Genomic DNA, 144179 nt, shown 5'->3' with positions numbered 1-144179 from the left:
TTTATGGACACAGTCAATTTTACAATAATTATAGTTTGTTTGTTTTTACTCCTGAAATTTCTCTACCCTCAACCTCTCCGATCATTTTCATGATGTCCATCCGGTTTGCTTCTATATGCCATATCTTTCTAACTGTGCTCTTTCACAAAAGCTCTCAACCTATAACCTATATACTTATTATAGACACAGTATGCTTTGCATTAGTTATCTTGTTGTTATTAGTTGTTGTTAGTTGTTATTAGTCCCATCCTTCAGCTCCATCCATATTGAATTTCTATTTGCCATATATTTTCCAATTGTACTGTGATGTTTCACAAAAGTTCTGAACTGTTCTATTTTCATTGTTTCTACAGATTGTTAATTAAAATAAACATTTTTGCTAAAAGGATTATTATATTATTGATCGGTTCACTGTGACTTTTCAGATCAACCAGTAGTGCTATCTACAGGGTTAGCTCCAGGTAAATATTGCAAACCTTCAGCCATTTCTGGACCTGTGACCAAAAACAAGCTAGAAATGGACAGTACCAAAACAAATGATCTAATGATTCTGTCTCTTCGCAGCAAAATCTGCAGAGCTGGGAAGATTTTATCCCCATATAAATAACATTCTATTGGTAGCAAGAATTTTGAATAATAATTTACATTGAAAAATTCTAAGTTTTGAATCCAGTGTCGTTTGGCGTATCAGTTCATAAACACTATGCCATGGAATCGGTACGTCAAAAATCTCTTCCCAACTATTTTGCAATCTATATGGGACGGCTGTCAATCCTTTGGTCCTTAAATGAAACTGGTATACTTTTTTATTCATCACAATTATTTTTAACCAATTATGGTCTTTAATGCAGGGCCGACAGACAAGTTCCTTACTTTTTCCCCTTCCACTTTCCTCTTCCATTTGTGCGGTAATGCTGCAATTATTTTGTTGTAATTTTGGGTAGATCAGACATTTCCAAATGTTTTTGTTAGCTGCATGTGTGACATGCCTCCACCAGTCCTACCTATGACATCATTTACAAAGATTCTACCTTTTTTTTTTTATAATGGTTTTTATCAATGAGTATATTTGAGTTTAACCACGATATTTGTTGCATTATTTGTTCTGTTGTTTCTGGAGAATTAAATTGAAATTGCAAACAACTTTCTGTGGCTTGTTTTAGCAATAGTGATATTTGGGAGATTATTTCCTTTTCAAATAACTGAAAGTGAGAGTTTGTAATCTGAATAAAGGGAAAAAGGCCATTCTTGAACATGGGGTGAGACAATCTTACCAATCTTGCTAGAGAACCAGTTCGGATTTAAGTATAACTTTTGTGTTGGGTGGAGTAAATAAAACCCCTAATACGTATTCCTGCACATGTCTTCTAATCATTATACAACGTGACAGAATAGTTGACCCATAAAAATGGAGACAGCGGGAAAGGCCGAGCTGATGACCATCGTAGAGACAGTCCAGCATCATGAGGACTGTCTCTCCAGACTCGGCAGTGCCATAGACAGCGTGCTGGCAACCATCCTGCCATTGGAGGGGAAAGTGCAGTCCCTCCAGTACCGGTTCCGGCACCAGCCCCAACATGACCACTACCTGCCTCCGTCCCATCTGAGCCGGTACGCGGAATACCCTTGTCCCTCCCAGAGCACTTTGACGGCGCGCCAGCAAGATGCAAGGGATTCCTTCTGCAATGCAACCTGTACCTCGCTCGCTACGCCAAGGCTGTCTCCGGGAGAAACAAGGTTGCAACAGTCATCTCGGCACTGACCGGATGGGCCCTGGACTGGGGTGCCGCGGTCTGGGAAACGGGCGGACCCGAGGTCGAGTCCTACGAGCGCTTCACCCTCCTCTTCCGTTCAGTGTTTGTTCATCCTGTGGAGGGCCGAGAGGAGGGTGAGCATCTACTCCGACTACACCAGGGATCTAAGACCGCCTCGGAGTTCGCCCTGGAGTTCCGGACCATCGCGGCCTCCACTGGATGGAACGAGTCAGCTCTGGTCACCGTTTTCCGCAGCGGACTGCAGAAGGAGGTACAGATGGAGTTAGCCTGCCGTGATGACAACCTGTCAGTTGACCAGCTCATCAGCATGGCGATCCGGTTGCACAACCTCCTACGGTCCCAACGAAGACCTGCGCAGAATCCGGAGCCCATGGCTACACCTGCTCCGTGGCCAGAGCCGATGGACGTGGGCTCTGCATGTTTGCCCGAGGCAGAGCGTAGGAGGAATCTGGGTTGGTCGCAGGAGTGTCAGGGTAGGTGTCTCACGGTGTCTGTCAACACCCCTACGGTGGAAAGTCCGGACCACGCCACTCAAGTGGATTTACCGGAGGAATAACAGGATCTGTAACGGGTTTTCTCTAAGACCCAGGCTACACGCCTGCCTCCTCATTGCCCCTGGGACTGTGCCATTGACCTGCTTTCTGATGCAGTCCTCCCGAGAGGACATGTCTATCCCCTCTCCTACACGGAGACCGAGGCCATGGAGATCTACGTACAGGAGAGCCTCCAGCAGGGTTTAATCCGCCCCTCTACGTCACCAGCCTCCTCAAGCTTCTTTTTTGATAAGCCACCGTTAAGTTCAGCTATCCTTTACCGCTCATCCCAACCATCATCTAACAAATGCATGGGGCACAGTACTTCAAGAAACTTGAGGAGCGCCTACAATCTGGTGCACATTCGTGCAGGCGACGAATGGAAAACTGCCTTTTCCATGACCACGGGCATTACAAGTATCTCGTAATGACCTTTGACCTGTCTAATGTTCCTTCAGTCTTTCAGGCCTTTATTAACTATGTGTTTTGGGACATGCTGGGATGGGGTGTAGTGGTTTATATAGACAACATTTTGGTCTATTCTGCTGACCGAGCCCAGCATGTCTCGTTAGTCAGGTCTGTGCTGGGAAGACTGTTGGAGCATAATCTCTATGTTAAACAAGAGAAATGTTTGTTTTTCCAGCAGTCCGTGTCCTTTTCGGGTTACCTCATATCCACGGGGGGAGTGGAGATGGAGGAGCAACGCGTCAGTGCAGTCAGGTCATGGCCCATCCCCAACTCCGTGAAAGCAGTCCAGCGATTCCTGGGGTTCGCCATCTATTTCCGGAGGTTCAGCCAGGGCTTCAGCATGGTGGCCACACCTCTTACCTCCCTGCTGAGAGGAGGTCCCCAGCGGCTTCATTGGACGGCGGAGGTGGAGAGGGCGTTTGAGACGCTGAAAGCACCACTGCTCGCATGCTGGCACATCCCGACCCCTCACTCCCCTTCATGGTCAAGGTGGATGCCTCCGAAGTAGGAGTCGGGGCAGTACTGTCCCAGCGCACCGGAACCCCTCCAAAACTGTGGCCCTGCACCTTCTATTCCAAGCAGCTGAGCCCCGCCCAGAGGAACTACGACATAGGGGACCGGGAACTCTTGGCGGTCAAGAAGGCTCTGAAGGCATGGAGGTACTGGCTGGAGGGGTCCAAACATCCTTTCCTGGTGTGGACGGACCACCGCAATCTGGAGTACATCAGGGCAGCGAAGAGGCTAAACCGAGACAGGCCAGGTGGGCTCTTTTCTTCGCCAGGTTCCAATTCACGCTTTCCTATAGGCCAGGCTCGAAGAACGTGAAGGCGGAAGCCCTGTCTCGTTTCTATGACGCAGAGGAGAGGCAGGGAGAGGAGACCCCCATTGTCCCTCCGTTCCGTATCATCGTGGTGGGGACGTGGATGCCGACATACGGCAGGCCCTGCGTACCGAACCCACACCTGCACAGTGCCCGGAGAACCGCGCCTACGTGCCCACGGGTGTGCAGGACCGCCTCCTTTCCTGGGCGTACACGGCGCCTGTGTCGGGTCATCCTGGGATAGGCCGTACAATCGCCTGCCTGACTGAGAAGTACTGGTGGCCCACCTTGGCTAGGGACGTCCGGGTTTACGTCTCTTCCTGCTCCATCTGTGCCCAGTCTAAGACACCCAGACACCTCCCTTATGGAAAGCCCCTTCCCCTGCCGGTTACACAACGACCCTGGTCTCACCTCTCAGTGGACTTTGTCACTGACTTTCCCCCCTCCCAGGGGAACACCACCGTTCTCATTGTTGTGGACCGGTTTTCCAAAGCTTGTCGCCTCCTTCCTCTGCCTGGGTCCCGTCGGCCATGCAAACCGCGGATGCTCTTTTCACACACGTCTTCCGGCTCTACGGGATCCCGGAGGACAATGTGTCAGACTGTGGTCCTCAGTTCACCTCACGCGTATGGAAAGCATTCATGGAACATCTGGGGGTCATGGTCAGTCTCACCTCCGGGTACCGTCCTCAAGCTAATGGGCAGGTGGAGAGGGTCAATCAGGATCGGACGGGGGAGCGGACTGATTTTCTACCTCGGGCTGAGTACGCGCAGAATTCCCTCTGCCACTCCTCCACTAACCTCACTCTTTTCCAGTGCGTGTTGGGGTATCAGCCGGCCCTGGCACCTTGTCATCCGAGCCAGACCAAGGCCCCTGCGGTGGACGAGTGGTTTCGGGCGCACTGAGGAGATCTGAAATGCTGCGCACACTCGTCTCCAGCTGGCCGTGCGTCTGCACTAGGAACAGGCCGACATCCACCACAGCGAGGCGCCTGTTTTCTCTCCAGGCGACCGGGTCTGGCTCTCCACCATGGAACCCGCCCCTCCGCTTGCCCTGCTGGAAGCTGAGCCTGTGGTTTGTGGGGCCGTTTAAAGTCCTGAGGAGGGTTAATGACGTATCGTACCGTTTGCAACTCCCTGCTGATTACCACATTAACCCAACTTTTCATGTGTCTATTCTCAGGCCAGTGGTGTCTGGTCCCCTCGCTGAGGCTAGACCCAGTGACGCCCCGCCTCCTCCTCTGGACATCAAGGGAGGTCCGGCGTACTCAGTCCGTGAAGTCCTGGATTCAAGGTGTTGGGCGGAGCGTCTCCAGTACCTCAAGGCGTTCCTGTGGTCGTCCCCGAGGGCGGTGTCACCCTGCTGCTGGTGCAGCGTGTCGGGGGGGTACTGTCACGGATCACCCCGGTACTGCTACTCATTCCGTTCACCAGCTCCGGAGGTCTACGTCACCGGCCTTCTAGGCGTCACTGATGTCTTGTCTCATTACGCACATCTGGTTCCCATTTCCCCTGATTAGTATGTGTATATATGTGCCCATTGTCCTTGTCGATTATTGTCCCATGTCTGTTGGTCTCGTGAGTACCATGTATTGTGCTCTTGTTATTACGGGTCTCGTCCCGTGTATTGTGTAGAGGTTAGACATCGCTCTTTTGTTTGGGTTACATCCCTTTGTCATATATATACGTATTTGTTTTGGGCTTCGTCCCCGTCGTTTTCCATGACGTACCTTGTGTTGGGTGGAGTAAATAAAAACCCTAATACGTATTTAATCCATTTTAGAATAAGCCTGTAACGTAACAAAATGTGGTACTACAACTACCATCACCATTACTAGCTAGTACTACCGCAACCACTACCACCCTTAAACTACTTCTGTTACCACTACTACCCTTATGACAACCATTTCTAATAATAATCCTGGCAATAATAACAACAACAACTATAATAGTAATAACAAGTGTTACTACTTATTGATATTTTTTTAGTTACTCAATGTCCCTCAGGCTATGGCAGGTAAATACAGTATACAAATACATACAGTTGCTCCTTCGCCTTTTGTAGCAATTTCTTCGAAGAAGGACTCTCTTGCTGAATAATATGTTTTGCAAAGGAGGAGGAAGTGCATCTCTTTCGTGCAGTGACCAGACACACTTTTGGTAGCCATGTCTTTTTTATGTCTCCCTTTTCTATAGCCAATAGGTTGTCACAGAGCCTGTATTTCGTCAGGATCTGTCTCTGTTTTGTATCTCTGACATAGTAGTAATATTTTGTTTATTTTATGTTTTTTTTCTTCAGTTTCCCAATTTATCAAATAGGAGGTTTTAATTGTAATCTCTCTCTCTCTCAGCCAAGACCACCACACACACACACGCACACACACACAGGGTAGCTCTGGCGCCGGTTCTAGTGTGTTTATGCAGCATATGCACCATGCTGCTACCCATTATAGCCCTGCGGCTCCCTCTTTCTCCTCCACTCATCGCGATTACCACTAACACGTCACACTAATGGACAGGGAGCGATCGAGAGGAAAGACATAGGGAGGGATAGAAAGTGAGAGAGAGAAGGGATGAAGGAGAGACGGAGAAAGAAGGAGAGAGAGGGAGGGAGATAGTGGGGAGAGAGGAAAGACAGAGGGGTAGGGAAGGAAAGAGAGGGAGGGAGAAGAGAGAGTGAGGTGGAGTGAGAGGGGCGAAGAGAGAGCAAGGCAGAGAGAATAAGAGATGTATGAGATAGAGAGAGAATGAAGGAGAGAAGGAGGTGAAGAGAGAGGGCTGATTATGGAGGCTGGAGGGGTGTCAGGGTTCACTCAGTTCCCTGGTTTCCCAGTGGGTATGGCTTACGATAGTGGCAGGGGGTGCTCACCCCTGTGTTGTGAGGAGCATCCATGTTTACAAACCTGCATGTCAGAGGGCCAGGGGGGGACAGGGAGGGAGGGAAGAGAGGAGAGCCATACTGTATATACAGTAGATAAGAAATAGAAAATATCCTCCATGGTTGGTTACAAATTCCGCAACACTGACAAGAATGTGATTTAGAATGCAATCTACTGTGCACGTTTTGATACATACAGTATCATTCTTGCTAAGATTCTAAATGGAATTCCAATGGGCTTGTGGTGTTGGCATTCCATGTTCTTCCATGAAAGAGAGAACCCCAGCCCTTGAAAGATGCCTGTGTGTTTAAACAGCAAATTAATGCATGTACAATGTCAAATTTGACCACATCATACATTTATGTTCATGAATGATGATCAGTAATAATTCCATCAGCCATTTATAAATCATTTACTCCCGCTTCTCGCTCTCCAGCCAAGATTACTAGATTAAATTGGTGAGATGGGGGAAGAGGGGAGGGCAAACGATCACCATGGTAACACTAATGAAAGCCCCCTCCCCTTGCCTTGGCACTCAGCAAGACAGTATGTAATTGCAGTGGGGCTGCCTGAGTTAGCTGTGCCAACAGGAAATTTGGCGTTGTGTGTGATGCACACTTGAATAATGACGATGACTTTCAAGCGTATAGAAGTTTAGAACGTTTACTTTTCTTTTCTGAAATCACAAGACATACATGGCACATGAGACATGCTGCCTTTATCATCACTAGGTCTCGTTCTATTGATGGTCAATAATCTCTGTATCACAAATATGTACATTCTCATTCTCTTAAAGGAAATAAACTTGTACAAAACACTTCCCTTACATTAACAAACATAGCAAACTACTGATAATATGGACACATTCACATTTCCACTCGTATTCTAGGTTACAGATGGCTAATTTCATATCTCACTACTTAGCCAGTTGGCTAGCTAGGCACTCGGTTAGTATACAACACAGTAGCTATATTTCTCTATATCTGGCAAACTTTTGCACACATCACTTAATTCCCTTATACCCTTACTTGTTTATACATTCACTTAACATGTGTAATAACACTTTTATGCACTTAAGGACATCTTTGCTCACCTGAAATCACAAGACAGACACGGCACATCAGACATGCTGCCTGTATCATCACTAGCTCTCGTTGTACTGATGGTCAATAATCTAAGACCCCTAAGACCTCTGAGATCTCTTAGCTGGCCTAACAGTGCATGACACAGTAATAACCACAATAACCATCTCATATCCTAAAATACTAGTCTGCTCTACAGTACTATGTGAATGAGCCACACTTCTAAAGATCATACCCCAAAATAGTACTATGAAAAAAGAGGTTGTCTATTTTTTATGCCTAATATTACTATGGGTCCCACACTCTCCCCTCCAAAATAAATGTTGTCCTTACATTCTGCATTTCCCAGAACACCCATGTATATAACAGGTGTCACGCCCTGACTCAGGGGACTCTTATTTGTTGAGTCAGGGTGTGATTTTCTATGTGGTGTATATCTATGTTTATGTTCTAGTATGTGTAGTTCTATGTTGGCCGGAGGCAGCTGTCACTCGTTGTCTCTGATTGGGGATCATACTTAGGCAGCCTATTGGCACTCGTTAAGTTGTGGGATCTTGTTCCGTGTGAGGTTTGTTGTGTGTTACCTTTGGATGTCACGTTTCGTTGGTTTATTGTTTTGTCGTTGTTTATTAAGTTTAAATAAACATGTATGCATATCACGCTGCGCCTTGGTCTGACCCGTCTATGAACGAACGTGACAGAAGATCCCACCAAACGAGGTCCAAGCAGCGTGTCCAGGAGCAGACAGCCTAGACATGGGAGGAGATCCTGGAAGGAAAGTGATCCTGGACATGGGAGGAGATTCAGGCCGGGATGGATCGCCGTCCTTGGGAGGAGACAATGGAGGCCCGGTATAGAGAGGAGCAGCGGCAACGCAGAAGGCGCCGGCCGAGGAAGAAGCCCGAGAGACAGCCCCAAGAAAATGTTTGGGAGCGGCTAAAAGGGTGGTTGGCGGAGCCTAGTGTTAGAGCAGAGCCAACTCCCCGTACTCACGCGAGGAAGCGTGTGACTGGGCAGGCTCCGTGTTATGTGGAGCTACGTACTGTGTCGCCAGTGTGCCGGCACAGTCCTGTACGTCCTGTGCTAGCACCACGCACGTGCCGTGCGAAGATGGGCATCCAGCGAGGACGGGGTGTGCCGGCTCAACGCTCCTGGTCTCCAGTACGCCTCCTCGGTCCCGCATATCCTGCACCGGTTCTACGTACTGTATCGCCAGTGCGCATGCACAGCCCTGTGCGTCCTGTGCTAATGCCTCACACATACTGTGCGGAAGTAGGCATCCAGCCAGGATGGGTTGTGCCAGCTCTCCGCTTCAGACCTCCAGTCCGCCTCCACAGTCCGGTACGGCCCGTGCCTGCTCCCCGCACCAAACCAGTGGTGCGTGTTCCCTGCCCGGTCCGGCCTGTTCTCAAACCACTACTGTCTATGATATCGGGATACGGATTCCGCATTTGGACCATTGGGGGGATACAAAAGGCTGCCCTCCAGACTGCAAGGCATTATTGTGAGATATTGGAGTATGGGTATGCCATTTTGATTCCCAGTTACATTGTTTTTAATTTTGCGCCAAACAGGAATAATAATGAGCAATAATAGGACCAAAGCGTAGTTTACATTGTTTATGGGATATACAGTGTATCAGTGAAGACCACCTCTTACAGGGCAATAGGAGACACCTTAACTCCTTCCATACTCAGCCAGGGGGTGGAAGAATCACGTCTAAACCAATTTAGGATGGAATGAAATGCTAGTGCTTGGAAAAATTCAATTTAAAGTTTGGTACGGATAATCCTCCTACGTCTTTCCCTCATTGCATGTTTGTTAATTTTATCCGGGCTCGTTTACCTTGGCATAGTGGTTTTCACGGATCCACCTGTATCCGAATACCCGAGACCCAATCCAAGTTGTTGTTATTTTAACCGTAGGATGAGAAAGCACATGCACTGCAGCCTCAATTAGCCTAGCTAGCTAGCTAACGTTAGTTGCTTAACTAGCTTCTCCCGGTTTGATGCAATCAAGACAGGTACTTTGCAATCACATTTGATGATAAATAACCTAGCTATGGCAGCTACTAGTCTACCATAATCCGAGTTGGCTTGGTTGGTTGGTTGCTGTCTCTCGTCTCTCCCTCCCTCCTCCCTGCTCCTCGTTTCACTTGCTCACAGTAACTTACGGGCCCCCACCTGCTACAGCAGCAATCCTCTCTCCCTCCTCTCGCATTGTATCAGCTCCAACTTTTTGGACCCGTGAAGACCTCTACCTTGCCATATACATTTTGAGACCACACTACGGATTTTCATCCCAATAGCCTGAAGGGGAGACAAGGGACGCATTGAGCTACAGAAATTCAGCCGTGGCAATATATATTTTGACAATAGATATTCTGCCGGTTAAAGCAACTGGGATATTAGTCCATCTACTGAGGTCGGATTGAATTGATTTGAGCGTTCTGTTAATGTTTCTGGCAATGGTTTTATCTAAGGAAGGAAATATATCTATTCCCAAATATTTAAAATGGGAAATGATTGGGATTCCATAAGTAGAGATGGAGTCCTCCATCGGGGTCTTGAGAGTCAGTAGGGCAGATTTGGTTAGATTTATTTTATAACTTAAGATGGTGCTGAATTTGTCTATGATCTTCAAAGCTTTTGGGAGGGATTGAGATACGTTGTCTAGATAAAGTAAGATATCATCGGCGTACAATGAGATGATGTGATCCATAGAATTTAGAGATATTGGTGCAATTACAGGAAATGGAGGGCCGAACACGCCCCCATTCATATCGACAGGGCTGCAGTGGAGCGGGTCGAGAGTTTCAAGTTCCTTGGTGTCCACATCACCACTATCATGGTCCAAACACACCAAGACAGTCGTGAAGAGGGCACGACAACACCTTTTCCCCCTCAGGAGACTGAAAAGATTTGGCATGGGTCCCCAGATCCTCAAAAAGTTCTACAGCTGCACCATCTAGAGCATCCTGACTGGTTGCATCACCACCTGGTATGGCAACTGCTCAGCATCTGACCGTAAGGCGCTACAGAGGGTAGCGTGTATGGGCAAGCTTCCTGCCATCCAGGACCTATATACTAGGCGGTGTCAGAGGAAGGCCCAAAAAATGGCCAAAGTCTCCAGTCACCCAAGTCATAGATTGTTCTCTCTGCTACCCCACAGCAAGCGGTACCGGAGCACCAAGTCTAGGTCCAAAAGGCTCCTTAACAGCTTCTACCCCCAAGCCATAAGACTGCTGAACAGTTAATCAAATGCCCCCTCGCTGTTTATTATCTATGCATAGTCATTATGCTCGTATCTAAACCAATGTAGATAGTTTTAAGACTGTTTTATACATCAGTTGGGGTCTCTATAAGCAGCAATATGAGGTCCTAAACCTAGCATGAAAGTGCATCCTTGTACTGTAGCTGTTTGGGTTAATATAGTCAAAATGGTTGCTTTGGTGTAAATTGTGCCATTTTGCAAGGGGCAAGGTGAAGCAATGGCTGATCAATTTACCCCAAACAAATTATGATTACATTTTGTCAGTTATATAATATGCATAGTATTTAGAAGACACCTCACATTCTGGTGATTAGTCAAGTTCAAATTATGAAAAATGCCTTCCTGAGTTGGGTTCGCCCCCCCTCCAGGCCACAATTGAAGTGTTTTCTCCGCATGTGTAATGCAAGGCCTTATCACTCCCTTACAAAAATGAATTTGTTGCTGCAAACTTCCCGCAAGTTTGTGGCAAATTCGCTGCAAACTAAATAGTGTTCCACAAAATGTTGCCAAAAGTTCACAAATGTTTGCAACTAGTGGTGAATCTGCAGCAAACCTTTGGCAACAATAATATGTATTGCCACTAAGGCTGTTGTGGTGACCGTATTACCGCCAAAACGGCGGTCACAAGTCATGAAGGCAGTCAAATTCCACGTGACCGTTTAGTCACAGTAATTAGGCTCCTCCAAGCTCTGATGCTGTTGATGGTCATTAGTAGCCAACCAAACTTGCTAAGTGCCTGGTACTCAGCACTCTATTGTCCCTCTAATCACTCTGACATCAATGCAAATGTAATCGAAAATCTAATCAAACACTTAATGAGAGCCCATGAACTCATGTTGCGCAACATTTCTAACAGAGTGATGGCCTTTACTAAAAAGAGGAGGATCGCATCACATTTCTATAGACTAGGCCTACTATATTTATTTCTCAACTCCTAATATTAAGCACATTGTTTATCTTTACAACAGGAGTATAGCCTACCTGGTTGGCATAAAAATGAACCACGGGAAAAGCGTCCTCCATTCGCTATTTAAGTGCATAGATTACATATTTTTTCCCGCTGACCCTGTTTTGAGACAGGTGCATGATAATGTTCCATTCTAAATCAAAACAAATTTCAAACATATATTATTTAGTATATGTAAAGACAAGATTAAATCAAGAATAGTCTGATGGGTGACAATATTAGCCTTTCACTTGTGAATGATATATTATCACTTGTGAATGATGCCCAGCATAAGAAACTACTTTTTTTTTGCAACTGTTTGTAATCATAGTCGCACACCTCATGTAGCCTAGCCCATAGGCCTATATGTATTGATAAGGTTTGTATCACAACTAAAGTCGCCAAATAACTTCTTAAAATTAAGCACATTAATCCGCTTTACGGAAGCACAGTTCCCGCTCAGCCCAGTCAAAGCTATTCGCTGCTCTGGCACCCCAATGGTGGAACAAGCTCCCCCATGATGCCAGGACAGCAGTCTCTGACCACCTTCCGGAGACACTTGAAACCCTACCTCTTTAAGGAATACCTGGAATAGTATAACAGTAATCCTTCTACACCCCCCACCCCTCCCCCACCCCCCCATAAAAAAGAAGAAGGGTGGTTGTCCCACTGGCTATCCTAAGTTGAATGCACCAATTTGTAAGTCGCTCTGGATAAGAGCATCTGCTAAATGACTTAAATATAAATGTAAATGATAACCAATAAAACAGCCTTAATGGAAACTTGAAAGACTTAACTTCACCAGAGCCTCTTAGAACCATGCAGCCACTTTGGGACTAGACACATTATCTGCTACCATTGATAGTCATTTTACCATACTTGCTTTATTGGTTATTTACACAGATATTCTGTCACAGTGACCAACCTGACACACACACACATCCCAGGCTGGGAGCAGCTCATGGACACTTAAGGGTAAAGTGCCTTGCTCAAGGGCACAACAGCAGTAGGTAGTATACAGAGATATTGTAGCTGGGAACTGTCTGGCTGACGGATCATCCCTGCAGATTTCCCCGCAGGCAGCTCGGGGGTTTGAATATTGGCCTGCCTTTCTAACCTCGAAGATACTATTAATTTTGCTCTTTCCTCACTCCCTTGACTTTGTTCAACCATTTGACCTGGCTTATCAATCCTTCCCTCAAAGTATTTAATTTAGAAATATGGGTGAATCTATCCCTTAAAATCTCCCCGCTAGCGGTCAAGTCTAGCGTTTAAGAGCGTTGGGCCAGTAACTGATAGGTTGCTGGTTCGAATCCCCAAGCCAGAAAGGTGGAAAAATCTGCCGTTCTGCCCTCAAGCAAGGCAGGCAACCCCAAACAACAACTGCTCCCCGGGCTCCGAAGACGTGAATGTCGATTAAGGCAGCCCCCTGCACCACTCTGATTCAGAGGAGTTGGGTTAAATGTTGAAGACACATTTTGGTTTATTGCATTCAGTTGTGCAATTGATTAGGTACCCCTTTTCCCTTTTTCCCTTTTGCAGTGGAAGAGATGAACCAGGAAGAGCTCTGGCTTTTGGACGACTCGACTGTAGTCTGAAGTAAAGAAGAGCATAAAAGCCTTACACGCAGTGAGCATTCTGTAAACACCATTTTGTGTATTTTGAAAACTGATTGTTAAAAGGAATTTATAATTCATTGAATAATTGGTACTCACAACCGAGTCAAATGTGAGAGGGAAGCCCAGATGACCAAGTGGCTGAACAACATCTGGCTGGCAAACCAGGTTGCAGAGTACATGAAGGACCAGTGGACCAGACAGAATGGGGCCAAGAGAGTCGAGATAGTCAGAGTATCCACGTCTGCTGGATACTCCAGGCATGGTGGCTTAATTTTTTTACAAAAACATTAAACTTGAATTTGATTGTTTGCTGTGATTAACCAGCCTGGCTGACGCGACCCTATATTGGCCCTCCTGTAGCTCAGTTGGTAGAGCATGGCGCTTGCAACGCAAGGGTTGTGGGTTTGTTTCCCACGGGGGCCAGTATGAAAAATTTATGCACTCACTAATTGTAAGTCGCTCTGGATAAGAGCGTCTGCTGAATGACTAAAATGTCAATTGGATCACTAAAACCCACGTGACTCACAGCGCAGGGAGAGCTGTGACCACACTGGTCTGGAAAGGAGGCTGTTTGTTAATGCAATATTCGCAAGTAAATTGTGCGATGGGGTTTGATTTCTAACATCAGATAACATTCATATATTAGCCATTTCTGAGACTCAGATAATTCATTTGATGATACAGCAGTGGCATCTATAGAAGAGATAGGAATGCTTATGTGGGAGGTGTATATATTCAGAGCCTTTTTGTGGATAAAAGGCTGTGCGTGATGTTGTAATGCACATAAAATTACTTCTGCCGTAAAATTCCCATGTACCGAATAAAAAAAAAACGAATTAAATGGGTTTCCATCGCATTTTCAACTTTACTGTTGTTTTGTCACAAACTGTTGCGTTATATAGCAAATTTGCCCACTCTGGTCTTGGCACATGTGCTCTAGCCAACAGCTCACACATACAGTAGGGGTAGGCTATCTACATTATGAGATTATTATGGATAAGAGCGATATTTTTATTTGTCAAACTGTAGCCAAGCATCGATCATCATGTGAGTAAGACCCTTAATATTTATTGGAAAGGAGCATCAAGCTCATCACCTTGCACATTCACCATCCTGTGAAGTTCATCATCATTTATTTAAATCTGTAGCCTAATAAACTGCATGCGTTCCCGAGTTGTAGTGTGAGGACCACACAACATATCATCGCGTGACTCCAAGTTTACTTCGATATGATGGATATTATATCAATATTTGAGCATAAAGGAGTTTCCACCACCATTTCTCACATAATTTTAACGACACAAAAAGATCCCACCATGTTGAACGAACAAATTGTCTGTAGGCATTTATAAAATTGTACCTGCATATCTTGTTTCCATCAGCTAGGTCATTACTTTTTTTAATGCTTCAGGTAATTCATCCGCATAAAATGTTTGGATGGAAACGTGGTTAGTGTTGTGTAAATGAACCTATAAGCCCCAGCCCCAAATTAATGGAAGATGTAGACATCAAACAGGGATTGGGTATTGATTGATGTAGATGGATATAAAATATACAAAATAAATTATGTGATGGCATTGTCAGTGTGCCTCCATGCTTTGCACAAGTCCTCATATTCTAAAATCAAAAGATTCTTCTAACAGGTTGGGAACAACACAGTTGAGTACCTGACCAGGCGGAGGTGACCAGACCCTACACATTTGTGTTGGCTCTTGGGGACTGCTCACAGGTGTTTCCAGTCATTAGTGGACCGGCATTGGAACAAGGTACACTGCTTGGGGCACTGGATGTGTGCTTCAAGTCATATTATGTGTTTGATATCAACTTTCCCACTGTGCCCCATCATGAGAATTCCTACAGACCACGTTTATCAGCTGCCAGGAACAGAATCCCCCACATTAAGACTGTTGCGAGCGTGTCTTTTTTCCACTGAACAATAGTGGATAAGTATCTGCTCTTGCATGTAGTGTGAAAAGTGACAGGAGGATCCACAGCCCTCCGGCGGATGTGTTCCTGTGAATTAATAGATCAATGGATGGATGAGCCATGAGTGTCTCATTCCAATTATAATATGCTCTAAGGCACTATTCATAGCTCTGTTAAATTGACTTTTAGTTAGTTTTTTTATGCTTTTTGCCTACATTACAGTATGTGGCTAATTTTCCTTTACTTGAACTACTGAAATGTGTTCTGGTATCACAAAAAAATATTTTAAATACAAATGTAATATCTTTGGGATTGTGAAAATTGCTTTATGAATGAAATACAGTTATTAAGTAATTTGTATTTGTAATTATTATGGATCCCCATTAGCTGCTGCCAAGGCAGCTACTCTTCCTGGGGTCCAGAAAAATTAAGGCAGTTATAAAAAAATGTAAAACATTACAATACATTCACAACATATTTCACAACACATTAAGTGTGTGCCCTCAGGCCACTACTTTACTACCACATATCTACAACACAAAATCCATGTGTACGTGTGTATAGTGCGTATGTTATCTTGTGTGCGTATGCATGTGTCTGTGTCTTTGTTTGTGTCTCTTCACAGTCCCCGCTGTTCCATAAGGTGTATTTTAAATCTAATTGTAATGTTTGCATGAGTTACTTGATGTGGAATAGAGTTCCATGCAGTCATGACTATGTAGTAATGTTCGCCTCCCATAGTCTGTTCTGGACTTGGGCACTGTGAAGAGACCTCTGGTGCCATGTCTTGTGGGGTATGCATGGGTGTCCAAGCTGTGTGCTAAAGTTTAAACAGACAGCTCGGTGCATTCAACATGTCAATACCTCTCACAAATACAAGTTGTGATGAAGTCAATCTCTCCTCTACTTTAAGCCAGGAGGGATTGACATGCATATTACCAATGTTAGCTCTCTGTGTACACTTAAGGACCAGCTGTACTGCCCTGTTCTGAGCCAATTGTAATTTTCCTAAGTCCCTCTTCGTAAGTCCCTTTCACACGACTGAACAGTAGTCCAGGTGCGACAAAACTACGGCCTGTAGGACCTGCCTTGTTGATAGTGCTGTTAAGGCAGAGCAGCACTTTATGGACAGACTTCTCCCCATCTTAGCTATTGTTGTATCAATATATTTTGACCATGACAGTTTACAATCCAGGGTTACTCCAAGCAGTTTAGTCACCTCAACTTGCTTTATTCCCACCTTATTCATTACAAGATTTAGTTGAAATATATTAGGACTAACTTATTCCTTGACACCCATTCTGAAACTACCTGCAGCTCTTTGTTAAGTGTTGCAGTCATTTCAGTCGCTGTGATAGCTGGAGTGTGTAGTGTTGAGTCATCCGCACACATAGACACACTGGCTTTAATCAAAGTCAGTGGCATGTCGTTAGTAAAGATTGAAAAAAGTAAGCGGCCTAGACAGCTGCCCTGGGGAATTCATGATTCTACCTGGATTATGTTGGAGAGGCTTCCATTAAAGAACACCCTCTGTGTTCTGTTAGACAGATAACTCTTTATCCACAATATAGCAGGGAGTGTAATGTCATAACACATACGTTTTTCCAGCAGCAGACTATGATCGATAATGTCAAAAGCCACACTGAAGTCTAACAAAACAGCCCCCACAATCTTTATATTATCAATTTCTCTCAGCCAATCATCAGTCATTTGTACATCAATTTCAACTGAGGTTTAAGTCTGATGTTTGGACTGTTTGACCCAGCACTGGGTTGTCGAAATAACAAAAATGTGGTTATTTTTAACCCAGCATTTTATTTTTTTGTAACAATAATTCATTTTGGAAAAATAATATGAATTGCCATATTAGGCATAACTCTTGGACCTTTAGTTGTAGGGAAGAAACGTGCAGGAAAAGTCGGATAAGCAGCCACTGTTTTAGTTTTGTAGCTGTTAGAAAATGGCTATGGCTATGGCAAATTGTGATAACACAGACCTTCAGTTTCAGCTTGTGATTCAGACACAGTGTCCCTTTCACTGATACAACATCAGACAATAAACTTGTCTGTGGGAATACTACAAATACCTATTCCTTTCACAGACACAGTATCTGTGTGTGTGTTCACCAGAACCAGTTGGTTAATGGTCCTCTCCCAGTAGCAGACCCTCCCTCTACCTGCCCTAACACATGGGTGCGCACGCATGCACACACGCACAAACAAACACACACATACACACACGGCTGCCAGGCAGGGTGGGACCACCAGGAATCTGGTCTGGCCACATTCCCCAGAAACCATGGCAACCGTAAGGGGTGTAGACCAGTCTGTGTGTTTGCCAGTCAGTCTTCTGTCTTAACACGGCCCTGCAGTGTGTATGTACCTAAACAAGTGGGCACCATCCTTATACAGTACAGGCATTACGGGATAATAGTTGAATCAGGTATTACTATTGGGCTGGAACAAAAGCAGAGCAGCTGAGCAGGTGACCGCTGGTGTAGGTTCTGTGTTTTGGTGTAGGTTCTGTGCCTTCAGAAAGTATTCATACCCCTTGACTTATTGCACATTTTGTTGTGTTCAAGCCTGAATTCAGAATGGATTCAATATATTATTTTCTCACCTATCTACTCAAGATATCCCATAATGACAAAGTGAAAACATGTTTTCAGAAATGTTTGCAAATGTATTGAAAATGAAATACACACATCAATTTACATAAGTACTCGCACAACTGAGTCAATACTTTGTAGAAGCACCTTTGGCGGCAATTACAGCTTTGAGTCGTCTTGGGTATGTCTGTATCAGCTTTGCACATCTGGATTTGGGGATTTTCTCCCAATCTTCCTCGCAGATTTTCTCAAGCTCTTTTAAGTTACATGGGGAGCGGCAGTGAACAGCAATCAATTCTTTCCATAGATTTTCAATGGGATTCAAGTCTGGGCTTTGGCTGGGCCACTCAAGGACTTTCACATTCTTGTTCTGAAGCCATTCCAGTGTTGCTTTGGCTGTAAGCTTGGGGTCATTGTCCTGTTGGAACATAAATATTCACCCCAGTCTTAAGGTTCTCATCAATGATTTGCCTGTATTTGGTTCCATTCATGTATTTGGCTCCAATAGCATGATACTGCCATCACCATGCTTCACGGTAGGGATGGTGTTAGACAGGTGATGAGCTGTGCCTGGTTTTCTCCAGACATAGTGCTTTGCATTCAGGCCAGAGTTACATTTTTGTCTCATCAGACCACAGAATTGTTTGCCTTATGCTCTGAGTCTTTCACGTGCCTTTTTGCAAATTACAGGTCATGTGCCAGCTTTAGGTAGGGTAGTTCCATATTTTTTCCATTTCCCAATGATGGAGACCACTGTGCTCTTGGAAACTTTCAACACTCTAGAAATTGTTTTATATCCTTCCCCAGATATATGCCTCATCACAATTCTATCTCGGAGATCTAGGGACAGTTCCTTGGACTTCATGGTATAGTTTCTTCTCTGACATGCACTGTCAACTGTGGGACCTTGTATAGACAGGGGTGTTTCTTTCTAAATCATGTCCAAGCAATTGAATTGGCCACAGGTAGACTCCAATGAAGTTGTAGTGACGTCTCAAGGAAATTAGATGCACCTGAGCTCAATTTGGAGTGTCATTTCAAAGGGGTGTGAATACCTATATAAATGAGATATTTCTGTATTTCATTTTCAATACATTTGCAAAAATGTCTCTTAAACATATTTTGACTTTGTTATGGGGTATTGTGTGTAGATGGGTAAGAAAATAAATAAATGTGATCAATTTTCAATTCAGGCTGTAACACAACAAAATGTGGAGTCAAGGGGTATGAATACTTTCTGAAGGCACTGTACATGTGTTGATGTGAGCAATGAGTTGTCAACTGAGGCAGTAGAAGCTTTCATCAACGTCTGGTCCATCTGTGGGAGAGTGCTGCACTGTATCATAGTATGTTTTCCTTTTCTATCACTGGGATTCTTCCGAGAGACCAGGAAGGCATAAAACACAGAATCATGTGCACACGCACACATGCACACATCCACAGACATGCACACACACAGATCGGCAGCACTCCACTGTGGACCCATGGGAATGAGTGGATAAGTGCTGCGCAACATCTGACTGACAACCTCACACACGCACTCAGGTATGCACACACACTCAGGTACAAACATACACACTACTCTCTCTTAAAGAGCACCAACCATCACCACTCTAGTGCAGTGGTTTCCAACTCCAGTCCTCGAGTACCCCCAACAGTACACTTTTATTGTATCCCCGGGCAAGCACACCTGATTCAACTTCTCAACTAATCATCAGGCCCTCAATCAGTAGAATCAGGTGTTTTTTGTCCGGGCTAGAAAAAAATAGTGTGCTGTTGGGGGTACTGGAGGACTGGAGTTGGAAACCACTGCTCTAGTGTCCGCCACTGTCTGCAAACTTGGCCTATTTTCAAGAGCTGTACAAAAGACAACACACCCACATGCACAGGCATAGAGCAGTGCACTAGACAGACGAAAATGCATGCGTTTTTTAACTGTAATTTACGCTTGAGTCGACATTTGCAGCGTTTGCTATGAATGCAATCTCTACAAATGCTGGGGAAATTGCCTTTAAAAGGTGCATTGTTGGCTTTCTAGTACAATGCCTTGGATGGAATCCCAGCCACAGTCATAACTATCTGGCCATGATAGAGAGGAGACCATGTCTATGTTCCCTCAACCCTATGGTCCCTCACCTTATGGTCCCTCAGCCCTATGGTCTCTCATCCCCATGTTCCCTCAGCCCTATGTTCCATCTTCTAAACCAGGGGTCAGCAACCCATCTAAGAGGACGAGACATGTTTCAACTTCCGGTCACCAATTATTCATATTTTCAAAGAGTCCTATGCAATATAATTGTACATATTTGTAAACATTATAAAAATGTAATGCTGAGATTCGGGCTGCTGTAATATTCACAAAAGTCAAGGTCATAGTGATTGAACATATTTCGTAGGTCCTATATATACACTCTTACATAATCTGCATTTTCTACTTCATAACAAAAAGCATTTGTGCCAATTTAAATTTAAATTGGTTCAGTGGGAACTGAGGAAACATAGGGCTGAGGGAACATAAGGTGGATCCCAGTAGGGTAGAACAAAGTTTGGCGCTTTCTCACAACAGATCAGATTTAAGGGGTATAAACCGTTAACCCAGTCTCGCTCATCAGTCATGACGATGTTAAGCACTTTCTGACAACTTCTGATGTAAAACGTAGTGATGTAGTGATGTAAAATGAATGCCAGTATGTTTGTGGTGTCATGCCAACATGTTTGGCTTGACAATGATCAATGGAGTTGGCAAGAGCACACACATTTCTGGGATCAGGCTATGTAAAAAGGGCTTCATAAAATAAATGTAATTGGTTGATGTTGTTGTTTCTGTCCTCTCTACCTTGGCCATCTAGTGACTTACTGTGGTGTTGGGTAGTGATATGTGGATTTCAGAGCTGGGCTGGGAGACATTTTACACATCGCTCTACTCAATTATTAATTCCCTGTAACATCCTCTCCTTTTATCACCCAATCAACAGAGGACAACAATAGGGGAGGCGGAGGGGGCTGGCTTGGGAGATTGGAAATAGCTGACACATCCAAGAGCTCCCAGAACACTTCCTGAATTTAGAGAAGTATCTAACTGCATATAGACACACACATGCACTCATACAATGTGTGCAAGACAAGATGGTGCCGACAGACACGGTCGCCCCGTTCCTAGCTCATAGGCAACTTTGCAGTATTTTTTTGGTGTGTTTATTCTTACATTATTTGCTCGAACGATTCATGAATTATTACCGACAACCGAAAATAACTTTTGGACATTAGATTGGTGGGCCCTCACCAGAAATGCGAGCAGAAATTAGACTTCCCTGACCTGGATCCTTTGATTGAACTTTCAGAGGCAGCTCTATTCATCCCGGGGGCTGCACCAAAACACAGAAGCCAGAGAAGAGGAAGAAGAAGTGGGGCCCTAGTCAGACTCAGGCGGCATGCATACCATCCACCACTTCCGAGTACATTACTCGCTAACGTTCAGTCCCTGGAAAATAAAGTAGACGAGCTCAGGGCAAGGATCTCCTTCCAGTGAGACATCAGGGACTGTACACACTCTGTTTTCCGAAATCATGGCTCTCTCCGGATATATTGTCCCCGTCCATTCAGCCAGTGGGGTTCTCCGTCCATCACGCGGACAGGAAGAAAGAACTCCAGGAAAAAGAAAAGCAGAGGGGTTTGTTTGATGATTAACAACTCAATGCGTGATTGTGGTAACGTACAGGAACTCAAGTCCTTTTGTTCTCCCGATCTGGAAAACCCAAAAATCTGATGCCCACCTCACCATCAAATGCATTACGTCCCGAGATAATTTTATTCGGTCATCGTCACTGCCATGTATATTCCCCCCAATGCCGACACTGTGACAGCTCTCAAGGAACTATACTGGACTATGTGCAAACTGGAAACTGTATGCACTGAGGGCGCATTTATTGTAGCTGGGGACTTTAACCACCTAGAGATGTCCGCGCCCCCTCTGAAATCTAATTAGCATAATAAATACATCCCCATAAAAATCTCTCAGTTTAAGGTAGAGATTTTTTGCATTGGATGCGTCTCAATCAACCGTATCCGCAGACGTCGCACTTCCACATCTGCAGAGCTAGAGCTAGAGCCGTTTTTGTCAGACCATGAGACATCCCGAAAATCGGCATTCTCACAAAATCTTCTGTAGCATCTGGAAAGTTTAGCCTACAAACTACTCTGATGAACACGTACAGTGCCCTCCACTATTATTGGCACCCCTGTTTAAGATGTGGTTGAGGACTTCCAAAAATTCTCCTTTTTTTTTTAACAACATAGAACCCAAATGCAAAAAATGAGAAAAATCCAACCTTTTATTTAAGTACATTACTTTGGTGGTAAAAAAAAAAATCACACATTTAGAAAAAAAAATACTTGAAATCATGTGTCCCACAATTATTGGCACCCCTAACAATTTCGCTGAAAATTTTTAGTGATTTTTTTTTAAATATATTTTTCTGTAGTTGCTAAAGTTGGTCAGGGTATCTAGGAACTTTTAATTAGTAATTCATGACTTCCTGTTTCCCTGGGGTATAAATATGACGTGACACAGAGGCCTAATTATCTTACCCATTTGTCAACATGGCAAAGACAAGAGAACACACCATTCAAGTAAGGCAGATTTGTGTCGACCTTCATAAGTCAGGCAATGGCTACAAGAAAATAGCCACTCGCCTTAACTTGCCCGTATCTACAGTCAGAGGAATCATTAAGAAGTTTAAAACAACTGGAACAGTGACAAACAAGGCTGGAAGAGGTCCCAAGTTTATCTTGCCACAACGCACAGTGAGGAGGATGGTAAGAGAAGTAAAAAAAAGTCCTAAGCTCACTGTCACAGAATTGCATCAAAGAGTGGCATCTTGGGGTCACAAAGTCTCCAAAACAACCATCAGACGCTCTCTACATGCCAACAAGCTGTTTGGGAGGCATGCAAGGAAAAAGCCTTTTCTCACTAACACTCACAAACGTAAACGTCTGGAGTTTGCTAAGCGGCACTGGGACTTCAACTGGGATCGTGTGCTTTGGTCAGATGAGACTAAGATTGAGCTTTTTGGCAACAAACACTCTAAGTGGGTCTGGCGTAAAACAAAAGATGAGTATGCCGAAAAGCAACTCATGCCCACAGTGAAGTATGGTGGAGGATCTGTGATGCTGTGGGCCTGTTTCTCTTCCAAAGGCCCTGGGAACCTTGTTAGGGTGCATGGCATTATGAACGCTTTGAACTACCAGGACATTTTAAATAAAAACCTGATGGCCTCTGCCAGAAAGCTGAAGATGGGTCGTCATTGGGTCTTTCAGCAGGATAATGATCCAAAACATGTGGCAAAATCTACACAAAAATGGTTCAGCAGTCACAAACTCAAGGTCCTCCCATGGCCATCTCAGTCCCCAGACCTCAACCCAATCGAAAACCTGTGGGGCGAGCTAAAGAGGAGAGTGCATAAGAGAGGACCCAGGACACTGGATGATCTAGAAAGATTGTGCAAAGAAGAATTGTCAAAGATCCCTCTCTATGTGTTCTCCAATCTTGTGAAATGTTATAGGAGGAGATTAAGTGCTGTCTTGTTGGCAAAAGGGGGTTGTACAAAGTATTAACATCAGGGGTGCCAATAATTGTGGGACACATGATTTCAAGTTTTTTTTTTTCTAAATGTGTGATTTTTTTTTTACACCAAAGTAATGTACTTAAATAAAAGGTTGGATTTTTCTCTTTTTTTGCATTTGGGTTCTATGTTGTTTAAAAAAAATGAGAATTTTTGGAAGTCCTCGACCACATCTTAAACAGGGGTGCCAATAATTGTGGAGGGCACTGTATATATGTTTTGCTCTAGGAATCATGTAGTAATCAAAAAAGTGTTAAACAAATCAAAACATATTTGAGATTCTTCAAATAGCCACCCTTTGCCTTGATGACAGCTTTGCACACTCTTGGTATTCTCTCAACCAGCTTCACCTGGAATGCTTTTCCAACAGTCTTGAAGGAGTTCCCACATATGCTTAGCACTTGTTGGTTGCTTTTCCTTCACTCTGCCGTCCGACTCATCCCAAACCATCTCAATTGGGTTGAGGTCTGGGGATTGTGGAGGCCAGGTCAACTGATGCAGCACTCCATCACTCTCCTTCTTGGAAAGGACGGGGGTGAGCGTCCCTTCCAGCTACAACAGGGAGAGGGGCCCGCGTCCGAGTACGCGCTGAGCTTTCGCACGGTGGCAGCGTCTTCCGGCTGGAATGAGCGTGCTCTGTGTACGGCCTTCAGGAGAGGCTTACGGGAGGACATCAAGATGGAACTCGCATGTCGGGACGACGAGATGGACCTTGATACCCTCATTGCCACGTCCATCCATATTGACGACATGTTGGGAGACAGACGGCTTTCCCAACACCTCCCGGAGCCTCGACCCTTACCACATCTGAGCTGAGGAAGCCGCCCTACTTCCGAGTCCTCACCCATGGAGGTGGGAAGCACCCCCTACACCACCACGGACCACAGATCTCCTGGCGGCTCCCAATCTAGGCAGTATGACTCCCGTCGCCGCTCCGTGAGTGTTAAGTCATCTCCTATCACAAAACCATTGTTTTTAGTTCCCATAACGGTGACTGGTTATTCCTTCTCTTCCATTTCCACTACAATGATAGATACCGGATCAGCGGGGAACCTTATACAGTGAGGGAAAAAAGTATTTGATCCCCTGCTGATTTTGTACGTTTGCCAACTGACAAAGAAAAGATCAATCTATAATTTTAATGGTAGATTTATTTGAACAGTGAGAGACAGAATAACAACAAAAAAATCCAGAAAAACGCATGTCAAAAATGTTATAAATTGATTTGCATTTTAATGAGGGAAATAAGTATTTGACCCACTCTCAATCAGAAAGATTTCTGGCTCCCAGGTGTCTTTTATACAGGTAATGAGCTGAGATTAGGAGCACACTCTTAAAGGGATTGCTCCTAATCTCAGCTTGTTACCTGTATAAAAGACACCTGTCCACAGAAGCAATCAATCAATCAGATTCCAAACTCTCCACCATGGCCAAGACCAAAGACCTCTCCAAGGATGTCAGGGACAAGATTGTAGAGCAACACAAGGCTGGAATGGGCTACAAGACCATCGCCAAGCAACTTGGTGAGAAGGTGACAACAGTTGCTGCGATTATTCGCAAATGGAAGAAACACAAAAGAACTGTCAATCTCCCTCGGCCTGGGGCTCCATGCAAGATCTCACCTCGTGGAGTTGCAATGGTCATGAGAACGGTGAGGAATCAGCCCAGAACTACACGGGAGGATCTTGTCAATGATCTCAAGGCAGCTAGGACCATAGTCACCAAGAAAACAATTGGCAACACACTACACCGTGAAGGACTGAAATCCTGCAGCGCCCGCAAGGTCCCCCTGCTCAAGAAAGCACATATTCAGGGCCGTCTGAAGTTTGCCAATGAACATCTGAATGATTCAGAGGAAAACTGAGGGAAAGTGTTGTGGTCAACTCAACTCGCCGTGTTTGGAGGAGGAGGAATGCTGCCTATGACCCCAAGAACACCATCCCCACCGTCATACATGGAGGTGTAAACATTATGCTTTGGGGATGTTTTTCTGCTAAGGGGACAGGACAACTTCACCGCATCAAAGGGACGATGGACGGGGCCATGTACCGTGAAATCTTGGGTGAGAAGCTCCTTCCCTCAGCCAAGGCATTGAAAATGGGTCGTGGATGGGTATTCCAGCATGACAATGACCCAAAACACACGGCCAAGGCAACAAAGGAGTGGCTCAAGAAGAAGCACATTAAGGTCCTGGAGTGGCCTAGCCAGTCTCCAGACCTTAATCCCATAGAAAATCTGTGGAGGGAGCTGAAGGTTTGAGTTGCCAAACGTCAGCCTCGAAACCATAATAACTTGGAGAAGATCTGCAAAGAGGAGTGGGACAAAATCCCTCCTGAGATGTGTGCAAACCTGGTGGCCAACTACAAGAAACGTCTGACCTCTGTGATTGCCAACAAGGGTTTTGCCACTAAGTACTAAGTCATGTTTTGCAGAGGGGTCAAATACTTATTTCCCTCATTAAAATGCAAATCAATTTATAACATTTTTGACATGCGTTTTTCTGGATTTTTTTGTTGTTATTCTGTCTGTCACTGTTCAAATAAACCTACCATTAAAATTATAGACTGATGATGTCTTTGTCAGTGGGCAAACGTACAAAATCAGAAGGGGATCAAATACTTTTTTTCCTCACTGTAGATAGGGTACTGGTCTCTGAATGGGGGTTGCCCACTGTGCCACTGCCTTCTCCGCTACACGTCACCTCACTGGACAATAAACCACTTGGATCAGGCACCATTACGCACGTCACTCTCCCCATCACCATTCCCACACTGCCGGAGCACCAGGAGGAGCTGTCATTCCACATCGTCACGTCACCCCTTCACCGGATCGTCTTGGGATTGCCCTGGCTCAGACTACACAACCCCACCATCAATTGGATCACCAAGAGGATCACAGCCTGGTCCACCTCATGCCGGAAGACCTGCCTGCCGGTGGTTTGTTGTTCCACGTCAGTGGTGTGTCCGGAGGCTGCCCTCCAGCCCAACATTACACGTGAGTACGCAGATCTCTCCGATGTCTTCTCTTCATCAAAGGCTATGTATCTCCCTCCTCACAGGCTGTGCCATTGACCTGCTGCGCCATTGACCTGCTGGAGGGACAACACCCCACGAAGAGTCGCATTTACTCCCTTTCCATGGCGGAGACTGAGGTCATGGAGAAGTATGTGGCGGAGACCCTGAAACAGGGGTTCATCAGATTCTCTACCTCTCCTGCCTCTGCCAGCTTCTTCTTCGTGGCGAAAAAAGATGGAGGACTGAGGCCGTGTATTGCCTACAGGGGGCTGAACGCAGTCACCATCAAGCACCGGTACCCCCTCCCTCTGGTTCCGTCGGCCATCAAGCAGCTACGAGGGATCCGGTACTTTACCAAGTTGGACCTGAGGAGTGCCTACAACCTGATCCGTATCCGGGAAGGAGACGAGTCGAAGACGGCATTCAGCACTATCACAGGCCACTATGAATACTGCATCACCGCAGGCCACTATGAATACTACGGCCTCGCCAACGCACCTTCAGTGTTCCAGTCCTTCGTCAATGACGTGTTCCGGGACATGCTGAGTATACAGGTGGTGGTGTACATCGACGATATCCTGATCTACTCGTTTACATACACAAAGTTGACTGTGCCTTTAAACAGCTTGGAAAATTCCAGAAAATGATGTCATGGCTTTAGATGCTTCTGGTAGGCTAATTTACATCATTTGAGACAATTGGAGGTGTGCCTGTGGCTGTATTTCAAGGCCTACCTTCAAACTCAGTGCCTCTTTGCTTGATATCATGGGAAAATCAAAAGAAATCAGCCAAGACCTCAGAAAAAAGATTATAGACCTCCACAAGTCTGGTTCATCCTTGGGAGCAATTTCCAAATGCCTGAAGGTACCACGTTCATCTGTACAAACAATAGTACGCAAGTATAAACACCATGGGACCACGTAGCTGTCATACTGCTCAGGAAGGAGACGTGTTCTGTCTCCTAGAGATGAACGTACTTTGGTGCGAAAAGTGCAAATCAATCCCAGAACAACAGCAAAGGACCTTGTGAAGATGCTGGAGGAAACAGGTACAAAAGTATCTATATCCACAGTAAAACGAGTCCTATATCGACATAACCTGAAAGGCCGCTCAGCAAGGAAGAAGCCACTGCTACAAAACCGCATTAAAAAGCCAGACTACGGTTTGCAACTGCACATGGGGACAAAGATCGTACTTTTTGGAGAAATGTCCTCTGGTCTGATGAAACAAAAATAGAACTATTTGGCCATAATGACCATCGTTATGTTTGGAGGAAAAAGGGGGTTGCTTACAAGCCGAAGAACACCATCCCAACCGTGAAGCACGGGGGTGGCAGCATCATGCTGTGGGGGTGCTTTGCTGCAGGAGGGACTGGTGCACTTCACAAAATAGATGGCATCATGAGGAAGGAAAATTATGTGGATATATTGAAGCAACATCTCAAGACATCAGTCAGGAAGTTAAAGCTTGGTGGCAAATGGGTCTTCCAAATGAACAATGACCCCAAGCATACTTCCAAAGTTGTGGCAAAATGGCTTAAGGACAACAAAGTCAAGGTATTGGAGTGGCCATCACAAAGCCCTGACCTCAATCCTATAGAAAATGTGTGGGCAGAACTGAAAAAGCGTGTGCGAGCAGGAGGCCTACAAAACCTGACTCAGTTACACCAGCTCTGTCAGAAGGAATGGGCCAAAATTCACCCAACTTATTGTGGGAAGCTTGTGGAAGGCTACCCGAAATGTTTGACCCAATTTAAACAATTTAAAGGCAATGCCACCAAATACTAATTGAGTGTATGTAAACTTCTGACCCACTGGGAATGTGATTAAATAAATAAAAGCTGAAATAAATCACTCTCAACTATTATTCTGACATTTCACATTATTAAAATAAAGTGGTGATCCTAACTGAACTAAGACAGGGAATTTTTACTAGGATTAAAAGTCAGGAATTGTGAAAATCTGAGTTTAAATGTAGTTGGCTAAGGTGTATGTAAACCTCCGACTTCAACTGTATATTTGTAGTGACTGGGTGTATTGATACACCATCCAAAGTGTAATTAATAACTTCACCATGCTCAAACTGATATTCAATGTCTCCTTTTTTTTATTTGTATTTTTTACCCATCTACCAATAGGTGCCCTTCTTAGTGAGGCATTGGAAAACCTCCCTGGTCTTTTTGGTTGAATGTCTTGTGAAATTCACTGCACGAATGATGGATCTTACAGGTAATTGTAGGTGTGGGGTACAGAGATGAGGTAGTCATTCAAAAATCATGTTAAACACTATGAATGCCCACAGAGTGAGTCCATACAACTTATTATGTGACTTGTTAAGCAAATGTTTACTCCTGAACTTATTTAGGCATGCCATAACAAAGGGGTTGAATACTTATTGACTCAAGACATTTCAGCTTTTAATTTTGTATAAATTTGTAAAAATGTATAAAAACATAATTCCACCACCTCCCGAGTGGCACAGTGGTATAAGGCACTGCATCACAGTGCTAGCTGTGCCACTAGAGATCCTGGTTCGAATCCAGGCTCTGTCGTAGCCGGCCGCGACCGGGAGACCCATGGGGCGGCGCACAATTGGCCCAGCGTCGTCCAGGGTAGGGGAGGGAATGGCCGGCAGGGGATGTAGCTCAGTTGGTAGAGCATGGCGTTTGCAACGCCAGGGTTGTGGGTTCGATGAAATAATGTATGCGCTAACTGTAAGTCGCTCTGGATAAGAGCGTCTGCTAAATGACTAAAATGTAAATGTAATAATTCCACTTTGAAATTATGAGGTATTGTGTGTAGGCCAGTGACACAAAATCTCAATTTAATCAATTTTAAATTCAGGCTGTAACACAATTTTTTTTTGAAAAAAGTAAAGGGTGTGAATACTTTCTGAAGACAACTTTCACATGTTCAGGCTATCCTAACTTCAAATTCTTGAACACTTTTATCAACTATAACTATACTGAACCAAAATATAAACTTAACATGTAAAGTGTTGGTCCCATGTTTCATGAGCTGAAATAAAAGATCCCAGAAATGTACCATATGCACAAAAAGCTTATTTCTCTCCAATGTTGTGCACAAATGTGTTTACCCTGTTAGTGAGCATTTCTCCTTTGCCAATATAACAATAACAATAAAAGGCCACTCTAAAATGTGCAGTTTTGTCACACAACACAATGAAGATGTCTCAGGTTATGAGGGTGCATGCAATTGGCATGCTAACTGCAGGAATGGCCATCAGGGTGGTTGCCAGAGAATTGAAGTTAATTTCTCTACCATAAGCCACCTCCAACGTCGTTTTAGAGAATTTGGCAGTATGTCTAACCGGCCTCACAACTGAATACCATGTGTAACCACACCAGCCCAGGACCTTCACATCCAGCTTCTTCACCTGTGGGATCGTCTGAGACCAGCCACCCGGACAGCTGATGAAACTGAGGGTTTGCACAATCAAAGAATTTCTGCAAAAACTGTCAGATACCATCTTAGCGAAGCTCATCTGCATGCTCCTCGTCCTCACCAAGGTCGTGACCGACTGCAGTGGGAAAATGCTCACCTTCGATGACCACTGGCACACTGGAAAAGTGTACTCTTTACAGATGAATCCCGGTTTCAACTGTACTTGGCAGATGGCAGGCGTCGTGTGGGCGAGTGGGTTGCTGATATCAACGTTGTGAACAGAGTGCGCTATGGTGGCGGTGGGGTTATGTATTAGCAAGCATAAACTATGGACAACGAACACAATTGCATTTTATCAATGGCAATTTGAATGCACAGAGATACCGTGATGAGATCCTGAGGCCCATTGTCATGCCATTCATCTGCCCGCCATCACCTAATGTTTCAGCATGAGAATGCATGGCTCCATGTCGCAAGGATCTGTACATAATTCCTGGAAGCTGAAAATGTCCCAGTTCCTCCATGGTCTGCATACTCACCAGACATGTCACCCACTGAGCATGTTTGGGATGCTCTGGATCGACGTGTATGCAACTTCGCACAGCCATTGAAGAGAAGTGGGACAACATTCCACAGGCCACAATCAACAGCCTGATCAACTCTATGTGAAATCCATAGATTAGGGCCTAATGAATTTATTTCATTGACTGATTTCCTTATATGAACTGTAACTCAGTAAAATCGTTGAAAGTGTTGCATTTTGCGTTTATATTTTTGTTCAGTGTATATACATATACATTTTCATAAATTACGAATACAGTCAAGAGTTACAGCTGTTTGTGAGAGTTCAGCGTGACAAAAAGTAGCTAGCTAATGTCAGTTAACACCTTTCTCATGTCTCGTCATTGAGCAGCCCAAATGGAGCCATTGCTATGGATACTCATACACGCAGAGGAGCGCCAGAGACATACAGTGACAATCAGCTATGGGTACTAAGGGAAGAAGTTACTCTATTTCAAATTTTGTGTTGAGCAATCGGGCCAGGGTAAGGTAGGGCCTGAATGTCGCCGGCATGGGTAGGGCTCATGCTAAAATGTCTTGCCTTTCTGCTTTTCTTCTCTTTCAAATTTCTGACTACTTTCCCAACAGGTCAGACAGAAACTTAGAGTGTATGACATCTTCCTCTACTTCACTGTTATTCAAGCTGAAATGGTGATCACTGTTAGCCTAACAAGTGTATTTATTAGATATAACTAGAGCTAGCTATCAGTAGGTCTACATACAAACCTATTCAATCAATCAAGCTAATTTATTTATAAAGCCCTTTTTACATCAGCAGATGTCACAGTGCAATACAGAAACCCAGCCTAAAACCCCAAACAGTAAGCAATGCAGATCTAGAAGCACGGTGGCTACGAAAAACTCCCTACAAAGGCAGGAACCTAGGATGAAACCAAGAGAAGAACCAGGCTGTGAGGGGTGGCCAGTCCTCTTCTGGCTGTGCCGGGTGGAGATTATAAAAGAGTACTTGGCCATTAAGGCCAGATTGTTCTTCAAGATGTTCAAACGTTCATAGATGACCAGCAGGGTCAAATAATAATCACAGTGGTTGTAGAGGGTGCAACAGGAGTAAATGTCAGTTGGCTTTTCATAGCCGATCATTCAGAGGTCGAGACAGCAGGTACGGTAGAGAGAGAGAGAGAATCAAAAACAGCAGGCCTGGGACAAGGTAGCACGTCCGGTGAACAGGTCAGCAGCAACACGACCAGGTGGACTGGGGACAGCCAGGAGTCATTCTATTCTACATAGTTTTTCAACTACCCAAAAAATAATTTTGAAGAACTATCATCACTAGATGCATCATCATATTTCTCTCCCCAAACAATAGCCTAAAACATTCTAATTCCTTATGAGTTCCTCCCTTCCACCACAACAGCAACGTGACTAACGTGCACTGCGTAACACCAACAAGACAATGTGAGTCTAATATAATACATTTCGAGTTTCTATCTGACTTTGAACAGCAGACCTGTGAGTTTCCTACAATACTATGTACTGTTTGATGGCGGGCGGCAAGTAGCTTAGTGTTTAAGAGCATTGTGCCAGTAACCGAAAGGTCACTGGTTCTAATCCCCGAGCCGACTAGGTGAAAATCTGTCGATGTGCCCTTGAGCAAGGCACTTAACCCTAATTGCTCTGGATAAGAGCGTCTGCTAAATGACAAAAAAAAATATATATATATATAACTTCATCTCAAATCAAACTTCATTTACACTGAACATTTTACAAAAGTAAATCAAGCATCTATTTATCTGAAACCCACAGCATGAATGATTCAGAGTTGCTTTGTTTTCCTAAGAGTGTTGTCCACATGATCCTGTCTTTTATTCCCATCTTCTGACAGAAGATCACTTTGTCCTGTCTTCTTTCAGTTCACATGCAACAACTCTAGTTTAGACATTTTTGTGATCTAACTGACACTGGTTTGGTGCTGGAGATAATGAATATGAGGTTAATCTTCTTCCACTGCCAGAAAAATTGTTTTTTACAGTTAAAGCAAGTCTCACAATTTCATGGAAAATTACCATCAAGTTTTTAAAAAATTTGTATTTATCCTTTATTTAACCAGGTAAGTCACATTGAGATTAACATATATTTCTCAAGTGAGCCCTGGAGACCTGAAGCAAACAATAATGTGCATTTTCATTTGAGTGAAAGAAACACTCTGTTTCCAAAATGGCACCCTATCCCCTATATACTGTAGTGCATTAGGCCCTGGTCAAATGTAGTGCACTATATAGGGAATAGGGTGGCATTTGGGAAAGTTGACCAGCTGAAACACTTCTGTAGCCAGCATCCAAATAGGTTAATGATGATAACCACAACGATACTGAGATGGATTACGAACTATAGCCTCCATTGTCTTTCACTAACAGCAAAAAGGCTTTGTGCAATTTCATTTTGTATGAGTGAGTGAGTGAGTGAGTGAGTGAGTGAGTGAGTGAGTGAGTGAGAGTGTGCATGTCATACAGTACCTCCTGGTAAATTAGCTGGCATTAGCATCCTCTGAAAGACACAGATAGCTGGGGAGAAGAAGGGGAGCAGGTGAAAAAGCTCCCTTTGAATCATTTCGCCTCCCGGTCCTGTCCATTGTTGCCATTTTCACCCCCGGCGGCAGAGAGAGAGAAAAGATCCCATTATCCCAACCCAAGCCTGTTCTCTCCGTTTAGCGTTTAAAGAAGGGGGAAACGAAGGGGGAATATTCTGATGGAAAGCAGGGCCTCTCTGTGGCAGCCTAGCGGTTTTGTGCCCGCTGAAAGGAGTCTGCAGGCTGAAGCTTCGTGGCGGTGCCCACCACCTGCTGAGCCTTTTCTCTCCCTCCTCTCTTTCTCCTCTCGCTTTCTCTCCCTTTCACCGTCAAGCACAGTGAGTCAGCAGACTCTGGGTTCAATTCAGCCAGAGGCCTCACGCAACAACAGAAAACAAGGGTTTGACAAAGAAGAAAGAGGAGAGAGGGAGAGAGAGAGAGATAGACATAGGTACTGTATTTTATTTTGCATTGAAAGAAAGGGGGCTACCAGGGGGGGTTTACGCTGCACCTGGTTGTGTCTTAGAGGGGGGGCTTTGGGGGTTCAGTAAACATATACCCCATGGAAAGTTTTGCGTAAAGTGTCACATTTCATCTAACCTCTACGTGTATCACAAGGCCTTATTTGTGTGTTGTGTAAAGCCAGGAGAAGCATGTTGGTTATTAATGTGTGTGCCTGTGTGTGTAAAAGAAGTGCATTTAAATATGTGTTGTGTAGAGGGAGTATGTTTCGACCTTGTGTGTGGTGTGTAGAGAGAAAAGTGACGTTGGCCATAGCGTGTATGTATGTGAATCGGCCTTGTAGCCCCCTCTGCCTGAAGACCTTGAGCCATCATCCGTCCTTAGCTCCGCACTGAGAACCCAGTGAATTCTGTGACCGCCCATCAATACCTCTGGTTAATTGACGAGGGACTCAACTTTTATATCTCACAAGATCAAGCCTGTATGAGCAGACTCAACTGCTGCGTAGTGAACTCTGTGCAATGCCACAACAGACACACACACACACATACACACAATCAATGAAATATCATCCAGCTGGAGATAAACACACCGCCTGCAGTGCTTCACCTTTGTGCCCAGGAAAGTGCCTCCCTGGGGCACACTCCGCTCTCCCCCTAGGAGCACCAAGAGAGTGGAGGGAGAGATGGTTGGATGGATGTTGTAGAGCAGTGTTTCCCAACTGCGGTCCTTGAGTACCCCCAACAGCACACATTTTTGTTGTAGCCCTGGAAAAAAACACCTGATTCAACTTGTCAAGTAGAATCAGGTGTGCTTGTCCGGGGCCACAACAACAATATGTACTGTTGAGTTGTGAAGCACTGTTGTAGAGGGATGTTTACATAGAGAGAGCAGAGCATGTGTCAGAAGGAATGGCCCCAAAAGCTCCATGCAGGAGAGCTGAGGGATGGAGGGAAGGAGGGATGAAGAGAGGAGCTACATTTCTACTTCAGTCTGCCCTACCAGGTGTGGGATCTGACTCACACCATCGCAGAGATAGCTGCTTCAGGTCTTTTGCATTAATTAAACACTGCAATCAATAATTGATGAAGAGTACAACATAAAATATGTACTCTATACACAAGAGCAGAATATCAAACATCTACGAATGATTGGTGCTGTCAAGAGCAGTTTTTCCTTCAGTTATAAAGGCAACTGGCTCAAGCTGACTCAGCCTGTGTTGACCAATAGTGAACCATCTTACTGACAGCTCAGTCTGTTGACCAGTAGAGAACCATCTTACTGACCACTCAGCCTGTGTTGACCATAGAGATGTATAGAGGACTCCAGTGCCCAAATGCTTGTTTTAGCATGGGCAGCGCCATTGGGGACCTTCACCATTTTTAAGTAGTTTTCCGGGTGGGACTTCCTATGGGTTAAGGAATGATCACATATTTCCATTCAGGTCATCAGGAGGGATCAGCCAATGAATTATAGCCTACTTGTGAGCAAACACTCCATAACTGCAAGCGACAGTAAACAACCTTGGCTTTTTACCTGTTCAAACAACACACTACAGGTGGCAGTATGCACCCTTTCAGTTTGTTTACCAACTCATAGTAGTAGAATAACTACTTCAAAATGGAAATGGCCTCATTGGCGCTGTCCGTGTGCTCACAGACACTATAATGGGACAGGTGAAACTTTGCGATCTCTATACACTGAGTGTACAAAACATGATATGCTCTTTGCATGACTTAGACTGACAAGATGAATGCAGGTGAAAGCCATGATCCCTTATTGATGTCACTTGTTAAATCCACTTCCATCAGTGAAGATGAAGGGGAGGAGACAAGTTAAAGAAGGATTTTTAAGCCTTGAGGCAATTGAGATATGGATTGTATGTGTGTCATTCAGTGGGTGAATGGGCAAGAAAAAATATTTAAGTGCCTTTGAACGGGGTATGGTAGTAGGTGCCAAGTGTACCAGTTTGTGTCAAGAACTGCAACCCTGCTGGGTTTTTCATGCTCAACAGATTCCGTGTGTATCAAGAATGGTTCACCACTCAAAGGACATCCAGCCAACTTGACACAACTTTCGGAAGCATTGGAGTCAACATGAGCCAGAATCCCTGTGGAACGCTTTCGGCACCTTGTAGAGTCCATGCCCCAACGAATTGAGGAAGTTCTTGTCCACAAAAACAAACTTTACTTGGGAAAATGTAAGGGATTTAAATATTATCAGACACTTCTATACAAAGCCTACAGTTGCACTACCCTCCATATGTATTTGGACAGTGAAGCTACATTTAAAAATGTGTCTCTGTACTCCAGCATTTTCAATTTGAGATAAAATGTTTCATATGAAGCGACAGTACAGAATGTCATATTTTATTTGAGGGTATTTTCATACATATCTGTTTTACCATTTAGAAATTAAAGCACTTTATGTATCTAGTCCCCCCATGTGAAGTATTTTGACAAATTCACTTATAGTGTATCAAAATAGTCAAAGGTTTAGTATTTGGTTCCATATTCCTTGCACGCAATGCCTACATCAAGCTTGTGACTCTACAAACTCATTGGATGCATTTGCCGTTTGTTATGGTTGTGTTATGTTTTGCCCAATAGTAACTGAATGGTCAATGATAACTAGAGTACTTTTGTTTCTAAGTGAGTAGATAAGATGTTTCGGAACACTTCTAAATTAATCCTGATAATGCCATGATTAAGAAAAATCATGAATGAATCATGAATAATAATAATGAGTGAGACACCACCGTTCAGAGGCTACAACAAAGCATGCTAATCTCTCACCGCTCATTATTCATTATTCACGATTAATTTATGACGATCAATGATCATGGTTGCATCCACATGACTGTAGAAGTGTTCAGAAAAATCCTCTATTCTTACTTACAATAAAAGTGACTCCAAAATTGACATTATTAACCATTCAGGGTCCTATTGGGAGAAACATGATCCAAAACACAACCAAAACAAACCGCAAATGTATCCAACAAGTTCATAGTCACAAGCTTGATGTATTTATTGTGTGCAAGGAATACTACACTTTTGACTACTTTAATACACTATAAGTACATTTGTAAAATTACTTCAAATGTGGGGACTAGATATATAAAGTGCTTTAATTTCTAAACAGTAAAACAGATATGTATGAAAATACCCTCAAATAAAAGCTGACGTTCTGTTATGTTGCCTAATATGAAACATTATCTCAAATCAACAGTATAATGCTGCATTAGAGATCCAAATAGAAAATGTTAGCCTCACTGTCCAAATACGTATGGAGGGGAGTGTACACTGAGTATACAAACAATTAAGAACACCTGCTCTTTCCACGACAGACTGACCAGGTGAATCCAGGTGAAAGCTATGATCCCTTATTGATGTCACTTGTTAAATCCACTTCAATCGGTGTAGATGAAGGGGAGGAGACAGGTTAAAGAAGGAATTTTTTACCTTGAGACAAATGAGACATGGAATATGTATGTGTGTCATTCAGAGCGTGAATGGGCAAGACAAAATATTTAAGTGCCTTTGAAAGGGGTATGGTAGTAGGTGCTAGGCACACCGGTTGGTGTCAAGAACTGTAACGCTGCTGGGTTTTTCACGCACAAAGGTTTCCTGTGTGTATCAAAAATGGTCCATCACCCAAAAGACATCCAGTCAACTTGACACAACTGTAGGAAGCATTGGAGTCAACATGGGCCAGATTCCCTGTGGAACGCTTTCAACACCTTGTCAAATCAAATCAAATATAATTGGTCGCATACACATATTTAGCAGATATTATTGCGGATGTAGAGAAATGCTTGTGTTCCTAGCTCCAACAGTGCAGTAATATCTAACAATACACAACAATACACACAAATCTAAAAGTAAAACAATGGAATGAAGAAATATAGACATTTTAGGACAAGCAATGTCAGAGTCTGGAGCGTATATATATATATATATACTACCAGTAAAAAGTTTGGACACACCTACTCATTAAAAGGTTTTTATTTATTTATTTAAAAAATTACATTGTAGAATAATAGTGAAGACATCAAAACTATGAAATAACACATATAGAATCATGTAGTAACCCCAAAAAATGTTAAAAACATCAACATATATTTTATGTTTGAGATTCTTCAAAGTAGCCACCCTTTGCCTTGATGACAGCTTTGCACAAGCTTGGCATTCGATCAACCAGCTTCATGAGGTAGTCACCTGGAAAGCATTTCAATTAACAGGTGTGCCTTCTTAAAGTAGTCCCATGTAGCTCAGTTGGTAGAGCATGGCGCTTGCAACGCCAGGATTGTGGGTTCATTTCCCACGGGGGGCCAGTATGAAAATGTATGCACTCACTAACTGTAAGTCGCTCTGGATAAGAGCGTCTGCTAAATTACTACAATGTTAAAAGTTAATTTGTGGAATTTCTTTCCTTCTTCATGCGTTTGAGCCAATCAGTTGTGTTGTGACAAGGTAAGGGGTGTATACAGAAGATAGCCCTATTTGGTAAAATACCAAGTCCATATTATGGCAAGAACAGCTCAAATAAGCAAAGAGAAACGACAGTCCATCATTACTTTAAGACATGTTCAGTCAATCCACAACATTTCAAGAACTTTGAAAGTTTCTTCTAGTGCAGTCGCAAAAACCTTCAAGCGCTATGACGAAACTGGCTCTCATGAGGACCGCCACAGGAATGGAAGACCCAGAGTTAACTCTGCTGCAGAGGATAAGTTCATTAGAGTTACCAGCCTCAGAAATTGCAGCCCAAATAAATGCTTCACACAGTTCAAGTAACAGACACATCTCAACATCAACTGTTCAGAGGAGACTGCGTGAATCAGGCCTTTGTGGTCGAATTGCTGCAAAGTAACCACTACTAAAGGACACCAATAATAAGAAGAGACTTGCTTGGGCCAAGAAACACGAGCAATGGACATTAGACTGGTGGAAATCTGTCCTTTGGTCTAATGAGTCCAAATTTGAGAGTTTTGGTTCCAACAGCAGTGTCTTCGTGAGAGGAAGAGTAGGTGAACGGATGATCTCTGCATGTGTGGTTCCCACCGTGAAGCATGGAGGAGGAGGTGTGATGGTGTGGGGGTTCTTTGCTGGTGACACTGTCTGTGATTTATTTTATAATTCAAGGCACACTTAAACAGCATGGCTACCACAGCATTCTGCGGCGATACGCCATCCCATCTGGTTTGTGCTTAGTGGGACTATAATTTGTTTTTCAACAGGACAATGACCCAACACAACTCCAGGCTGTGTAAGGGCTATTAGACCAAGAAGGAGAGTGATGGAGTACTGTATCAGATAACCTGGCCTCCACAATCACCCGACCTCAACCCAATTGAGATGGTTTGGAATGAGTTGGACCGCAGAGTGATGGAAAAGCAGCCAACAAGTGCTCAGCATATGTGGGAACTCCTTCAAGACTGTTGGAAAAGCATTCCAGGTGAAGCTGGTTGAGAGAATGCAAAGCTGTCATCAAGGCAAAGGGGTGGCTACTTTGAAGAATCTCAAATATATTTTGATTTGTTTAACACTTTTTTGGTTACTACATGATTCCATGTATTATTTCATAGTTTTAATGTCTTCACTATTATTCTCCAATGTAGAAAATAGTAAAAATGAATAAAAACCCTTGAATGAGTGGGTGTGTCCAAACTTTTCACTGGTACTGTATATACACTACCGTTCAAAAGTTTGGGGTCACTTAGAAATGTCCTTGTTTTCCATGAAAACATACATGAAATGAGTTTGAATAGGAAATATAGCAAAATGAATAGGACATGTAGTTATTGACAAGGTTAGAAATAATGACTTTTAATTGAAATAATCATTTTGTCCTTCAAACTTTGCTTTCGTCAAAGAATCCTCCATTTGGAGCAATTACTGCCTTGCAGACCTTTGGCATTCTAGTTGTCAATTTGTTGAGGTAATCTGAAGAGATGTCACCCCATGCTTCCTGAAGCACATCCCACAAGTTGGATTGGCTTGATGGGCACTTACATACCATACGGTCAAGCTGCTCCCACAACAGCTCAATAGGGTTGAGATCCAGTGACTGTGCTGGCCACTCCATTATAGACAGAATACCAGCTGACTGCTTCTTCCCTAAATAGTTATTGCATAGTTTGGAGCTGTGCTTTGGGTCATTGTCCTGTTGTAGGAGGAAATTGGCTCCAATTAAGCGCCATCCACAGGGTATGGCATGGCGTTGCCATACCAGGCGGTGATACAGCCCGACAGGATGCTCTCAACGATACATCTGTAAAAGTTTGTGAGGGTCTTAGGGACCAAGCCAAATTTCTTCAGCCTCCTGAGGTTGAAGAAGCGCTGTTGCGCCTTCTTCAGCACACTGTCTGTGTGGGTGGACCATTTCAGATTGTCAGTGATGTGTACGCCGAGGAACTTTAAGGTTTTAACCTTCTCCACTGCGGCTCCGTTGATGTGGACAGGGGTGTGCTCCCTCCGCTGTCTCCTGAAGTCCACAATCAGCTCCTTCGTTTTGTTGACGTTCAGGGAGAGGTTATTTTCCTGGCACCACTCTGCCAGGGCTCTCACCTCCTCCCAATAGGCTGTCTCATCGTTGTTGGTAATCAGGCCTACCACTGTTGTGTCATCTGCAAACTTCATGATTGAGATGGAGGCGTGCGTGGCCAAATTGAAGTGGGTCTAGGGTTTCAGGTAAGGTAGGGGTGATATGATCCTTAACTAGCCTCTCAAAGCACTTCATCATGACAGAAGTGAGTGATACGGGGCGATAGTCATTGAGTTCAGTTACCTTTGCTTTCTTGGGTACAGGAACAATGGTGGACATCTTGAAGCAAGTGGGGACAGCAGACTGGGAAGGGAGAGATTGAATATGTGCGTAAACACTCCAGCCAGCTGGTCTGCACATGCTCTGAGGATGCGGCTAGGGATGCCGTCTGGGCCGGCAGCCTTGCGAGGGTTAACACGCTTAAATGTCTTACTCACGTCGGCCACGGAGAACGAGAGCCCACAGTCCTCGGGAGTGGCCCACGTTGGCGGCACTGTGTTATCCTCAAAGCGGGCGAAGAAGGTGTTTAGCTTGTCCGGGAGCAAGACGTCGGTGCCCACGATGTGGCTGGTTTTCCCTTTGTAATCCGTTATTGTCTGGAGTCCCTGCCACATACATCTCGTGTGTGTGCCATTTAATTGTGACTTCTCTCTATACTGATGTTTTGCCTGTTTGATTGCCTGACGGAGGGCATAAATTGACTGTTTTTATTCAACCATATTCTCAGTCACCTTGCCGTGGTTAAATGTGGTGGCTGAATTGAGGCTATTCTGGGGCAGGGACGTCACCAGAGTTTCATTACATTTGGGTCTCAGCCCTGAAGAACATTAAAAAATAGCCTTTTCTAAAATAATTTCCTGCAATTCTACGTCAATTTACATGACTGGAGACATTACAATAATATTTTTTAATACCACACAAATGACCAAAATGACAGGATGCTCCGACATTGACATACTGAGATCAATAAAACGAACGACCCATGTCTTAAATGCAACCAATAGCATAGGCCAATGAAAAGAGTGGATACATATACCGAACAAAAAAAATATAAAACGCAACATGCAACAATTTCAAAGATTTTACTCTGTTCAGTTCATACAGTAGAAGGAAATCAGTCAATTGAAATAATTTCATTAGGCCCTAATCTATGGATTTCACATGACTGGGCAAGGGCATAGGTCCACCCACTAGGGAGCCAGGCCCAGTCAATCAGAATTAGTTTTTCCCCACAAAAGGGCTTTATTACAGAGAGAAATCCCCCCCCACAAATTTGTGCCCAAAAAAGTTGAGAAATACACTTTTTGTGCGTATGGAACATTTCTGGGATCTTTTATTTCAGGCAGTCAGCAGATGCAGGTTGCATACCACAAAGACCCATTGACTAACTGGAATGTTATCCCAGCCTGAATTATGCTGGGGATGCTCCATTAGTAGAATGGTTGGTTGTCTGGTGGTGAAGGAGAGTCTGTGAAAAAGACCTGCCTTTAGATCTTTCCAATACCCAAATGGCCTGTGGGCAGTTTTTTATGTTGAATGTGGCAAAAAGTATTGCAGGTCACACCCTACATATTTCTTTATATTCCTTTGGAAGTCAGGTTGGATGACCATTTGGCCGATATTAACTGTGGGTGGTTGGCATTGATTACGGACTGGGGCATGCCCAGCAAGAGATGTGGAGAGTGATCTCAGGTTACATTAGAGGTTATTTAGAGTGTAGCTAGGTCATCGACTATGACTAAGAACCATTGGTTGTGAGGGATATAGCACAGCTCCACACACATACATTTGAAGATGATTCCTGGGCTTTGATGGACAGTAAAAGGGTTGCAGAGGAGGTGGAGCTGATCAAGCATGGTGCACAAAGACCACTATCTCACAGTCAATCCCCAGCCACCATAAACGATTACATACAGCAAGTTTTACCATCCTAAGGTGCCTCCCATACAGGAATGTTGGGATTACTGCACAGTTTCCCAGACCAATGCATGAGTCACCCCAGCATGAAAGCACATTCTTCACATGCGAGTCCAGTACAGGTGTCCCATTGGCAGGCCAGCCATGGTTGGCAGCAAAATCGGTACATATGACGGCAATGCACACAAACAATTTCCAGACGGCATTTTGGATGTTAAATGGCCTCCTGACATGTGGCAGTCCAGTTCCATGGTGTCTCTGTCTCTAGTAACTGCCTGAGGGGAGGACTGATGGCGCAGTGGGCTTATCAAGCACAGTTCTGGGAGATTCAGGATGGCATTGAAATTGGATAGGTGCAATTCCTCAGTCATGTGAAGGCCCACTAAGTTGATGGCTTTTCTTGTCAATGAGTATCAGGTTGTGTTGGTTCATTGTAGTGAACACCTGCCTTATGCACTTGTCATGTGTGGTTGTATCCTCCCCATACACCATAACTGTCACCAAGTCAACATATACAGCAACTAAAGGGCAGACAGCCAGGATAGTGGACATTATTTTCTGGAAGAAGCAATGTGCCAGCTCAACCCGAACAGGATAAGAGTGCAACGGAAAATCCCAATGTTCATCACAAATGAAGGTCATGTTGGAGTCAGGCAGACATATTGGACTAGCAATGAATCAAAGCTCACTTCTAAATGATAAGAAGGTGACTTAAGAGCTCAACCCTGGAGACGCAAGTTGTAGAGCTAGGGAGAGGGTGTCAGAGCCCAGGATTGGATTCTCTTTCCTTTCTTTGGAGCCTCCCAGTTCCCTCATTGATCCTCAAAGAGGCTTGTGACTTGGAATACTTGGTGTTGCCATGCCAGACTTTTTATACTGTATATCCAGACAAAGGTGTTTGAGTGTATATGGTGGGTATATTGGATTCCTAACCCAAAAATCTGAAAAAAGGTCTCATTTAAAACATGTACATTTACAGGTGAATAAACCACCATTTAATGGTAATGTGGCAGCCATATTGGATGCCATATTGGATTTGGAGTCAAACCTAGGGGGGGGGGGGCCCTATCATAATTGCAAGAAAAGGGGCTAAACATATAAAATCCAGAGAAACCTTTAACTAGACAACATTCGTTTTAGTGCCGATTACAATAGCCACAACATCAACAACAACAAAACATGTGTAAATGTTTGCAGGACAAATGAGACCTTATTTGACTTGGAAAGTTGTCTATTGAACAGCTACCAAAAAGTGAAGTTTACATAACAATGACTAACTGTGAACTTTAACACTTTCTCAAAGCAACTGTTTTGATTCTGCTCTTCAAAATCCTCACTATCAGACCTAGCTATTAACAACACAATTTCCCTAGTATAACATAAGGGTGTAAACACTAGTGTAGCACTGGTGTTACAGTCGAAAAGCAGCATAAGTGTAGTGTTGAACAGCCATCCATCTCCTTACCCACCCAGGGCAGCTATCCCTCTCACATTCCCCAGCCTGGCGGCTCCTCTGTAGGCCTTCCCAGACGAGCACAGGCAAGCCCTGACCCACCTGGGCAGGGCATGGAAATTCCACTCATTCCCAAAGCTTCCTCCTAATGGGAACACTGGTGAGACACGTTGAAGATATGAGTCAGGTATTTTATATGCCTCTAATGGTTATGTTTGGAATTGGAGGTAGAGCAATCTGATCCTAGACCTGCACTTCAGCCAAACTCAATGAAATAAATTGAGTATGACTCAAAATGAAAAGCCTGGGATCCACGTGTGTGCGCACTAGCCATGCAGACGATAATTTGTGTATAAGCCTTGAGTGCCCGACCACCCCCTCCCCACACCCATTCCACTTCACACACATTGTGTTAGCTTGGCGCTGGTGCTAGGGGGGGAAATATAGAGGGCTGGAGGCTGGGAGGGCAGTGCAGGGGTATCGACAGAGTCATTGTTCCTCCCTGACCCCATTCAGGGTTATTTAGCATATGACACCTCCAGGGGCAGCACACATTACACATGGCACACATACAACAAACATCAAAGTGCCAGCTCCCTCCTCTCCTCTTCTACTAGCAGAGGAAAAGAGGGAAGAGCAAAAGGAAAGAGGGTGAAGGAGCCGAAAAAAGAAAGAGAGCAGAAGAAATTAAGATAGAAGAACTAAGGGGGAGGAAGAAGGGAAAGTGGTATAGAGAGAGGGAAACAGAAGACGTGAGAGCCAGAGCCAGAATATAAGGCATGAAAGTCAGGAAGGGACAGAAAGAGCAGAAGAGAAGAGAGTATTTGACTTCAGTGAATGGCCTGAGATACATACGCATACACATACAGTTGAAGTCGGACGTTTACATACACCTTAGCCAAATACATTTAAACTCAGTTTTTCACAATTCTTGATATTTAATCCTAGTAAAAATTCCCTGTCTTAGGTCAGTTAGGATCACCACTTTATTTTAAGAATGTGTAATGTCAGAATAATATAGAGAGAACTTTTATTTCTTTCATCACATTCCCAGTGGGTCAGAAGTTTACATACACTCAATTAGTATTTGTTAGCAATGCCTTTAAATTGTTTAACTTGGGTCAAACGTTTCAGGTAGCCTTCCACAAGCTTCCCACAATAAGTTGGGTGAATTTTGGCGCATTTCTCCTGACAGAGCTGGTGTAACTGAGTCAGGTTTTTAGGCCTCCTTGCTCGCACAAACCTTTTCAGTTCTGCCCACACATTTTCTATAGGATTGAGGTCAGGGCTTTGTGATGGCCACTCCAATACCTTGACTTTGTTGTCCTTAAGCCATTTTGACACAACTTTGGAAGTATGCTTGGGGTCATTGTCCATTTGGAAGACCTATTTGCGACCAAGCTTTAACTTCCTGACTGATGTCTTGAGATGTTGCTACATAATTTTCCTTCCTCATGATGCCATCTATTTTGTGAAGTGCACCAGTCCCTCCTGTAGCAAAGCACCCCCACAGCATGATGCTGCCACCCCCGTGCTTCATGGTTGGTATGGTGTTCTTCGGCTTGCAAGCGTTCCCCTTTTTCCTCCAAACATAACGATGGTCATTATGGCCAAACAGTTATATTTTTGTTTCATCAGACCATTAAAAAAAGTACGATCTTTGTCCCCATGTGCAGTTGCAAACCGTAGTCTGGCTTTTTTATGGTGGTTTTGGAGCAGTGGCTTCTTCCTTGCTGAGCAGCCTTTCAGGGTATGCCGATATAGGACTCATTTTACTGTGGATATAGATACTTTTGTACCGGTTTCCTCCAGCATCTTCACAAGGTCCATTGCTGTTGTTCTGGGATTGATTTGCACTTTTCGCACCAAAGTACGTTCATCTCTAGGAGACAGAACAAGTCTCCTTCCTGAGCTGTATGACGCTGCATGGTCCCATGGTGTTTATACTTGCGTACTAATTGTTTGTACAGATGAACGTGGTACCTACAGGCATTTGGAAATTGCTCCCAAGGATGAACCAGACTTGTGGAGGTCTACAATTCTATTTCTGAGGTCTTGGCTGATTTCTTTTGATTTTCCCATGATGTCAAGCAAAGAGGCACTGAGTTTGAAGGTAGGCCTTGAAATACATCCACAGGTACACCTCCAATTGACTCAAATGATGTCAATTAGCCTATCAGAAACTTCTAAAGCCATGACATCATTTTCTGGAATTTTCTAAGCTGTTTAAAGGCACAGTCAACTTAGTGTATGTAAACGTCTGACCCACTGGAATTGTGATACAGTGAATTATAAGTGAAATAATCTGTCCGTAAACAATTGTTGGAAAAATTACTTGTGTCATGCACAAAGTAGATGTCCTAACCGACTTGCAAAAACTATAGTTTGTTAACAAGAAATGTGTGGAGTGGTTGAAAAACGAGTTTTAATGACTCCAACCTAAGTGTATGTAAACTTCCGACTTCAACTGTATATATAAAAAAATAAAAAATAATCACCATGCAGGCAGTCAAGAGCATGTGCCACACCTTTTCCATCAACCTACCACTGGCTATATCTGATAGTCAAGCCAATAGCCCTCAGCTATGGCAGCCACACACTGCCTGGGCAGTAGAATGTGTATTTATGTGTGTGTGTGTGTGTGTGTGTGTGTGTGTAGGGGGATAGGCCATGTATACATACTGCAGCAGCTCCCATTGCAAACTAGGTCTTTATGTGCCACTTATTCTTAACTGACATGGAGAGGTCATAACTGCCATAGATGTAGGCCATTTCGACATTCTCTCCATGTCAGACAGACAAAAGCAATAATGGGGCTTTCAGTAATGGCACAGAGTGAACAAAAACACACACACACAACTCAAACCCTGAGGCAACAATCGTTTTCAAGGTAGACGGAAAGATTTACATATACTGTATAGGACATATCCATCACTTGTTTAGCCCATACACAAGCGCATACTTCACAGACACGTGTGTGCACTCACGCGCACAGACACACTTTTAAATAGACAAGCCCACAGACAACAGTTAAAGACAGACGACAACAACAGGGTTGGCTTTTCGATCAAGCTTTTAATGAAAAGATCACAAAATAACAGTTTATTTTTCTCACCACTGTATATTAAGACTGCAAGGTTGTGAGTGCTGAGGTCAGCTGTATTACACTTTTATGACACTGAGTTAGCGAGTCCCATCGCCGTAGCGACAGCTCTGACCTGAATACGAGCTCTCAGAGGAGTGGAGAGAAGGGCTCAGCCTGGGTGCTGCCGTTAGCTAGAGGAGGTCATGGCATTAGGCCGTGTGTGTGTGTGTAAACAAGTGTAGACGAGTGTGTGTATGTGTGTGTAAGGGGGGAGGGAATGTTAGCCCTCAATTATTCATAGTCAAAGACCCTACATGTCCATTCCAGAACCTTGGAGCACCTGGATCCTGATACATTATTGAACGGCGGCTGTTCATGGACCCGAGAGAAGCTAGATATACCTGCTTCACGGACTCCTTAAATCAAGTTTTCAAGTACTAGTTTAGCAGCTAATAATGTCTTTCCATCAACATGGAGTCATTCGACAAGACTAACAAACACTATTTCAAAAATAAGTGATATTTTGGTTACAACTGGACGGTAAAAATAAAATAAAAAGAGTAAAACTAAAAAATGCATCTGCAGAAATGCTGAGATGTAAATGGCAAGTTAGCATATCACTGTAAACACAGAGTTGAGGTAATTTTGTTTCTTTTTTTTTTTGGCCCTGGAGGTAAATACTGATGTGGAATATGTGGAACACACTGGAGTCACAGATGTACGGGGAGAAATCACGATCACTAGCTTCGTTAGCCGCAGAGTAATGGAAGCTAAGGATGGGGTCAAAGGGCAGTTGGTGTAGGGTGAGCTGCATTGTGGGTAAAGCGAGTGGTAGTAAAGGTTAGCGGTTAAAGATACACCTTGGCTTTAGAACACACTGCGGTTTGCCAGACGCATTTCAAAACTAGCTTTGGTTTAGTCTGATTAGGTAAATTGGAGCTACTCCGTAGTCACAGCACAGACCAGACCTGATGAACACAGACAGGGGACAACAACAACAGGGAGGAAAAAGGTGAAACTAGACAATCGTATGGGTGTAACTACAGTAATACAAAGAGAGGTAACTCGGACAAGCTTCGAGTAGGGAAAACATCATGGTTTGAATTCCCAGAACTTTGTATAATGTTTCTTAAAGCTTTGTAACACTGCATAATGATATGATATTTTTGAAACGCACAGAAACACTACAATGATGAGGTAAGAGAAAGAGTAAACCGCAATTAATGTGAACCGATATGAGCCTGGACCTTCCCTAAGCCCCCCTCACTCTATAGAATTGTCAGAGACACAAACAAATAAAAAAAGTCCAAGAGAAACGATAAGCGGCGAGTGGTTTAAGACAAAAAATGTACATCATAGAGACGACTCTATCGTTTGGAGAAAGAAAGGGGTGAGGTTGACGAGGAGGAACAGGTTTTCTAAATGGCAGTGGCTTGGCAACACCCAGGCAGAGCGTGTTTGTGAAGAGATACAATATATGGCCCACAGATGAGCCATGATGGCCAACAGACATCTACAGAGGTACACAGGGGGTTAAAGTTAATTGTTTACCCCCCCCCCCCCCCACCCCATGTCCAGCCAACCAGTGAGTAACTCCTCTTGGCACCCAAAACATGTGGGCACAAACACCCATTGTGAATAACATGGCATAAAAACCATACAGACTGTCTGCTTGTTTGTTTTAGCTGAGAGAGAAGATACAAAAATGCCATAGAACGTCGTCGTCATTTTGACATAAAAACAAATCTATTCATCCCCAAAAAGTCTACATCTTCACAGATTGTGGTTAATGGCTATGTTTTGTGTCTCATTTTTGTTTCTCCGCTTGAAATCCTCAAAATAAAATAAAACCAAAAAGGGTCCTGCCTGAACCTCAGTCTCACACACTGAGAAAAGTCTTAGCAGAGGCAAGTGCAGGACCAGAGAAATAAATACATTCATCACTGACAACAATAGACATTTGATTAAAAAAAGAACACTGTCAATAAGTGTTTGCACCAACTTTGTATGAGGCAAGGCCAGCCAGAAGATTGTGTTGCTTTTACAAATAGGCAGAACACAGGCAGCTAAGAAATCATCATCATCCTTTACAAACATCAAATAAGCAGAAACATCAAGAACATTCAGTTAAAGGAAAGATTCACCCGTTTTGAATGTTATATCGTATTTGTGCATCTCTGAGAGATGTTCTATGGAGTCCCAGGGTCATTTAATGTGTATAGGACCTATTCGCCGTTGAAGCAGGCAGAAATACAGCAGGCATGACGAGTTTTGCGTCATATGATGAGAAACGCTTCATAACGGCAGAATTTCTGCCTGCTTGAACAGTGAATAGCTCAGATACCCATTAAACATTAAATGACCCCGGGAATCCATAGAATATCGCTCAGAGATGCACAAATACAATATAACATTCAAAATGGGTTAATCTTTCCATTAAGACCCCAGCAAACAGACCTGCTCACATGCAATTAACAAATCACAGTCACTATAGTTTTCAATAATGTTTTTAAAGTCTCAAGGTACAGTAAAGCTGCATTTACACAGGCCGCCCAATTAGAATGATTTTTTCCACTAATTGGTCTTTTGACCAATCAGATCAGCTCTTTTGCCAATAAGTGGGCAAAAAATCTGAATTGGGCTCCCTGTGTAAACGCAGCCTAAGAGAGTTCTAAAGTCGTTCCCAGCCCTTCGCGCAACAGCAACCCCCTACCTGTCACCCACCCCTGCACCCTGCACCCTAACCCCTACCCTCCTCCTCCTCCTCCTCCACCCTGGTTCATAGGGCAGGGGGACAAGGTCACCCCAAAGCCAGCTGGCAGAGGGGGGCGATGCACCCCTAAAACTGCAACCCCCCGCTATTTAAATATGAAGCAGTCTGCGGCAGGGTTGACGCTGAAGCTTTTGTTTTGGCATCAAAACCTCTGTGGAAAAAGCAGAAAACACATACAACCACGCCTCTGACTGGCCGAGCCTCAACTGAGGTCTGTAAAACTGTAAAAGTTTATGTAAACAATGAGATAAATACATATGTATCATTATTATTTTTTTGCCACACACTGTTCCATAATCATTCAAATGTGCTTTGGTTTAAAAAATAGTTTGTGGATTTGGGTATGAGCTTTTTTTTTCTCTTCTTCTTACATCTTAGTTCTTTGTACAACTTTGCGACTATTTCAGAACATATTATGATACTAACTAAAAAGTCGACTTTTGTATTGAGCTGCCCCGCCTTTTGTTAAGGCTCTTTGTGTTAGTTGAAAAAGTACCCCCCATTTCTTTTAATCTTTTAAATATGAAACTAGTGTTTTGGTTTTCCCATGAGTAAAATACAGAGAAATTGATACAATACTATGTCTTACAAATGTAGCTGAGAGTCCTACATTCATAGACGCAGAACAATCCCTGAAGTATTTGAGTAGTAGTAGTATCGCAGTTTTAGTTCATCTTTTTTCTTTTCGCCGAATGAACAAACGCTAGTTCGGCTGCAGCTGCAAAGACTTTGCAGAGATGGCTAGAGATCTTGCTGTACAAAAAGACCTTTTGAGCGTCACAGACATTACGCTGTACTGCTTAAGTGCTGACAAGAACAATAGCGTCTGAAGGCAATGCATCGTGGACTCCCGAATAAGTAAGAAGAGGTCACAGGGAAACAATGAATTACATGATGGATATCAGGTTGGAGGGTAGTGGGGGGGGAGTGTTAAAAATAAACACGTACCATGCAATTACCTCGGCAAGAACAACAAGACATACATTTTTTAAAAGTAAAATCTCAGAGTCCAAGACGCAGTTACCTTGAAACGATAGTGATGCTTGTATGACTGCAGCTGCATCCCTATATGATGACAAAACATTTCACAGACCAACCATGAGGATGAAGGAGGAATAGAAATAAAAAGACAGGTAAAACCAACATAATAGAGGAATGCCTATACCAAAAACTTGCACTGAAGGTTTCTCTCCTCCATAGTTTACCATAAGAGTCAGGACACACCGGACAAGCTAAGACAGACAGCTTGGGTTTCAGTGGAGAATGATTACAGTAGAGGGACATGCATCCCTCTTGTAGTAGTGTTTGCAATTTGTAGTACTATGCTAATAAATAAATATTCAATAAGAATGTCCCATATGGGAGGCAATTGGCATATGGGAGTACAAAAAAAAGTAATAAAATGTATGCACTCACTACTGTAAGTCGCTCTGGATAAGAGCACTGCAAAATGACTAAAATATAAATTTTCACAACCATGTGGTATGAGTGAATACAATCGAGAGAAATTGATGTTATGGGTGAGAGAAGAATCGAGCTGTCCAGTGCATCCTTGCCTCTCCCTTCCAATACAAGCTCTCACAAGTCTGGCTCAATAAACTAACAAGTAAACTTAGAACTTCACATTAAAATTTTGATTATTATAATTTCTTTTTTTCTTCTTTTTTTTTGGTCTGAACAGAACACATAAAATGTAATCAAGTCCTGCTTTTAGGTCAGGGAATATAAAGTGATGAGAAGGACCCTTGTTACAAATAAAAATAAAGTTCAGGGAAGATTGTAAACTATACTGTGACTTTACATGTAAAGTTTACATTAATACCAGCCCACCAATCAGCACAAGCTTTCCTTGCAAACCAAAAGCAACTTTCAAGAGTCATTGGTCAATAGTCCAACACAACTATGGGTTTCATTTGTCTGGACCTAGAATAAAATTCTTAAATTGTTTTTTTATACAGTAAAAAGACAAATCAAAAGTGAAATAATTTAGTACGCTATATATCTTAAGTACATCTTTTTTTTTTTTAACTTTGGTTATGAACTTGTCTAGCAAAATGTGTTAGTCAGCTCTGTTCGCCTTAACATTCATTAGATCTTTGGAACACTGTGCATCTAAAATCACTAACCACTATTTGCAAGAAGATACAGTACATTGTGAGGTGGGGGCCCGTTCGTTGAGAAGAGCACCCGGAAAGCTATCTTTATGACAAGAAGTAGAAAACGACAGTTAAAATAATGTTAACACGTAAATACCTAAAAAGCATTAAAAACCTGTGTTGAGAGATGGGCAGGTTAAAGCAGGTTAAAGCATTAGGGGAAAAGTTACTATAATCTACACACTTTACACAATTAATTACATTTAAGAACTTTCAACTAATCAACGTAGAGTTCGTAAGAGTAATCAGAGGTAGCGAGTTCACAAGCCTATCGAAATAAGCTTTTCTTTTTTGTGAGGGGAGGAAAGCTATACTGACAGAAAATAAACATACCTGCCGAACGAGAAGTTCAGCCTACACCGACCCCCCTCCCTCCCATCTCTTCCCTGTTCAACTAACTGCCCCACCCTCACCCCATATCCCCCCTCCCCAAGATGAAACATTCGAAGACCTTCCAGTTTAAACATTCACAGAAACATTACAGGTTATTTCAGTAAAACAAGTACCTCTATTTTTTATTTTTTTTACCCCAGGATGAGCTTTCGCGGGCAAAATGACTAACCCCACCTCCCCTCTTTCTCTTACTCAGAGACCAGCTGTAGAGTGGAGACTTTAAGGTGAGTGTGTGTCTGGAGTAAACGAAATTGAGCCCCTGATCAGTCAGAAACTCATCTGGAAACTCAGACATCAAACTTTTAGGTAAAGCATGGGTATGGCCAACAACATCCTAATGCAGACATCCCCATTATCTCCAGGTTCAATCACATTAGCATTGGACATATACAGTAGCTGCTGTTTGGTTACAACAAAAACACATTCTTTGAAATTATTGCCTGTAGTGTACATCATTGACAGAGTGAATAATATTAGACCTGTTTAAATAAAAAAGGAGGCATGATATAGTTGGTCTTCTTGGTTGACCAATGAGGTTGGAGTATAGAGGGAACCCTGAATACACCCAGAAGGGATCAGTTTGAAAAACTCAAAGGCCTAAATACTCCCAAGTAAAGGTGTTGAGGGTGTATTAGGACTGAGAGGCAAGAGGTGGGCCTGAGGTTACAGCAGTACCTCGATTCACATTTACAAGATATAAGAGAGACAACCACCAGTCCATGCCCTCACACCCACCATAGGTGACTTCAGAGAGAGGGGGGGAAGGGGAGGTACACCGCACGTCTCGACTTCCAGAGGTGGTGGACATGCTGAGGTTGTTTTCCAAGACCATCCTGCCACAGGCTGACTCTGGACAACTACTACACACACTAAGCCAGGTGGTTGTGTATAGAAATCTATGTTTATGTGTATGTGTGTGAGAGAGTGTGTACCTGTGTTTCTGCATGAGTGTACATGTGCATTTGTTTGGTTGTGAGGTGGGGAAAAAATGAAAAAGCATTCTTTGGCTTGTTGTTGTGTTTTAGGAGGGCGAGGTGTGCATTCTCAGGTGGCTGATGAGGTTGCGTTGCTGGGTGAACTTTCCACCGCACAGCTGGCATTCGTACGGCTTCTCTCCCGAGTGGACGCGCATGTGCTCCGTCAGCCGGTACTGTCGTGTGAAGCGCATGCCACACTCATCGCATGCAAACGGTTTCAGGCCCAGGTGGCTCCGCATGTGGCGCGTCATAGTGCCTCTCTGGGTGAACATCTTCCCGCAGATGTTACATGGGAAGGGTCGAGTCAGCCAGTGGCTCTTCTCGTGCTGCCTCAGGGTCGCCGGGTCTTTATAGCTCTTACTACAGACGGTGCATTTGAAGGGCCGTGGCTCGGAGATGCCGAATGTGGTGGGAGCCACGGGGGCCGAGAGGTCCTCAGCTTCTTCCTCTTTCACAAAGGCCCCTCCCTCCTCTTTGATGTAGAGCTCGTCCTCTGTGTGCGTCTCCACATGTGCGTTGAGCTGCTCCGAGCTGGGGAAGCCCTTCCCACAGGGGATGCACACATACAGGTTGTCCCCGAATGCTGGCTCAAACCCTTCCTGCCGGTACACATAGTTGGCGCTGTGGTGCCCTCCTCCTCCACTCTCTCCATCACTCTGCCCGCTCTGGTCGCTGTGCTCCTGCCCATTCTCCCCTCCTTCCTCCTCGTCTTTACACTGGAAGGACTGGTCTGAGGCAAAGCTGCACCCACTGTCCCCGCCTACGCCACTGGATGAGCGGCCCTCTTTAGGTCCCACGATCACACCGTTGACCAGGGGCCGGTCACGATCTTCAGCCTTCAGGCCAGAGGCCTCTCTCTTGGGCCACTCCTTCTTGCGGGCTACCTGGCGGGAGCTCTTGCGGGGCGGGGGAGCGTCTGGCTGGGCCTGGCTGTCTTCAGGGGCTTTGTGGGTGGGTATGAGCTCCATGGGCTCTAGGCCGGTGGTGTCCAGACTGGGCAGAGTGGTGGTGGAATCATCCAGTGAGGCACTGTTGGTTGTGGATACTGAGGCAGATTGAGGGGAACCCTGGGAGTTGCTGTGAGGGCTGAGTGCGTCTGTTGTGGTGCCCGCCGATGGAGGGCTCTTCTTGGACAGGTCCAGCCCGAGATCTGGCTCCCTGCTGCTCAAACCGTTACTGAGATTTCCATTACTACCGCTCCCGCCGGTCCCATTCTTCCCGGCGGTGCTCCCGATGAACATCTCATCGTCCGAGAGCTTGTCCCGGAGGCCGTCATCGGGCTGTGGCTGGTCTGCGTCGGAGGGGGCAGGGGTGTAGTGGTTGTTGGAGGCGGCAGGGGCAGAGGACGAGAGGCGCTGGTTGTTGTGGCGCAGTCGGCTGAGCGGACCCGAGGTGGAAGGTTTACCCTGCAGGGGCTTGCCGCCGCTTCGCTTGAGCTTCTTCCTGCACAGCGCGGCGAGGTCATGGAGCTGGAGGTAGCTGGCTGCAGTCAAGAGGGCACTGTAGTTCTGCTCACTACTCTGGTCCAATGAGGACAGGAGCTTCCCCGTGTAGATGAAGTCCAGGACTTGTCGGAACACCGAGGGATTGACCATCTCTGTGTCCAGGTTGATGAGGTTGTCGTGGAGAACCAGGGACTTGAAGTATATACTGCTGGCTGCTAGGATGTTCTTGTGGGCTCGGAACAGAGCGTTCTCCACCACGATGATGACGTCACACAGGAAGCCCTTAGCCCTCTGCTGGTTGAGTTGCAGCAGCAGTTGTTTGGCATGATTTGGCAGTTCCATTTCCACCTTCCTTTTCTCTCTCTTCCTACACAAGCAACACCTGGAGTTGAGAGAGAGCGAGAGAGAGAGAGAGAGAGAGAGAGAGAGAGAGAGAGAGAGAGAGAGAGAGGCGTGTTAGAGTTATCAAAAATAGGCATAAGACCAGGGAGGTTTCCCAATGCCTCAAAAAATTAAATAAAACACACATGGAATATCCATTTGAGCATGGTAAAGTTGTCAATTACACTTTGGATGGTGTATAAATAGACCCAGTCACTCCAAAGATACAGGCGTCCTTCCTAACTCAGTTGCCGGAGAGGAATGGTGACTTTAAATTAGTTACAGAGTTTAATGGCTGTAATAGGAGAAAACTGAGGATGGATCAACAACATTGTAGTTCCTCGACAATACTAACCTAAATGACAGAGTGAAAAGAAGGAAGCCTGTACAGAATAAAAAAGATTCCAAAACGCATCCTGTTTGCAACAAGACACTAAAGTAATACTGAAATTTTTTTTGCAAAGCAATTAACTTTTTGTCTTGACTACAAAGTGTTATGTTTGGGGCAAATCCAATACAACACATTACTGAGTACCACCCTCCATATTTTCATAGTGGTGGCTGCATCATGTTATGGGTATGCTTGTAATCGTTAAGGACTGGGGAGTTTTTCAGGATAAAAAAGAAACGGAATGGAGCTAAGCACAGGCAAAATCCTAGAGGAAACCTGGTTCAGTCTGCTTTCCACCAGACACTGGGAGATGAATTCACCTTTCAGCAGGACAATAACCTAAAACAGGCCAAATCTACACTGGTGTTCCTTACCAAGAATACAGTGAATGTTCCTGAATGGCCGAGTTAGTTTTGACTTAAATTTACTTGAAAATGGCAAGACCTGAAAATGGTTGTCTAGCAATGATCAACAACCAATTTGACAGAGCTGGAAGAATGTTTTAAAGAATATCGGGCAAATGTTGCACAATCCAGGAGGGGAAAGCTCTTAGAGACTTAACCAGAAAGATAATCGCTGCCAAAGGTGCTTCTACACAGCGCATCTCCTGATGTCATCCTTTGACGTGTAAAAGAACATGGGTGTGATCTTTCTACAGTGGTCCCTGCAGCGTATACTCAAACCGGTGTGATTAGTTAATTCATTACACCAATAGAAAACACACTTAGCAACAGAATTTGGAGAATGAACAGAGGACCCAAAATTTATAAAATACGTAAAATAAAAAATAAAAACCTCCACCATTACAAATGTAGATTGAGGACAGAGAAAAGCCGACAACCTATATAATTTTGGATACCATTAAGGCGTACATTAGAAAAACATACTACATTATAAAATCCATGTACCCCAACAACAAAATGGCGGTGCAGAATGCCTCGTGAAAAAGCGTAGAAGTTAATGTCCCTAAAACTGACCAAATAATAGCACTTTTACATTGATCTGCTAACTCGTGGGCAACAACATACAAACTGGATAATAACTCAAAACAACTTGTAAGGCTAGAGAATTTTTATAGATAAACACTACCAATACAATCCAAACAAAAACATGGCTGAGAGTAAACACGGAAATAATTAAGAACCGAACTCTAAAAGAAAACTAAGACTCTTTGACTGACACGGACCCATTTCCACCACCCTGTACGGTAAGCGTGGAAACCGAACTGCTAAAATTGATAAATGATCAATTAGGTAGGCTTGAGATAGTCCTTAAAGATATACACTACCAGTCAAACGTTTGGACAGCCTCAGAAATAACAGCCCAAATAAATGATTCACAGAGTTCAAGTCACAGACACATCTCAACATCAACTGTTCAGAGGAGACTGTGTGAATCAGGCCTTCATGGTCGAATTGCTGCAAAGTAACCACTACTAAAGGACACCAATAATAATAAGAGACCTGCTTGGGCCAAGACACATGAACAATGGACATTAGACCGGTGGAAATGTGTCTTTTGGTCTGGAGTCCAATTTGGAGATTTTTGGTTCCAAACGCTGTGTCATTGTGAGATGCAGTGTGGGTGAACGGATGATCTCCGCATGTGTAGTTCCCACCGTAAAACATGGAGGAGGAGGTGTTATGGTGTGGGGGTGCTTTGCTGGTGACACTCCGTGATTTATTTAGAATTCAAGGCACACTTAACCAGCATGGCTACCACAGCATTTTGCAGCGATTCGCCATCCCATCTGGTTTGGGCTTAGTGGGACTATAATTTGTTTTTCAACAGGACAATGACCCAACACACCTCCAGGCTGTGTAAGGGATATTTTACCAAGAAGGAGAGTGATAGAGTGCTGCATCAGATTACCTGGCCTACACAATCCCCGACCTCAACCCAATTGAGATGGTTTGGGATGAGTCAGACCGCAGAGTGATAGAAAAGCAGCCAACAAGTGCTCAGCATGTGGGAACACCTTCAAGCCTGTTGGAAAAGCATTCCAGGTGAAGCTGGTTGAGAGAATGCCAAGAGTGTGCAAAGCTGTCATTAAGGCAAAGGGTGGCTATGTGAAGAATCTCAAATATATTTTGATTTGTTTAACACTTTTTTGGTTACTACATGATTCCATATGTGTTATTTCATAGTTTTGATGTCTTCACAATTTTTCTACAATGTAGAAAATTGTAAAAATAAAGAAAAACCCTTGAATGAGTAGGTGTGTACAAACTTTTGACTGGTACTGTACATGAGATGAAGGCAAGCCTTGAAATGAGTGAATGAGAAAGCCGCGACACTGGAAAAATAAACTAAAAAGCTGAAGGGTACAGTCAATGTAATCGAAACTGACGTTAATGAACTTAAAAAGAGAGATCAAGTTGTTAAGAGAATCCCTACTTGATACACAGACCAGATCAATGAGCGAAAATCTGGTGCTTACCGGAATTAAAGAGATCCAGAGTGTGGTGAAAGAATTCATGGTTAAAGTGCTACGGATCCCAGGCGACACTGTCGACCAAATTAAACTTGAACGCGTACATCTTTTCGGACAGAGACGACAGAGATACGAGCGCCCAATCATTGCCAAATTTGCATCCTTTAAAGATAAAATAACGGTTAATATAGCCTACGCAAAAGACTCGCCGGCTTTAAAATAGGCATGAACGATCAGTTCCCAAAGGAAATCGCACAACGACGCAAAGTACTGTATCCACTCTTCAAAGACAGACTAAAAGGGAGACGTGTAGCTCTCGTAGTCGACAAGCTTTACATTGATAACCAACTGTTTTGAGACTCCAAGACCACTCCATGGCTATTCTAAATAAAATGGAACATCCAATACTATTAATGGCAGGGATCGTAATAAAAAAAAATAATGAAACATTAAAATACAACAATTAATAAAGAAACTATAAATACACTATACTATTCAAGTTAGGGAACGTTGTAAAATAATTTACATTCTATGTTTTATGTATAGTATTTATAAATAGATAAAAGATAGCACAATTCGTTAAATAATAAATCCCCAAATACAAAGAACTGGAACACAAAAGTACCCAAAGCCCAAAATTAGGCAGGAATCAACAAGGTAGAAATAAAAACACAACAAACAGAGGACATAAAAGGCACAGTATGTGGGTACTTCGGGCTTCGGGTTCTTTTGTGTTCCAGTTCCTTGTATATGTGAGGGGGTGCGGGTGTGTCGGAAGATGGGGTGCCTGTGTGTTTTGTATGATTGTGTTGTGACAGACTGTCTTCACTTTTGCGCAGATATGGGATATACATTTTCTAATTAAAATACAAATATATAGTTTGTTTATTTTTGTCCTATCATGATGGAACAGTGCCAACCCTATATCCTATACACCGACCTGAGCGACCTACCCACTAAGGAGAAGTCCTTATCCGTTTTATAGGCCTACTGCAAGTAGCCTACGCAGCCATGACAGAAAGGTGAACGTGGTCAGGACCCACTAAAGCAGCACCGCCCCCTCAAGAGTCTGAGCATAATATACAAGGATTTTCTCAAAGCTGCTAATGAGAACCTTGACGACCTCGTACCTAGCCGTAGGAATTCCGGTGGAGTACCCCACCCAGGTAGTGGCACTGCTGGTAACACTGGCTGCAGTAACCCATGGAGAGGGAGTCACACTCTGACAATCAGAGAGGGGACATATCATATTATTGTGGCCCTGGCGGCACAGAATAATCAAACGGTCTGACTGCACAGAGGTGCTTGGGAAGATGGGTCTCAACGGGGGAACAGCGTGTGTGGGTGTTGGGGGTAAGGGGGGTGTCCGAGCTCCATCACCTAGTACTAGATATTGGTTAATCAAATCTTCCCATTCCTGCTCAATTTGGAAATTTGGCATGCCTTCTTAAACAGCCAAACTGTATATGCATTCACACATCAAGTCTTCTCTTGAGTTGGGCTCTGGGACGGAACAACTGTTGAACATTTAAGCTTTTGTTTGTGTGTGTGTGGGGGGGGTGAGTCAGTGTATGCATCCCACATCTGTTGACAAAAATTCATTCCTACTACCGGCCGTTGTTATAGGTAACAATCCGTCGTAAAAGTGCTTATATTATTATGCGTATTATCCGTCAATTCTGGGAATAAATTCTGGGAATAAATTAAGATATGCAAGAGTTTTATATACACACGGTGCCTTCAGAAAGTATTCAGACCCCTTGACTTTTTCCACATTTTGTTACATTACAACCTTATTATAATATGGATTCAATTGGTTTTCTTCCTCATCTATCTACACACAATACCCCATAATGACAAAGCAAAAAAAGGTTTAGAAATGTTTGCTAATTTATTAACAATAAAAACGGAAATGTCACATTCACATAAATATTCAGACCCTTTACTGAGTACTTTGTTGAAGCACTTTGGCAGCGATTACAGCATCGAGTCTTCTAGGGTATGACGCTACAAGCTTGGCACACCTGTATTTTTAAAAAAATTGTTTCTCCTATTCTTCTCTGCAGATGCTCTCAAGCTCTGTCAGGTTGGATGGGGAGTGTTGCTGCACAGCTATTTTCAGGTCTCTCCAGAGATGTTTGATCGGGTTCAGGTCCGGGCTCTGGCTGGGCCACTCAAGGACATTCAGAGACTTGTCCCGAAGCCACTCCTGCATTGTCTTGGCTGTGTGCTTAAGGTCACTGTCCTGTTAGAAGGTGAACCTTCGCCCCAGTCTGAGGTCCTGAGCGCATTGGAGCAGGTTTTCATCAACGATCTCTCTGTACTTTTCTCCGTTCATCTTTCCCTCGATCCTGACTAGTATCCGAGTCCCTGCCACTGAAAAACATCCCAACAGAATGATGCTGCCACCACAATGCTTCACCGTAGGGATGGTGCCAGGTTTCCTCCAGACGTGACGCTTGGCATTCAGGCCAAAGAGTTCAATATTGGTTTCATCAGACCAGAGAATCTTGTTTCTCATGGTCTGAAAGTCTTTACATAACTTTTGGCAAACTGTAAGTGGGCTGTATTTGTATTTATTATGGATCCCCATTAGCTTTCTAAGGTCCAGCAAAATTAGTGTCTGTGCCTATGTTTGTGTTGCTTCACAGTCCCCGCTGTTCCATAAGGTGTATTTTAATCTGTTTTTTTTTTATTCTAATTTTACTGCTGGCATGAGTTACTTGATGTGGAATACAGTTCCATGTAGTCATGGCTCTATGTAGTACTGTGCACCTCCCATAGTCTGTTCTGGACTTGGGGACTGTGAAGAGACCTCTGGTGGCATGTCTGGTGGGGTATGGATGGGTGTCCGAGATGTGTGCCAGTAGTTCAAACAAACAGCTCGGTGCATTCAACATGTCAATACCTCTCACAAATACAAGTAGTGATGAAGTCAATCTCTCCTCCACTTTGAGCCATGAGAGATAGACATGCATATTATTAATGTTAGCTCTCTGTGTACATCTAAGGGTCAGCCGTGCTGCCAGGTTCTGAGCCAATTGCAAGTCCCTCTTTGTTGCACCTGACCACACGACTGAACAGTAGTCCAGGTGCAACAAAACTAGGGCCTATAGGACCTGCCTTGTAATAGTGCTGTTAAGAATGCAGAGGAGTGCTTTATTATGGACAGACTTCTCTCCATCCTAGCTACTGTTGTATCAATATGTTTTGACCATGGCAGTTTACAATCCAGGGTTACTCCAAGCAGTTTAGTCACCTCAACTTGCTCAATTACCACATTATTCATTACAAGATTTGGTTGAGGTTTAGGGTTTAGTGAATGATTTGTCCCAAATACAATGCTTTTAGTTTTTGAAATATTTAGGACTAACTTATTCCTTACCACCCATTCTGAAACTAAATGCAGCTCTTTGTTAAGTGTTGCAGTTATTTAAGTTGCTGTGGAAGCTGACTTGTATAGTGTTGAGTCATCCGCATACATATACACACTGGCTTTACTCAAAGCCAGTGGCATGTCGTTAGCAAAGATTGAAAAAAGGAAGGGGCCTAGACAGCTGTCCTGGGGAATTCCTGATTCTACCTATATTATGTTGGAGAGGCTTCCATTAAAGAACACACTCTGTGTTCTGTTAAACAGGAAACTCTTTATCCACAATATAGCAGGGGGTGTAAAGGGGCTGAAGAGTGGCTTCCATCTGGCCACTCTACCATAAAGGCCTGATTGGTGGAGTGCTGCAGAGATGGTTGTCCTTCTGGAAGGTTCTCCCATCTCCACAGAGGAACTCTAGAGCTCTGTCAGAGTGACCATAGGGTTATTGGTCACCTACCTGACCAAGGCCCTTCTCCCCCGATTGCTCAGTTTGGCCGGGCAGCCAGCTCTAGGAAGAGTATTGGTGGTTCCAAACGTCTTCCATTTAAGAATGATGGAGGCCACTGTGTTCTTGGGGACCTTCAATGCTGCAGAAATGTTTTCGTACCCTTCCCCAGATCTGTGCCTCGACACAATCCTGTCTCAGAGCTCTACGGACAATTCCTTTGACCTCATGGCCTGGTTTTTGCTCTGACATGCAGTGTCAGCTGTGGGACCTTATATAGACAGGTGCGTGCCCTTCCAAATCATGTCCCATCAATTGAGTTTACCACAGGTGGTAAATTGTTTCTTGCCTTTCCCTGGGCATCATTCACAAGTGATAATATATAATTCACAAGTGATAGGCTAATATTGTCACCCATCAGACTATTCTTGATTTAATCTTGTGTTTACATACACTAAATAATATGTGTGAAACAGCCCCAGTGGCAGCTACTGTATGCTTAACAGTGCAAATATCATGGTACAGCTATATGGACACTCAATTATCATGGTACTTCTTAATGGTAAGTTTACAAACATATATTATGGTAAGTATAATCAAAACTTGTATCTCATTATGGTCAGTGGTGAAATAAGTATAGTTAGTTATAATTTTAATGGCTTAGCAGATAATTAAAAAAGACGATCAGTCTTTACATGGCTAAAAGAGAAGGAATATAATATAGCAATTAATGATACACCTGTAGACGAAGTTGTATGGAAAAAGGACCCTGGGGGGGCAAAATATATTTCTCTCATGGGCAAAGAAACTCAAAAGGAGTAATGATATGAATTAACAATCATTTTGATCCGAATGTGCAAACTGTTCAAACAGATCCACAAGGAAGGTGGATCCTTTCAAATTTGCTATTGGACCATAAACAGATTTTGCTAATTAATCTATATAGTCTAAATAATGATGATCCACGCTTCTTTGAAAATATATATAATAATTTATCGAGTTTACTGGCAATAGATGACTCAATTATTATGCTGAGAGACTATAATATGGTTTCAAGTAAAGGAAATCGCGCTACAAACTATTACCCTCATGCAATTAAGGAAATTACGAATATTATGTAAATATTGGATATACTGAGGCTTAAATATCCTGACCTAGTGACATACAGTGGGGAAAAAAAGTATTTAGTCAGCCACCAATTGTGCAAGTTCTCCCACTTAAAAAGATGAGAGAGGCCTGTAATTTTCATCATAGGTACACGTCAACTATGACAGACAAAATGAGGAAAAAAAATCCAGAAAATCACATTGTAGGATTTTTAATGAATTTATTTGCAAATTATGGTGGAAAATAAGTATTTGGTCAATAACAAAAGTTTCTCAATACTTTGTTATATACCCTTTGTTGGCAATGACACAGGTCAAACGTTTTCTGTAAGTCTTCACAAGGTTTTCACACACTGTTGCTGGTATTTTGGCCCATTCCATGCAGATCTCCTCTAGAGCAGTGATGTTTTGGGGCTGTCGCTGGGCAACACGGACTTTCAACTCCCTCCAAAGATTTTCTATGGGGTTGAGATCTGGAGACTGGCTAGGCCACTCCAGGACCTTGAAATGCTTCTTACGAAGCCACTCCTTCGTTGCCCGGGCGGTGTGTTTGGGATCATTGTCATGCTGAAAGACCCAGCCACTTTTCATCTTCAATGTCCTTGCTGATGGAAGGAGGTTTTCACTCAAAATCTCACGATACATGGCCCCATTCATTCTTTCCTTTACACGGATCAGTCGTCCTGGTCCCTTTGCAGAAAAACAGCCCCAAAGCATGATTTTTCCACCCCCATGCTTCACAGTAGGTATGGTGTTCTTTGGATGCAACTCAGCATTCTTTGTCCTCCAAACACGACGAGTTGAGTTTTTACCAAAAGGTTCTATTTTGGTTTCATCTGACCATATGACATTCTCCCAATCCTCTTCTGGATCATCAAAATCCACTCTAGCAAACTTCAGACGGGCCTGGACATGTACTGGCTTAAGCAGGGGGACACGTCTTGCACTGCAGGATTTGAGTCCCTGGCGGCGTAGTGTGTTACTGATGGTAGGCTTTGTTTGGTCCCAGCTCTCTGCAGGTCATTCACTAGGTCCCCCCGTGTGGTTCTGGGATTTTTGCTCACCGTTCTTGTGATCATTTTGACCCCACGGGGTGAGATCTTGCGTGGAGCCCCAGATCGAGGGAGATTATCAGTGGTCTTGTATGTCTTCCATTTCCTAATAATTGCTCCCACAGTTGATTTCTTCAAACCAAGCTGCTTACCTATTGCAGATTCAGTCTTCCCAGCCTGGTGCAGGTCTACAATTTTGTTTCTGGTGTCCTTTGACAGCTCTTTGGTCTTGGCCATAGTGGAGTTTGGAGTGTGACTGTTTGAGGTTGTGGACAGGTGTCTTTTATACTGATAACAAGTTCAAACAGGTGCCATTAATACAGGTAACGAGTGGAGGACAGAGGAGCCTCTTAAAGAAGAAGTTACAGGTCTGTGAGAGCCAGAAATCTTGCTTGTTTGTAGGTGACCAAATACTTATTTTCCACCATAATTTGCAAATAAATTCATTAAAAATCCTACAATGTGATTTTCTGGATTTTTTTTCTCAATTTGTCTGTCATAGTTGACATGTACCTATGATGAAAATACAGGCCTCTCATCTTTTTAAGTGGGAGAACTTGCACAATTGGTTGCTGACTAAATACTTTTTTTCCCCACTGTATACATGGCGGAGGCTCAATCAAGCTAGTCTTCTTGACTACATTCTTATGTCATTTTTGCTGGCACCAAAAGTTAAAAGAGTGTTGATAGGGGACAGAATGCGGTATTACCATCAAATAATTGGAATACACATTCCTCTTACAGAATTTCCGCGAGGGCGAGGATATTGGAAATGTAACCAATACCTACTGGATGAAAATCTGTTTTTTAACCAAGACAGAAGAATCTATAACTGACTTTCTCTACATAACATACAGTGAGGGAAAAAAGTATTTGATCCCCTTCTTATTTTGTACGTTTGCCCACTGACAAAGACATAATCAGTCTATCATTTTAATGGTAGGTTTATTTGAACAGTGAGAATAACAACAAAAAAATCCAGAAAAATGCATGTCAAAAATGTTATAAATTGATTTGCATTTTAATGAGGGAAATAAGTATTTGACCCCCTCTCAATCAGAACGATTTCTGGCTCCCAGGGAGCTCCCAGGGAGCTCCCAGGGAGTGCTCCTAATCTCAGTTTGTTACCTATATAAAAAGACACCTGTCCACAGAAGCAATAAATCAATCAGATTCCAAACTCTCCACCATGGCCAAGACCAAAGAGCTCTCCAAGGATGTCAGGGACAACATTGTAGACCTACACAAGGCTGGAATGGGCTACAAGACCATCGCCAAGCAGCTTGGTGAGAAGGTGACAACAGTTGGTGCGATTATTCGCAAATGGAAGAAACAAAAAAGAACTGTCAATCTAACTCGGCCTGGGGCTCCATGCAAGATCTCACCTCGTGGAGTTGCAATGATCATGAGAATGGTGAGGAATCAGCCAGGAACTACGCGGAGGATCTTGTCAATGATCTCAAGGCAGCTGGCACCATAGTCACCAAGAAAACAATTGGTAACACACTACGCCGTGAAGGACTAAAATCCTGCAGCGACCGCAAGGTCCCCCTGCTCAAGAAAGCACATATACAGGCCCGTCTGAAGTTTGCCAATGAACATCTGAATGATTCAGAGGAGAACAGGGTGAAAGTGTTGTGATCAGATGAGACCAAAATCGAGCTCTTTGGCATCAACTCAACTCGCCATGTTTACCTATGACCCCAATAACACCATCCCCACCGTCAAACATGGAGGTGGAAACATTATGCTTTGGGGGTGTTTTTCTGCTAAGGGGACAGGACAAATTCACTGCATCATAGGGACGATGGACAGGGCCATGTACCGTCAAATCTTGGTTGAGAACCTCCTTCCCTCAGCCAGGGCATTGAAAATGGGTCGTGGATGGGTATTCCAGCATGACAATGACCCAAAACACATGGTCAAGGCAACAAACGAGTGGCTCAAGAAGAAGCACATTAAGGTCCTGGAGTGGCCTAGTCAGTCTCCAGACCTTAATCCCATAAAAAATCTGTGGAGGGAGCTGAAGGTTCGAGTTGCCAAACATCAGCCTTGAAACCTTAATGACTTGGAGAAGATCTGCAAAATCCATCCTGAGATGTGTGGAAACCTGGTGGCCAACTACAAGAAACGTCTGACCTCTGTGATTGCCAACAAGGGTTTTGCCACCAAGTACTAAGTCATGTTTTGCAGAGGGGTCAAATACTTATTTCCCTCATTATAATGAAAATCAATTTATAACATTTGTTACATGCATTTTTCTGGATTTTTTAAAATGTTATTCTGTCTCTCACTGTTCAAATAAACCTATCATTAAAATTATAGACTGGTCATGTCTTTGTCAGTGGGCAAACGTACAAAATCAGCAGGGGATCAAATATTTTTTTCCCTCACTGTAGGTACAGCAGATCCCCTTATTGTATGGGACACTTTTAAATATGCCTTTAGAGGCCATGCAATTCAATACTCATATTTAAAACTAAAACAATTTAGGTCAAAAGAGTTCATCTTAAAAAAGGAAATAGAGGAACTAACAGTACATATACATAGCAATAAAAACTGTAACAGAGGCACACAATGAGTTAGAGGAAAAACAAAAATAAATGGAGGAACCTATTCAAGAAAGATCCAGTGTAATATATTATTTTTTTTTAAATATAGCAAACTGGATGGAATATTAGGAGAAATGCACCAAATTATTTTGAATCTTCAACATAGAAATGCTACCAAAAATAATTTATAGAAACTAGTTTCAAATTACAGAGTCATCTATGATTCTCCAAACAATATTTTGAAAGACGAAGCAAAGTACTTTAAGCATATGTTTTCATTTTAGTCTCCTATTAATACTGTAATATGAACAGCTATACAGAAAGACTAATGTTAAGGCCTAATTACAGAGGAGGAACTTCTAGATGCAATTAAAGCTTTGAAGTCCAGGAAAACTCCAGGGCTGGATGGCATATCAGTTGAGGTATATAAAATATTTTTCAATGTACTCAAAGGTCCGTTATTAACATGTTTTAATCACTCCTATAAGAATGGTAGACTATCAGATGCTCAGCCAAAAGGTCTGATTTCACTATTACTGAAACATGACTCAGATGGTAAAGATCCAGTCCACCTAAAAAACTGGAGACCCCATAAACTTCAGTGTTGTGATGCCAAAATCCTAGCAAAATTAATTAAAAAGGTATTATCGGATATTATTCATCCTAATCAGACAGATTTTTTTTACCTGGACGATACATTGGAGATAATATAAGACAATATAACACTAATCTGGGAAACCAGGTCTGGTATTCATAGCATATACAACTGCCTGGACTATTTTAATTTTGGAGAATCTCTTATGCAATGGGTTCAAGTTATGTATAGTAACCCCTGGTGTAAAATAGTAAATAATGGCTACTTCTCAGAAAGTATTAAATTGTCAAGAGGAGTAAAACAAGGCTGTCCACTATCGGCATATCTATTAATTATAGCCATCGAAATGTTAGATATTAAAAGCAGATCCAACAATAATATCAAGGGGCTAGAAATCCAGGGTTTAAAAACAAAAGGTGTCATTGTACGCTGATGATTCATGTTCTTCTAAATCTGCAATTTGGATCCCTGCACAGTCTCATAGAGGATCTAGATAATTTTACGAACCTCTCTGGATTAAAACCAAATTATGATAAGTGTACCATATTAGGTATTGGATCTAAAACAATATACAACTTTTACATTTAAATGGTCCGACGGTGATGTGGACATACTCTGTATTCATATCCCAAAAATAAAGAAATAATCTCACTACAATAGATTTTAATAGAAAGTTAGCCAAATTAGATAAGATTTTGCTACCATGGAAAGGACAATACCTGTCTATTTGTGGAAGAATCACCCTGATTAATTATTAAGTCATATCCCAGTTTACCTATTTACTTGTGGACCTGCCTACACCTAAAAAACATTCCACTTTATTTGGAAAGGCAAGCCAGACAAAATTAAATGGGCCTATTTATATAATTAATATGAATTCGAAGGGCAGAAATGATTAAATATTAAAGCATTGGAACTCTCACTAAAGGCTTCAGTCATACAAAAACTATACTTAAATCCAAACTGGTTCTCTAGCAGATTAGTAAGAATGGGTCACCCTGTGCTCACTTTCGGTTATTTGACAATGAAATAATCTCTAAAATATCACTATTTTTAAAACAAGCAATAGAAAACTGATTGCAATTTCAATTTAATCCACCAGAAAAGACTGAACAAATATTAGAAAAAATATTATGGTTAAACTCAAATTTACTAATTGATAAAAAAAAAAACATAAACAGTATAAACTAATGTATAGAATTTATTATAGAAGAGACAAAATTCACAAATTCTTCATCCCAGAGTCCTGTCTTAAGTGTAAAACTAATAATGACTCAATAATCCATGCTTTCTGGGAATGCTATAAAGTCCAAAAGTTATGGGTGGAGCTTCAAAGTCGGCTTTCAGAAGTATTACAATGTCAATTTACTTTTAATCCGTCTGTCTGCATATTTCAAGACATGGCATTTGGGAGTGTAGTGAGATAGGCTATCACTCATCATTAACACAATGGAAAAATCTAATTATTTATTACTGAAATATTGAAATAGCATGGGTGACCGAGAAATATATTTAAGGCCAAGTGGCAAACAATAATGCAGGCACTAGGGATGGGGGTGTGAGCATGCAGTTCTGGTAGATGTAGTCATTGTTTATGTGCGTCTGTAAATCATATGTTTAAGTTTTTATCTGGAGTGGATTTTTTAATTTTTACAATTTTAAAATACATTTTAAAGAAACAAACACTACATTACAATGTCTTGTTACGATTGATGCAACAGTCAGCGTTTGAGTTGATCACATTGTTTTTTCACAGAAACATTTAGCACAAACAGTTAATTTTGGATGCAGATGTTGAGACATTCACAGAAGTAGTAACAGCATAACACAATTCTCATCCAAATTTGAAAATGTAGGCTACATTAGTCCTAGTGATAACTGAAGAAAGTGTGAGTGAACATAAAGCGGTCATGTTTAGCTAACTCTCGGCTGATAGAAACTATATTATGTAATATATAACAATGATGGGTGAGCTCGCCAGTGATCAAAATAAATGAGTAAAACACTTTCTAAAAGTAAACGACAGCGAGTAGAGTTTGCTTTTCCACGTCAACCAAAGATAAGACGAGCTAACAAGATGAAACGGGTCTGTTTGCAGTATGCATGTTGAAGGTGAAGGGGGTGTGTCGTCTACCATCAGTCATTTCCCATCATTCACTTCCGGGAGTTTACTCAAAAGATGAGTAAACCATCCCTTCACCTCATTTTGCTATAACATCTTTGGTCTGACAGACATTTACGTGACACCCAGAATGCATTGAATGACGTCAACAAACCTGGCTCCACACATAGCCGGCAAATAGCTTAGCATTAGCTCATCATAATCAGTACCACCTCCAAAAAAGTATTTTACACACATTATATGTGTCCATTACAATCTATGCAAGAGTCGGAACGCATGATTTGCCACCAGTACTTGAAAACGTGAATACAACAGTAAATAAATAAATAATTACCACACAAACCATTTTCTGATTGTGATTTATCGATACAGATGGCGCCTGCCGGTGTTATGATACTGATGATTTGTTGCCACAGATGGTTTGTTTATGTTTCTACCGTTGTGGCTAGATGAAGTAGCTAGGCCTACAACAACTCCATCTAGTGGTCGTGTCAGGGACAACAGTTGCTGACAACTAGCATTGTAGCTAAGCCTAACCCTAACCCTTTTCCTAACCTTAAACTCATTCTCTTAACCTCCTACATTAATTCACCTAACCTGCTGCGTTAGTTCTCCTAACCTGCTATGTAAACAAACCATCTGTAGAGACAAATAAACAGTATCACCACACCGGCAGCCAATCACGTCACCCCTGACACTCACCTGGAGCCATGCACTGTTGTTGTTTATGTATGTAGTTAGTGGAAATGCAGAAAAATCTGAATATGTTTTGTAAATTCTGAATGAGTCTAAGTATGAAAGTGAGGAATCAGATTCTGAAACTGACAGTGAGGAGCTGCCCCCCAACTTTGTGGCCATTGAGAACCCTGAATCTGAGGACCCCTTGCCCACCAACGAAGTCCCAGGTCCCTCTGAAGATGCTGGTGTTGGCAATGGATAAGGCAGGCATGATTAACAGCTTTATGGTATGTGCTTGGAAAACCACCAAATGGTATAAGAAAATATGTTTCCATCTGATCAACACTGCTGCCCTCAATGGCCACATAGTTTACCGCCAGCTAACAAGTGAGATGATTACTGAACTAGGTTTTTTGTAATTGGACATACAGTTCACATACAAATCAAATACAGCTCCATTATGCAATTATATTGACAATATATCACCCACCTCCCCACTGCCTCATCATCCTCTCCACTCCCTCATCCTCCCCAATCCCTCTCCAAACAGTATGTTGCTAGCATACAAAAGCTGGCTTCAATCTTCGGCAAGAAAGGTGTCCAGTTCCAGTTATGATGTGGACAAATAATGTTCAATACTGTTTGTGTGTGTGGTTTCTGAAAGTACAGAATTAAGAGGAATTATTAGGAATTTAAAATACAAACAGTATATAGCAATAAAACAATTTTACAATGAAGTAACATATATAAAATATATAAAAATAATAAGTTGCATTGACAATATGATACTTATGAATGATAACTGAAGAGCTCCACAAGGGGGCAGGGCAGGGCAGAAGTATGCTAAACAGGCAAAATGAATACACAGGCCAATGCAACGGTCATGATAAGGCCAGGGCAGCTTCAAACGATACAACACAAGCTAATACTTCTCTGACACCATTAGCATTGTTTTACAGAACTAATAGAAGAATGTAGCTACATAAGATCAATTGTGTATAACACCATAAAGGTTATGAAATGAGTGTCTGTGGTTGTAAAGGCAACAGAATACATTATGCTCCATACATACGGTGTGCCACAGTAGAAATGACATAACACGATATACAGAAACTGTATTATGATAAGGTAATAAGGCACTTACTTTGATAGGAATGCACACATGTACAAAGTAATTATTAGTAAGGCAAACAACAATGAAGGCAATGTGGGCGCCAGCCGGAAAATGTGCAAGAGGGAAAAAGTTTGGGCATGTTCTGTTCTGACTGGAAATGCGCAAATGTCTGCATACTTGACCTGGGGAAACACTGGGGGAGTGCTTGGGCTCTCATCGAAGATTGTCCTGCTCATCTAGCTAATCCTCGCCTTACATTAGCATAGCATGCCTCAAACGTAAATTGTCCGCCACAGTGAAATGGGCTACTTCTATGTGAATCAATGAAGCGGAACTCACATTATTTCAAACTGTTGTATGAAAAACATTTCTTTAACCTTTTCACATGTGAGTTCCAAATATCTCTAACGGTGGCCCCAGCGTGAGTTGTTTTATGCACGTGATGTCAGAATGCACTCTCTGTTCCAAAATGTGATTGTTACGCAACAGGACAGTTAACACACACTGCCTACTAATTATCTATAGGCTGTGTTTCAACTTGTCAATTTCAAATAATTTTCTAACAAGTGTTCTGCCTCCTCATTAATTCACATAGAAGTAGCCCATTTCAGCACTGCGGACAATTTATGCTTGAGGCTTTACGGAGCCGGACAAACTTCTGTCTTCAAGGAGAGCCCACGCACTTCACCAATGTTTCCGCAGACATTTGCGCAGTCTTGCACGAATTGGAACATTTTCTGGCTGGCACTCGCATTGCCTTCCTTGTTGTTTTCCTTACAAATAATAACTTTGGACATGTGTGCGTTCCTATCAAAGTAAGTGCCTTATTTTCTATATATCGTGTTGTTGTTTCTACTGTAGCATACAGTATGTATGTATGTATGTATGTATGGAGCATAATGGTTTATTATTCACGTCTTCAAGTACTGGTGACAAATAATGCATTCCGACACATATAATGCGTGTAAAATACATTTTTTGAAGGTTGTACTGATTATGAGTTAATGCTAAGCTATTTGCCAGCTATGTGTGGTGCCATGTTTGTTGACATTATACAATGCATTCTGGGTGTCAAGTAAACTTCTATCAGACCAAAGATGTTATAATGAGGTGAAGTGTAAACTTCTGGAAGTGAATGAAGGGAAGTGAATGATCGTAGACGACACACCCCCTTCAACATGCATACTGCAAACAGACCAAACTCATCTTGTCTCCTCTTATTATCTTTGGTTGACGCGAAAAAACAAACATGGCGGCGCGCACAAACTACCCATCGTCGGATTACTTTCAATTTATAGAAAGTGTTTTACTCAGTTATTTTGATCAATGGTGAGCTCACCCGTGATGTGATGAAATATAAATAGTAACTGCTATTAGCTACTTCATATTGTGGTTTCTGACAGCCGAGAGTTATCTAAATATGACCTCTTGTGTTACGTCAATCTTTCCTCAGTTGGCGCTAGGACTAATGTAGCCTACATTTTCCGGTTTGGATGATTGTGTATGCTGTCGCTACTTCTGTGAATGTCTGAACATTGCATCAGAAAATAAACTGGTCACATTCAGGACATAACTTTGTAAGGACTGTGTTTGTGAAAAAAGTTTCTATGAAAAAACAGTGTGGCTAGCTTAAATGCTGACTGTTGCGTCAATCGAAACTGGACGTTCTAAATAAGCGTTCTAATCACACCGGTTTGAGCGTACACTGCAGGGACCACTATAGAATGATCACGCCCGTTTGTTGGTACGTGTGAAAAGGTAAAAAATCATTTGAAATTGACAAGTTGAAACATAGCCTATAGATAATTAGCAGGCAGAGTGGTTTGATAAGGTAAGGTAACAATTTATACAGTAGGTCTAATGTCTGGACATCTAATATTTGTTGAACATTTACATTTTTTGCTCTCCAGCTGAATGTAGAGAGCTAGCTAGCTAGCCAGCTAACTTTTGGCTAGCTACTGATTTAGTCAAAGTTAGCTAATATCAGCTAACCAGCATGGATGAATAAAATGTATTTATAGCTAGCTAGATTGCGTATAGCAGGAGTTTAGGGTTGTTGCTAGCTAGTTAACTAGTGTTTGTCTGGGAGTTTCATTTGTTGAGGAAGCTAGCAACAGTGCCTTGCTAAAGTATTCATCCCCCTTGCCGTTTTTCCTATTTTGTTGCATTACAACCTGTAATTTAAATTGATTTTATTTGGATTTCATGTAATGGACATACACAAAATAGTCCAAATTGGTGAAGTGAAATGAAAAAAATTACTTTTTTCAAAAAATTCAAAAAAATAAATAACGGAAAAGTGGTGTGTGCATTTGTATTGACCCCCTTTGCTATGACGCCCCTAAATAAGATCTGTGCAACCAATTACCTTCAGAAGTCACATAATTAGTTAAATAAAGTTCACCTGTGTGCAATCTAAGTGTCACATGATCTCAGTATATATATATATATATATATATATATATATATATATATATACACACACCTGTTCTGAAAGGCCCCAGAGTCTGCAACACCACTAAGCAAGGGGCACCACCAAGCAAGAGGCACCATGAAGACCAAGGAGCTCTCCAAACAGGTCAGGGACAAAGTTATGGAGAAGTACAGATCAGGGTTGGGTTATAAAAAAATATCAGAAACTTTGAACATCCCACGGAGCACCATTAAAGCATTACTAAAAATGTGAAAGAATATGGCACCACAACATACCTGCCAAGAGAGGCCCGCCCACCAAAACTCATGGACCAGGCAAGGAGGGCATTAATCAGAGAGGCAACAAAGAGACCAAAGACAACCCTGAAGGAGCTGCAAAGCTCCACAGCGGAGATTGGAGTATCTGTCCATAGGACTACTTTAAGCCGTACACTCCACAGAGCTGGGCTTTACGGAAGAGTGGCCAGAAAAATGCCATTGCTTAAAGAAAAAAATAAGCAAAAATGTTTGGTGTTAGCCAAAAGCTATGTGGGAGACTCCCCAAACATATGGAAGAAGGTACTCTGATCAGATGAGACTAAAATTCAGCTTTTGAGCATCAAGGAAAACACTATGTCTGGTGCAAACCCAACACCTCTCATCACCCCGAGAACACCATCCCCAGAGTGGTGGCAGCATCATGCTGTGGGGATGTTTTTCCATCGGCAGGGACTGGGAAACTGGTCAGAATTTAAGGAATGATGGATGGCGCTAAATACAGGGAAATTCTTGAGGGAAACCTGTTTCAGTCTTCCAGAGATTTGAGACTAGGACGGCGGTTCACCTTCCAGCAGGACAATGACCCTAAGCATACTGCTAAAGTGATACTCAAGTGATTTAAGGGGAAACATTTAAATGTCTTGGAATTGCCAAGTCAAAGCCCAGACCTCAATCCAATTGAGAATCTGTGGTATGACTTAAAGATTGCTGTACACCAGTGGAACCCATCCAACTTGAAGGAGCAGAAATACCAGTGGCTAGATGTGCCAAGCTTATAGAGACATACCCCAAGAGACTTGCAGCTGTAATTGCTGCAAAAGGTGGCTCTACAAAGTATTGACTTTGGGGGGGTGAATAGTTATGCACGCTCAAGTTCTGTTTTTTTTTGTCTTATTTCATGTTTGTTTCACAATAAAAAATATTTTGCATCTTCAAAGTGGTAGGCATGTTGTTTAAATCAAATGATACAACCCCCCCAAAAAATCCATTTGAATTCCAGGATGTAACGCAACAAAATAGGAAGAATGCCAAGGGGGTTGAATACTTTCGCAAGCCACTGTAGCTAGCTGGCTTGCTAGTAAGCTAGTAATTAACAACCCCAGCCAGCTAGCTAGATAGCTAGCTACAGTTGAAGTCGGAATTTTACATACACTTAGGTTGGAGTCATTAAAACCAGTTTTTCAACCACTCCATACATTTCTTGTTAACAAGCTACAGTTTTGGCAAGTCGGTTAGGACATCTACTTTGTGCATGACACAAGTAATTTTTACAACAATTGTTTACAGACAGATTATTTCACTTTTAATTCACTGTATCACAATTCCAGTGGATCAGAAGTTTACATACACTAAGTTGACTGTGCCTTTAAACAGTTTGGAAAATTCCAGAAAATGATGTCATGGCTTTAGAAGCTTCTGATAGGCTAATTGACATCATTTGAGTCAATTGGAGATGTACCTATTGATGTATTTCAAAGCCTACCTTCAAACTCAATGACTCTTTGCTTGACATCATGGGAAAATCGAAAGAAAATCAGCCAAGAACTCAGAACACAAAATTGTAGACCTCCACAAGTCTGGTTCATTTTTTTCCAAACGCCTGAAGGTACCACGTTCATCTGTACAAACAATAGTAGACAAGTATAAACACCATGGGACCACGCAGCCGTCATACCGCTCAGGAAGTAGATGCGTTCTGTCTCCTAGAGATGAACATACTTTGGTGCGAAAAGTGCAAATCAATCCCAGAACAACAGCAAAGGACCTTGTGAAGATGCTGGAGGAAACAGGTACAAAAATATCTATATCCACAGTAAAACGAGTCCTATATCGACATAACCTGAAAGGCCACTCAGCAAGGAAGAAGCCACTGCTCCAAAACCGCCATAAAAAAGACAGACTACAGTTTGCAACTGCACATGGGGACAAAGATCTTACTTTTTGGAGAAATGTCCTCTGGTCTGATGAAACAAAAATAGAACTGTTTGGCCATGATGACCATCTTTATGTTTGGAGGAAAAAGGGGGTTGCTTGCAAGCCGAAGAACACCATCCCAACCATGAAGCACGGGGGTGGCAGCATCATGCTGTGGGGGTGCTTTGCTGCAGCAGGGACTAGTGCACTTCACAAAATAGATGGCATCATGAGGAAGGAAAACGATGTAGATATATTGAAGCAACGTCTCAAGACATCAGTCAGGAAGTTAAAGCTTGGTCGCAAATGGGTCTTCCAAATGGACAACGACACCAACCATACTTCCAAAGTTGTGGCAAAATGGCTTAAGGACAACAAAGTCAAGGTATTGGAGTGGCCATCACAAAGCCCTGACCTCAATCCTATAGAAACTGTGTGGGCAGAACTGAAAAAGCATGTGCGAGCAAGGAGGCCTACAAAACCTGACTCAGTTAAACCAGCTCTGTCAGGAGGAATGGGCGAAAATTCACCCAACTTATTGTGGGACGCTTGTGGAAGGCTACCCAAAACGTTTGACCCAAGTTAAACAATTTAAAGGCAATGCTACCAAATACTAATTGAGTGTATGTAAACTTCTGACCCATTGGGAATGTGATGAAAGAAATAAAAGCTAAAATAAATAATTCTCTCTACTATTAATCTGACATTTCACATTCTTAAAATAAAGTGGTGATCCTAAAACAGGGAATGTGTATGTAAACGTCTGACTTCAACTGTAGCTAACACCTTGGCTAACGTTCGTCAGGCAGCTGTATCGTAGACAGCCAGGAGTAGGCAAACTCATGGGGAAGCCACTACCAGCAGAGAGGAGCCCTTATTTCTACAGCCAACTGCGGTTGTAACCTAGCTACATTAATCACATTTCTCTACTCCACTTATTTGGTACAGGGCTCCAATCTTTTGACCCAGTGTAACAGAGTTCGCCAAGGTGGATTTCATAGCTACATAGCTAGCTATTGAATTAATGTTTGAATTCATGTTGACCTGGATTTACATTCATGTGTGTTTAGTGACATCTTGTGGTTGGTCAACAGTATTGCACCCCTTGACGCATTTTCTCCTCAGACAGTTTTATGTTGCTGGAGAGAATGTGAGGAGTGAGAGATTCCTTTAAGTCAATTAACACTACTGCTATGTTATGTGCTTATTACCCACTGAATAAAACAAATTGAATAAGCTACATCACCACGTGCTTGCTTTCCGGTTGCCTTCAGAGGGAAGAACTAGGCAGTTACACCATTACCTCCATAAGGTCGATGTCTGCCCCCCGCGGAAATATTAACTAGCATAATAAAAAAAATCCCCACAAAAAACTACCAGTTTAAGCTAGAGATACTGTATCTGTTTTTTTTGCGTTGGATGAATCTCAATCCACCGGATATGCCTATGTCGCACTTCCGCATCTGCGGTGAAAGGTGACAGAGCTAGAGCAGTGTTTGTCAGACCATGACAAACCGTTTGGCCTACAAACTATTATGAACAACCCCCCTTTGGAAAGAGGAGACACTCACGAACACGATGGTGTTCTCCGTTTTTGCTACAACCCCAGAAGCGCCTTGGGACTCGTCTGAAGTCGGTAAAGCCGATCTGCCAACTTCTGTCTGTAGGGTCCAAACAGTTTGGGCTACACACTAATTTGACCCGTCTGTGTAAACGTGAGACTTTCACGAACACGTACATGTCTCTCTTTTGCTCTAGGACACCCACAGGACTCACAAGACTCGTCTGAAGGTCCCCCAGTACTAGTTGAAAAAATTTATGGAAGTATACAGTGCCTTCGGAAAGTATTCAGACCCCTTGACCTTTTCCAAATGTTTTTACTTTACAGCCTTATTCTGAAATGGATTAAATTATTTGTTTCCCTCATCAATCTACACACAATACCCCATAATGACAAAGTGAAAAAACAGGTTTTTAGAAATGTTTGCAAATGTATTAAAAATTAAAAACTGAAATACCTTATTTACATAAGTATTCAGACCCTTTGCTATGACACTCGAAATTGAGCTCAAGTGCATCCTGTTTCCATTGACCATACTTCAGATGTTTCTACAACTTGATTGGAGTCCACCTGTGGTAAATTAAATTGATTGGTCATGATATGGAAAAGCACACACCTGTCTATATAAGGTCCCACAGTTGACAGTGCATGTCAGAGCAAAAACCAAACCATGAGGTCGAAGGAATTGTCCGTAGAACTCCGAGACAGGTTTGTGTCGAGGCACAGATCTGGGGAAGGGTAACAAAAAAATTCTGCAGCATTGAAGGTCCCCAAGAACACAGTGGCCTTCATTATTCTTAAATGAAAGAAGTTTGGAACCACCAAGACCCTTCCTAGACCTGGCCGCCCGGCCAAACTGAGCAATCGGGGAGAAGGGCCTTGGTCAGGGAGATGACCAAGAACCCGCTGGTCACTCAGAGAGCTCCAGAGTTACTCTGTGGAGATAGGAGAACCTTCCAGAAGGACAACCATCTCTGCAGCAATCAGGCCTTTATGGTAGAGTAGCCAGAGGGAAGCCACTCCTCAGTAAAAGGCACATGACAGCCTGCTTGGAGTTTGCCAAAAGGCACCAAAAGGACTCTCAGACCATGAGAAACAAGATTCTCTGATCTGATGAAACCAAGATTGAACTCTTTGGCCTGAATGCCAAACTTCACGCCTGGAGGAAACCTGGCACCATCCCTACGGTGAAGCATGGTGGTGGTAGCATCATGTTGTGGGGATGTTTTTCAGCGGCAGGGACTGGGAGACTAGTCAGGATCGCGGGAAAGATTAACGGAGCATAGTACAGAGAGATCCTTGATGAAAACCTGCTCCAGATTGTTCAGGACCTCAGATTGGAGCGCAGGTTCACCTGCCAACAGGACAACGACCCTAAGCACACAGCCCAGAAAACTCATGACTGGCTTCAGGACAAGTCTCAGAATTGCCTTCAGAGGCCCAGCCAGAGCCCGGACATGGACACGATCAAACATCTCTGGAGAGACCTGAAAATAGCCGTGCAGCGACGCTCCCCATCCAACCTGACAGAGCTTGAGAGGATCTGTAGAGAAGAATGGGAGAAACTCCCCAAATTAAGGTGTGCCAAGCTTGTAGCCAATTTTCTAAAATGTCTAAAAACCAAGGTGGTCTGTTTGTTGGTGTGCCCATTTGTGTTTCAAAGTGGTGATAAGGTCTGTATCTGACCTGGACACATTTGGATACTCATGGACATATGCTGTGTTGGAATGTGTGTCAACACCTGCCCGATCTTGATACAGGGGTATTTTGCGCAGTGCTATACCGTATTATGAAGTACTATCAAGCACTATGTTGCAGTTATTCTATTTCATTTGAAGATGCTAGTTCTAGATCACATTAGTCACTTATAAGCAGGAACTAAAATTCAAACAGAAAACTAAAATTACCCTTTGTATTTGATTGACAGATTAAAATAGTCTCTCCTTAATATCAAAACAAATATGTCTCCTATTTCATGCCTTGAAGACAACCCAGGGCCACTTTCAGTTGCCAAACGTTGTTAAGCGTTGCAAATAGAAATGTATTGAATAGAGCTGGCATGATTCCTTGTTAGAAATATGTTATGCAGAACAAACATGTATATCTAAACCTTCCAAAACATTGTGTCCTGCTGAACGCGCCCCTGGGGTGTGTTCACTAGGAACCAAATAGAAGCAAACAGCATAAATGGTATGCACTAAGGAGTACAACCCAGCCCACATTGGCAGAACCAGACAGTTGAGGGAGGTGCTCCTCGTTGTGCCCCTTCTTTTCAAGACAGAGAACCATGTACTAGAATATAAGAACACAAGCAAATATTAATGAAATGACACCAGTGACAATACCATCCATAGACTCTAAGGAACTTCTGGTAGATTTTAAAGGATTGGACTAGGGCTGTAATAGTGACCGTATTACTGCCACACCGGCAGTCACGAGTGATGACCGCAGTCTAATTCCACTTCACTCAAGGTAACTAGGCTTCTCCAAAACTGCACTCTGATGCTGCTAATAGCCGTTAGTAGCCTACCAAACTTGCTAACGGCCAGTCGCTAATGGCCTGGTACTCAGCGCGCTATTGTCTCTCTAATCACTCTGATATCAATGCAAACACAATCAAAAATCAAATCAAATTGAATGAAATAAGTGTTCCTATAAGCCCATGTTGCGCAACATTTCTATAGGCTATGCTATGCAACTGCGTGAGAAGCCCGGAGATGCTAAATGTGTTTATGTTAATTAACGGTAAACTACCATGAGACCGGCAGTTATTTGCATGACAGTTTCTGGCTGACATAATTTCATGACTGCCACAGTTCTAGATTGGATTTAGGCTTAGGCTACAATATTCTTCCCATATTAAGGAACGTATATACAATATTTGTAGCCATACATGATTTACTGAAGAGCAGTAAACATACACATTTAATAAACAGACTCATGAACACAATCAGGCAATAGTTAACATACACAACATTGTTTCACATTCTTTAACAACCGACTCATAAATACAATCACGCAATAGCATACAGCTGGCTTCACAGCTTCCCCAGTGCTTCACAGCGTCCCAGGGAAACTCAACATATTGTAGCCTCACGCGGATGTAAGAGTAGCGGAGGAAGACGTTCGCAGTAAAATATTACGCGTTGTGGCGGTGCTTCGATCCTGAATAGGTACACAAAAGGTAGAAATATGCTATATCCTCCTTTGCATATTTGGGTATTATTCTATACACTGGCTATAATTCTAATGAACTCTGCCCCCAAACAAGACCACATTTGGTTGGTTCAGACCAGACCAAATCGGAACCGATCATAGGCGTCTATATTTGACAAGTTTGGACAACACAGTACAGCACAGTAGAGCACAGCACAGCAAAGAAGAGTACAGTTCAGTACAGTACAGCAAGGTTCGATACTGCGACCAAAACAGTTGCATTTGCGACCATTTGACCACCTTTATTTAATTATAATGATTTACTCAAACAGTAATGTGCAATCAACCAAAAATAAACCAACTTTCTGAAGAGGCAACAATGGCACGGGAATGCCTGTCTGTGTGTGTGGGGTGCGCGTAGGGCCTATGTCTACCACTTTGTGTAGCCATTAGTGATGCTAATGATAGCCTAACCGTCTTCGGGTAGAAAGGCAATTAAAAGGTAACTGCAGGCCTCGAATTTCCCAGCGGCATCTTGTGCGGCCATAAGCACCTCTCACTCACATGGCTCTCTCAGATATCTCAATTCGTATTAGCCAATGCCCGTCACGTGATCCTTCTCACAGGCCTCACAACGCCGAAGTACAAGTGAAGAAAGACATTGTAGATGCAACGGCGTGCGTCCCTTATTCAATTCCGAGGCGCACTTCGAAGATGTTAGAACTGTCCACATTTACTTTTCCTCAGCCAACAAAACGAGTAGCCTAACAAACAGCAAAATCACTAGCTTATGTCAATCTACTACCCCACAAAGTAGAAAAGTTGACCTATTCTAATGGTCAGCTTGTTGTTATGTGCGATAAATAAATATTCAAAAAATTGACTCTGGGACAGTTTTGGGACGATAGATCCCAGATTCATACAAACATTGTAGCTTACATCAAAAAACATTAAAAAACAATAAGGCTGATGCCACTGATCAGAATGTTAATAAAATATTAGGATATTTCTTCACATTATAAGCGCAGCAATGCGCACACGACATTAGGCTACACGTGTGAATGTTCCAAAATTCAATTAGCAGGAAAACACAGTTCGCAAAAGTGCACCACACATGCGAGCAGTTTCATGTGACAGAGATGAAAATATCCATTAGAAATTCCCTGAGAATGGCGCTGGAGAAGATGGCTGCCGTTTTACAGACCTCTAACCAATTGTACTATTATGTGTGTTTTTCCCGTTATTTGTAATTTATTCTGTACATAATGTTTCTGCCACCGTCTCTTATGACCAAAAATAGTTTCTGGATATCAGGACAGCGATTACTCACCTCATATTGGATGAAGATTTTTTCTGGCAAAGCGTCAATACAGGACTATGATTGACTACAAAGGGAAGCACAGCCGCTAGCTGCCCAGTGACACATGCCTAGCAGACGAGCTAAATCACTTCTCTGCTCGCTTCGAGGCAAGCAACACTGAAGCATGCATGAGAGCATCAGCTGTTCCGGATGACTATGTGATCACGCTCTCCATAGCCGATGTGAGTAAGACTTTTAAGCATTCACAAGGCCGCAGGCCCAGACGGATTACCAGGACGTGTACTCCGAGCATGTGCTGACCAATTGGCAAGTGTCTTCACTGACATTTTCAACATGTCCCTGACTGTGTCTGTAATACCAACATGTTTCAAGCAGACCACCATAGTCCCCGTGCCCAAGAACACTAAGATTACTTGCCTAAATGACTACCGATCCGTAGCACTCACGTTTGCAGCCATGAAGTACTTTGAAAGGCTGGTCATGGCTCACATCAACACCATTATCCCAGAAACCCTAGACCGACCCTAATTTGCATACCGCCCCAACATATCCACAGATGATGCAATCTCTATTGCACTCCACACTGCCCTTTCCCACCTGGACAAGAGGAACACCTACGTGAGAATGCTATTCATTGACTACAGCTCAGCATTCAACACCATAATGCCCTCAAAGCTCTTCACTAAGCTAAGGACACTGGGACTAAACACCTCCCTCTGCAACTGGATCTTGGACTTCCTGACGGGCCGCCCCCAGGTGGTAAGGGTAGGTAACAACACATCTGCCACGCTGATCCTCAACACGGGTGCCCCTCAGGGGTGCGTGCTCAGTCCCCTCCTGTACTCCCTGTTCACCCATGACTTCATGGCCAGGCAGAACTCCAACACCATCATTAAGTTTGCCGATGACACAACAGTGGTAGGCCTGATCACCGACAATGATGAGACAGCCTATAGGGAGGAGGTCAGAGACCTGGCTGTGTGGTGCCAGGATAACAACCTCTCCCTCAACGTGATCAAGACAAAGGAGATGATTGTGGACTACAGGAAAAAAAAAAAAGGACTGGGCACGCCCCCATTCTTATCGACGGGGCTGTAGTGGAACAGGTTGAGAGCTTCAAATTCCATGGTGTCCACATCACCAACAAACTATCATGGTCCAAACACACCAAGACAGTCGTGAAGAGGGCACGACAAAGCCTATTCCCCCTCAGGAGACTGAAAAGATTTGGCATGGTTCCTCAGATCCTAAAAAAGTTCTACAGCTGCACCATCGAGAGCATCCTGACTAGTTGCATGACCGCCTGGTATGGCAACTGCATGGCCTCTGACCGCAAGGCACTACAGAGGGTAGCGCGTACGGCCTAGTACATCACTGGGGCCAAGCTTCCTGCCATCCAGGACCTCTATACCAGGCAGTGTCAGAGGAAGGCCCTAAAAATTGTCAAAGACTCCAGCCACCCTAGTCATAGACTGTTCTCTCTGCTACCGCACGGCATGCGGTACCGGAGTGCCAAGTCTAGGTCCAAAAGGCTTCTTAACAGTTTGTACCCCCAAGCCATAAGACTCCTGAACAGCTAATCATGGCTACCCGGACTACTTGCATTGCCCCCCACCCCAACCCCCTCTTTTACTCTGCTGCTACTCTGTTTATTATTTATGCATAGTCACTTTAACTCTACCCACATGTACATATTACCTAAATTACCTTGACTAACCGGTGCCCCCGCACATTGACTCTGTACAGGTACCCCCTGTATATAGCCTCCCTACTGTTATTTTACTTTACTGCTGATCATTAATTATTTGCTATTTTTTTCTTTTCTTAAAAACTGCATTGTTGGTTAGAGGCTTGTAAATAAGCATTTCACTGTAAGGTCTACACCTGTTGTATTCAGCGCATGTGGCAAATAACATTTGATTTCATTTGATTTGATCTAAAGATGCAACAACTAGCAGTCCCCTGTAGCTCAGTTGGTAGAGCATGGCGCTTGCAACGCCAGGGGTTGTGGGTTCGTTTCCCACGGAGGGCCAGTATGAAAATGTATGCACTCACTAACTGTAAATCGCTCTGGATAAGAGTGTCTGCTAAATAACTAACATTTTAAATTTAAATGTAAAATGGGTTGCTAATATGATTATTGTGCCTTTGGCTACTGGACAACGATAGAAAGCTGGTTTGAAACCCAATAGAACATGAGAGAAATTCTGGTTTCAATGGCATAAGGAAGTGTTTATAAAAAATAATTCCCTCAACATATAGGCTATGGTCGGATTTTGGCTTTACTTTCAAACAAGGTAGTCATGCCTCATAAAATAAAATAAAATAAAAAAAGGTTTTAAACAATTAAGTTCATGGTTAAATAGTTTGAAAATGCTGACCGCCTCAGCTCAGATTTCAAGGTGGGTGATGTTGCGGTGCCTCGAGTGTGTCGACAGAATCAAGCATCGGTGTGGACATGAGAGGCTGTAACCAATACGCATAGACTATCACCTACACTTTGACATGTAGGCAAATTATTTATGTATATTTACATACACTTCTGTTTTTCTTAATAGAACACCTAGCGTTTTTCGGCTTTCTAATCAATTGAATTGCCCATTTTGGTTAATGGTCTTGGTGCAATGGCAGATTGGGCACCTCTTGAAGGCCAAATGGCCTTGCCCCTAAATTCCAGGCCTGGTAACTACAAAATAGCCTATGCCTACCTGGAAGAATCATGATTATTTGCATCAATCCAGTGGCCATTTGTTTTGAAAACTCCATCACACCTGCGCTACAGAAACACTGAATTAAAGGTTAACTACACTAAAAAATCTAAAATGTCTCAGATTTTTCTAAGACCTCAAAAATGGTTAAGCGCTAAATATTAAGTGTTGATATTATTTGTCAGACGTCTTTACTTCAACATGATTGTGTTTTCCCACATGAAAAAATACTACAGTTTACTATAGAATACTACAGTAGTTATTATATAATTATTTAGTAAACTGTAGCACACTGTAGAATACTATACTACACACCGTAGTATCCCTCGATCATGTGTAGTACTTACTATATAATGTTGTAGTACACTGTAGAATACTATAGTAAATACTACTGTAATGTCCGCAAAAACACCAACATTTTTGAACTATAGTACATACTACAGTATTTAATTTACCCATTTCCCTCGCCCATGTCCCAATTTGTGCCACCCATAAGTGAGAAACCTACATGCCACGTATAAACCATATATTGTGTTCCCTACAGGTTATAGAAAAGAGCAGAAGCTCTGAACTATCTGTTCAGACCCCAGTCCGACTTATCCACAGGTTATGGAACATTTGCTCTTGTAGTATTTCTCCAGTAGAGGAGATTACTCAAGGAGTAAGCCTCCACTTCTAAGTCAAAGATAATACAACTAAAACACTATAATAAATACTACCATATCCTACACTCTGCAAAACACTAGATTAATTACTATAGTATATACTAGTTATTTTACTACAGTATTTATACTATAGTTACCTGCAAATAATACAGTACACTACAGTAAATACTACAGTATTCACTGTAGTTTATTTGCTGACTTTAGTCCGCAAAAACACGACTGTGAATACTACTATAAAGTCTGCAAAAACACTACAGTGAATACTACAGTATTTATTTCATGTGGGTTGATGTATTCCTAATACCTGGGTTGATGTACAGTACCAGTCAAAAGTTTGGACACACCTACTCGTTCAAGGGTTTTTCTTTCTTTTTACTATTTTCTACATTGTAGAATAATCGTGAAGACATCAAAACTACGAAATAACACATACAGTGGGGGAAAAAAGTATTTAGTCAGCCACCAATTGTGCAAGTTCTCCCACTTAAAAAGATGAGAGAGGCCTGTAATTTTCATCATAGGTACACGTCAACTATGACAGACAAATTGAGACATTTTTTTTCCAGAAAATCACATTGTAGGATTTTTAATGAATTTATTTGCAAATTATGGTGGAAAATAAGTATTTGGTCACCTACAAACAAGCAAGATTTCTGGCTCTCACAGACCTGTAACTTCTTCTTTAAGAGGCTCCTCTGTCCTCCACTCGTTACCTATATTAATGGCACCTGTTTGAACTTGTTATCAGTATAAAAGACACCTGTCCACAACCTCAAACAGTCACACTCCAAACTCCACTATGGCCAAGACCAAAGAGCTGTCAAAGGACACCAGAAACAAAATTGTAGACCTGCACCAGGCTGGGAAGACTGAATCTGCAATAGGTAAGCAGCTTGGTTTGAAGAAATCAACTGTGGGAGCAATTATTAGGAAATGGAAGACATACAAGACCACTGATAATCTCCCTCGATCTGGGGCTCCACGCAAGATCTCACCCCGTGGGGTCAAAATGATCACAAGAACGGTGAGCAAAAATCCCAGAACCACACGGGGGGACCTAGTGAATGACCTGCAGAGAGCTGGGACCAAAGTAACAAAGCCTACCATCAGTAACACACTACGCCGCCAGGGACTCAAATCCTGCAGTGCCAGACGTGTCCCCCTGCTTAAGCCAGTACATGTCCAGGCCCGTCTGAAGTTTGCTAGAGTGCATTTGGATGATCCAGAAGAGGATTGGGAGAATGTCATATGGTCAGATGAAACCAAAATAGAACTTTTTGGTAAAAACTCAACTCGATCGTGTTTGGAGGACAAAGAATGCTGAGTTGCATCCAAAGAACACCATACCTACTGTGAAGCATGGGGGTGGGAAACATCATGCTTTGGGGCTGTTTTTCTGCAAAGGGACCAGGACGACTGATCCGTGTAAAGGAAAGAATGAATGGGGCCATGTATCGTGAGATTTTGAGTGAAAACCTCCTTCCATCAGCAAGGGCATTGAAGATGAAACGTGGCTGGGTCTTTCAGCATGACAATGATCCCAAACACACCGCCCAGGCAACGAAGGAGTGGCTTCATAAGAAGCATTTCAAGGTCCTGGAGTGGCCTAGCCAGTCTCCAGATCTCAACCCCATAGAAAATCTTTGGAGGGAGTTGAAAGTCCGTGTTGCCCAGCGACAGCCCCAAAACATCACTGCTCTAGAGGAGATCTGCATGGAGGAATGGGCCAAAATACCAGCAACAGTGTGTGAAAACCTTGTGAAGACTTACAGAAAATGTTTGACCTGTGTCATTGCCAACAAAGGGTATATAACAAAGTATTGAGAAACTTTTGTTATTGACCAAATACTTATTTTCCACCATAATTTGCAAATAAATTCATAAAAAATCCTACAATGTGATTTTCAGGATTTTTTTCTCCCATTTTGTCTGTCATAGTTGACGTGTACCTATGATGAAAATTACAGGCCTCTCTCATCTTTTTAAGTGGGAGAACTTGCACAATTGGTGGCTGACTAAATACTTTTTTCCCCCACTGTATGGAATCATGTGGTAACCAAAAAAGTGTTAAACAAATCAAAATATATGTTATATTTGAGATTCTTCAAAGTAGCCACCCTTTGCTTTGATGACAGCTTTGCACACTATTGGCATTCTCTCAACCAGCTTCATGAGGTAGTCACCTGGAATGCATTTCAATTAACAGGTGTGCCTTCTTAAAAGTGAATTTGTGGAATTGCTTTCCTTCTTAATGTGTTTGAGCCAATCAGTTGTGTTGTGACAAGGTAGGGGTGGTATACAGAAGATAGCCCTATTTGGTAAAATAACAGCTCAAATAAGCAAAGGGAAACAACAGTCCATCATTACTTTAAGACATGAAGATCAGTCAATCCGGAAAATGTCAAGAACTTTGAAAGTTTCTTCAAGTGCAATTGCAAAAACCATCAAGCACTATGATGAAACTGGCTCTCATGAGGACCGACACAGGAAAGGAAGACCCAGAGTTACCTCTGCTACAGAGAATACGTTCATTAGAGTTACCAGCCTCAGAAATTGCAGGCCAAATAAATGCTTCACAGAGTTCAAGTAACAGACACAACTCAATATCAACTGTTCAGAGGAGATGACGTGAATCAGGCCTTCATGGTTGAATTGCTGCAAAGAAACCACTACCAAAGGACACCAATAAGAAGAAGAGACTTGCTTGGGCCAAGAAACACGAGCAATGGACATTAGACCGGTGGAAATCTGTCCTTTGGTCTGATGAGTCCAAATTTTATATTTTGGGTTCCAACCACTGTGTCTTTGGGTGAACGGATGACCTCTGCATGTGTGGTCCCCACCGTGAAACATGGAGGAGGAGGTGTGATGAAGTGGGGGTGCTTTGCAGGTGACACTGTCTGTGATTTATTTAGAATTCAAGGCACACTTAACCAGCATGGCTACCACAGCATTCTGCAGCGATACGCCATCCCATCTGGTTTACGCTTAGCGGGACTATCATTTATTTTTCAACAGGACAATGACCCAACACACCTCCAGGCTGTGTAAGGGCTATTTGACCAAGGAGAGTGATGAGTGCTGCGTCAGATGACCTGGCCTCCACAATCACCCGACCTCAACCCAATTGAGATGGTTTGGGATTAGTTGGACCGCAGAGTGAAAGAAAAGCAGCCAACAAGTGCTCAGCATATGTGGGAACTCCTTCAAGACTGTTGGAAAAGCATTCCAGGTGAAGCTGGTTGAGAGAATGCCAAGAGTGTGCAAAGCTGTCATCAAGGCAAATGGTGGCTATTTGAAGAATCTCAAATATAAAATATATTTTGACTTGTTAAACACTTTTTTGGTTACTACATGATTCCATATGTGTTATTTCATAGTTTTGATGTATTCACTATTATTCTACAATGTAAAAAGTAGTAAAAATAAAGAAAAACCCTTGAATGTGTAGGTGTGTCCAAACTTTTGACTGGTACTGTATTCCTAAGACTTTTTCTGGTAGATGTTGTCCTTTTCCATTAGTTTGACCACAAATCACAGCCTTGAAAATGTATACATGCCTTAATAAAAAAAGTGACACCCAATTTGACATGCTCCTATGAACTTTGCATGTTGGTGTTCATGTGTCCTTTTACATGGAAATGACCCTCTGCTTTCACACTGCTTTCTCTGGATCCCCTCCCCCTTCTATCACTCTCTCGCTCCCTCTGATTGTCCCTTCGGAGGTGGCCAATGCATCAGTTACCCTCTGCCCCTAATGACTGAGCTAGGATTAGTTAACGCCACCATACCCTAACATTAGGTATGGGGTTTTGAAATAATTTCACTATTCGAATAGTATCATGAATTTTTGTTGGTTATCTGGATATTTGAAATACAACCTGAACACTGCTGCGCGAGTGAAAGAGGCTGGTGCTCTATTGCTGTGTGTGCAGCAAGCAGATGGAGGGAGAGAGAGAGACGGCAAGGCAACTTGGCTACAGCCAAGACTAGCTAATTTGTAGCAGCAACCATGTTATTTCTCATCCCATATAACAGTGCCCGTCTTGACTGGAGTAGCCTAGAGAAGCTAGCTAGCTAAGCTAACCAGCTATAGCAACTGGGCTAATTGAGGCCACATGCTGCGATTTCTCCCCAACGCCATTCAGATAAAACAACAATCTACCTGTTGGTTGCTCGTTGAAGCCTACTCCTTCTCATTTTGCCAACTTTTAATTCCGTAATTTTACTCAATCTTGCCTTGCATTAGTGAACTTTCACTCCACTTGCTACACATTGAGGCTCTTTGCCGCTTTGATTGGCCAAATTAAACAACAAGCTACATGTGAAGGCTACCGGTCGGCTACCAGTCTTTTTATGGGGTGCACCGTGCGTGTAGAAGAAGAAAAAAAACTACATTGAAAAGTTGTTGTTTTATTATATTAATAATTACAAATGGCATGGTATATCCTTGTATGTAATCCTTCTATTTTAATTTAATTTAGTAAAAGCCTTTACAGTGTTAAAATCAGCCTATAATTGTATTTTCACACAAAAATTAAAACTCACACAAATAATTTAATACTAACTTCCAGTTGGATATTCGAATAACCGTGCACATCCCTACCTAACATAAAACATTATAAGCTATTCAATAACACGGGGCCCTGGATCAGCGGTTAAAAGCAATGTGCTAAAATTATGTCCAGTACTCAACTCACTGACAGAGGGTTGAGGGGGAAGCAGAGAAAGAAAGAAGGCTCTGCTGTGATGCCAGCCAGGTCTCACTCACACACACAGGCAAACACACCTCTGCAGGCTTTATGGGGGGACTCAAGAGGATATTCGATGCAAAGGGGGCTGGGCTCAGAGTGCAGAACCCAGCTCAGGATTTTTGTTTTGTTTTTAAGAGTCCTCCCCCATCCCCCTTTCATCCTTCTCTCCTCCCCTCCATCATCCACCCAGCCAGCCAGCGCTCTCCCCCTGGTCCCCCCTGCTGGATTCCAGGGAGCTGGTAATGGATTACGGCTGATCTATATGCAGCCAGGGTGGGACATGTGTAGACTCAGCTCCCCCTCTCCCTGGAGATGCCCAGGAAAACATGGTTTATTCCTACCACTGGGGACTGAGCGGAGAGGTAGGCCAGCACCAGAGCAGCTACCATCTGTGTACACAATACATATACATACACACACATATATACATACATATACACACACACACACACACACACACACACACACACACACACACACACACACATATATATATATGAGTGTAGGGTGTGTGTGCTGCAGGTCAACTTAACAGGGCAGGGTGGATCTGCAGTAGAGGTCTTCTCGGATCCCAAAATTGATATTCGAACGGGAATTGGATCCGTTAAATTCCTTCCCGACCCTAACATCATCTGGTATTTAAAAAAATAAAATCAATTCGATTCGGATCCGAGATGGACCAGATCCGACCCAAAACATGTCAGAGCTGAGAGATAATCGGATCCAAATTGGGTCGGGTCTGTATCCAACCGAAATGGATCCGTAAGTTTAAAAATGCAGCTTTATTGTTTTGAGATGTCTAGCAGTGAACTTCAACGTGCATTTTTGGTTGTATCGAAAATAACTGATTTGTGGTCTACAGCTTAGTATTTTCATAATGACATCCCTATAGTTTGACGTAGAACATTGAGGTTTTTTAAGAAATGTTTCCCTTATTTCTGTTGGACATATGTTTGAGTAGGATACTTTTTGTATGTGATGATCCAGACAGAGCAACGAATAGTTCACTTTTGTCTGTAACCTAATATTCTGTAGGCCTATTATTTTACTGAACAATGTTACAAGCTAACCCATTTTACAGTGCCTTCAGAAAGTATTCACACCCCTTTACCTTTCCACATTTTGTTGTGTTACAACCTGAATTTAATAAAAAGAATGAGCTGGCGCACACGCAGAGCAAATTATTTTGTGTGGAGGTGCTGACAAATGGCGAATAAACTATAAGCTATAAAAATAGAGAGTCGCACACTCTCTCTATATATAAACTCCCAGTAATTTACTGGGTAAAACACCAACGTTTCGGCATTACTGTGCCTTCTTCAGGGTAATGTCATGAATGCTTGAACCAGGTTATGTAGTATTAGCATAAGATTAGCATCAACATACATTGTTTAATTTAATTTCACATATATATTTAATTGTTTCCAATTTCATTAAATGTTTGTTACATGTAATCTTTTGGTTCAACCATAATGCATAACACGCGTCATCAACAGGGGGAACATATTGGGTGTACCCTGAGAAGCTGTAGAAATAATATATATTCATTTATAAGACTTGTTCATGAAAAATAATTGTTCATAAGAAGGGCCTGAGCTCAAAGTATTCAGACCACTAGGGGTCAATGTTTTTAAATAAGATATCCGGTAGGCCTCCCTCTGTAGTAGTAGGATGTCGATGTTACCTCCTCTCTTTGGTAGAGCAACATGCTCAATACCTGTGTATTTGAGGGAGGAGATGGGATGGTTAGCTTCAACAAAGTGAGCTGCTACTGGATAGTCAGTGCTCTTACACCTGATTGAGCTGCGGTGTTCAGACATTGGTTGCACTAATTGCACTGTTTGTCTACATAACCCGGTTCAAGCATTCATGACATTACCCTGAAGAATGCACAGTGATGCCAAAACGTTGGTGTCTTACCCAATAAATGACTGGGAGTTTATATATACACTACCAGTCAAAAGTTTGGACACCTACTCATTCAAGGGTTTTAATTTATTTTTACAATTTTTTACCTTGTAGAATAATAGTGAAGATATCAAAACTATTAAATAACACATACGGAATCATGTAGTAACCAAAAAAGTGTTAAACAAATCAAAATATATTTTATATTTGATATTCTTCAAATAGCCAACCTTTGCCTTGATGACAGCTTTGAACACTCTTGGCATTTTCTCAACAAGCTTCATGAGGTAGTCACCTGGAAGGCACTTCAATTAACAGGTGTGCCTTTTTAAAAGTTTAATTTGTGGAATTTCTTTCCTTCTTAATACGTTTGCGCCAATCAGTTGTTTTGTGACAAGATAGGGGGGGTATACAGAAGAAGCACTATTTGGTAAAAGGCCAAGTACATCTTTTTGCAAGAACAGCTCAAATAAGAAAAGAGAAACGACAGTCCATAATTACTTTAAGAGATGAAGGTCAGTCAATACAGAAAATGTTAAGAACTTTGAAAGTTTCTTTAAGTGCAGTCGCAAAAACCATCAAGCGCTATGATGAAACTGGCTCTCATGAGGACCGCCACAGGACTGGAAGACCCAGAGTCACCTCTGCTGCAGAGGATAAGTTCATAGAGTTACCAGCATAAGAAATTGCAGCCCAAATAAATGCTTCACTGAGTTCAAGTAACAGACACATCCCAACATCAACTGTTCAGAGGGGACTGTGTGAATCAGGCCTCCTTGGTCGAATTGCTGCAAAGAAACCACTACTAAAGCACACAAATATGAAGAGACCTGCTTGGGCCAAGAAACATGAGCAATGGACATTAGACCGGTGGAAATCTGTCCTTTGGTCTGGAGTCAAAATTAGATTTTTGGTTCAAACCGCCGTGTCTTGGTGAGACGCAGTGTGGGTGAACGGATGATCTCCGCATGTGTAGTTCCCACCGTAAAGCATGGAGGAGTAGGTGTTATGGTGTGGGGGTGCTTTGCAGGTGACACTGTCTGTAATGTATTTAGAATTCAAGACACACTTAACCAGCATTGCTACCACAGCATTTTGCAGCGAAACGCCATCCCACCTGGGTTGGGCTTAGTGGGACTATCATTTGTTTTTCAACAGGACAATGACCCAACACACCTCCAGGCTGTGTAAGGGCTATTTTACCAAGAAGGAGAGTGATGGAGTGCTGCGTCAGATGACCTGGCCTCCACAATCCCCTGACCTCAACCAAATTGAGATGGTTTTGGATGAGTCGGACCGCAGAGTGAAGGAAAAGCAGCCAACAAGTGCTCAGCATATGTGGGAACTCCTTCAAGACTGTTGGAAAAGCATTCCAGGTAAAGCTGGCTGAGAGAATGCCAAGAGTGTGCAAAGCTGTCATCAAGGCAAAGGGTGGCTATTTGAAGAATCTCAAGTATTGATGTCTTCATTATTATTCTATAATGTAAAAATTAGTAAAAATTAAGAAAAACCCTTGATTGAGTTGGTGTGTCCAAACTTTTGACTGGTACTGGTAGTGTGCGACTCACTTAATTTTTATAGCTTACAGCCTGAATTTAATATTTATTAAATTGAGATTTTACGTCACTGATCTACACACAATACCCCATAATATCAAAGTGGAATTTTGTTTTTAGACATTTTACACATTTACATCATTTAGCAGACGCTCTTATCCAGAGAGACTTACAGTTAGTGAATACAGTGGGGAAAAAAATTATTTAGTCAGCCACCAATTGTGCAAGTTCTCCCACTTAAAAAGATGAGAGGCCTGTAATTTTCATCATAGGTACACGTCAACTATGACAGACAAATTGAGGAAAAAAAATCCAGAAAACCACATTGTAGGATTTTTAATGAATTTATTTGCAAATTATGGTGGAAAATAAGTATTTGGTCACCTACAAACAAGCAAGATTTCTGGCTCTCACAGACCTGTAACTTCTTCTTTAAGAGGCTCCTCTGTCCTCCACTCATTACCTTTATTAATGGCACCTGTTTGAACTTGTTATCAGTATAAAAGACACCTGTCCACAACCTCAAACAGTCACACTCCAAACTCCACTATGGCCAAGACCAAAGAGCTGTCAAAGGACACCAGAAACAAAATTGTAGACCTGCACCAGGCTGGGAAGACTGAATCTGCAATAGTTAAGCAGCTTGGTTTGAAGAAATCAACTGTGGGAGCAATTATTAGGAAATGGAAGACATACAAGACCACTGATAATCTCCCTCGATCTGGGGCTCCACGCAAGATCTCACCCCGTGGGGTCAAAATGATCACAAGAACGGTGAGCAAAAATCCCAGAACCACACGGGGGGAACTAGTGAATGACCTGCAGAGAGCTGGGACCAAAGTAACAAAGCCTACCATCAGTAACACACTACGCCGCCGCCAGGGACTCAAATCCTGCAGTGCCAGACGTGTCCCCCTGCTTAAGCCAGTACATGTCCAGGCCCGTCTGAAGTTTGCTAGAGTGCATTTGGATGATCCAGAAGAGGATTGGGAGAATGTCAAATGGTTAGATGAAACCAAAATAGAACTTTTTGGTAAGAACTCAACTCGTCGTGTTTGGAGGACAAAGAATGCTGAGTTGCATCCAAATAACACCATACCTACTGTGAAGCATGGGGGTGGAAACATCATGCTTTGGGGCTGTTTTTCTGCAAAGGGACCAGGACGACTGATCCATGTAAAGGAAAGAATGAATGGGGCCATGTATCGTGAGATTTTGAGTGAAAACCTCCTTCCATCAGCAAGGGCATTGAAGATGAAACGTGGCTGGGTCTTTCAGCATGACAATGATCCCAAACACACCGCCCGGGCAACGAAGGAGTGGCTTCGCAAGAAGCATTTCAAGGTCCTGGAGTGGCCTAGCCAGTCTCCAGATCTCAACCCCATAGAAAATCTTTGGAGGGAGTTGAAAGTCTGTGTTGCCCAGCGACAGCCCCAAAACGTCACTGCTCTAGAGGAGATCTGCATGGAGGAATGGGCCAAAATACCAGCAACAGTGTGTGAAAACCTTGTGAAGACTTACAGAAAACGTTTGACCTGTGTCATTGCCAACAAAGGGTATATAACAAAGTATTGAGAAACTTTTGTTATTGACCAAATACTTATTTTCCACCATAATTTGCAAATAAATTCATTAAAAATCCTACAATGTGATTTTCTGGAGAAAAAAAATCTCATTTTGTCTGTCATAGTTCACTTGTACCTATGATGAAAATTACAGGCCTCTCTCATCTTTTTAAGTGGGAGAACTTGCACAATTGGTGGCTGACTAAATACTTTTTTTCCCCACTGTATATATATATATATATATATATATATATATATATATATATATATATATATATATATATATATATATATATATATATATATATATTTATTTTTTATACTGGCCCCCTGTGGGAATCGAACCCACAACCCTGGCGTTGCAAACGCCATGCTCTATCAACTGAGCTACATCCCTGCCGGCCATTCCCTCCCCTACCCTGGACGACGCTGGGCCAATTGTGCGCCGCCCATGAGTCTCCCGGTCACGGCCGGCTGCGACAGAGCCTGGATTCGAACCAGGATCTCTAGTGGCACAGTTAGCACTGCACATTTACACATTACACATTTATTAAAAATGAAAAGCTGAAATCTCGAGTCAATAAGTATTCAACCTCTTTGTTATGGCAAGCCTAAATAAGTTCAGAAGTACAAATGTGCTTAACAAATGACATAAGTTGTATGGACTCATTCTGTGTTCAATAATAGTGGTTAACATGATTTTTGAATGACTACCCCATCTCTCTCCCTCAATCGAATAGTGAATTTCAAGCACAGATTCAACCACAAAGACCAGGGAGACATGTAAAAAATTAAAAAGCAGACTCTACATATCCCGTTGAGCATAATTGAAGTTATTAATGAGGCTTTGGATGGTGTATAAATACACCTAGTCACTAAAATGGTAGAGGTGTCCTTCCTAACTCAGTAGCTGAGAGGAAGGAAACTGCTCAGGGATTTCACCAAGAGTCCAATGGTGTTTTTTAAACAGTTACAGAGTTTAATGGTTGTGATATGAGAGAACTGAGGATGGATCAACAACATTGTAGTTACTTCACAATACTAACCTAATTGACAGAGTGAAAAGCAGAAAGCATGTACAGAATAAAAAAATATTCCAAAATATGCATCCTGTTTGCAAAAAAATGTACATTTAGTCCTGAATACAAAGCATAATGTCTGGGGCAAATCCAACACACCACATCGCTGAGTACCACTTTTCATATTTTCAAGCATGGTGGTGGCTGCATCATGCTTGTCATCGGCAAGGATTAGGGAGTTTTTAGGATAAAAAGAAACAGAATACAGCTAAGCACAAGCAAAATCCTAGAGGAAAACCTGGTTCAGTCTGCTTTCCAACAGACATTGGAAGATTATATCACCTTTCAGCAGGACAATAACCTAAAACACAAGGCCAAATCTGCACTGGAGCTGCTTACGATTATTGCACAATCCAGGTGTGCAAAGCTTAGAGACTTACCCAAAAAGCTGTAATTGCTGCCAAAGGTGTTTCTGACATCTATTGACTCAGGGGGTTAATACTTATCTAATCAAGATATATTAATGTTTTATTTTTTATTCATTTGTAATACATTTAAGTATTTTGTGTAGATCATTGACCAAAAATAACAATGAAATTAATTTGTATCCAACTTTGGAACAACAAAATGTGGAAAAGGTCAAGGGGTGTGAAGGCACTGTTACTGTTTTGATCAACATTGATTTAGACTAAAGGTGTTAGACTAAAGGTGTTTGACCAGCAAGCTTCAAATTGTAAATACATTTTGAATAGGCTACGGAAGAAGGGAGTCACCCATCTGCATTCCATGTAATTTCCAACAATTGGGATTTGAAGGTTAATATTCCTGCTATGACAACGCTATAATTAAATGTAGAATATTTTGAGGTTTTCAGAGATCTGTTCATTTTGTTTCTGTAGACCACATTTTTGAGATTAGAGATTTTTTATGTGCTGATTTTAGGACACTAGCAAGTGCTGTGTGTTAGACTTATTTTGGTAGGCTATTTCTATAACTCAGGTCAAACTCATTATAATAACCTAATCTTCTTTGTTCTAAATTAAATGTAGATATATCCTTTAGGCCTACAGATGTAGCCTACACAGCCTGAGGGTGTTTCACACTGCACTTTTTTGTGCAATGTGAACACTCCGAAAGGAACTCCGACCCCACAAAAGAGCCCCCGAAGCGAACCGAACTGAGACCATCTCGCGAGGTGGTCCGAGTTCGGTCGCTTGAATTCTGTAATCCGGTTCCCTTTTTTAGGGCAATGTGAACGCAAAACTCCCCAGGTTCACTTGTCATTATTCCCGCACCACACACTAGACTATTGCAACTCTGTTTCCCTTGCCATAAACCCTCACATTGTTGGCACAATAGAGAGAAGATGATGATGTGCAGGTTCGCAGGAAAAAATGTGTTCTGCTTTTGGATATTGATTAGCGATTGTCAAGGATGCACAGAAATTCCAAAATAGCCTACCTTGGGTGTACAATTTTCAATTACAGCATTATTTATTCTGCAGTTATTCTATTGCTATTTATTTTGTTAGCAATAAAATGTACAGGTTAATAGTATCTTCTGATTACAATTATTATGTCTCATATTTTAATTAAATGCAATCTCTTAGCTTCCAAAATGTAAGTAGGTATATCTAGCTGTCCGATAACAATGATTTAGTGGTTTGTCCGGCACTTTGTAAAAACCCAGAGTGCATGTTGGAAAAAGATTTTGGTTCCTTTCTAAACATAGCAATGTGAATGCAAAGAGGACTCGACCCACACAATAGGTGAAGTGAACTGGCAAGAAAGTTGAGTCCTCATTCAAAAGGCAAGGGAAGTGTGAATACAAAGAGAACAGAGTTCTTTAGCTTCTTTTTTTTGTCACCCCAGTTCACTTTAAAGAGGACAGAGATAGGTTATTTTAAAGAGGACTATATGTGAAAACACCCTGATATTGGTTTGTATGTGGGTTTGAGAGAGAAGTCCTCCACGACACGGCTGTGAGAGTTAATAAAAGACTAATCATTGAAGAGAGAAGTTGTCCAGATATTTCTTATGCCTATCCATGCCTTACACAATCAATAAAATCGGCAGCCTTTAAACATTAGGCTACAATCTTTTCTGCAGATAAGCCAATGGCTATCAGTCTACCGCACATGCACATACAGTACCAGTCAGAAGTTTGGACACAACTACTCATTCCAGGGTTTTGCTTTATTTGTATAATTTTCTATGTTGTAGAATAATAGTGAATACATCAAAACTATGAAATAACACATATGGAATCATGTAGTAACCAAAAAAGTGTTTAACAATCCAAAATATATTATATATTTTAGATTCTTCCTTTGCCTTGATGACGGCTTTGCACAATGTGCATTAATGGGATGAATACAGACGATTTGCCAGTCGGTCTTTCCTCCCTGTACTCTCTTTCATTCAGTTTCTTTTCACATGAGTGTTTCAGAAAATCACTTTATATAGAGTATATCGGGCTTTCCGCTGTGTCCTCCTGATCTCCCACAACAAGTAGCCTATTTTACCGTGTCATTTGCAGTGTGTCTCGTTTTCATAAAGGGAATATATACAGTCGTGGTCAAATGTTTTGAGAATGACACAAGCATTGGTCTTCACAAAGTTTGCTGCTTCAGTGTTATGAGATATTTTTGTCAGATGTTACTAAGTATACTGAAGTATAATTACAAGCATTCCATAAGTGTCAAAAGGCTTTTATTGACAATTACATTAAGTTTATGCAGAGAGTCAATATTTGCAGTATTGACCCTTCTTTTTCAAGACCCTTGCAATCCGCCATGGCATGCTGTCAATTAACTTCTGGGCCACATCCTGACTGATAGCAGCCCATTCTTGCATAATCAATGCTTGGAGTTTGTCAGAATTTGTGGGTTTTGTTTGTCCACCCGCCTCTTGAGGATTGACCACAAGTTCTCAATGGGATTAAGGTCTGGGGAGTTTCCTGGCCATGGACCCAAAATGTCGATGTTTTGTTCCCCGAGCCACTTAGTTATCACTTTTGCCTTATGGCAAGGTGCTCCATCATGCTGGAAAAGGCATTGTTAGTCACCAAACTGTTCTTGGATGGTTGGGAGAAGTTGCTCTCGGAGGATGTGTTGGTACCATTCTTTATTCATGGCTGTGTTCTTAGGAAAAATTGTGAGTGAGCCCACTCCCTTGGCTGAGAAGCAACCCCACATGAATGGTCTCAGAATGGTTTACTGTTGGCATGACACAGGACTGATTGTAGCCCTCACATTGTCTTCTCTGTACAAGCTTTTTTTGGGAAGCCCCAAACAATCGGAAAGGGGATTCATCAGAGACGATGATTTTACCCCAGTCCTCAGCAGTCCAATCCTTGTACATTTTGCAGAATATCAGTCTGTCCCTGATGTTTTTCCTGGAGAGAAGTGGATTCCTCGCTGCTCTTCTTGACACCAGGCCATCCTCCAAAAGTATTCGCATTACTGTGCGTGCAGATGCACTCACACCTGCCTGCTGCCATTCCTGAGCAAGCTCTGCACTGGTGGTGCCCCGATCCCGCAGCTAAATCAACTTTAGGAGACAGTCCTGGCGCTTGCTGGACTTTCTTGGGCACCCTGAAGCCTTCTTCACAACAATTGAACCTCTCTCCTTGAAGTTCTTGATGATCCGATAAACGGTTGATTTAGGTGCAATCTTACTAGCAGCAATATCCTTGCCTGTGAAGACCTTTTTGTGCAAAGCAATGATGACGGCACGTGTTTCCTTGCAGGTAACCAAGGTTAACAGAGGAAGAACAATGATTTCAAGCACCACCCTCCTTTGAAAGCTTCCAGTCTGTTATTCTAACTCAATCAGCATGACAGAGTGATCTCCAGCCTTGTCCTCGTCAACACTCTCACCTGTGTTAACGAGAGAATCACTGACATGATATAAGCTGGTCCTTTTGTGGCAGGGCTGAAATGCAGTGGAAATGTTTTTTGGGGGATTAAGTTCATTTTCATGGCAAAGACCGACTTTGCAAATAATTGCAATTCATCTGATCACTCTTCATAACATTCTGGAGTATATGCAAATTGCCATCATAAAAACTGAGGCAGCAGACTTTGTGAAAATTAATATTTGTGTCATTCTCAAAACTTTTGACCACGACTTTATGCCCTTTTGTCACAAAATGGTTTTGACACATTTGGTTTGATGAACAGGGACCCCCCTGACAGCCATTTGCATTTATGTTGGTTAGGAACTAAACTCTTCAAATATACACCGAACGAAAATATATACACAACACGCAACAATTTCAAAGATTTTACTGAGTTACTGTTCATATAAGGAAATCAGTCAACTGAAATAAATAAATTAGGCCATAATCTATGACTGGGAATACAGATATGCATTTGTTGGTCATAGATACCTTTTTAAAAAAGGTAGGGGCGTGGATCAGAAAACCATTCAGTATCTGGTGTGACCACCATTTGCCTCATGCAGCGCGACCCATTTCCTTCGCATAGAGTTGATCAGGCTGTTGATTGTGGCCTGTGTAATGTTGTTCCAGTCCTCTTCAATGTCTTTGTGAGAAGTTGGTGGATATTGGTGGGAACTGGAAAACTCTGTTGTACACGTCGGTCCTGAGCATCCCAAACTTGCTCAATGGGTGACATGTCTGGTGAGTATGCAGGCCATGGAAGAACAGGGACATTTTCAGTTTCCAGGAATTGTGTACCGATCCTTGCAACATGGGCCTGTGCATTATCATGCTGAAACATGAGGTGATGGGGGCAGATGAATGACACGACAATGGGCCTCAGGATCTCGTCACAGTATCTCTGTGCATTCAAATTGCCATCGATAAAATGCAATTGTGTTCATTGTCCGTAGCTTATGCCTGCACATTCCATAACCCCACCGCCACCATGGGGCACTCTGTTCACAATGTTGACATCAGCAAACTGCTCGCACACATGACGCCATACACGTGGTCTACGGTTGTGGACCTGGTTGGACATACTGCCAAATTCTCTAAAACGGCTTATGGTAGAGAAATGAACATTCAATTATCTGGAAACAGCTCTGGTGGACATTCCTGTAGTCAGCATGCCAATTGCACACTTTCTCAAAACTTGAGACATATGTGGCATTGTGTTGTGTGTGTGTGACAAAACTGCACATTTTAGAGTGGCATTTTATTGTCCCCAGCACAAGGTGCACCTGTGTAATGATCATGCTGTTTAATCAGCTTCTTGATATCCCACACCTGTCAGCTGGATGCATTATCTTGGCAAAGGAGAAATGCTCACTAACGGGGATGTAAATACATTTGTGCACAACATTTGAGAGAAATACGCTTTTTGTGTGTATGGAAAATTTCTGGGATCTTTTATTTCAGCTCATGAGACATAGGAACAACACTTTACATGTTGCGTTCATATTTTTGTTCAGTGTATATATGGAGACTGTTTAGTGCCAAAATTAAGGGGTTAAATACATGTACAAAAAAATATATATATATATATATATATATATATATATATATATATATATATATTCTAAATCAAATAGCAAAATGATCCTTGGTATGACCTTCTTAAAACAATTCCATATAGCTTAGTAGCACCCCCTCCCCCGGTTTAGACAGGGCTTAGAGTCTTATGGGTTAAACACTATTATTGCACACAGAGTGAGTCCATGCAACTTGTGACTTGTTAAGCAAATTGTTACTCCTGAATTTATTTAGGCATTCCATAACAAATAGTTATTGACTCAAGACATTTCAGCTTTAAATTGAATGAATTTGTAAAAATGTCTAAAAACATAATTCCACTTTGACATTATTGTGTGTGGGCGAGTGACACACAATCTCAATTTCATCAATTTTAATTTCAGTCTGTAACACAACAAAATGTGGAAAATGTCAAGGGCTGTTAATACTTTTAAGGCATTTGACACAGATATTTACTTTGGAACATAGATTGTCATTGACTAAAACAAAATATAATTGTATGAGCTATGCATCAGCGTTTTTGTAGCCCTCTACTAGCTAGCTAGATGGGTCAGTCCAGTCCCAGAGAGGCAGTCCGTTCCACATGCCCTCTTGACTTCGATACAACGTGTCGTCATGTATTTATGCATACACACTGGTAACTGTCATAGCTATCTTGCTAGCTAACTTAGCTAGCTCATCAATCAGTAGTTTCTTTGATATTTCTGCATGATGGCATTTATTAAAGCCTTGAATCTCATAGGGACAGGACTGTCACACCAGGTCATCTAGCTAGCTGTTAGAACACAGGGTTGCATCAGTTTCCATTAGACTAGAGCTTGCTAGGCTGACTAGCATCGCTAGCATGCTAACGTTAGCTAGCTAATGTCGATACATCATAGTCGTGGGTCCGCAAAAATCAAGCAAATAGTACTGAAATCATGTTTTGACATTGTAGTGGCTATTAATGTTCGGTTGTTGGTTTTTTGCTTAGTGACATTGCGAATATCATATTTTTGGCATTTTGGTCTCTAATCCAGTTTCGGCATGAGAAAATGAGTGAAGTCCCAAATTCCCGCGAAATACTGACAGAATTAGCGCACTCACATATACAGAGCCTCAGAAATAAAAGATCCGGTCACGGATTAGAAGCCACTCCCATATACAAAAGTTATATCCGGCTGTAGGTAATAATACAAGAAACGTTCTGTGCAAATAATGTAAGAAAAAACACCCCAAAAAATACTGGAAAGTTGGCAAGGAGCTAGAAACAGGGCAACCGTATCTGTCGGCGCCATCTTGTGTAACATAGTTATATACAAGGAGTACCAGTACCGAGTCGATGTGCAGGGGTACAAAGTAATTGCGGTAGCTATGTACAGTTGAAGTCGGAAGTTTACATACACTTAGGTTGGAGTCATTAAAACTAGTTTCTCAACCACTCCACACATTTCTTGTTAACAAACTATCGTTTTTGCAAGTCCGTTAGGACATCTACTTTGTGCATGACACAAGTAATTTTTCCAACAATTGTTTACAGACAGATTATTTCACTTATAATTCACTGTATCACAATTCCAGTGGGTCAGAAGTTAACATACACTAAACTGACTGTGCCTTTAAACAGCTTGGAAAATTCCAGAAAATGATGTCATGGCTTAGAAGCTTCTGTTAGGCTAATTGAAATCATTTGAGTCAATTGGAGGTGTACCTGTGGATGTATTTCAAGGACTACCTTCAAACTCAGTGCCTCTTTGCTTGACATCATGGGGAACTCCAAAGAAATCAGCCAAGACCTCCCAAAAAATTTTTGTAGACCTCCACAAGTCTGGTTCATCCTTGGGAGCAATTTCCAAATGCCTGAAGGTACCACTTTCATCTGTACAAACAATAGTACGCAAGTATAAACACCATGGGACCATGCAGCCATCATACCGCTCAGGAAGGAGACGCGTTCTGTCTCTTAGAGATTAACGTACTTTGGTGCGAAAAGTGAAAATCAATCCCAGACCAACAGCAAAGGACCTTGTGAAGATGCTGGAGGAAACAGGTACAAAAGTATCTATATCCACAGTAAAATGAGTCCTATATCGACATAACCTGAAAGGCCGCTCAGCAAGGAAGAAGCCACTGCTCCAAAACCGCCATAAAAAAGCCAGACTACGGTTTCAACTGCACATGGGGACAAAGATCGTACTTTTTGGAGAAATGTCCTCTGGTCTGATGAAACAAAAATAGAACTGTTTGGCCATAATGACCATCGTTATGTTTGGAGGAAAAAGGGGGGAGTTGCAAGCCGAAGAACACCATCCCAACCGTGAAGAATGGGGGTGGCAGCATCATGCTGTGGGGGTGCTTTGCTGCAGGAGGGACTGGTGCACTTCACAAAATAGATGGCATTGTGAGGAAGGAAAATTATGTGGAAATATTGAAGCAACATCTCAAAACATCAGTCAGGAAGTTAAAGCTTGGTCGTAAATGGGTCTTCCAAATGGACAATGACCCCAAGCATACTTCCGAAGTTGTGGCAAAATGGCTTAAGGACAACAAAGTCAAGGTATTGGAGTGGCCATCACAAAGCCCTGACCTATTCCTATAGGACATTTGTGGGCAAACTGAAAAAGTGTGTGCGAGCAAGGAGGCCTACAAACCTGACTCAGTTACACCAGCTCTGTCAGGAGGAATGGGCCAAAATGCACCCAACTTATTGTGGGAAGCTTGTGGAAGGCTACCCGAACCGTTCGACCCAAGTCAAACAATTTAAAGCCTTGTGCCCAAGCTGACCACCCTCTTTAGCGCCTTGCAGCCAGTTAAGCAGGGTTTCCAATAGCCGGTAATACCCGGCTTTTCATTTTCTTTATCGGCCAAAAGCCGGGTATTACCAGCTATTGGAAACCCTGCTTTACTGGCTGCAAGGCGCTAAAGAGGGTGGTCAGCTTGGCCAATTGTCCGGGAGAAAAGAAAAATCCTAATTGCGAAATAATGCATTTTTGCCTATTCATTGATTGAAATTCCAGTCGACATAGCGCGAGAGCTGCTGATACAGCTCAAACAGCTGTTTGTTGCTGCTGGAGTGAAACATTTGCTAATTGAGCAACAATTCTAAAGGCAATCACATGTAAAAAACAAACAAATGGCCATGATTAAAAATAGCTACTATTTGTATTTCTCAACTGGTAATTGAAGCGCACTTCCCATTCACCATTAAAGTGCATAGGCAAATAGGCAGGCTTCAGCGCTTCACAAACCATTTTGCAATGAGCTGGAGGCAGTATACATTTTGAAAACATATATACACTTGGCCTCCCGAGTGGCGCAGCGGTCTAAGGCACTGCATCACAGTGCTACAGGCGTCACTACAGACCCTGGTTCGATCCCAGGCTGTGTCGCAGTCGGCCGCGATTGGGAGACCCATGAGGAGGTGCACAATTGGCCCAGCGTCGTCTGGGTTAGGGGAGGGTTTGGCTGGCTGGCGGGATGTCCTTGTCCCACTACGCTCTAGCGACTCCTTGTGGCGGGCCAGGTGCATGCATGCTGACTACGGTCACCAGCTGTACGGTGTTTCCTCCAACACATTGGTGCGGCTGGCTTCCGGGTTAAGCAAGCAGTGTGGCTTGGCGGGGTCGTATTTTGGGGGTAAGGGGGTAATAAGTAGCAAACAAAAACATATACTTAATTGTTTGAAACTAGAATTTTACTACATACACTATATACCAAAAGTATATGGACACCTGCTGGTCGAACATCTCATAAAATAATCATGGGCATTAATATGTAGTTGATCCCCTCCTGCAGGGAATTGCTTCCATTCAGTCACAAGAGCACCAGTGAGGTTGGGCACTGATGTTGGGCGATTAGGCCTGGCTCACAGTTGGCGTTCCAATTTATCCTAAAGGTGTTCGATGGGGTTGAGGTCAGGGCTCTATGCAGGCCAGTCATGTTCTTCCACACCAATCTCGACAAACCATTTATGTATGGACCTCGCTTTGTGCATGGGGGCACTGTCATGCTGAAACAGGAAAGGGCCTTCTCCAAACTGTTGCCACAAAGATGGAAGCACAGAATCATCTAGAATGTAATTGTATGCTGTAGCATTAAGAATTCCCTTCACTGGAACTAAGGGCCTAGCCCGAACCATGAAAAACAGCCCTATACCATTATTCCTCCTCCACAAAACTTTACAGTTGGCACTATGCATTCGGGCAGGTAGCGTTCTCCTGGAATCCGTCAAACCCAGATTAGTCCGTCAGACTGCCAGATGGTGAAGCGTGATTCATCCCTCCAGAGAACGTGTTTCCACTGCTCGAGTGTCCAATGGCGGCGAGCTTTACACCACTCCAGCCGACACTTGGCATTGCGCATGGTGATCTTAGGTTTGTGTGCGGCTGCTCGGCCATGGAAACCCATTTCATGAAGCTCCCAACGAACAGTTATTGTGTTGACGTTGCTTCCAGAGGCAGTTTGGAACTCGGTAGTGAGTGTTGCAACTGAGGACAGACTATTTTTACGCGCTACACGCTTCAGCACTCGCCGGTCCCGTTCTGTGATCTTGTGTGGCCTACCACCACGCGGCTGAGCCGTTGTTGCTCCTAGACGTTTCCACTTCACAATAACAGCCCTTCAGTTGACCGCGGCAGCTCTAGCATGTCAGAAATTTGACGAACTGACTTGTTTGGAAAGGTGGCATGAATTTTATTCACCTGTCAGCAACAGATGTGGCTGAAATAGCCGAATCCACTAATGACGGGGTGTCCACATACTTTTGTATATATAGTTTATTATGAGGCATGTCTTACCTTGCTTCAAAGTAACCTAGCCAAAATCCAACCAAACGTGCAGGCAAGTATTTTATAAAAGACTTCCATTTGCCATTGAAACCAGTAGCCTTTTTCTCTCATGTTCTATTGGTTTTCAAATCAACTTTCTTTCACTGTCCAGTAGCCAAAGGCACAATCCTAGTCATATTAGTAACCCATGCTAGTTGTTGCATCTTTAGATCTCCCCTCTTTCTAAATTTCTAACTGATATTCTGTCAGATGAAAATCGCTCACAATGGTGTTTTTCCGCTAATTGCATTATGGAACGAACATGCGGGTGTAGTCTACTGCCTTGTGCGCTTTGCTGTGCTTATAATGTGAAGAAATAATAGTTTACCAACATTTTATGCTAAACGTTCTGATCTGTTGCATGAGCCTCATTGCTTTTTATTGTTTTTTTGGATGTAGCCTAAACCTCATGGTTGTATGAATTTGGAATCTATCGTCCCACAACTGTCCCAGAGTCAGTTTGGAATAGGCTTTCTTTCTCGCACAGAACAACAAGCTGACCAATAGAATAGGGGTATAGTGGATTCAAATAGGCTAGTGATTTTGCTGTTTGTTACTCGTCTTGTTGGCTGAGGAAAAGTAAATGTGGGCAGTTATTCTAACATAGGCGGCACGTGGGTTTCACATTTGGGGAAGCTAATTTTGACCATAAAAATGCACCTTTATAATAAAGCATTCCATGCATACACACATTTTCAGACTTATGTAAGGAAGCCTACTATTCCTTATGTGATGATTAAATTGGATAGTCATCATTTAGGCTAACAATATAACTATATTGACTTCTATTTACAGCAATAGCCTTTTGTTTTCCCAACCTGTTTTTCCACTATTGTATTTTTAAATATTGCAATATGCCTGGATGGGTCTCGCTGCTTTTCACTGACAGTCGCAACTCAGCAATCATTTATTTGGTATTTGCCGCACACTATTCCCAAATACAAGCATTTCATTTCACCCGCAATAACATCTGCAAAATATGTGTATGTGACCAATAAAATTTGATTTGATTTGTGGGCCCTTCCGACTGTAGGCTGTGCGATTTAAAACAATCCAGAGATCCACAGAATGATCCTCTGTGGACAAACGATGCTTTCTGGTGTAGTAGCCTATTTTGAATTATTTTCTTTATTTCTGTATAGACAGGAGTAAGCTTATTAGGATATATAATTTAGGCAATGTAATTCAATTTACTTTAGGGAAAGCTTAGCTTCCCCTAGCCTTATGGACGTGCCACCTATGTATTCTAAGATCTTCAAATTGCTCATAGAAATTCGGTAAGAATGACGCACGCCGTTGCATCCGAGTTCAATGTTCTGTTAAGATGAATTACCATAAAATAAATGTGATTTCAGTCATTCTGAGACCCATGGGTGGGCACCCTAATCAGGTTACGCAACCAATGCATATTGGTCCAGTAAATTGAATAAATGTCAGTTAAATTAAAACACTGCCGCTCAAATGTCCAGCACCACATTTTCCTAACAGAAACCCTGCAGTCAAGATGCTCTCTATGGTGCAGCTGTAGAAGTTTTTGAGGATCCGAGTGCCCATGCCATATCTTTTCAGCCTCCTGAGGGGGAAGAGGCGCTGTTGTGTACTCTTCACAACTGTGTGGACCATGTTCATTCCTTAGTGATGTGGATACCGAGGAACCTGAAGCTCTCAACCCACTCCACTACAGCCCCATCAACGAGGATGGGGGCGTGCTTGCCCCTCCGTTTCCTGTAGTCCACGATCAGATCCTTTGTCTTGCTGAAGTTGAGGGAGAAGTTGTTGTCCTGGCGCCACACTGCCAGGTCTCTGACCTCCTCCCTATAGACTGCCTCATCGTCAGTTGTAGAGCAGTAGAGCACACTAGAATAGAGTATAATGTACTCTACTGAACATATTTACAATAATAGCCGTGTGTAGAATAATACCCAAAAATATAAAAGGAGGATATTGTATATTTTACTGTGGAATTGCCCTAAACACACACCCATAGAGTGATGTGATGCGATGCTGACTAATGGAAAATAATTTCTAAATGTTCCTTCACCATCAATTTAGCTGTGATGTCTTGCTGTCATCATGGAGAATGAGTGGGCTTATAGCTAACAATCTCTGGGAGAGAGACACTGGGGGATCCAGAAGCAGAGAGGCCATTCTGTCTGTGTGTCTGTATGTGTAAGGGGAGTGTGGGAGGGGTTGAGATGGGGCAAGGCCAGTTTGAAACGCTAACAGTTAGCAACTACACCAGTCATTTCAACACTGCACAGGCAAGCCTGGTCTCTTTATGCCCTCAGATGTGTTGCAATCCTAGATGTTTTAGTTATACTATAAACACTCACGTCACGCACACAGTCATTCACACACAGACACACACACGTCAGAAATTATTTACATTTTGAGAAAAAAGGTTTGCCATATCCACATGAAGTTGAGCAAGAAAGTCAACCAGATTTTACCATCAATTCAAAATGAGGTCTTTCCATGACGTCAATATATACAGTGGGGGGAAAAAAGTATTTAGTCAGCCACCAATTGTGCAAGTTCTCCCACTTAAAAAGATGACAGAGGCCTGTAATTTTCATCATAGGTACACGTCAACTATGACAGACAAAATGAGAAAAAAATGCCAGAAAATCACATTGTAGGATTTTTAATGAATTTATTTGCAAATTATGGTGGAAAATAAGTATTTGGTCAATAACAAAAGTTTCTCAGTACTTTGTTATATACCCTTAGATGGCAATGACACAGGTCAAACGTTTTCTGTAAGTCTTCACAAGGTTTTCACACGCTGTTGCTGGTATTTTGGCCCATTCCTCCATGCAGATCTCCTCTAGAGCTGTGATGTTTTGGGGCTGTCGGTGGGCAACACGGACTTTCAACTCCCTCCAAAGATTTTCTATGGGGTTGAGATCTGGAGACTGGCTAGGCCACTCCAGGACCTTGAAATGCTTCTTACGAAGCCACTCCTTCGTTGCCCGGGCGGTGTGTTTGGGATCATTGTCATGCTGAAAGACCCAGCCACGTTTCATCTTCAATGCCCTTGCTGATGGGAGGAGGTTTTCACTCAAAATCTCACGATACATGGCCCCATTCATTCTTTCCTTTACACGGATCAGTCGTCCTGGTCCCTTTGCAGAAAAACAGCCCCAAAGCATGATGTTTCCACCCCCATGCTTCACAGTAGGTATGGTGTTCTTTGGATGCAACTCAGCATTATTTGTCCTCCAAACACGACGAGTTGAGTTTTTACCAAAAAGTTATATTTTGGTTTCATCTGACCATATGACATTCTCCCAATCCTCTTCTGGATCATCCAAATGCACTCTAGCAAACTTCAGATGGGCCTGGACATTTACTGGCTTAAGAAGGGGGACACGTCTGGCACTGCAGGATTTGTGTCCCTGGCGGCGTAGTGTGTTACTGATGGTAGGCTTTGTTACTTTGGTCCCAGCTCTCTGCAGGTCATTCACTAGGTCCCCCCGTATGGTTCTGGGATTTTTGCTCACCGTTCTTGTGATCATTTTGACCCCACGGGGTGAGATCTTGCGTGGAGCCCCAGATCGAGGGGGATTATCAGTGGTCTTGTATGTCTTCCATTTCCTAATAATTGCTCAAACAGTTGATGTTAAAGTTAAATGTCCAGGCCCGTCTGAAGTTTGCTAGAGTGCATTTGGATGATCCAGAAGAGGATTGGGAGAATGTCATATGGTCAGATGAAACCAAAATAGAACTTTTTGGTAAAAACTCAACTCGTCGTGTTTGGAGGACAAATAATGCTGAGTTGCATCCAAAGAACACCATACCTACTGTGAAGCATGGGGGTGGAAACATCATGCTTTGGGGCTGTTTTTCTGCAAAGGGACCAGGACGACTGATCCGTGTAAAGGAAAGAATGAATGGGGCCATGTATCGTGAGATTTTGAGTGAAAACCTCCTCCCATCAGCAAGGGCATTGAAGATGAAACGTGGCTGGGTCTTTCAGCATGACAATGATCCCAAACACACCGCCCGGGCAACGAAGGAGTGGCTTCGTAAGAAGCATTTCAAGGTCCTGGAGTGGCCTAGCCAGTCTCCAGATCTCAACCCCATAGAAAATCTTTGGAGGGAGTTGAAAGTCTGTGTTGCCCACCGACAGCCCCAAAACATCACAGCTCTAGAGGAGATCTGCATGGAGGAATGGGCCAAAATTGTACGTTTGCCCACTGACAAAGAAATGATCAGTCTATAATTTTAATGGTAGGTTTATTTGAACAGTGAGAGACAGAATAACAACAACAAAACCCAGAGAAACACATGTAAAAAAAATTATAAAGTTATTTGCATTTTAATGAGGGATAAGTATTTGACCCCTCTCAATCAGAAAGATTTCTGGCTCCCAGGTGTCTTTTATACAGGTAACGAGCTGAGATTAGGAGCACACTCTTAAAGGGAGTGCTCCTAATCTCAGCTTGTTACCTGTATAAAAGACACCTGTCCACAGAAGCAATCAATCAATCAGATTCCAAACTCTCCACCATGGCCAAGACCAAAGACCTCTCCAAGGATGTCAGGGACAAGATTGTAGACCTACACAAGGCTGGAATGGACTACAAGACCATCGCCAAGCAGCTTGGTGAGAAGGTGACAACAGTTGGTGTGATTATTCACAAATGGAAGAAACACAAAAGACTGTCAATCTCCCTCGGCCTGGGGCTCAATGCAAGATCTCACCTCGTGGAGTTGCAATGATCATGAGAACGGTGAGAAATCAGCCCAGAAATACACGGGAGGATCTTGTCAATGATCTCAAGGCAGCTGGGACCATAGTCACCAAGAAAACAATTGGTAACACACTACGCCGTGAAGGACTGAAATCCTGCAGCGCCCGCAAGGTCCCCCTGCTCAAGAAAGCACATATACAGGGCCGTCTGAAGTTTGCCAATGAACATCTGAATGATTGAGAGGAGAACTCGGTGAAAGTGTTGTGGTCAGATGACACCAAAATCGAGCTCTTTGGCATCAACTCAACTCGCCGTGTTTGGAGGAGGAGGAATGCTGCCTATGACCCCAAGAACACCATCCCCACCGTCAAACATGGAGGTGGAAACATTATGCTTTGGGGGTGTTTTTCTGCTAAGGGGACAGGACAACTTCACAGCTTCAAAGGGACGATGGACGGGGCCATGTACTGTCAAATCTTGGGTGAGAACCTCCTTCCCTCAGCCAGGGCATTGAAAATGGGTTGTGGATGGGTATTCCAGCATGACAATGACCCAAAACACACGGCCAAGGCAACAAAGGAGTGGCTCAAGAAGAAGCATATTAAGGTCCTGGAGTGCCTAGCCAGTCTCCAGACCTTAATCCCATAGAAAATCTGTGGAGGGAGCTGAAGGTTCGAGTTGCCAAACGTCAGGCTCGAATCCTTAATGACTTGGAGAAGATCTGCAAAGAGGAGTGGGACAAAATACCTCCTGAGATGTGTGCAAACCTGGTGGCCAACTACAATAAACGTCTGACCTCTGATTGTCAACAAGGGTTTTGCAGAGGGGTCAAATACTTATTTCCCTCATTAAAATGCAAATCAATTCAAATCAATGTGTTTTATTGGATTTTTTTGAATGTTATTCTGTCTCTCAATGTTCAAATAAACCTACCATTAAAATTATAGACTGATCATGTCTTTGTCAGTGGGCAAATGTACAAAATCAACAGGGGATCAAATACTTTTCCCCCTCACTGTATATACAGTATCTCACAAAAGTGAGTACACCCCTCACATTTTTGTAAATTTGAGTATATCTTTTCATGTGACAACACTGAAGAAATGACACTTTGCTACAATGTAAAGTAGTGAGTGTACAGCTTGTATAACAGTGTAAATTTGCTGTCCCCTCAAAATAACTCAACACACAGCCATTCATGTCTAAACCACTGGCAACAAAAGTGAGTACACCACTAAGTGAAAATGTCCAAATTGGGCCCAATTAGCCATTTTCCCTCCCCAGTGTCATGTGACTCATTAGTGTTACAAGGTCTCAGGTGTGAATGGGGAGCAGGTGTGTTAAATTTGGTGTCATCGCTCTCACACTCCCTCATACTGGTCACTGGAAGTTCAACATGGCACCTCATGGCAAAGAACTCTCTGAGGATCTGAAAAAATGAATTGTTGATCTACATAAAGATGGCCTGGGCTATAAGAAGATCGCCAAGACCCTGAAACTGAGCTGCAGCACGGTGGCCAAGACTATACAGCGGTTTAACAGGACATGTTCCACTCAGAACAGGCCTCGCCATGGTAGATCAAAGAAGTTGAGTGCACATGCTCAACGTCATATCCAGAGGTTGTCTTTGGGAAATAGACATATGAGTGCTGCCAGCATTGCTGCAGAGGTTGAAGGGGTGGGGGGTCAGCATGTCAGTGCTCAGACCATACGCTGCACACTGCATCAAATTGGTCTGCATGGCTGTCGTCCCAGAAGGAAGCTTCTTCTAAAGATGATGCACAAGAAAGCCCGCAAACAATTTGCTGAAGACAAGCAGACTAAGGACATGGATTACTGGAACCATGTCCTGTGGTCTGATGAGACCAAGATAAACTTATTTGGTTCAGATGGTGTCAAGTGTGTGTGGCGGCAACCAGGTGAGGAGTACAAAGACAAGTGTGTCTTGCCTACAGTCAAGCATGGTGGTGGGAGTGTCATGGTCTGGGGCTGCATGAGTGCTGCCGGCACTGGGGAGCTACAGTTCATTGAGGGAACCATGAATGCCAACATGTACTGTGACATACTGAAGCAGAGCATGATCCCCTCCCTTCGGAGACTGGGCCGCAGGGCAGTATTCCAACAGGATAACGACCCCAAACACACCTCCAAGACGACCACTGCCTTGCTAAAGAAGCTGAGGGTAAAGGTGATGGACTGGCCAAACATGTCTCCAGACCTAAACCCTATTGAGCATCTGTGGGGCATCCTCAAACGGAAGGTGGAGGAGTGCAAGGTCTCTAACATCCACCAGCTCCGTGATGTCGTCATGGAGGAGTGGAAGAGGACTCCAGTGGCAACCTGTGAAGCTCTGGTGAACTCCATGACCAAGAGGGTTAAGGCAGTGCTGGAAAATGATGGTGGCCATACAAAATATTGACACTTTGGGCCCAATTTTGACATTTTCATGTATATATGAAAAATTATTTGCCCACTTTCAGATTAAATTTTTTTGCATATTTTTGATACTGAAAATCTAATATTAGATAAAAGGGAACCTGAGTTTCCAAATAACAAAACAGTCTGATACTTATTTTATTTATACAATTATCAAAGTTATGCAACACCCAATTCCAGTAATTGCCCCCTTACACTCAATAACTGGTTGTGCCACCTTTAGCTGCAATGACTGCAACCAAATGCTTCCTGTGGTTGTTGATGAGTCTCTCACATCGCTGTGGAGGAATTCTGGGCCACTCTTGCATGCAGAACTGCTTTAACTCAGCGACATTTGTGGGTTTTCAAGCATGAACTGCTTGTTTCAAGTCCTGCCACAATATCTCACAACATCTGGACTTTGACTAGGTCATTCCAACACTTCAAATGAGTTGCTCTTTAGCCATTTTCATGTAGACTTCATTGGGTGTTTTGGATCATTGTCTTGCTGCATGACCCAGCTGCGCTTCAGCTTCAGCTCACAAACGGATGGCCTGACATTATCCTGTAGAATTATCTGATACAGAGCAGAATTCATGGTTCCTTCTATTAAGGCAAGTCATCCAGGTCCTAGGCAGCAAAGCATCCCCAAACCATCACACTACCACCACCATGCTTGACCGTTGGTATGAGGTGCTTACTGTGGAGTGCAATGTTTGGTTTTCGCCAGGCATAATGGGACATTGTTTATTAAATAAATGAAATAAGTATGTAATTGTTGTGTTACTTGTTCCCTCAGGTTCCCTTGATCTAATATTAGGTTTTGGTTGAAGATCTGATAACGTTCAGTATAAAACATTTGCAAAAGTTGAGAAAATTAGAAAGGGGGCAAATACTTTTTCACAGTGCCTTCAGAAAGTATTCATACCCCTTGACTTATTCCACATTTTGTTGTTATTTTCACTCTGTCATTTAGGTGATTATTGTGGAGTCACTGCAATGTTGTTGATCCATCCTCAGTTTTCTCCTATCACAGCCATTAAACTCTAGTTGTTTTAAAAATTACCAATGGCCTCATGGTGACATCCCTAAGCAGTTTCCTTCTTGTCCTGAAGCTCAGTTCAGAAAAATCCCTGGTCCTTTAATAATGTTTACATACTGTTTTACTAATTTCATATGTATATACTGTATTCTACTGTATTCTAGTCAATGCCACTCTGACATTGCTCGTCCTAATATTTATATATTTCTTAATTCCATTCATTTTGATTTGTGTGTATTGTTGTGAATTGTTAGATACTACTACACTGTTGGAGCTAGAAACACAAGCATTTCGCTACACCTGCAATAACATCTGCTAAATATGTCTATGCGACCAATAAAATTTCATTTGATTTGAGGGCTATTGTAAACGGGCTATAAAATCCTTCATAAAATCTAACTCCTTAAGAGGAATTGTATAGAATTCGTGAGAATAAATACTGGTGAACAGGTGCAGTGACCCCAGTGTTTTACTCCTGGTGGGGGGGGGGTCACTTCATTTACAGTGCCCCTGCGCTGGTCCAGGTGACACCCCTCCAATTAAGCCCCCGTTTTCAATATGGTCAGCCATGATGTACACAAATAGAGAGAAGCCCACCACAAACAGAACCCTGCCCGGGGTGGAGCAGGCAAAGAAAAGAGCCCCATCCATTTCATCACAGGCGGAGTACGCTGCTTATTCGTACCCCCAGACAGACGTGCCACGTGGTTCAGCGAGAGAAGAAAGGATATGCGTGTCCCCCTCCCGTTTTACCCTCACACACGCAGAGGGGCTACCCAGATCTCAGAAATAGCAAAATAACCCATATTCCAAGACATCTGTTCTCAAACGCAAATTATTGTTAAACAATAGGGCCAATTGAACTGATCTGAAAACTATGGAAAAGTGAGAGGCACAGTGAAGACCTATTCTCAACCAGCCATGTTGTGAATTTCTGCTATGGTGTGGATGTTGCACTCTTGAGGGGTAATCCAAAGGGTACAGGAGGCAGAATGGTCAATCTACACATAACAAACACACACTCCTCTAGTCCCCAAAATTCATCCCCTATCTTCATAGATACATCCCCTATCTTCATAAAGATAGCCCATTTAGCAGACAGGACATGCTAACGCCCATCCCCATTAACCCTTCATAAGCTGCTACCCACTAGGCTAACAACTACTAACAGACTACAGAAAACCGTTTAAAAGAGTGGGCCTCAATCAACACAAGTTAATTTTCAGCCAAAAGCCATTAATTCACTTTACAGGGGGAAAGGCTTAACACTTGCTTGTAAGATAACTCTGCGGAGTACCGAACTGGTACCGACGAAACTGCCGTATCTACTTGTAGAATAGCAATGCTCGTCATTGGCCGGGAACTTGACTTTGAGCCAGTCAGAGAGCACTAGTCTCCACGTGGGGGAGCCGACAGAAATGGGGTGAAATGGTGCCGGAGGAGATAGCTGCCGTTTTACAGGCTCCTAACCAATTGTGCTATTGTGTGTGTTTTTTTTGCGTTATTTGTAACTTATTTTGTACATAATAATGTTTCTGCCACCGTCTCTTATGACCGAAAACAGCTTCTGGATATCAGGACAGCGATTACTCACCTTGTACTGGACGAAGATTTTATCTTTAACTAGTCGGACGCAAAGGATTTACTTCAGACACCTGACAACGCCCAAATCCCCGTCAATCGCAGGAGAAAGAGATGGAGACATTGGGGACGTAGGTCGGGGTGCCGTGTAAGGATCATGTTAGAATCATCTTTGGCAGCAATTACAGCTGTGAGTATTTCTGGGTAAGTCTAAGAACTTTTCACACCTGGTTTGTACAATATATCCTCATTATTATTTTCAAAATTCTTCAAGCTCGGTCTAATTGGTTGTTGATCATTGCTAGACAACCATTTTCAAGTATTGCCATAGATTTTCAAGCCAATTTAAGTCAAAGCTGTAACTCAGACAATTAGGAACATTCACTGTCTTCCTGGTAAGCAACTCCAGTGTAGATTTGGCCTTGTGTTTTAGGTTATTGTCCTGCTGAAAGGTGAATTCATCTCCCAGAGTCTGGTGGAAAGCAGACTGAACAAGGTTTTGTACAGGCTTCCTTCTTTTCACTCTGTCAATTAGGTTAGTATTGTGGAGTAACTACAATGTTGTTGATCTATCCTCAGTTTTCTCTTATCACAGCCATTCAACTCTGTAACTGTTTTAAAGTCATCATTGACCTCATGGTGAAATCCCTGAGCGGTTTCCTTCCTCTACGGCAACTGAGTTAGGAAGGACGCCTGTATCTTTGAAGTGACTGGGTGCATTAATACACCATCCAAAGTGTAATGAATAACTTCACCATGCTCAAAGGGATATTTAATGTCTGCTTTTTTTATTTTACCCATCTACCAATAGGTGCCCTTCTTTGTGAGGCATTGGAAAAACTCCCTGGTCTTTGTGGTTGAATCTGTGTTTGAAAAGCACTGCTCGACTGAGGGACCTTACAGATAATCGTATAAGTTGGGTACAGAGATGAGGTAGTCATTCAAAAATCATGTTAAACACTATTCGTCAACACAGAGTGAGTCCATGCAACTTATTATGTGACTTGTTAAGCAAATGTCTACCCCTGAACTTATTTAGGCTTACTATAACAAATGTGTTTTAATTAATTTGTAAAATATTTTGAAAAACATAATTCCACTTAATAATTTAATTAACTTGCCATTAGCCATACTGCCAGTGCCAGTTCGCTTGCTAGCTAAAGGTTGCTAAATGGTTAGCATCAGCACTTTGTACATATTTTTTTTAATGCAAAACACATAATTGAGGCTGTTTTCGCTCTATCTTGAAAACTTGACTGCTGACATATACAATTCCTAAGAATTGTGTAACATATACTTTTTTTTTGCTTAGTGTCCCTTTAAGTTTGTCAGAAATAACTCAGGTAGTAGAGATGCATTTAATGGACAGCTGATGTGTATCCATGCAATGTTGCAATCAATTGACAAAGGATGATCACCTCCTCACACACGTTATACCTACAGTGTATCCGCTACACACTAATGTCTGTGTGTGTGTGTGTGTGTGTGTGTGTATTGACCCACACGACCAGCACTACGATATCCACAGTAAGGGACAGAGGGCATGTTAGGGTAAAGATCCTTATGGTCCCACTAACAGATCCCTCTCCCCTTCACCTGCCTTCAAAGACTGCACACCCTGCAGGCTATCAGCACAACATTCCAAGGACTGTTTCCTCTCCTTAAACAACAACCCTGCCCTGAGGAGGTTTAGCCACTGAACAAACCATACGACCCAGGCAGGAACAAACAAAGTGCTGCACGTGCCAGCTAAGCACAATCCATAAGTCCCAGGCCAACATGTCAGCAGAACATATAGCCTAAGTCCCCTTCTTATAGCCCACACACTGTAAACCATGACCACAATGTACACAGGACACACTGTGTGTGTGTGTGTGTGTGTGTGTGTGTGTGTGTGTGTGTGTGTGTGTGTGTGTGTGTGTGTGTGTGTGTGTGTATACACCTGGTTGCGACTACACACCATGACATTCCAGCTATTGATTATCTCCTTGCCCCTTGGTACTTTAACAACACAAGTCACCTGAGCAGGCTATTAGCCTACACACCCCAAAAAAACTGCTCAGAAAAACTGGTAACATAGCCTAAATATATTGGCTATGAGTAAACAACATTTACAAAGTAAACAACCCGTTTTGTTTACTTACTTTTTACATTTTTATGAAAATGCCAAATGACTGAAAGGCTTGGTTACACATTATGCAACATAAGCCTGGCTACGTTGCTACGTTACTACAAGCGTACCTGCTTGGCTACAACGTAACAATATACATTCGCGGACTGCCACAAAGCTAGTCGATGTATGCAGCTGTAGAGCGGTCACATCATCATAAAAGCTTCACTAGTGTAGCGTATTTATGTAGACAACACTGCGAGGAAACGTACTATGTGTTCTCGTTCATCAATTAAAGTGCCATGTTGTATCAATAAATGGACTATAAGATAGATAAGGTAAACAATGCTGTGTTTAGCATCATGTAAGGCATGCGCCTAACGTTACATCTACAATGTAAACAGGAATGAGAAACGCTCGTCAAAATAAAAAGCTGCCGCCAAATTCGATTTTGGCCTAATTCGATTTTGTAAGGTTTAGGAAATGAACATGACGATGAATGTCTACTGTAGCCTATCTGAATCACATAATTGCATCCATAAAAGGTGTTGTGATCAACATAGCCTCGAAATCCAAATATGAAAAAGGCATTCCCATGAGTAATACAATACATATGAAATGGCGTGTACCATCGAAATCATTTAATTATTAAATAAATACAAATGTGTTTAGAAATGAGGGAGAAACGTAGTGCGCAAGTTAAACTAATTGCATTGAGATCGCTCCTTTCTTTCAGGTTTCCAGCTAGTTTACCCAAGCATTAAACAGTGGCAGGCTATCCTCGGGGGCACCCAACATTGCGAAATAACATAAATATAAACCATGTTATCCTATCTACAAAACCAAAAACGTTTGAAAATTCATGCTGTGCTCGACAGCAGGTTTTCAAAGCTGTTCATGCAGACAAAAATGGAGCTGACATCTTGCCAAGCTGGTAGAGCCAGTATAGGCACCATAACCGAAGCCCTTTTTGTTGGCACGCGATAGAAAGCCACCACCACAGCGAAGATCATTTGCGATTCATCCCCCTGTGCGCAATCAATCGGTTCACAACCGACAATAAACCCTCACTATCATACTATCCCACGCATCGGAGAATAAGAGAAATAACGCTTAGATACCTTATTACATCGGTAGAATCGTTCTCAATTTACCATCCTCTTGCTCATCTCACAACCTTCGGGACGCCATGTTGCAAGCTTGTGACGTTGGGCTTTCTCACCCCTGACCCAAATTTGAATAGAAGCCAAACAAGAGCGGAGGAAAGGGAGAAAACATCGGGCTCTTTCCTCCTCGGGGTGTTACATGGCGGTTTGCGGAGTGTCGGATTTTTCAACACGAAGCTCCTTCGCAATGTAGCTCGGCGTAGCCTAATAACGTTTCCCATATGCAGACGATAGGATACTGTGAACCTGGTCTAGGCGTATCACCCACCATGGTGCAAAACGCTACTTTGTATCACATCTGTCGATTTGTAGTCATACCTTGATTAGCAATACAAGTCTTCTATTTCTCACACTAAGGCCGTAGACAACTTACATTAGGCAATTTCATACTTTTGTGTTTTGTAATTGTTTGTAGGCCTAATTGCAAATTAACCCTACATGCTCCAAAACTCAAACGTAACATACATGTGTAATAAGACGTTAATAGTGTTATATTGACTGGGCATGATTAGTAGGCCTATAAAGTCTCCAATAGATCAATGCATATTGTCATCATGGTTGGTTTAAATTAGGTTATTTTCAATTTCAGGGGAACCGTGGCAGGCCTTGTGGGCAATTTCATACAACAAGACATATGCGAATGAACGCTTGGGATTAGGAGACCGCTCTGTGGAGTGTATGGTTTAATTTCCTTATCACTATTGGGATATTGTAGGCCTGCAGCCATTAATTATATCAGGTCGTAGACTAGGCCTACATAATGATAGCCGACTAAACTCAACTCCACGATTTAAGATGGTTGAGCGTGACTGGAGCTCCGACGTCACATTAAATTATGTTTTTATCACAAACTACTGATTTCAGCACCCAGAGAATAGCCCGTAATTACACAAAACAATGACTAACATAACGACCGCCGAAATAGGCCTATAATAAAATATAATATCAATGGCATTTGTAATTGGCAATCTACAGTTTCCGCCTAATCTAACATTGTGACACTTTGCTTTGATTTTGCATGGTGTTTTGAATAGTGTGGTCATTGAGTATTTAGTCTGTAAAGTGTCCCTTACAAAACATTTTAGCCAAGAATGGAGATCCCTAGCACCAGATGTTCTAAACGGAAGTGAGGTAATCTATTGGCCTCACCTCGTAGCACACATCAAATGGCCATCAAATGAGTCTGAAGTTATTTTGGAGCGAGTTAAGTAATTCCATTTTTTATTTCATTAACAAGACCCGTGTAAATGTAATATGTTATTATTCAAATGAAAACAAAACTACTGAATTATTCGTTAATTTATTCATTCTCTCTGGTAAATTTTACATACACAAAAACAAATATTTGAAATCTGTCCCCAAATGCAATATATTTTCACTTGAAATCTAATATTTAATAAAATCTCTAGAATTAGTCAATAACAACAACAACAAAAAGTATTCTTACAACTCTGTCATTTGTTTTATACAATTGGTTTCATACAACTTTTATACAATTGGTTCCCGAGTGGCGCAGCGGTCTAAGGCACTGCATCACAGTGTTTTTGTGGCGTCACTACAGACTCCCTGGTTCGATTCCAGGCTGTATCACAACCCGCCATGACTGGGAGTCCCATAGGGCGGCGCACAATTGGGCCAGCGTCGGCCGTGTTTGGCCGGTGAAGGCCTTCATTGTAAATAAGAATTTGTTCTTAACTGACTTGCCTGGTTAAATAAAAATAAATTGTAAGCCCTGGCCTTATCTTATTTTATTTGAGGTGCTTTAACTTTTGAAACTGTTGTCTAGTGATTTAAATTTCTTGTTTTTGTTTATTTGTTTTATTTTAATGTTATTTTATGTTTCTTTTTTTTGGGGGGTTATTGTATTGTAATTTGAAATGTAATTTTAAAAAAATATTAAGAAAAAATTGCCACTTCGGATTACTGTAAGCACCCTGGAATTTTTTTCATTGCGCCACACTGAACACAAAACTGACATTGCTGCTTGAAATAAGTGATTGCTTAGAATAGCTGCAGACATTTCATCATTTTAGTCCTAGTTTATGACCTGTCAAGGTATTGTAGCCTAAAGAAAAAATAAGCTACTTTTAAGGATTTTAATGTTGGAAGGTGCCGCAATAGACTAGTAGGCCAACAGTTAGGTGATGTCATTGTGGGAGTAGCCTAGTGAACAGGACCTTTCATGCGTTGTGCGAATAATTCATGGCCATATGGGATAGTTCACATTCCACGGATGGCTCAAGGAACAGGCCCAGCCCATTTTAATGGCTCGGTGCCAAGGAGCTCTCCTGACACTCTGCGGTTTCTATTAAAACTGCATCGAACAATATAGTCCCACGACCGAAGCACTGACGACAGGACACGACCTCCTGTCGGAGTAGTTTCCTAAAACAATTGAGGAAGATAATGATGATAAAGAGAGTGAATATGATTGCATTCACCTGGATACGGCTGATGGACTCCGCTGGTGCCAATATGATATGCTACTGTTTGCTCAATTGGGAGTTGAGTAGAAACAGATTAGATTATTTTCTTTGTCTTCTCTTTTCAACAATAGCCATTTGCTTACTAAACTGTTTTTCCTAGATTGTATTTTGAAATATTCCCATAGACCTAGGCCTATTTAACTGCTTTTCACTGACCACTGCAACTCAATAATCAGCTATTTGGTGGGCTCAGTGGTGGAAAAAGTACCCAGTTGCCATACTTGAGTAAAAGTAAAGATACCTTAATAGAAAATGACTCAAGTAAAAGTGAAAGTCACTCAGTAAAATACTACTTGAGTATAAGTCTAAAAGTATTTGGTTTTAAATATACTTAAGTATCAAAAGTACATGTAATCGCTAAAATATAATTAAGCATCAAAAGGAAAATTATTATTCATTTCAAATTCCTTATATTAAGCAAACCAGAAGGCACAATATATATATTTTTAACTTATGGATAGCCAGGGGGCACACTCCAACACAGAGACATCAGATCAGAGGCAGTAGGGATGACCAATGATGTTCTCTTGATACGTGTGTGAATTGGACCATTTTCCTGTCTTGCTAAGCATTCCAAATGTAACTAGTACTTTTGGGTGTCAGGGAAAATGTATGGAGTAAAAAGTACACTATTTTCTTTAGGAATGTAGTGAAGTAAAAGTAAAAGTTGTCAAAAAAATAAATACTAAATTAAAGTACAGATACCCCAAAAAACTAATTAAGTGGTACTTTAAACTATTTTTACTTAAGTACCTTACACCACTGGGTAGGTTATTTGCAGCAAGCGCTTCCAAAATTGCATGCTTAAAACAATCCACAGCTAATTTTTTTAAAGAAGCTAATGCTCTCTGCTGTAGTATTTTGAAGGATTGTATTTATTTATGCATAGGTACGAGTAATCATATAGCTCATTTAGGCAAATTTAATTACATTTACTTTAGGGGAAGCTTATCTTCCTTTAGCCTATTGGACGCGCCGCCTATGCCGACATCAATGTGAAGGTAACCGGTGCATAAAACAGCTGGCTTTGAGGCTTACAAGGCCGAGTTCAAATGCAGACATAAAATTCAAAGCAATCGGCGCACTGCCTAAACGGCTGACCTGCAAAGCAAACTGTTTGGTGATGGAAAGGCAGGCAGGCTGGCAGCGTCTCTCCGAGTGATGCTCCACATGGTCCTAAAGCAAGCCATCCAACCAATACCATAAATAGCCTTGCATTTTAATTTGGATTGGAATGTTTTTAGTCTACTTTTTTGTAGCCTACTTTTACATTTTTAGTCGTGAGCGCCATACTCAACTGAGGCCTTTTAGCCTTTTAGATCACAATGAATAAAATTGGAAAGGGGAGAGCTGATCCTAGATCAGCACTCCTATTCCAAGAAGCTGATAGGCCTAAAACATGCAGAAACCAAGGGGATTGCAAAATCACAGACTCAATATTATCAATAGGCCTATCTTCATTTTTAGATAGGCTATGCTAAACCCATTTGACTTATAGACTATGATTAGAGGAATTATGTTCAATAATTGCGATATTTCATCTTCAAACATGTAAAATGGATATGTACATGAGAATAGTCATAGAAGTGAGCTGATTAAAATGATAAACAATGTTATCCTTGTAGCCGTTTTCATTATGAGAACTATATACCCGCCCAGTTACAATGTAGTAAAATCAAATGTTGGGCCTGTTGAGGCCAATTATATGACTTTTAGAATTCTAGTAACAGACCAATCTGCTATGGACCCATAGTAAGAATACGTCTTCATTTAGATTAACTAGGCCTATGGCATTCTTATGGAATTTTACATTGTAATGAATGCGACAAGTTTCTAGTTCTCTGTTTTATGCAATGTTATCCTATTAACTGTTTTAATATTATTTTAAATCCGCTAACATCCATTTTACATGTTTGAAGATGAAATATTGTCAAGACTTCCTCCAAAGCTGCCTCCTCTCCTTGTTCGGACAGGCTTCGGCGTTCATCGTCACCGGCCTTCTAGCCACTGCCGCTCCTCAACTCATCATTCCATTTGTTTTGTCTTGTTTATTACACACACCTGGTTCATATCCCCTCATCAGTACCTGTATAAGTGTTCCCTCTGCCCCCCTTGTCTTTGTGTGTGATTGTTTATTGTGGAGGTTACTATAGCTCGGTGGAGCTATATTGTATTTTATATCGCCGGGATATTCACCCATGTGCCTTGATGTTTTCCAGTGTGCCGTATTTCCACACTGGAGTGTTTTACGCATTGCTGCGTACCGCTGTGTTACGGAATAAACCATTTATTCTGTGATTTACCCTCCTGCGCCTGACTCCTTCTAAATCACTCACCACAGAATCACACACCCGAACATGGAGTCAGCAGGAGCAGAGAACATGCCTGGAGTTGTGGAGCGGGTCCGAGAGCACTCCAACATGCTAGCCAGCTTGGGAGAAGCGATGGATCGGGTTCTCCAGGTCGTCCAACGCCTGGAGAGGAGAGGACCCGACACTTCGGGACCAGCTGAGCGACCGGATCTAGCCACCCACACCCCAGCGCCCAGAGTGATTCACCTATTATGACTGAGGGAGTACGACGGGACAGCGGCCCATTGCCAGGGATTCTTCCTGCAGCTGGACCTCTATTCTTCGACTATCAGCAGGAGAATATGTCCACCCTCGTTTCCTGCCTCTCGGGGAAAGCCCTGGAGAGGGCCAATGTGGTCTGGAGTGAAGGAGGAGATGCGTTGGACAACTACGGGGCGTTCGCTCGCTTCTTTGGGCAGTCTTCATTCACCCCCCCGAAGGAAGAGAGGCAGTAGTCCACCTGAGGCAGGGGATGAGGACCGCGCATGACTTTGCCCTGGAGTTTCGAACTCTAGTGGCTGGGTCCGGGTGGAATGAGCAGGCCCTCATCGACCACTTCAGGTGCAGCCTGCGAAAGGATGTCCGAAGGGAGCTAGACTGCCGGGACATCACATTGACTTTCAACCAGCTGGTGGACATGGCCATCCTGTTGGACAACCTGCTAGCTTCAAGAGGACGTCCTGGATGTGGCCTGACCGTTTCACCCCCCTTCAACCCAGATTCCGTTCTGATGGAGCTGGGTGGTGCAGCCATCCGGGACAAAGGAGGACGGCAGCTCCAGTGTCACTCTTGTGGCAGGAGAGGACATTCTGCTGCACGCTGTTGTCAGGGTTCTTCCGGGTCTGGAGGCGGCAGGCAGGGCACTCTCACGTCACCCCAGGTAGCGCAAACCCACACTCGTTCAGAGCCCTCTGCTGCGCACTTTACCATACATGTCCACTTCCCTGATTACATGGTAGTTCCCCAGTGTAAGGCGCTGGTCGATTCATGCGCAGCTGGGAACTTTATGGACAGGTCATTAGCTCATAGTCTAGGTATTACATTGGTTCCCCTATCCATTCCACTGCCCATCAACACACTTGACAGTCGACCATTAGGGTCAGAGTTCGTTAGGGAGGTTACAGCACCAGTCACAATGGTTACGCAAGAGACCCATAGAGAGTAAGTCACCTTTTTATTATTGAGTCTCCTGATTTCCCTGTTTTGCTGGGTCTTCCCTGGTTAGCACTACACAACCCCACCTTTTCATGGCCGCAGAGGGTTCTCACGGGGTGGTCGCGAGAGTGTCAGGGTAGGTGTCTAGCTGTTTCTGTTGGTGCAACCACGGTGGAAAGTACAGACACTACCTCCACCGTGCACATGACCCCCGAATACCTCGATTTGGTGCACGCATTTTCCAAAACGCAGGCGACCAAATTACCACCTCATTGGGCGGGGGGTTGCGCAATAAACCTCTGAGTAGACGCTGTGCCTCCCAGGAGTCATGTATATCCCCTGTCGCAGGCTGAAACGGAGGCGATGGAGACATACGTCTCCGAGTCCCTGTGCCAGGGGTTCATACGTCCCTCCACTTCGCCCGCCTCCTCAAGTTTCTTTTTTGTGAAGAAGAAAGACGGAGGTCTGCACACTTGCATTGATTACCAAGCACTTAACAAGGGGACAATTCGTTATAGTTATCCTCTACCCCTGATTCCATCTGTAATCAAGTAAATGCATGGGGCACGCTTCTTCACAAAATTAGACCTCCGGAGTGCATACAACCTGGTGCGTGTCCGAGAAGGGGTCGAGTGGAAAACAGCGTTCAGCACAACCACGGGGCATTACGAATACCTGGTGTTGCCGTACGGTTTGATGAATGCTCCATCAGTCTTCCAGTCCTTTGTGAACGAGGTGTTTCGGGACATGCTTGGTCGCGGTGTAGTAGTCTACATCGATGACATTCTGGTGTATTCCGCTACGCTCGCCGAGCCTGTGTCCCTGGTTCGCAAAGTGCTGGGCCGACTTTTGGAACGTGACCTTTGTGCCAAGGCAGAAAAGTGTCTGTTTTTCCAACAGTCCATCTCTTTCCTCGGATACCGCATCAACACCTCAGCTGTGGAGATGGAGGGAGATTGCATTTCAGCCGTGCGTAATTGGCCGACTCCAACCACGGTAAAGGAGGTGCAGCGCTTTATTGGCTTTGCCAACTACTATCTGAGGTTTATCCGGGGCTTTGGCAAGGTCGAAGCTCCCATCACCTCTCTGTTGAAGGGTGGACCGTCCCGGCTCTGCTGGTCTGCTGAGGCTGACAGGGCTTTCAGTAACCTGAGGGCTCTGTTCACCTCAGCCCTGGTACTGGCCCATCCCGACCCATCATTACCGTTCGCAGTGGAGGTGGATGCGTCCTAGGTAGGGATAGGCGCTGTCCTATCTCAACGCTCGGGCACGCCACCCAAGCTCTTTCCCTGTGCCTTCTTCTCCAAGATGCTCAACTCTGCGGAGCAGAACTACAACGTTGGTGATCGGGAGATGTTGGCTGTTGTGGAGGCACTGGCTCGAGGGGGTGATACACCCTTTCCTTGTCTGGACTGACCACCGTAACCTGGAGTACATCCGGGCAGAGAGGAGGCTGAACCCTCGTCAGGCCAGGTGGGCCCTGTTCTTCACCCGGTTTGATTTTACACTGTCCTACATACCGGGTACCAAGAACGTGAAGGCAGACGTACTGTCACGGCTGTACGACACAGAGGAGAGGCCCATAGACAACAGCCCCATACTCCCGGCCTCCTGCATTGTGGCGCCGGTGGTGTGGGCGGTGGACGCGGACATAGAGCGGGCATTACGCACAGAGCCATCTCCACCTCAGTGCCCAGCTGGGCTGCGGTACGTGCCGTCTCGAAGCACATTAAAGTCCTGGAGTGGCCTAGCCAGTCTCCAGACCTTAATCCCATAGAAAATCTGTGGAGGGAGCTGAAGGTTCGAGTTGCCAAACGTCAGCCTCGAAACCTTGATGACTTGGAGAAGATCTGCAAAGAGGAGTGGGACAAAATCCCTCCTGAGATGTGTGCAAACCTGGTGGCCAACTACAAGAAACGTCTGACCTCTGTGATTGCCAACAAGGGTTTTTCCACCAAGTACTAAGTCATGTTTTGCAGAGGGGTCAAATACTTATTTCCCTCATTAAAATGCAAATACATTTATAACATTTTTGACATGCATTTTTGACATTTTTGACAACACTCATACAGCGGATTTTTATGTTGTTATTCTGTCTCTCACTGTTCAAATAAACCTACCATTAAAATGATAGACTGATCGTTTCTTTGTCAGTGGGCAAACGTACAAAATCAACAGGGGATCAAATACTTTATTCCCTCACTTTCCCTATGTTTCAAGAAGACCTCAATAGTCCCTGTGCCCAAGAATGCCAAAGTAACCTGTCTAAATGACTATCACCCCGTAGCACTCACAACTGTAGCCATTAAATGCTTTGAAAGGCTGGTCATGGCTCACATTAACACCATCATCCCAGACACCGTGGACCCACTCCAATTCGCATACCGCCCCAACAGATCCACAGATTACACAATCTCTATTGCACTCCGCACTACCCTCTCCTTCCTGGACAAGAGGAACACCTATGTGAGAATACTGTTAATTGACTACAGCGCCGCATTCAACACCATAGTGCCCTCCAAGCTCATCACTAAGCTCAGGACCCTGGGACTGAACACCTCCCTCTGGATCCTGGACTTCCTGATGGGCCACCCCCAGGTGGTGACGGTAGGCAACAACACATCCGCCACGCTGACCCTCAACACGGGGGCCCCTCAAGGGTGCGTGCTTAGTCCCCTCCTGTTCACCATGTTCACCCATAACTGCGTGGCCGCGCATGACACCAACACCATCATTAAGTTTGCTGACGACACGATAGGCCTGATCACCGACGACGATGGGACAATCTATAGGGAGGAGGTCAGAGACCTGACAGTGTGGTGCCAGGACAACAACCTCTTCTTCAACATCAGCAAAGCAAAGGAGCTGATCGTGGTCTATACGAAACAGAGTTGCATTAAATATATTTTGCCTGCATGATAAATATTTATACACTGTAGGCATAGCCTATACATTTCAGGGCCTATTTTCAACGTATTCAGACTTGATAATCAAATTCACTTCAATGTTTCATCCCCCATTTATCGCCACATTCCTATTGTTTTAAATTATCCTCTCTTGTTTGTAAGGGAACCTCATGTCTTGAAGACAGTAGTGACCGGATGTCCGTTAGGTCCAGGTCGCCATGGTCCCGGATTCATGCTGGAGAAAAGGGGACACAGAAGCGTTCGGACATTAAACAACCATAGTCTTTAGGTCTTCTACAGTTGGAATTTTAACGAGCTCACAGACAGGTACATTTTCATCCAAACTAGCCTAAAGGAAGACTTAATGTTCCTCAAAGGAAAGGTAGAGGTAGGCTATACCTTACCATGGTAAATTAACAGTCTAATATGACCGTCTTTAGAAGTAAATAAAACATCTAATTATAGTAATAATGTAAAGAGTTTCATTCCAAAACGCTATATAACCATTTTCAGAAATGTTGGTAAATTAGCTTTTATTGAGTAAGAAAGTATGAAAGAGATTGGTCCGGACTGGTGACGCGCACCACTGGCTTGGTGCGAGGAGCAGGAACAGGCCGGGCCGGACTGGCGACGCGCACCACTGGCTTGGTGCGAGGAGCAGGAACAGACCGGGCCGGAATGGCGACACGTACCACAGGCTTGGTGCGAGGAGCAGGAACAGTCCGCACCGGACTGGGAACACGCACCACTGGCTTGGTGCGAGGAGCAGGAACAGATCGGGCCGGACTGGCGACGCGCACCACAGGCTTGGTGCGAGGAGCAGGAACAGGCCGGACCGGACTGGGAACATGCACCACTGGCTTGATGCGAGGAGCAGGAACAGACCGGGCCGGACTGGCGACGCGCACCACAGGCTTGGTGCGAGTAGCAGGAACAGGCCGGACCGGACTGGGAACACGCACCACTGGCTTGGTGCGAGGAGCAGGAACAGAACGGACCGGACTGGGAACACGCACCACTGGCTTGGTGCGAGGAGCAGGAACAGGCCGGGCTGGACTGGGAACACGCACCACTGGCTTGGTGCGAGGAGCAGGAACAGGCCAGGCCAGACTGGGAACACGCGGGGAAGGTATGGGGCGTACCGGACTGGGAACCGGCACTGGAGGTCTATGACTGTCTCCGTCCTTTACACTCCGCGCCCCGTCCTCCTCCAGTGAGGACTCCTCCTTGAGCCCCCATGAGTGCAGTGGTCGGGGCTCCTCTCTGTCGCTCCCCGACCACCCTTTTAGCCCCCCCACATTTTTTTATTGGGGCTGTCTCTCCTTCTCCACCCTGATCCCTTTCAGGGCCTCCATCTGCCTTGCCAGATCCTCTCTTATCTCCCGCCAAGTCCATACTCTCTGCTCCTCCACCTGTGTCCAGGGTGTCTGCTGCTCCTGGGCACGCTGCTTGGTCCTCGTTTGGTGGGATCTTCTGTCACGATCGCTGATGAACGGGTCAGACCAAGGCGCAGCGTGAAATGCATCCATGTTTATTGTACTGAATAAACATTCAAAAACAACAAAAGGCAACGAAACGTGACGTCAGAAGGTTAATCACTAACAAGCCCAAACTCACTGAACACAAATAAGATCCCACAACACAGGCAGGAAAACTGGCTGCCTAGGTATGATCCCCAATCAGAGACAACGAGCAACAGCTGCCTCTGATTGGGAATCACACCCGGCCAAACATAGAAATAGAAACATAGATTACCACATATAGAAAAAGCACAACAAGGAATATACACACCCTGACCCAACATATAAGCGTCCCCTGAGTCAGGGCGTGACAGAGCCTCTATGTTACAGTTTTTATTGCTATCTATCTGTTCTGTTAGACCTTCTATTTCCTTTGTTAGTGTGGACTCTTTTGACCTAAATTGCTTTTGTTTTCGAGATGAGTGCTGAATTGCATGGCCTCTAATGGCACAATTAAAGGTGTCCCATACAATAAGGGGATTTGCTGTACCTTTTATGTCAGACATTTTGCAGGTTTTCCTACTTACAAAGCATGTAGAGGTCTGTAATTTTGATCATAGGTACACTTCAACTGTGAGAGACGGAATCTCATCCAGATGGTCATTGGCAAACTTCAGACGGGCCTGGACATGTGCTGGCTTGAGCAGGGGGACCTTGCGTGTGCTGCAGGATTTTAATCCATGACGGCATAGTGTGTTACTAATGGTTTTCTTTGAGACTGTGGTCCCAGCTCTCTTCAGGTCATTGACCAGGTCCTGCCGTGTAGTTCTGGGCTGATCCCTCACCTTCCTCATGATCATTGATGCCCCACGAGGTGAGATCTTGCATGGAGCCCCAGACCGATGGTGATTGACCGTCATCTTGAACTTCTTCCATTTTCTAATAATTGCGGCAACAGTTCTTGCCTTCTCACCAAGCTGCTTGACTATTGTCCTGTAGCCCATCCCAGCCTTGTGCAGGTCTACAATTTTATCCCTGATGTCCTTACACAGCTCTCTGGTCTTGGCAATTGTGGAGAGGTTGGAGTGTGTTTGATTGAGTGTGTGGTCAGGTGTCTTTTATACAGGTAACGATCTCAAACAGGTGCAGTTAATACAGGTAATGAGTGGAGAACAGGAGGGCTTCTTAAAGAAAAACTAACAGGTCTGTCAGAGCCGGAATTCTTACTGGTTGGTAGGTGATCAAATACTTATGTCATGCAATAAAATGCAAATTAATTACTTAAAAATCATACAATGTGATTTTCTGGATTTTTGTTTTAGATTCCGTCTCTCACTGTTGAAGTGTACCTATGATAAAAATTACAGACCTCTACATGCTTTGTAAGTAGGAAAACCTGCAAAATCGGCAGTGTATCAAATACTTGTTCTCCCCACTATATAAAATAGATATTATATTCCTTCTCTTGGAGCCATGTAAATATTGTTCTTATTTTGTTATTATCTGCTAAGCCATTACAATTATAACTGGCTATACTTATTTCACCACATTACATAATGGGATACAAGTTTCAAATCTATTTATCATTATATATGTTTGTAAATTTACCAATAAAAAATACCATAGCAATTGACTGTCCATTTAGCTGTACCATGATATTTGCATTGCTACTAAGTAACCCTCCAATTGTTCTCCACTAATTCCCCCGCTAAAGCCCCTCCCCATCCCAAGTTGGGCCGTCATCCCAGTGTTCAGCATACCACCCCCGCCCTCCCGAATCCCTAGGCCCCCTAGAGGCCAGGACCCATCCATCGAAAACAGCACACAGTGCCACCCACAAAACAGAAGCAGGTCAACTGCCAAAAGCATTTCCAACGCTCTTACCTCTCTCTCTCTCTCTCTCTCTCTCTCTCTCTCTCTCTCTCTCTCTCTCTCTCTCTCTCTCTCTCTCTCTATATATATATATATATATATATATATATATAGCTATTGAAAAATATATATCCATTCAAATATCTTGCATATCTTATTTTCCATCATTATCGATTAATGTACGTAATAATGTCGGCAGTTCATGCGTAGGATTTTAACCTATAACCCGGATTGCCATTGTATTACATTATATTTTTGACAAGCAATTATTATTTTAGCAAACAATTATTGAGGTTCCTATATTCTCCCTAACATCCTTACCCCCTTGCAACAGATGTGGGATAAACATACACGCACATACTCTAACACACTCAACCACTTTCCTCCACAATCAACCATAAGATCAGATGCTCAACGGTTGTTACATCCCAGAGCCCAACTCAAGAAAGGACCTGATTTATGAATGCATATACAGTTACAGCTGTTTGAGAAAGCATGCAAGATTGAGCAAAAATGGACAACAATGTGAGATTTGATTAATCTATTTAATCTATGTCAGGTCCTAGGTGATGGAGATCAGATCCACCCTCTTCACCTGAGACACAAACACTCTGGTACCCCGTTGTAACCATTTTTCCCAAGCATCTCCTATCAGTCAGACCTTTGATTATTTTGTGCCACTTGGGCCACAATAATAAGCCCCCTCTCTGATTGTCCGAGTATGACTCCCTCCCCATGGGTTACTGAGCCAGTGTTGCAGGCACTGCCACTACCTGGGTGGGGGTACCCCACCGGAATCCCCACCGGCTAGGTACAAGGTCGTAAAGGTTCTCATTAGCAGCTTTGACAATTTCCTTGTATATAATGCTCTCCCATCAGGGGGCTCTGGCTTTGTAGGACCAACCCTGCCAGGCAGGCTCAGAATCTTGAGGGGGCGGTGCTGCTCAAGTAGGTCTCTGACTGCATTTATTTTTCTGTTTAAGCTGCATATAGGCAACTCACAGCAGGTCCATAAAACAGATGGGGACTTCTCTTTGGTGTATGGGTCACTCAGGTGGGTGTCTAGGATATAGGGTTGGGGATTGTTCCATCATGATAGGACAATAAAAAAATTGATTAGATATATACTATATTTTAAAATATATATCCCTCATCTGCACAAAATTGAAAGCTCTCTCTCACAACCCCTGCTCACAGACACACATTGGTTCTGGGATATGCAACCATTTTCTCTCTCACTCACTTAACGCCACACTTATTGAAACACAAAAACGGGCACCACACCTTCCATCACCATTCATCCACACATACCTACATACTGTGCCTTCTATGTCTTCTGTTCGCTATGTTTTTATCTCCACTATGTTGATTGAGTAAATGTGTTGTAATTAGTTGTATTTGAAGGTGTATTATTTTGCTTGTTATCTTTTTTGTAATACCATTTTATCCTTTTATAAAATACTATACATACTATAAATGTTCTTTATTATTACAATCCCTACCATGGCTAGTATTGGGTGCTCCATTATTCGACTCCTCTATTAGAACTTTCAGAATAGCCATGGAGTAGTCTTTGTGTCACGGTACATTTGGTTGTCAATATACAGTTTATCGACAACGAGAGCAACACGCTTCCCTTTTAATCTATTTTCCTTGAAGATTGGGTACAGAATTTTGCGCCGTTCTGCAATCTCCCTCGGGAACTGATCATTCATTCCTATTTTGGTGCCAGCAAGTCTTTTACCTAGGCTTTTAACCATTACTTTATCCTTAAAAAAAGCAATTTGGCAATGATTGGACGCTCATATCTCTGTCCTCTTTGTCCGAAACGGTGTACACGTTCGAGTTGGATTTTATCGACAGCCTCGAGTGGGATTTGAAGCGCTGTTAGAAAGAAGTCCTTCACAATAGTCTCGGTTACCTCTCCCTCTTTTTCCTGGATACCCGTAAGTAATACATTTTCACTCATCGATCTAGTTTGCATGTCTAGTAAGGCTTCTCTCATAAAGTTGTTCTCCTTTTTAAGTTCCTTAACGTCCGTTTCTATCTTAGTGACTGTCTCTTTTAGTTTTTTTGTATCTTTCTCCATTATCGCAGCTTTTCTGTCACTCATTTCAAGACTCACCTTCAACTCTTTTACATCATTACTGACCAACTCTAGTATGCCCAGTGTGTCATTTATCGACTTCAACAGGTCGCTTTCCACACTTACCAGTCCCAGTGGTGAAAAGCATAAATCATCTGTATCAGTTTGCTATGAAGCCCCTAAATAAGATCTGGTGCATCCAATTACCTTCAGTCACATAATTAGTTAAATAAAGTCCAACTCTGTGCAATCTAAGTGTCACATAATCTATCACATGATCTCAGTATATATACACCTGTTCTGAAAGGCCCCAGAGTCTGCAACACCACTAAGCAAGGGGCATCACCAAGCAAGCGGCACCATGAAGACCAAGGAGCTCTCCAAACAGGTCAGCGACAAAGTTGTGGAGAAGTACAGATCAGGGTTGGGTTATAAAAAAATATCTGAAGCTTTGAACATCCCACGGAGCACCATTAAATCCATTATTAAAATATTTAAAGAATGTGGCACCACAACAAACCTGCCAAGAGAGGGCTGCCCACCAAAACTCACGGACCAGGCAAGGAGGGCATTAATCAGAGAGGCAACAAAGAGACCAAAGATAACCTTGAAGGAGCTGCAAAGCTCCACAGCGGAGATTGGAGTATCTGTACATAGGACCACTTTAAGCCATACACTCCACAGAGCTGGGCTTTACGGAAGAGTGGCCAGAAAAAAAGCCATTGCTTAAAGAAGAAAATAAGCTAACAGGTTTGGTCTTCGCCAAAAGGCATGTGGGAGACTCCCCAAACATATGGAAGAAGGTACTCTGGTCAGATGAGACTAAAATTGAGCTTTTTGTCCATCAAGGAAAACGCTATGTCTGGCGCAAACCCAACACCTCTCATCACCCCGAGAACACCATCCCCACAGTGAAGCATGGTGGTGGCAGCATCATGCTGTGGGGATCTTTTTAATCGGCAGGGACTAGGAAACAAATTAAAGGAATGATGGATGGCGCTAAATACAGGGAAATTCTTGAGGGAAACCTGTTTCAGTCTTCCAGAGATTTGAGACTGGGACGGAGGTTCACCTTCCAGCAGGACAATGACCCTAAGCATACTGCTAAGCAACACTTGAGTGGTTTAAGGGGAAATATTTAAATGTCTTGGAATGGCCTACTCAAAGCCCAGATCTCAATCCAATTGAGAATCTGTGGTATGACTTAAAGATTGCTGTACACCAGCGGAACCCATCCAACTTGAAGGAGCTGGAGCAGTTTTGCCTCAAGTTTTCCGTTTTTTTGTCTTATTTCTTGTTTGTTTCACCAAAAAAAATATTTTGCATCTTCAAAGTGGTAGGCATGTTGTGTAAATCAAATGATACAAACCCCCCAAAAATCCATTTTAATTCCAGGTTGTAAGGCAACAAAATAAGAAAAGTGCCAAGGGGGGTGAATACTTTCGCAAGCCACTGTAGATCAATTATCCAGCCTACAGCCATTTTGTTTGATAGTGGATATAATGCTGAAAATCTGATGTTGTTTTAAAGGAACAGCAGCCTATTTTAGACAAGGTTTGTCTCTGTTGAAATTTGGTTACCATAATGACATAATCCTATGGTTGAAATGTCACTGTCAAAACATCAGTGATGATGACTTTTTCCAAATCCAATGTATTTTCCTTGTACAGTCGTGGTCAAAAGTTTTGAGAATGGCACAAATACCAATTTTCACAAAGTCTGCTACCTCAGTTTTGATGATGGCAATTTGCATATACTCCAGAATGTCATGAAGAGTGATCAGATTAATTGCAATTAATTGCAAACTTAATCCCAAAAAACTTTTCCACTGTATTTCAGCCCTGCCACAAAACGACCAGGTGCCATCATGTCAGTGATTATCTCGTTAACACAGGTGAGAGTGTTGACGAGGACAAGGCTGTAGATCACTCTGTCATGCTGATTGAGTTAGAATAACAGACTGGAAGCTTTAAAAGGAGAGTGGTGCTTGAAATCCTTGTTCTTCCTCTGTTAACCATGGTTACCTGCAAGGAAACACGTGCCGTCATCATTGCTTTGCACAAAAAGGGCGTCACAGGCAAGGATATTGCCGCTAGTAAGATTGCACCTAAATCAACCATTTATCGGCTCATCAAGAACTTCAAGGAGAGAGGTTCAATTGTTGTGAAGAAGGCATCAGGGTGCCCAAGAAAGTCCAGCAAGCGCCAGGACCATCTCCTAAAGTTGATTCAGCTGCGGGATCGGGGCACCACCAGTGCAGAGCTTGCTCAGGAATGGCAGCAGGCTCTGTGCATCTGCACAGTGCATCTGCACGCACAGTGAGGCAAATACTTTTGGAGGATGGCCAGACTGATACAGACTGATATTCTGCAAAAGGTACAAGGATTGGACTGCTGAGGACTGGGGTAAAGTCATTTTCTCTGATGAATCCCCTTTCCGATTGTTTGGGGCATCCGGAAAACACCATGCCCGGAGAAGACAAGGTGAGCGCTACCATCATTCCTGTGTCATGCCAACAGTAAAGCATCCTGAGACCATTCATGTGTGGGGTTGCTTATCAGCCAAGGGAGTGGGCTCACTCACCTTTTTGCCTAAGAACACAGCCATGAATAAAGAATGGTACCAACACATCCTCCGAGAGCAACTTCTCCCAACCATCCAAGAACAGTTTGGTGACGACCAATGCCTTTTCCAGCATGATGGAGCACCTTGCCATAAGGCAAAATTGATAACTAAGTGGCTCGGGGAACAAAACATCAACATTTTGGGTCCATGGCCAGGAAACTCCCCAGACCTTAATCCCATTGAGAACTTGTGGTCGATCCTCAAGAGGCGGGTGGACAAACAAAAACCCACAAATTCTGACAAACTCCAAGCATTGATTATGCAAGAATGGGCTGCCATCAGTCAGGATGTGGCCCAGAAGTTAATTGACAGCATGCCAGGGCGGATTGCAGGAGTCTTGAAAAAGAAGGGTCAACACCGCAAATATTGACTCTTTGCATAAACTTAATGTAATTGTCAATAAAAGCCTTTTGACACTTATGGAATGCTTGTAATTATACTTCAGTATACCATAGTAACATCTGACAAAAATATCGAACTTTTGTGAAGACCAATACTTGTGTCATTCTCAAAACGTTTGACCACGACTGTAAATTCCATGTGTCAATAATTTGACAAATTACTTTGAAACAACATTGATTCAACCAGCTTGTGCCCAGTGGAAAGGCACAACAAGGCAGACGTGATCCCATACAGGGCAGACCAACGGACGGGGTAGGGGTGGGGGGTGGCGAACTTGACAACGTTATAACAACTTGGGGGCAGTAGGTTCAGAACAATAATGACAAAAACTGTATACAAAATAAGTAAACAGATAACACTTTACATTAAGTTGCCCCTATTACCATGTAACTAACACAGTAATAACTGTGTTAACAAGATAGTAGTTTCATAGGTTTTACTATGTAATTACATGGTAATAGGGTTGTTGCGGAATCATATTCACACATTTTCCACATGTGTAGCTACTGATGTTTTTAAACATTATCTTGTTCCACTATGTAATTAATGTTTTGTAATTACACATTTGAAAGCCACCTGTGAATTTCCATGTTAGTAACTTAAAGCAAAATATGGCCTTGTTACACGTAACTACAAGGTGCCTCTACCATTGAATCCACATATAATTCCAGGGTTGGTAAAAAGGCTAGGACCTGGTAACAGCAATTGTAACAAGACACCTTGTCATTAACTACTGCAAATTTTCAATTAGGTTATTTCTATGTTATGCAAGAAACTTAATGTGAAGTGAAACCAAGTAGGGTATAACCTTTATAATTACTATGTAGTTACAATGTAATAACCTTTTCACACAATAGGCTAACCATGAGAAATTAGGAAACAAAATGGAAGCCACATGCAATTTCTAATTAGCATAATAACAACATCTGTCTGTTTAAGCTACAGATATCTTTTTGCATGGGCTGCGTCTCAATCCACCGCATCGGCCGATGTCGGCCTTCCGCATCTGCAATGGAAGGTGGCAGCACTACAGCGGTGTTGTCTGACAAGGAGACATTCCGAAAATCTGTCTTCTCACAAAAATATCTGTACAGTTTGGGCTACACACTAATAGGATCCCTCTATGTAAAGATGAGACTCTCACAAACACGATGGTGACCCGTCTGAAGTCTGTTCTGCCGATCTGCCAACTTCTGTATGTAGCGTCTGAACAGTTTGGGCTACACACTAGCTAGGACGCCCACAAGCCTCACAAGACTCAGAAGAATTGGAAGTATACAGTATATGGAAGTAGTTTAGTGTTTCAAAAAAGGAGTTCAATATGTGTAAAAAATGTTTTACAATAATTACCTGATCGTACTTATCTCTCAAGTATAGGACAGACACTTCAAAACAAACTTCCTTTTGATATATTGTTTGACTATCTGTTTTTCCGTGTATGAATCTGTTATACAATGCGTTTCTATGGGCTAATAGCAGTAAGGCCAAATTCATCAAATGCATTTTTTTAATGTATTTTTATTATATACCTAAAAGGGTCCTAAAATTCCAAATCAAATAGCTAAATGATCCTTGGTATGACCATTTTAAAATAATTCCATATGTTAGCTTAGTAGAAAATGTACATATAATCATGAAATGGAAGAAACCCATATCGTCAGGCACCCCTATTTGGAAAACCCCCACATTACCTCCAGCAATTAATGACAATATAGTACATGACCAAAAGTATGTGGACACCTGCTCGTCGAACATCTCATTCCAAAATCAGTGGCATTAATATGAAGTTGTTCCCCCTTTGCTGCTATGACAGCCCCCACACATATGGGAAGGCTTTCCACTAGATGTTGGAACATTGCTTGCTTCCATTGAGCCACAAGAGCATTAGTGAGGTCGGGCTCTGATGTTGGGCGATTAGGCCTGGCTCGCAGTCGGCGTTCCAACTCATCCCAAAGGTGTTCGTTGGAGTTGAGGTCAGAGCTCTGTGCAGGCCAGTCAAGTTCTTCCACACCAATCTCGACAAACCATTTCTGTATGGACCTTGCTTTGTTCATGGGGGCATTGTAATGCTGAAACAGGAAAGGGCCTTCCCCAAACTGCTGCCACAAAGTTGGAATCACAGAATCATCTAGAATGTCATTGTATGCTGTAGCGCTAAGATTTCCCTTTTGAAACTAAGAGGCCTAGCCCAAACCATGAAAAACAGCCCCAGACCACTATTCCTCCTCCACCAAACTTTACAGTTGGCACTATGCATTGGGGCAGGTAGCGTTCTCCTGGCGAAACCCAGATTCGTCTGTTGGACTGCCAGATGGTGAAGCGTGATTCATCACTCCAGAGAATACGTTTCCACTGCTCCAGAGTCCAATGGCGGCGAGCTTTACACCACTCCAGCCAACGCTTGGCTTTGTGCATGGTGATGTTTGGCTTGTGTGCGGCTGCTCGGCCATGAAAACCCATTTCATGAAGCTCCCGACGAACAGTTTTTGTGCTGACATTGCTTCCAGAGGCAATTTGGAACTCGTAGTGAGTGCTGCAAAGGAGGACAGACGATGTTTACCCGCTACGCGCTTCAGCACTCAGTGGTCCAATTTCTGTGAGTTTGTGTGGCCTACCACTTCGCAGCTGAGCCGTTGTTGCTCCTAGACGTTTCCACTTCACAATAACAGCACTTACAGTTGACCGGGGCAGCTCTAGCAGGGCAGAAATTTGACGAACTGACTTGTTGGAAAGGTGGCATCCTATGACGGTGCCACGTTGAAAGTCACTGAGCTCTTCAGTACAGGCCTTTCTACTGCCAATGTTTGTCTATGGAGATTGCATGGCGGTGTGCTCAATTTTATTCACCTGTCAGCAACGGGTGTGGCTGAAATAGCCAAATCCACTAATTTGAAGGGGTGTCCACATACTTTTGTATATATAGTGTATGTGAAAATGTTCATATTTGCTCCTACAACCTTAGACAAAAATCATTGCAATTCGAGATAATCCATAGGAGTTACTACACACCTGCCAGAATACATGCACCCAGAAATGTCATATCTCTGTAGGAGATACACATTTTTGTTGTTGTTGTTTTTACATATGCCGTGGTCCTGTGACAAACTGACACTATTTGGGGCTAATTTCTGGGCTATCATATCATTGTGTTTAGGAATTTATATCCATCCATCTCTACGATTATGTCTGTTGGGAAATGTAATTATTGGTGACCAATATAAAATAAATTTTGTAACATAGGTCTAATTGCTGCAAAAAAAATTATACAGTAGCTATCAATCGGAAAGCATCATATTCGACTTAAATAAGCAACTGGAGGGCTGAACTAAGTAGTTACATTCCACTAGATTCTGTGTTTTATAAAGTTGTGCAGAGAACGGATGTGTTTGATCCGATCTGGAAGCCATATATGTGACACTTCCATGTGAAAAGGATTTGATATATGTGTATTGATTGGGGAAGCTACTTTGTATTTTTGTGTGTTTACGGACAAGTGTGGACATGTTGTGGTACAGTATGGATCATGTATGGTGGTAGTGTTGTTTTTGTGTTATGTTCTTTCTGCTTATTTGTGTTTCATTTTTGCTTTGTTGTTTGTACTTATATTTTCACACAAAAATTCCATTAAAGAAAAGTAAAATGACTTTTTTTCTCCTGTCTCCTTATTTATCCTGGTTAGCCTATTGTCTGCCAAGTTTATTACATTGTAACTACAAAGTAATTAAAATGGAACTTACATTAAGTTGCTTGAACCTGGGTAAGTACATTGTAAAAACGTGTATATCCCTTGTAACAACAATGTAATTACAGAGTTGGTTGTTAAAGATTCTTACATTGTAAGAACCATTTAACTAAAAGTTGTACCTAATGTTCTCATGTCTCCTAATTTCTCCTGGTTAGTCTATTGCGTGCAAAGGTTGTTACATCTTAACTACATAGTAATTCTAAAGGTTATACCTGCTTTCTCCTGGGTAGGTACATGAGAGTTACAAGTACAGTGCCTTCCGAAACTATTCCTGCCCCTTGACATTCTCCACATTTTGTTGTGTTACAAGGTGGGATTAAAATGGATTTAATTGTCATTTTTTGTCAACGATCTACACGAAATACTCCGTAATGTCAAAGTGGAAGAAAATTCTAACATTTGTAAAACAAAATAAAAAATTAATATATCTTGAATACATAAGTATTCAACCCCCTGAGTCAATACATGTTAGAATGACCTTTGGCAGTGATTACAGCTCTGAGTCTTTCTGGGTAAGTCTATAAGAGCATTGCACGCCTGGATTGTACAATATTTGCAAATTATTATTTTTTAAATTCTTCAAACTCTGTCAAGTTGGTTGTTGATCATTGCTAGAAAGATATTTTCAAGTCTTGCCATAGTTTTTCAAGCCAATTTAAGTCAAAACTGTAACTGGGCCACTCAGGAACATTCAATGTCGTCTTGGTAAGCAACTCCAGTGTATATTTGTCCTTGTGTTTTAGGTTATTGTCCTGCTGAAAGGTGAATTTGTCTCCCAGTGTCTGTTGGAAAGCAGACTGAACCAGGTTTTCTTCTAGGATTTTGCCTGTGCTTAGCTCTATTCAATTAATTTTTATCCTAAAAAACTACCTAGTCCTTGCCGATGACAAGCATGCACATAACATGATGCAGCCACCACCATGCTTGAAAATATGGAGAGTGGTAGTTAGTGATGTGTTGTGTTGGATTTGCCCCAAACATAACACTTTGTATTCTGGACATAAAGTTCATTTCTTTGGCACATTTTTTTTTGCAGTTTTACTTTAGTGCCTTATTGCAAACAGGATGCATGTTTTGGAATATTTTTCTTCAGTACAGGCTTCCTTCTTTTCACTCTGTCATTTAGGTTAGTATTGTGGAGTAACTACAATTTTGTTGATCCACCCTCAGTTTTCTCCTATCACAGCCATTAAACTCTGTAACTGTTTTAAAGTCACCATTGGTCTCATGGTGAAATCACTGAGCGGTTTCCTTCCTCTCCGGCAACTGAGTTAGGAAGGATGACTGTATCTTTGTAGTGTCTGGGTGTGTTGACACACCATCTGAAATGTAATTAATAACTTCACCATGCTCAAAGGGATATTCAATGTCTGCTACAAATAAGTGCCCTTCATTGCAGGGCATTGGAAAACCTCCCTGGTCTTTGTGGTTCAATATGTGTATGGAATTCATTGCTCGACTGAGGGACAGATAATTACAGATAATTGTAGTTGTCGAGTACAAAGATAAGGTAGTCGTTCAAAAATCATGGTAAACAATATTATTGAACACAGAGTGAGTCCATGCAACTTATTACGCAACTCGTTAAGCACATTTTTACTCCTGAACTTATTGAGGCTTGCCATAACAAAGGAGTTGAATACTTATTGACTCAAAACAAATATAATATAATCTCAGCTACTGTTTTTAATTTCTTTGTGAATATTTCTAAAAACACAATTCAACTTTGACATTATGGGGTATTGTGTGTAGGCCAGTGACACACAATCTCCATTTTTAATTTCGGCTGTAACACAACAAAATGTGGAAAAAGTCAACGGGTGTGAATACTTTCTGAAGGCACTGTATAGCCTATGTAACTACATTGTTCTTACATTTCACTTGATTCACTATAGTCTTTGAGCCAGGTCATAACATAGAAATAAACTAATTGAAAATGACTGGTAGCTAATGACAGGGTGTTCGTTGTTACAATTGTTGATAGCATATTTGGTCCTATGTAGCTCAGTTGGTAAAACATGGCGTTTGCAACGCCAGGATAGTGGGTTCAATTCCCTTGACTACCCATACATAAAATGTATGCATGCACGAATGTAAGTCGATTTGGAAAAAAGCGTCTGCTAAATGGCATATATTATATTATATTATATTATATTATATTATTATTTATCAACCCTGGTATTACAGGTGGATTCGATGGTAGTGGCACATTGTACTTACATATAAAAAGGTCCGATTTTGGTTTGAGTCATTAACATGATAATTCACAGGTGACTTTCAAACGTGTAATTACAAAACATTAGTTACATAGTGGAACAAGAAAATGTGTAATAACATCAGTAGTTACACATGTGGCGCAGTGGTCTAAGGCACTGCATCGCAGTGCTAGCTGTGCCACTAGAGATCCTGGTTCGAATCCAGGCTCTGTCGTAGCTGGCTGCGACCGGGGACCTATGGGGCGATGCATAATTTGCCCTGCGTCGTCCAGGGTAGGAGAGGGAATGGCCGGCAGGGATGTAGCTCAGTTGGTAGAGCATGGCGTTTGCAACGCCAGGGTTGTGGGTTCAATTCCCACGGGGGGCCAGTATGAAAAATACAATAATGTATGCACTCACTAACTGTAAGTCGCTCTGGATAAGAGCGTCTGCTAAATTACAAAAAATGTAAAAAAAAAAAATGTAAAAAAACCTTAAGCAAGTAAATACACTATATATATACGAAAGTATGTGGACACCCCTTCAAATTAGTGGATTTGGCTATTTCAGCCACACCCGTTGCTGACAGGTGTATAAAATCGAGCACACCACCATGCAATCTCCATAGACAAACATAGAGAGTAGAATGCTTACTACATTATTCCATATGTGTTATTTCTGTCACGATCGTCGGTGAGAGAGGAGGACCAAGGCGCAGCGTTGAATGCGAACATATTTATTTATATAATGATCACACGAACAAAACAACAAAACGAAAACGTGACGTCCCTGGTTACATACACGAACCAACACGGAACAAGAAACCACAATGAATGAATGCCTAACGGCTACCTAAGTATGACTCCCAATCAGAGACAACGAGCTACAGCCGTCTCCGATTGGGAGCCACCCTGGCCAACATAGATATACAACCACTAGAACCAACACACATGAAAACTCACACCCTGGCTCAACATACTAGAGTCCCCAGAGCCAGGGCGTGACAGTACCCCCCCCTAAAGGCGCGGACTCCGACCGCGCCAACCAAATACCACAGGGGAGGGACCGGGTGGGCACTCCGCCTTGGCGGCGGATCCGGCTCCGGGCAAGATCCCCACTCGGTCTCTAACCCCCCAAAGTACCCCTGGTCCGGTCTGGCCCTGCTGACCGGAGCTGGACTGCACATTGGTGGAGCGGATTGCTCTAGCTCCGGCGTGAAGCAGCTGACCCGTGCTGAACCAGGCACCAGTGGAACAGGCACGGGCTGTGCCGGACTGACGACGCACACCACTGGCTTGGTGTGGGGAGCATGAACGGCCCGAGCCGGGCTGACGAAACGCACCCCTGACTTGGTGCGGGGAGCAGGAGCGGGCCGAACCGGGCTGACGAAACGCACCACTGTCTTGGTGCGGGGGAGCAGGAACGGGCCGAGCCGGGCTGACGAGCGCACCACTGACTTGGTGCGGGGTGCAGGAACGGGCCGAGCCGGGCTGACGGGCGCACCACTGTCTTGGTGCGGGGAGCAGGAACGGGCCGAGCCGGGCTGACGAGCGCACCACTGACTTGGTGCGGGGAGCAGGAACGGGCTGAGCCGGGCTGACGGAGCGCACCACTGACTTGGTGCGGGGAGCAGGAACGGGCCGAGCCGGGCTGACGAGGCGCACCACTGACTTGGTGCGGGGAGCAGGAACGGGCCGAGCCGGGCTGACGAGCGCACCACTGACTTGGTGCGGGGAGCAGGAACGGGCCGAGCCGGGCTGACGACGCGCACCATTGGCCTGGTACGGGGGAGCAGGAACAGGCCGGACCGTACTGGGGACACACACCACTGGTCCTACGCAGGGATCTGGAATGGGCCGGACCGGACTGGTAACACACCCCAGTACCTCTCGCCGTGCCTCTACACCTTCCATCCCCTCTTCGACCAGTGGCCCCCGTAACCTGGCGGCCTCCTCTGCCAACCCGCTGGACCGCTCTATCGCGGCCTCCTGCTGCCCCGACGTCGTGAGCCCCCCCCTAAAAAAATTCTGGGGTTCTCTCCTCCCCGTGGGCCAGGCCTCTATAATTCTCGCCCAACTCTCACTCTTCTGCTTCCAACTCCCGCCATTCAGCTCCTCATTGGGCTTGACCCAGTCGAAGCTCTTCCTCCACTGTTCCCAAGTCCACCCTCTCTGCTCCTCACTAGGCTTGACCCAGTCGAGGTTGCCACGGAGATCTGCTAGCGATGGCTCCTGGACACGCTGCTTGGTCCAGTTTTGGTGGTTTCTTCTGTCACGATC

At 43.0% G+C, this 144179-nt stretch overlaps 1 protein-coding gene across 2 annotated transcripts; it reads right to left on the bottom strand.

The window, feature by feature from the left end:
- Positions 1 to 51880: 51880 nt before the first annotated feature.
- On the bottom strand, positions 51881 to 118633 carry LOC121584570 (hypermethylated in cancer 2 protein-like). Of its 2 annotated transcripts, XM_041900522.2 has the most exons (3): positions 118573 to 118633; positions 69882 to 70048; positions 51881 to 54644 (listed from the first exon to the last, which is right to left on the bottom strand). In XM_041900522.2, the coding sequence occupies exon 3, from the start codon at positions 54602 to 54604 to the stop codon at positions 52862 to 52864; it is 1743 nt and encodes a 580-aa protein (XP_041756456.1). In that variant the 5' UTR covers positions 54605 to 54644; positions 69882 to 70048; positions 118573 to 118633; the 3' UTR covers positions 51881 to 52861. The 2 variants fall into 2 exon arrangements, with proteins under 2 accessions (XP_041756456.1, XP_041756454.1); XM_041900520.2 differs by lacking the exon at positions 69882 to 70048 and having other exon boundaries at positions 118573 to 118620.
- Positions 118634 to 144179: the final 25546 nt, after the last annotated feature.

Source organism: Coregonus clupeaformis, chromosome 16 (assembly GCF_020615455.1).
Source record: "Coregonus clupeaformis isolate EN_2021a chromosome 16, ASM2061545v1, whole genome shotgun sequence".
Classification (NCBI taxonomy): Eukaryota; Metazoa; Chordata; class Actinopteri; order Salmoniformes; family Salmonidae; genus Coregonus; species Coregonus clupeaformis.
The sequence above is the reverse complement of the archived record's forward strand: the minus strand, read 5'-3'. Positions and strand labels throughout refer to the sequence as shown.

Bases quoted from the DNA above. Each gene is read 5' to 3' on its own strand.
- LOC121584570 (XM_041900522.2), bottom strand. From the start codon at position 54,604: ATGGAACTGCCAAATCATGCCAAACAACTGCTGCTGCAACTCAACCAG.